This window comes from Cupressus sempervirens, chromosome 2 (assembly GCF_028749045.1).
Source record: "Cupressus sempervirens isolate cs-2001-9-10 chromosome 2, ASM2874904v1, whole genome shotgun sequence".
In the NCBI taxonomy this organism is placed as follows: domain Eukaryota; kingdom Viridiplantae; phylum Streptophyta; class Pinopsida; order Cupressales; family Cupressaceae; genus Cupressus; species Cupressus sempervirens.
In genome coordinates, this window is record NC_143119.1 from 460462592 (window position 1) to 460606770 (window position 144179).

The 144179-nt window shown below is 35.2% G+C and overlaps 1 protein-coding gene and 1 long non-coding RNA gene across 2 annotated transcripts; both read left to right on the forward strand.

Annotated features, from left to right (window-relative positions):
- The first annotated feature begins 7890 nt into the window (after positions 1–7890).
- On the forward strand, positions 7891–67293 carry LOC149573039 (double-stranded DNA-binding family protein). Its single transcript, XM_089814209.1, has 7 exons — positions 7891–8111; positions 15303–15368; positions 15500–15549; positions 15762–15826; positions 61242–61333; positions 61557–61628; positions 66977–67293. Exons 1-7 carry the CDS (start codon positions 8109–8111, stop codon positions 67013–67015), a joined length of 387 nt encoding a protein of 128 aa, XP_089670335.1. The 5' UTR covers positions 7891–8108; the 3' UTR covers positions 67016–67293.
- Positions 66105–66476, forward strand: LOC149573040 (uncharacterized). Its single transcript, XR_016360011.1, has 2 exons — positions 66105–66204; positions 66360–66476. It is a non-coding gene; the product is annotated as an uncharacterized LOC149573040 (long non-coding RNA).
- Positions 67294–144179: the final 76886 nt, after the last annotated feature.

A 144179-nucleotide genomic window follows, 5' to 3' on the forward strand; every position in this document is an offset into this window, starting at 1 on the left:
CAACATGCACATCTAGAATCAAAAGAACAAAAAAGAGAGGCAGGACAATATCGTCTACTCAAAAAAATAAAAATGGATTATCACTAATAGAGATATTTGAAACAACAATCCAAGATACACCAAAACACACATGCTCAATTTCTCAACTATTGTGTTTCATGAAAGACATCAGACCAATGAAACAAAAGGAAAAGAACAACTATTATACTTTGGCGCAAATAAAATATGAAGTGCCAAATAATTTCATCTGTTGAACATGCTTGTTTGCATTGAAACACTTCAAGCTCCCAACATATAGTACACCAAAAAATATTAGAATCAATGAACCAATAGAAGATGTGCAAATCTTGTCACAACTAGAAGAACGACTAGTGTCAGTGAGAATTGCATTTGCTCAAATATGGGAACTAGGATACAAAAGATCACAAGTGGGATTGACAGGTTCTATTATCAATGTTCTTGTGAACATGAATATCATACAAAATGCACTACCACAAACAACCAATAACACAACAACTATTGTCATTGCTCTCAAAAGGCGCCTAGAATACAAAAATGCATTTCAAATAGGAATGGTGCAGCCAAATGTAGTGATGCAAACACTCTCAAAACTCACAAGTACACCACTATACATAATGGAAAATGTTAAAATAAAAGAAGATTGGAAAGAAGCTCTTGAGATTAATGTTGAGAATGAAAGGACATATGCAAGTTCCGAAGATGAAACATCCTCTCCATTCAGTGAAAATGCAACACATTCAAACGATGACGAAGAACATAATGAGCCTTCAGAAACCTTGGTACATGGATTCATCGAATCTAGATCCATACATAAAATCCAAGACAAGATAATTGACGTCGCACCTGCACAAGAGCACCACCCAATTGGAATATTCAAAGACAAATATGCTGAGGAAATGAATTTTCCCATATTATTCTTTGGTAAACCACGTGACGAAGACATCATTCAAAGATTTTCTTACCAAAAGATTGCACGATGGGAACTCCTACAATAAAAAAGGTACTTTACATACCACACGTCAAATATATTTTTCAAGACTATCAAGATATTGGTGCAATAGGTACTCTCTACAATGTGGATAAGAATACAAAAGGGACAATTGAAAGGACACAAATTACAAGCAAAAGATGTTAAGCAAAAACCCAACTTTGAAAGAATTCTCAAATTAGACATTGGATATGTTGACTTCAAAAGAATAAGAATATCACCAGACTACGTACATCGACTTAAGAAGAATGTTTTTGCAATGATACGCCAACTAGGGCCTCCAAATTTTTTTGTTACTTTTACTAGTGCAGAACAAAATTGGGATCCATTATTAAGTGCACTCGAACAATTGCACAATGTGCATTAGTCAAAAATTGAACAAGAAAAAGAGTATGAAACAAAATATGACAAATTCAATCTGATAAAGAAAGACCCAGTGACTTGTGCATGATACTATAGGCATAGAATAGATGCAATGAAGAAATTAATTTTAAATGATGAATCGTTCTTTGGAAATGTTGTGGATTACTTCTTTGTAACTAAATTCCAAAATCGAGGAAATGAACATGATCATTTCCTACTCTGGGTAAAAAATGCACCAATATATGGAACATATAGCAATACATCCATCATATACTTTATTGACAAGTACATTACTTGTGCAACTGAACATATAGAGCCTAGTCTTCGTACAATTCACAAGCACTACCACACAAAGCAATGTAGAAGACTAAAAAAGATTTCATGCAAATATAATTTTCCTTTTCCACCCCTCCAAAGGACAGTTATACTTGAACCATTGTCAGAGAAGAATGAAGAAATAAGTTCAAAAGCAACAAGTATCTTTGCAATATTAGAAAAGGCAAACTATGACCTGTCATACACATTTCAAATGTTCTTAGATGAAATTGGAACCAATGAAGAAGAATATATCTTGGCTCTAAGATCAAATCTACAATGATCAATGCTCTTTTTGTGACGAAAGCCATCAGAAATTTGGAACAATAACTTTGCGAAGAGAATTCCACAACTATGGAGAGCTAATACTGATGTAGAATTTGTACTAAATGCATATGCTGTAGCAATGCATTGTAGCTCATACATGAAAAAATTGGACAAAACAATGACAAATACATTTAAAAGAATACGTAATGACCACAAACAAGATAGTATTGATGCAAAACGAATGATAACAAAGCTAGGAAATGTGCTACTAAATTTACAACAAATGTCATCACAACAAGCAGTACACACAGTTCTATCATTGCCACTAAATCATAGCTCAAGAAAGTGCATACTCATAGACACAAGAGATGATCACAATTGCTCATTTATACTGAAAAGCAATAAAGAATTACTTAAAGAACTTGATGAGTCAGAAAATGTCCTCTCGAAATCCTTGGTGGACTACTATTTAAGTTGATCTCCAATCCTTCATAGCATATGCCTTGCAGAATTTGTCTCCAAGTATAGCAAAAAGGGCACAAAATACACACAAAAAGAAAAATCGAGTATAATACGATTTATCAACTTCAGCAAACACATGGACTTAGAAAATTATTGTAGAGAACAATTAATACTCTATGTTCCATTTACAATCAATAAGAGCACATTGAAACAAAGTTTTACATCATGGGAACAAGCACATTTATACTATCAACAAATAATAATAACGAATCAAGCAAAGTTTAACCATAACACAGCTCCTGCATGGGGTGACATGGAAAAAACAGTCAAGGATCTAGATACTGAAAATGACAGAATGGATAGCCAAACCCTCACAGTCAACAAACATAAGAAAATTGAGCAATATGAAATACAAAAAGATATCCAACACAAGATACAGAAGATACAAAGCAACATACGTTATAACACATTTGAAATGAGCCACCATCCATAAATTATGGACAATGATGAGTACCACAAATTGGGGCAAATGCTAAATAGAGAACAACAAGCAATCGTCAAAGATATTGTTAAAAAAAAATTAAAAACAACAAGAACCCATTGCATCTATTCTTGATAGACGGAGCCGAAACTGGAAAGACTTTCACTGCAAAAGTTATATACCAAGCTCTCTTTCGGATCTACAATAAGTACATCGACAGTGATCCCAACAAACCAAAGGGCCTAATAACGGCTTACACAGGAAAAGCATCACACAATGTAGGTGGAGTCACATTACATTCAACATTCCACATACATTTTATCACATCTGACTTCTTGCCACTCAATAGCGACATACTAGATGCAATGTCAAAGCATTATGATCGGTTACGTGTACTTCTCATTGATGAGATATCATTAGTTGGTGCCACATTCTTACGTTACATTGACAAACGATTGCATGAGATAATGCAAATGCCTACTGCACACTTTGGAAATGTTGATATAATTTTCTGTGGAGACTTGTACCAAGCACAACCAGTACTTGATGCAATCGTATTTGAAAATAAAGCAACTATGTCAGAATTGACGCCTTACAATTTTTGGATAGACAATGTTAAATGCTATTCATTAACATGTACATTAAGGCAAAAGGATGAAAAATTCATTAATGTTCTCAACAAAATACGAATAGTAGGGTATAATTTAGTGGCTAATATTCGTAAATTGGCTAATTTTAGAATTTTTTGGCTAGTAATTTGGCTAATAATTTAAGATTTGATACAACCTAAATCGCCATAGTTTTATAAAATTCAGTTCTAGAATATTTAAAATCGCTCAATAATTTATTTTATTAAAAAATTTAAACTCAAATATTCACCACAATATTTGTTACATGAATAGATTTGAGTTACCTAAATATAATATATTATTGGAGAAATTAAATTGAACTGACCAATAATTATCATAATTATTAGTTAATTTAGGGATATATCACCAATATTTATTATTCACTATTGATTTAAAGTATATGTAATGATTCTCATAACATTCCACAAGGTAAAAAAAAAAATCAATTTTGATTTGTAATATTCCATGGTGATTAATGAACTTCCTATTATTATTGAGATTCGTCAATATTTTATACAAAAAAAATTATGATTCAAAAATAATCGCCAAAATTAATCATATTTAGAATAAAAAATTGAGAGTTTTGCCAATATAAATAATTTTATTTTTTTCAAAATAATGAAAGATTCGCCAATATTTTATATCTTTTTTTGGAGGCGGCTTTCTTAAAGTTTACCCTAACAAACAGGTATGCAAACAAATGAATATTTGCACTATATCAATGAGCAATGCATGAGAAAACCACCATTGGACCCTACATTGCCATTCCTTTTCTATAAAAGAATTGATGTCAATGCTCATAATACAAAAATGCTTGCAATAGTTCCTGGTGAAATGACTGTCCTCAATGCCATTGATGGACATGATGAAAATAACAATGCATTACGCCTACACACACAAACAATTTCACTCCCACATCAAATTCATCTAAAACCAAATATTTTGGTAGAACTATATGCAGGAAACTACAACACAAAAGATGGTCTAGTAAATGGTTCAGATGGAATATTTAAAGCATACACAAAATATAATGATTTTGACATAGTTTGGATAAGATTTAACAACAATACAATCAGACAACAACAACACAAGAAACTTGTACAATGCTATACAAAAAAAATTGAAAATGATTGGGTGCTAATACTACGCATTATTTGACCTATCCAAAAAGGCATCGGTGAAAAATAAAATTATTGTATGAAAACAATTCCCTATACAGATAGCATGTGCAAGAACAATACATAAGTCACAAGGGCTTACAATGGAGGCAATGGTTTTTGACCCCATAGGCGTTAGACAACATGGATTAACATACACAACACTATCGCAAACTAAAACAATTGACTCATTATTCCTTTTAAAACCTCTAACACCAAAAAAAATTAAAATCAAAGAGAGAATACATCTTGAAATGTCCCGCCTAGAATCAAGTGCAAAATGACAATTCGAGAATGATGATACATGTTGTCATAACACACCATCCATGCTATTATGCACACTAAACACACGTAGTTTAAAGCTTCACATAAATGATATAACTAATGACTATGATTTAATGTCATCTGACATCATCTGCATTCAAGAAGTACACATGCAAATCCCTAAAATAAATGATGAATTCCAATATTTCAACAACTTCAATGCCTACCACATACATGGTATAATGACACTAGCCAACAAAACCCCAATCATTTCAAAGATAAAGCAATATAACACAAAAAATATAGAATCTATTACAATAACAACTTTGATCAAAAGCAATGAACTAAATATATGTAATGTTTATGCAAGACCTAACACACCCATTGAAGAACATGCCACTATTATTCAACAAGTCACTGCTTATGTCAAACCAATGACTAATCTATACATTGTAGGCGATTTCAATATTGATATGTCAACAAGAAATGCTAGGAAAGAAAATTTTCAAAAATATATGCAATACCACAACATGAATTACATCGCAAAAAAAACACAAAATGTATACAATCCATCAATTGATCACATCTGGACAAACTCAAGTAATATATGTTGTTGTTACAAAGCAGAAGCATACTGGACTGATTACGTTGCTACATTCATAAGATTCCATACTCCACTCTAGATTGCTAATACATAGACAACCAAACACAAAATTAAATAGAAGAACACATACAGGAATGCAAATATATCTTACACCTAAGAGTTTTATGTATCAAAGACAATAACTCTGATTTAATAGTATATATTTCAATGTTCTACATTTTTGTGCAACACAATAATGGAAGGAAGCAAAAGATTAGGAAAGGGAACACATATCAAGCAAGAGCAAACAACAAAAAGGTACTCAGCTTTTCTCATCTCCAGTAACATGAATTTCTACATGAAAAATGACAAATCAATACATGAATTTCTAGTATTTGAAGAAGTGTTAAATATCAAACCACTACAATATTAGACTAACACCATAATGCTTTTTGCAGGTCAAAACTAGGAAACCCCAATGCAATATCAATTGAGGACTTGAATGCAAGAAAAGCAAGAAATACTTTTGAAGGAGACATACTTGTCGTATATATAGCACGAGAGGTGCTACGTGCAGACTTGACAAACTTTAAAGGAGAAATGACAATAACTTTAAATGTGACAGGGAATCTAGTATAAGAGTACAAAAACAAGATAGTTCCAGGAACATCCATTAGAGTGTCAGGATTTCAACTAGGACACAAAACAACCTTTGACCGTGGAGATTTAGATTGCATCTTGAAGCTCCAAGATTCAAGCACAATTGAAACTATACCGCGACTTTGCCAAGAATACAAATTCATACCAAGCTCCACAATCAAACAACTACTCACAAGCATAAGTACCTATGCCATTGGTACAATAGGTGCACTAGTAGTTGTAGGACGACAAACTAGCTCCCAATATGTTGTTGACATAAAAGACAAAAATAATGATGATGACAAAGTACAGGTAAAAAACACACTAAATACCTTTTTTTTTTATGCAACATGTACAATAGTCATGTTTCTATTGAGTACAGAGTTCTAAAAGTAGAAAATAAAATTGTTTTGTCAATTACTAGCTGCAAATCAACTCTGCATTCCAAGAAGAATCCATGCAAATAGCAATCCAATTACAAAGAGGTGAGACTCCTGCAATGTTGTTTAGAAACATTGTATGACGAAATGACATGGATAGAACATTTCGCACAGGGGTTGCTACATACATCTGTACACTAAAAGACAAGAGAACATTGGATGCCTTGAATGCATTGCCACAAACAACACTACATGTAAGCAAACTCAGATAATTCAACACTTCAACTATTAATTAATTCTTACACAAGCTACATTAATATCAAAACATATCTTGCAGGTTGATGGAGTTCTCAAAGTAGCCAACACATTCACAAATCCATTTCATGCATTTTGTTCCCAATGCAACTTCAAATTTGAGGATTATGGAATGCTAGAAGACAAAATAGCTCATTGTAATAGATGCAATCAAGAGGTTCCATATGTATATTCATTATACCTAAAGACTATCATCACAACTGAAAACAAACAAATTATCCAGTCTTCAATAGACAAGTGCATTGTTGAACGACTACTACCAAGCCTAAAAGACACAATAGTTGAGGACTGCATACAAGACAAATCAAAGTTCATCTTTATCCTTCAAGATTTCATCGTCAAAGGTCAATTCACATTAAACCAGAACAATGCCATCAATCATGTTGTGACAAATGGAGATTGAACAATTTCTCAGAACAAAAGGTAAACATGACTAGTCACAAATTAGCATTTATTTAAAATATTAAAAGCAACTTATTATGAGACATAATCACAATATACTAACATGTACAAAATGGAATTTGCAGGTATCATGGATAGCTATAATGACATATCAAGCTATAATTAATGGTAGTTACAAAAGACACTAATCAATATAAAGAAAGGTGTGTAATCAAACAATGTATACGCATGAGTCTCATATCCAAGTACACTCTCTGTGTCATATATGTATAATGAAATAATGTGTATGCATTGATATGCTATGAGACATAGTTTTTCTCTATCAAGTTGCATAACATAATTGAGTACATGCTTTGCTAATGTAAATTATTGTTGAAATACAATAAAAATTGCACAATTTTCTTTATCTTATTGCATATCCAATGTATAAAACACTATCTAAACTGCTACTTGTCATATGCAAAAACTATACTTAGACAGGAACTTTGACGCTTTGCGTCCTTGTTTGAGATAACTTTTAACATCATAAAAGTTCTTTTTAATCCCATAACTACATTTTTGGATTCCTAAAAATCCCTCGATTGGACCGTGCCCTAAATAGTAAGAGGGGACTCAATACTCCCCAACAAACTGAAGGGGAGCGAGGAAGCAGAGATAACAAAATAAAATACCGACACCCGAGAATATATGAATAAAGTGAAGAACACGAATAATCGTAACAATCTCAACTTTCGCAGTATCAATTGATATATCGACTTCCATCCATCCACTAAAGGGAAGAGGGGAGGAGAGGACAAGGCAGTTGGGTGAAGGAAGACCCGAGCTATTGGTTGCAGGCAGGCATGGTAATTGCGCGAGCTTTTCTTTTTTCTTTTCTTTTTTTCGCTCAATTTGGGTTGGAAGTGTCGCTGATGCATTTGAGTTTCCAGTTTCAAGTTTTATGGTGGCTTCCAAGTTTATGGAAATTCGGATCCCCTGATCGGATTAGGCAGATTTCTTGTGATTTGATTGTCTAACCCTTCATCACATGCCTGAATTACCCATTCTGCTTGCCACTTTCTATGCTATGAGAGTTGTATATATTGTTGATCCCAATGCCACTCAGGTTTGCAGAAGCCTAAGAATAATCGTGAATCAGGAAATGAATCACGGCTAAATACATCAAAAGTAGACGAAACTCTCTTGTTGGGGACAAATAGATGAAACTATCTAGCTAACTTGTTGGAGAGTTGGGGGGATTCCCCTTGAAACTATGTGCAGTACCTGGGTCATCAAGATTGTTTGGAGCAGTCATCTGTCTGCATTTTCTGTAGATATCTTCCTCAGCAAGCTTTCAAGCTTGTGCGGCCAATAATTCCCAGTCTGCATTTGATATTCAAAGTGACCACCTAAAAATCAGATTCGTGCATTTTTTTGCATGTATATATACTGTAATCTATAGCTCGCTCTATTCGATAGCTTAGCTACTCATCAGTTCTTTGCACATTGACTAGGAAGTCGAAATTAGAGTGGCAATTGCCTATGGTGATATATTTTTTAGTTGCCAGCAGAGCCTAGGTCATGCTTGAATTATGGCCTCAGCTTATGAAACGTCATTTCATTATCTGGAGGATTCGGATGAGAAAATTTAAAAATCATATCCGCTGGTTTCTAGCTTTTGGGTATTGAATAGATTTTTTCCCTCATCTATATAGAGTGTTCAACAATTATGTTTTCTGTCAAAGTATTGCAGGAGAGTTCAAGGCCTAAGATTGATTTGATTCTAATTGTAATGTTTTTATGAATTCATCCAATGAGAAACCCTCTTTTCCAAATATAATTAGTTTTCTCACAGAATTATCGGCTTACAAGTGGCTTGTTAATGATATTTTCTTACGCATGGCACTTGTGTCTACACTTATATTTGCTGGATTGTGACTAAGTATTATATGATTGGTTCTGGTATCACTAGAGTATTCCTTCAAGATAATTTGGTAGGAGCAAGCCGTATGGGTGGTGTTCTCTGCATTTAAGCATTAGAAAATTATTAATTATCAATCTGTACACTTTTGCATGCCCTGTTTCATGGATGAATGAAATGGTAGATCAAGTCTGTCTGATTCTAAGAGGGAATGCCAAAAAAATAATCTTCAATTGAAGTGACTGCTCTTGTACCTGCAGAATACACATCTTCAAAACCTTTTTATCTAGATGATTGAGGATAACTAGAAACTCTTATCAGCAGTTCGCGTAAAATGTCAGTCTATTTTGTAATGGTTTTGAGTAATCTTTCAAGATCCTGATTGGAGATTTAAGCCTTCTGTGGACTAAATCAGTACACTTGTTTAATTATTATTGAATGTTTATTCCTATCTTAATACTTGCTTGCATACATACATCTGACAAGATTTGCATTAAAGGACAACTAAGAACAAAATTTAGTTTCAACTTCTAGAGTGAATGGTCCTGTTTCTTGAATTAATAGTTTTCCTTTACTATTGCTTACATGGGAAGATTTGTCAAGATTTCAACAAAGGAATTAGTAAGATTCCTCAGTTACTGGGTTCTGCTATTTTGCCTGGGTCCTGGTACTGATACGGTTCTGCAACTGGTTCTTCCTGGGCAGTGAACCTGGACACCCAGGAAGTACCCGAGAGTGTTACTTAAGCAAATGTACCAAAATATGTGCATGCATATGAAATAAAGTATGCATTACTTCTAAATTCTCTGTATTAAGCCTTGAAATATTCATAAGCAAAATAAGGAGTACGCAAGACTCTGCATGATGTTTCTGATAAAGAAAATATGAATATTATATGCTAGTTGTATTTTGAATTTTCACCGTGTAATGACATTTTGAGATATGAGTATTTTTATTTTTGCAAATTCTGGATATGATATATAAGGTATTTTCTTTATAATTTTATTGGCAATTGTGGATTTATGAGTATCACTCTTCTTTTAATATTTACAACTTTGATTTTTGAACATGTGCATATAAATCTATAATATATGTGTGTGTGGACAAACCTGAACCTGTACCCAAGGGATCTTTTTTGGCCAACCTGTGTACCATGCCTGAACCGGAACTCAAATCAGCAACTTAGAGTAGGAACAATATTTTGTTCAATTTTAGTATTGTAGTCCTTGAAAATAGGCTTTGCTTTCCATTTTCCGTGGGCTGTAAACAACTCAATTTAATTCTTAGTCTTTGTAGTCCTTGATTATTGACTTTGCCTTCAAGTTTTCACTGCATCATCTTGATGCAAGAGCTGTATTTGTATTTGAAATCTTCATTTATTGTTTCTCATTTGTTAGATGACAAATCTCACTTTCTTAGAGCTGTATGTTATGAGAGGTTGACTCTGAAATATGTAAATAGGCATGAGTTTTTGAGCAAAGACATAATGAGTAATTAATTCATGACTTGAAATCCATTTAATTGTCCATATATGTCAAAATTGCAAGATTGACTTGTGGAGGCAGCTTAAAAATGGGTTCATTTTTCAAACATTGCAACTTGTTTGACTATGCCTACTAAAATGAGCTCCTGTAGGTTGGACTTAGTGTTTTGAGAAAAAACAGAGGAAGCATCTGAACAATGCGCAAATACAAAAGATTAACAAATACTAGAGATAGTACTTGCACTTTGGCATGACAAATTTGTCCTCTTCAATAGTGCGTTAAATTGGCCTTCGGGTTTTACAGAGAAGCTAGTAACTAGTATGGTTGATGAAGGTATGCTCTAATACCACTTGATGAAGGTACGCTCTAATACCACTTGATGAAGGGCCACACCACCCTTACCAACTCATAACCAAGAATGCAACAATATGGAGGCAAGAGAGATAAAATGCTTCACAAGAAATTTTATTATACTTGAAAATCCTTACAACACCCACAAGATGATATCATAGATATGACTTCTTCAAAAAGAAGTTTACAAATTCTTCGACATAAGAGAAATCCCAAATAAGAGTCTTTACACCAAGAGCTTCACCAAGAACTTCTACTTGAAGAGCAACACCTTTAGAGCTTTCACACCTTGAAGTCTTCACACCTTCCAGCTTTCAACCTTGAAGCCTTACCTTCCCAAGCTTCCACACCTTGAAGCTTTCCAAGCTTTCCAAGCTTCACCTTCCACAACTTTCACCTTGAAGCTTCTACTTCCGAACTTTCACACCTTGAAGCTTTTCCTTCCAAAGCTTTCACCTTCCCAAGCTTCTACTAAGAAGAGATCACACCTTCAAGCTTGCACACCTTGAAGCTTCCAAAGCTTTCCTTCCAACTTGACTAGAAATGCTCATATGCATTGCTTAAATAGGCACTTACCATGCATGACTTATCCACAACCTTCCAAAATTTCACAATATCCACAACCTTCTACAATATCCACAACTTTCTAGAATTCCACCTTCAACTAAGCACCACCATGTGGCCCAATTAGAAAATTACATTTCTTTTATGAATCACAACAAATATTAAATGCATGATTTAAGGAACTTTCCACAAGCTTCTAAGATGCCACCTACACACTTCGATAAATGGAATGACAACTATTTTTCTTATTTTTCTATTTATGCAACCTATGCACCTTGAAAATAGAAATTCTTCTTTTCCTCTATTTTCTATTTTCTATTTTTTTTCTTTCTATTTTCATCACTTTCGCTCTCCACAATTTTTGTTTTAAAAATAATTCCTCATGCAAGATGCTCCTGCATCAAATTCCCCAGGTAGCTAGAAAAGTGTGTCCCATACTTTGACGCCAAAAGAAAGCTCTACAACCATCTTCATCTTCACCAAAGGTTTCCACCTCAACAGGGACAAGAAAACCACCATGCAAATCTTCCACATCTGCATTACTCTATCAAACACCAGAATCTCAACCATCCAATTAGCATGCTCACCCCCAAGAATAAATTGCACATAATGCTTCATCAACAAAACTTCATTCACATCAGCAACTAGTGAATCCACACTAGTAGCAACAAACCCCGCATCAACAACAAAAAAACTTCACATCAGCACCAACATGTAGATCTCCATCAATACATGCCAAACCAACAATCTCATTGCTCACAACAAGATGCTCTGCAATACATAACTCACCTTCAACAACAACCGGATCCTCCATGACCAAGTGCTCTGCAACATACAAGTCACCACCAACATCAACTAGATCATCCATGACCAAATGCTCTGCAGTCTCCATGTTAGACTCAACCAATTGATCATGAAAACCAACCTCTGTCCCAACATCAACAAGGTTAGGAATATCTTCAGCAACAACCTCTAGTTGCTCTATAGGTTCTGCATCAAGCTCCACAAACTGATCAGCAAAATCAACCTCTTCCACCTCAACTTTGCAATGCCATCTTCTCTCACAAATCTCTTTAACTCGATTAGCCAAGCTAGCTTCAAGCCGAGTAGACATCTTCAAAAAATTCCTCTCCACTATATCATGGAGTTATGCAATCATCTTAGGGTCCAATCCTCTCGGAGCCATCTTCCAAGATCTTCATAAACCCTCTGCAACAAATCCTTCCCACACTCCTTGTGACAACCTAGAATTGTTTGCAGGTCAGATCGCAACCTGCCACCTTGCACGAACAATCAGGAACCAAATCACAAGTCTAGGACAACGGATCTGCAATCCACAAGCTCTCTATGATCATGCCTCAACAAGTTCAATCTTCCATCTCCACATTCATCGATCAATCTGCATGTCCTCACAAGGACCTGGTGCAACGGCGATCTGTCTACACGCTCAGGAACTCCCGCTCTGATAAACTTCACCCAATCAAGGTCCTGGTACAAACTGCCTCACACTTCGGCGATCTGCTTGTACACTCAGGAACTCCCGCTCTGATACCACTTGATGGAGTACTGCTCTGATACCACTTGATGAAGGTACGCTCTGATACCATTTGATGAAGGGCCACACTACCCTTACCAACTCATAACCAAGAATGCAACAATATGGAGGCAAGAGAGATAAAATGCTTCACAAGAAATTTTATTATACTCGAAAATCCTTACAACACTCACAAGATGATATCATAGATATGACTTCTTCAAAAAGAAGTTTACAAATTCTTCAACATAAGAGAAATCCCAAATAAGAGTCTTTACACCAAGAGCTTCACCAAGAACTTCTACTTGAAGAGCTACACCTTTAGAGCTTTCACACCTTGAAGTCTTCACACCTTCCAGCTTTCAACCTTGAAGCCTTACCTTCCCAAGCTTCCACACCTTGAAGCTTTCCAAGCTTCACCTTCCACAGCTTTCACCTTGAAGCTTCTACTTCCGAACTTTCACACCTTGAAGCTTTTCCTTCCAAAGCTTTCACCTTCCCAAGCTTCTACTAAGAAGAGATCACACCTTCAAGCTTGCACACCTTGAAGCTTCCAAAGCTTTCCTTCCAGCTTGACTACAAATGCTCATATGCATTGCTTAAATAGGCACTTACCACCCCATGCATGACTTATCCATAACCTTCCAGAATTCCACAATATCCACAACCTTCTACAATATCCACAACTTTCTAGAATTCCACCTACAACTAAGCACCACCATGTGGCCCAATTAGAAAATTACATTTCCTTTATGAATCACAACAAATATTAAATGCATGATTTAAGAAACTTTCCACAAGCTTCTAAGATGCCACCTACACATTTCGATAAATGGAATGACAACTATTTTTCTTATTTTTCTATTTATGCCACCTATGCACCTTGAAAATAGAAATTCTTCTTTTCCTCTTTTTTCTATTTTCTATTTTTTTCTTTCTATTTTCATCACTTTCTCTCTCCTCCACAATTTTTTTTCTTTTTCTTTAAAAATAAATAAATTCCCCATGCAAGATGCTCCTGCACCAATGGTTTAAGCAGATAAATATTTTGATTGAAATGAGTATATTGAAATTCCATGTCAACTATTAAATTTTTATAGCTACGTAGATTCTTACCAGTTGTACCAAATTTGAACTTACTGTTCACCGTTCACATATAATGATGAATTTCTGTCTTTCCTCAAAAGTACTGAATGACTTTGGAGTTTATCGATACCATAGTAAACCCTATGGTTCAAGTAGATATACGAGGCAATTTGGCAGGTTGCAGCTTTCTTCCAGTTTCAACTGTTAAGTGACTATAGCTACTCGGATGCATAAATACTGTTACACTGAATATATGCGAAGTCTCCATTGTTACAGATGATTCTTATATGATCATTGTTTACTGCATATCTGACATATAATTAAGACAGTGATCTTAATCTTGGTATATTTTGATTGTGACATTAACATAGAACCTTAACATGGGTGCTGCATGAAATTCTGCATCTATATGTTAAAAAGCTACCATGTGAGCTAAAGACTGGTGTACAAACTCTACCAAATATGGTATCAATGATATGTCTAATTTTTTGAAAGGTCTGAGGTGAAGCACATATATTTCATTATCTCAAACTTCCTAGTGAACACTTATTTTCTTCCGGCTTTCTGGTTGCTGGGATCAGATTGAGTGAACTTAAAAGTAGGTTGGTATCATAGACCTTTACTGCATTACCTTTATTTTACAGTATAGAGATAATTTGTTTCACCTTCTTCTAATCTAAGACATGATTGCATTCATGTAGCAGTTGTTGAAGGGTTTTGGACCTATTGGGATTCTTGAATGTATTTTGCTCATTTTTCCTATCAAGTTGCTTGTGCTAGATGTCACTTTGCTGCTACCGTATCGCACTACTTACCAGGAAGTGTTAGTGTTTCATTCCTGATGGTAGTATGAGCAAAATTCCATGGCAGAGCTGCTTTCCCTATCTGTTAATTAAATGTTTCTGCAGTAATGTCTTTCATGCCCTGAAAAGTTGGATCTATGTAATTGTCCACCTTTGTAGAAACAAGGCTTTAACATGGATTTTCGTGGAGGAAAAGGTTGCCTATTGATCATGTCTTTCAAGATATTATTAAATATGTTATATAGCTTATCTTTCCACTTTATCGTCTTTACAAGCTCACTACATTTTTGACTAGTAATTTATTCCTTAATTAGGCTGATCCAGAGTTGGAAGCAATCAGGCAAAGGAGAATACAGGAGATGATGGCACAGAGAGGCATTGTATGTCTGATCTATGAAATTGCTTCAGAACATACATTCCATTGTTAAGACTTCTAACATAGAATATATTTTATTTGTCATGACTTACATTGTATATATCTTTTCTTTCTCCGACTCTGATTTCCTTTTAGGGCAACTCACAAGGTGCTGAGCAACAACAAGCACAGGAGGAGCAAAACAGGTAAGCTAATCTCACCAGTTTAAGGCTTCAGCTTGAGTCTTCATGTACTAGGATGGATTTGACTTGCTTTTTTCCTCAATTTTGACAATTCATTTATTTGCAAATTTGCATTTTTGTCCTATATAGAATTCCATTGTTACTGATTATTGTGTAGTATTTTTAATTGGTCTCAAAAGTTTTGGTTGCAGGACTGACATCTAATGCATGTCCAGGGAAGCGGAGGAAAAGAGACAATTGTTGTTGAGCCAAATTCTTTCCTCTCAAGCAAGGGAACGGCGTAAGTCCATATGAAATGCATTCTGATTAGGAATTTTGAATTAATGGCTATCTTTAGGTCATTGTGAACGTTTGTGCATCTAAAATACTTGCAGGTGAGCACCTTCATGCATTAAGTTTCTTGTATGACATTAACAATTTAATACTGTTATTTTCTCTCTGTAAACTAAATGTGCATGCCCACTGAATACAAAAATAATATAGTGGTTGGCATTCAAGCTTTTAGACAAGCTATATTAGTCATAATTATAGGGACAAGGTTACCAAAGACATCACCGGTGTGCACACTGCACTCCATGGTCACCTTTTATGAACTTTATTACCGTCCTTACACCAAGTCATATATTCTTAAATTAGATAGGTAAAACAATCTTATTTTGAACATGTTGAATTCCATCAAATTCCCAACCCTCTACAGTCAGAATGCTAGCAAAGCCACCCATAACAAAAACAGCATGGACTATAAAATATCAACATGCCTAGCCCATTCTGGAAGTGCTTACAACTGGTTATAGAAATTCTTAGGATAAAAGATCTTGGCAGCTACTCAAACAAGCATAAGATTAATCTGATTTTTTCATTTTGATTTTGATTCTTGAACTATTAAGGTTTATGCTTTTGGCTTTTTGGGGAGCTCTCCCTCTGAAAATACATTAATGTTGCTTATGGCTGGTTTGCTGTTGACCTCAGGATTACACCTGGTCACAGGAGAAATCATCTATGAAGTAACTTTATTTACTTGACAAACGAGTTCACACATTAAAGAACTAAACAAATATGTTATACCCCTATGACATGATGTTTTTAAAGTATGAATTTCTCAACATTGCTTGTCAGCTTCCACAGTTTCCTGTATCGGTTTGTCAAAGTTTCAATTTTGTCAGATGAAATCTTCTTGCTACTCGTATATTATTGGGTATCTCACCTCATCATTTATCAAGATTCTGAGCTGTGCTTCTAATTTAGAATGTTGATTCTTTCTTCTCTGCTGTTGAGCACAGTCAAATCGTGTTTTGATCCAGGAATTTAGTTTTTAACAGGTGTCAGAAAACTGTATATAAGACCACTTTAGAACTGATTTTATATTGTGAAAAATGCAGATCTAACAAATGAGGATTTTTAATTAAATTGAAGAAACTGAGTAAGACCAGAGGAATAGCTGATTCTAATGGAAGACAGAAAAAAAATTGAAATATTTTTTAAATTACAGTTGAATTATTAAATGATAGCTCCTGGAAACTCTGATCATAACATCATTTTAATACTTATGTCAGACTGCTATGAGTAGCTGAAATCAGTTGTGAAATAACAGTTTCAAACACTCAAATCAAACCTAAAGCTGTTTGCCAATCTACTCAAATGGGCCCTTTACAGATCAAACTGATGTGTGACAAAGTGATTATACTTCTTCTGTAGCAACACATCTCCTATTAATTAAACACATTAAACAAGCTCGGCAGTAATTAATCATTGCTACTTTTACAGATTTTCTTGAAACAATATACTGAATGCCAAGGAAATAGTTTCTGTTTATGGCCACCATTCTTCTATTTTCCATCTTCCCAGTACCACATTTGATGGGTGGCATATTGTTTTACAGCAACATATTGAATTAGAATGGTACCTATAATACAGAACTGTTGCCCTATTTTCTCTCTTCCATTTTGCAGTATAGATACAACTTATAAAGTTATAAGCAATGGTGTATTATTGCAACAACAAATTAAGACAGAATGTCATTTACATTACAAAACAAATAAAAAATAACGATTTCTTAAGCATGTAAAATAATATATCTTTTACTCCTTGTTCAGTCTATCAAAAGCTGTTTTGATGGCATGGATATTATTTTGCACATAGTTCTCTTGCAGCACTTCTGGAATGTCTGCTGTCATGCACACCATGACTGCAGCTTAACATTTGACTTGCATGTGATGACTGTAGCTGTGCACAGTCCTTGACGTGTGCACTGCAGTGTCCTTGTCCAACAGGCTTAACAACTTGTGCAACACAGAGAATTACTTGTCCAATGTAGCTAAGGTTGGTGTCCTATAGTGGGGGATCTATTCCTCAGATATGGGAGGTCTCTTGAAACCAAATTTTTTTGCTGCAGGATGTAATTGGAACCTTTACTGAATAATAGCAGCCTCTACTTTTTAGGACTGCAGATTTGAGCAGGTTAAAAAGATGGTGGCTAGAATTACCTGTATTGCCCCTAATGTGATTATTACTATAATTTGCCCTAAAACCACAATTTTAACCAGAAATAAGAAATGAGATATAGTTAAGAGTATAATTTTACGAATAGAAAAGCCCATTTAACACGATTTAATCCTGGTTTATGTCGCGCAATCATGTTAGTCAACCATTGAAATGTAATCCATGAGAGCAACTATTTTCATAAGGGTTAAGAATCTAATAACATATAAATGCATATATAATCAATAATATGAATAATTATCCAAAGCATATTCCTATAGTAATTATATTAGTAGTTAGATAGAAACTCCACAAAATGTAACATCAACGATAATTATCCATGTATTGTGAGAGCATGGGTGGAAATGGTCTACTTCTTCTCTTAGCCCTCCTTTGAGGCACTCCATCCTTCTTGATCAAGCCTAGGAACACTAATCAACCTCTTGGCCCATGAGGTTTAAGCCATTGGGTGGCATGCTTGATAAAAGTATGAAGATTACCTTTCCTTCACGAAGCCCATGAGCACACATATGCCTCCCATGCACAAGTTGGGTGGCATGCATGATTGTGGTTATGCGGGATCTTCAACTACCATAAACTCAAAAAGTTGATTGACCTTCCTGTTTTGCAACCATTTCTACCCTTAGTCAAAATAGATTAACTATATCAATATATCCATAGGCATTTGTCAAACATGAATACAATTAAGTTTACTTGAAATGCGAAACAATACTCAAATGGGAAAAAATGCAATTACCTACAATTATCTCTCTATAATGTCTGCAATGGATTATTATTTTTATTCATAAATTCATACCCACTTCCGCACATAGATTCACTTATTCTAGGCTGATAATAGCTTTTCAGGTTTCTGCTTTTAATTTAAATTTGAAGAGCACACAGGAAGTAATGAATCAGTATATCAAATTGTTAAACATATTAGTGCAGAAAACCACATAAAATCTTGAAGAGAATAACATGATGAACCAAGCAACAGATTTTTCGTGGAAAGCCCTTTCGGTAAATACTAAACAATCATGGCATACAAGTTTTCCACAAAAAATGGGCACCAACCCAGATTACAAAAGTGAGCACCAATTGACAGAGAGCACCAACTCCTATCAGCTGAGGCACCAACCTCAGTTTAAGCACCAACTAGAATTAGAACACTCAGAAAATGCCTTCGAGAAAATACTCACAAATATAGCTACTTCAAATATAGACTCCTTCACCATGAACAACTCAATAACCAAACTTTTTCATCATGCACAGCTTTAACAGTAATAGACTTCTTCCTTAATTCTATCCCTTCGATCCTCAAACGTTAACCCCCTTTATCTATTTAATTCTGTAACAAGTTATTGTCTGAACTCTGAACCAATACTACATATTTTCTACCAAAATTTGAGCTCAGTAACATGTCCACATAAACCAAATTCAACACCACAAACATCATCCTCAAACCACACCAAAAAGCGTCAACCTTATCCATGTATCAACTCTTTGAAAATACCATTGCATCGACTCCTCCAAAAACCAGGCACAACTCTTACATGCAAACCCGACTTTCAACTCAAAGACTTGTTTTCTCCAATCTGAAGTTGGGGGTATTCACTTTAGTATCTCATGTTTTTCTTCTACAATTTGTATTCACCCATTCAACATCCAATAAATTAAACGCTGTATTTCCAAATGTAGACTCAATGACCTGCTAAATAACAAGCTGGACTTTTCTTTTAGATACACATGATCAAAAAAGCTTTACCCAATCTATCGATTGATCATCAAAGTACACTATAAATCAGGCATTGACACCGTCTAATAAGGATGGCAGAAGAAAACCTTTTTACCATGTCTGCATTAACTTTTTAATGAAATCAATTTCATGACTTGCGTTGTTTTATTCAAGATATGCATGACTTGTTTTTAATGCACTGAATAATGCCACAGTATTTCTGACTATGTGACGCTTCCTTCCATGTAGGCAACAGAAATATCATTCACAAAAATCTTCACATTATATCATTCTATCATGTTTTCAATCTGAAGCTGCATTTTTCAGTTGCTCGCGTCTCTTCCAGCTGTTCTCATCATGCAATTTATGTTTGTATCCACATCGAAATAAAGACATTCACACAGCCTTGAAATGTAACACATACAATATACATATTCCTTTTAAAGTCTCTGTCATCATTTTCACAAAACATAGTTCAGCATCTGAAGCTGTCACCAAGAATAGATTAGATAATAAATGAATTCGATAATAAGAAAAGCCCAACCATAAGTTCTGAGGTTGTCCAAACACACGGAGTATGTACATTTAATCTGTTGAAGATAATAGCTGCGATAGAGATCATTATCTCTGGAAATATGAACTTTAGTACCGTTATTGTTACGTTCAGCTGAAAAGAACACTTATATTTAAATTGTAATATTGAATGTAATGACATGTGTCATTCACATGCATTGAGGCATGAATATTCGAAGAGTTATTATTAATTATAGGAGTTATAGGAATCTCAAGAGACCTTTTGGTTATCATGTGAAGAGTCTCTCCTATTGTTATATATTTGCATCATGCAAAGGATATTTTACACTTGAACATTTCATTATCAATAAAGATATTTTTGTGTTGTGTGGCTGGGTTTTTCGCTTCATTCTCGAAGGGTTTTCCCAGGATATTTTTGGTGCTCTCTATTTTAGTTTTTGTCTCTTTCTTATGTCTGGTTATTTTCTTGGATTTCTGGGCTCTAGTTTCAACATGGTATCAGAGCCTAGTTGGATAATCACAATTAAAGAAGAGTTTTTTTTTCTGATTTTTAGTGTATGTAATATCTCTAAGGGCTATATATATATATTTAAAATTTTGTGTGGATATGAGATGTTTCTTCATCTTTCTCTGTGACCCTCGATGTAGTTCAGTTTTTAGAAGTGATTTTGGATTGAAAGCTAAGCTATTCCTGATTATTACATGCTTTGACTGTAATCTTTTATCAAAAGTGCTGGTCTTAGATGATGTGTTCATTTATTTGCAGAGTGTTATTTTTTATCAAATGAGTTGTCATTTTTGGCCATAGGCCTGACAATTTTTTTTACTTACATAAGATTTAGTTTCTGCCCTCCTTCGATTTCCATCTAGTGTGATTTTTCATAGTGTTTTCTTTTAAAATTCATCAAAGTCATGGGAGTCTAAGCGTTTAAATTTTTGATTATTCTTTGTCTGGTTAAATTTCTCTTTGTGTAATCGTCATTGCTTCTCTCCCTTTTCATGAGTTATTGTGGCTTTTTTATTTTTGGCGACGCCAGTTGTCTCTTCTTCTCTAACCATTCATATCTTTATGGTCTGTCGGTTATTAGAGAATCAGTTATGATTGCATTTTAATTAATATTGGAGGAGAGGTCAATAAAGTTTTCTTTATCGAACATTCAAATCAAGCATAACGAGAGATTCTGATATGCATGCACACAGATGCATTGCCCATTGCCAGTGTTTGTACCAGCAGAAAATTGGGTCGCTATTTTGGCAGTGAGTCGATTGGGAGCAGTCTAGTGCGGGACTCAATCTCAGCCAACAGTCTCTAGTTCGAACCGGGGATATTTTGTTGGTTAGCTTGATCTGCAGAGGATAAATTCTGGGAGCTAAGGTTAATTATTGGACAAAATTCCAGAGTTCAATAGCCACGGACATTTTAGTGGATTCAGTAGAGGAGCTCCAAATGTTATATTTATGCAATGAGCAGGGAAAATAATGAAATGAGTCTTGCTGCTTAAGGATAAGGCTGGGTTCTCACACCATTCATCTTCTTTCAACACCAGAACAGTCGGGAAAATGCTCGAGTAGTAGGGTAGAATGAGTCATGGTCTTCATCACATTCAACACTATTGTCCCATGCCCATAAATTAATATCTGGAGAAAAATGAATTCCTGAGATCATATTCACGTCATGAGTCCATTTCGGAAGCTTGATTTGGGAATGTCAACCAATTGTATGCGACAATATCCAATGATCAGAAAAACGTCTTCTCTCGACAAAGAAGTCTTTGATAATGAGAAGACTGGAATCTGGAAAAAAAACGCGTATTGTTGTTGAGTTGCAAGGGTATTTTTAACGACAACGTGTCTGCTAGGAGGCAATCACAGGAAAGCATTTATGGTGGATAATGAACGTGTATCAAGAAAGGTGTTACAACTACGAGTTGCATCAAGAGATTAGAGAATCAAGGTGGATCAATTGCCCAACTCTTCAGCCCTGGTGACCATCATCACAAAAGGTTTAACTTTGTTATGAGCAAACTTGGGTTCACGATCGGGGTTCTAGTTATAAGTTCTTAGCTATAAAGCCTCCAGGTGCTTTTGAGCAATTCGTTAAGCTAAGTATTTACTTATCCTTATTCTAATTTTAAGGAGGCTGCATGCATTATTTAATTGGAAGTATTCCCTTTGGATACTAATCGACTAAGAGCCTATGTGTAACTATTGCATACATTATTTCTAGCGATAGTTATCATGTATTCTGAGTTATACATAAATGGATGATGGTTTTAATAATATCTCTTTGTTGCAGGAAGCAACAAGATGATTTATATCTGTGTTCAGAGGAAGTTCATGATTCAGAGGGAGATGTTCATCCTTAAAGGGAGGATACATCATCTAATTGAATATGATGATCAAATCTATTTCTATTAAGAGGGATTGCTTATGGAATCCCCTTCATTTGCTTGTGGTATTTATAAAATTTGAGACTTAAATGGAATAAAGTCCTAGTCTTTTATTTTTTATTCTTGTGTGAATAAATGAGATTGTAATATCAACTATGATAACTCTTTCACTATGTGATAGTGAACATCATGTTGAGAGAGTCCATGATGTCATCACGTTGAGAGTTTCTGTGATGGGAGTTGGATGTCATGTTGAGAGATTCCATGACAGTTCACGTTGAGAGAGTCCTTGAACAAAAGCTTAGCTGCGAGTCTTGCAAATCTTTCATGTTGAGTGATTTCATGAATATGATCGATTATTACAGGTTTTCATATTGAGTGATTCCATGAATATGATCGATTGTTACAGGTTTTCATGTTGAGTGATTTAATGAATATGATCGATTGTTACAAGTTTTCATGTTGAGTGATTCCATGAATATGATTGATTATTTCATGTTTTCATAGGATATATGGGATGAGAATCAATTATTAACATTTTGGTTGCAGTGTTGTGTGATTGTTCAGCTAAAGATCTCTCTCTCGCTAAGAGGGAGTGTTGAAGATGGTAGCTGTGATAGAGATCTTTATCTCTGGAAATATGAACGTTATTACCGTTATTGTTACGTTTAGCTGAAAAGAACACTTATATTTAAATTGTAATATTGAATGTAATGACATGTGTCATTCACATGCATTGAGGCATGAATATTCGAAGAGTTATTATTAATTATAGGAGTTATAGAAATCTCAAGAGACCTTTTGGTTATCATGTGAAGAGTCTCTCCTATTGTTATATATTTGCATCATGCAAAGGATATTGTACACTTGAACATTTCATTATCAATAAAGATATATTTGTGTTGTGTGGCTGGGTTTTTCGCTTCATTCTTGAAGGGTTTTCCCACGATATTTCTAGTGCTTTCTATTTTAGTTTTTGTCTCTTTCTTATGTCTGGTTATTCTCTTGGATTTCTGGGCTCTAGTTTCAACATGGTATCAGAGCTTAGTTGGATAATCACAATTAAAGAAGAGTTTTTTTTTCTGATTTTTAGTGTATGTAATATCTCTAAGGGATATATATATATATTTTTGTGTGGATATGAGATGTTTCTTCATCTTTCTCTGTGACCCTCGATGTAGTTCAGTGCATGAGATTGCAGAAATATATCAAGATTTTTGTATATTTCTTCATTTAAGCAATTGTGCAATGTTTTCTTCTTTCTTCAAGCATATTTTTAATCATGAGCCTTTGGTTTCAATCCTTTGGTCACAGTTATGTAGCGCCTCAAAGATGATAAGATCAAATATCTTTCTTAATTGATCATATGAATTTCTTCATCGGTGTAACCAGTTTTTAGAAGTGATTTTGGATTGAAAGCTAAGCTATTCCTGATTATTACATGCTTTGACTGTAATCTTTTATCAAAAGTGCTGGTCTTAGATGATGTGTTCATTTATTTGCAGAGTGTTATTTTTTATCAAATGAGTTGTCATTTTTGGCCATAGGCCTGACAATTTTTTTTACTTACATAAGATTTAGTTTCTACCCTCCTTCGATTTCCATCTAGTGTGATTTTTCATAGTGTTTTCTTTTAAAATTCATCAAAGTCATGGGAGTCTAAGCGTTTAAATTTCTGATTATTCTTTGTCTGGTTAAATTTCTCTTTGTGTAATCGTCATTGCTTCTCTCCCTTTTCATGAGTTATTGTGGCTTTTTTATTTTTGGCGACGCCAGTTGTCTCTTCTTCTCTAACCATTCATATCTTTATGGTCTGTCGGTTATTAGAGAATCAGTTATGATTGCATTTTAATTAATATTGGAGGAGAGGTCAATAAAGTTTTCTTTATTGAACATTCAAATCAAGCGTAACGAGAGATTCTGATATGCATGCACACAGATGCATTGCCCATTGCCAGTGTTTGTACCAGCAGAAAATTGGGTCGCTATTTTGGCAATGAGTCGATTGGGAGCAGTCTAGTGCGGGACTCAATCTCAGCCAACAGTCTCTAGTTCGAACTGCGGATATTTCGTTGGTTAGCTTGATTTGCAGAGGATAAATTCTGGGAGCTAAGGTTAATTATTGGACAAAATTCCAGAGTTCAATAGCCACGGACATTTTAGTGGATTCAGTAGAGGAGCTCCAAATGTTATATTTATGCAACGAGCAAGGAAAATAATGAAATGAGTCTTGCTGCTTAAGGATAAGGCTGGGTTCTCACACCATTCATCTTCTTTCAACACCAGAACAGTCGGGAAAATGCTCGAGCAGTAGGGTAGAATGAGTCATGATCTTCATCACATTCAACACTATTGTCCCATGCCCATAAATTAATATCTGGAGAAAAATGAATTCCCGAGATCATATTCACGTCATGAGTCCATTCCGGAAGCTTGATTTGGGAATGTCAACCAATTGTATGCGACAATATCCAATGATCAGAAAAACGTCTTCTCTCGACAAAGAAGTCTTTGATAATGAGAAGATTGGAATCTGGAAAAAAAACGCGTATTGTTGTTGGGTTGCAAGGGTATTTTTAACAACAACGTGTCTACTAGGAGGCAATCACAGGAAAGCATTTATGGTGGATAATGAACGTGTATCAAGAAAGGCGTTACAACTACGAGTTGCATCAAGAGATTAGAGAATTAAGGTGGATCAATTGCCCAACTCTTCAGCCCTGGTGACCATCATCACAAAAGGTTTAACTTTGTTATGAGCAAACTTGGGCTCACGATCGGGGTTCTAGTTATAAGTTCTTAGCTATAAAGCCTCCAGGTGCTTTTGAGCAATTCTTTAAGCTAAGTATTTACTTATCCTTATTCTAATTTTAAGGAGGCTGCATGCATTATTTAATTGGAAGTATTCCCTTTGGATACTAATCGACTAAGAGCCTATTTGTAACTATTGTATACGTTATTTCTAGCGATAGTTATCATGTATTCTGAGTTATACATAAATGGATGATGGTTTTAATAATATCTCTTTGTTGCAGGAAGCAACAAGATGATTTATATCTGTGTTCAGAGGAAGTTCATGATTCAGAGGGAGATGTTCATCCTTAAAGGGAGGATACATCATCTAATTGAATATGATGATCAAATCTATTTCTATTAAGAGGGATTGCTTATGGAATCCCCTTCATTTGCTTGTGGTATTTATAAAATTTGAGACTTAAATGGAATAAAGTCCTAGTCTTTTATTTTTTATTCTTGTGTGAATAAATGAGATTGTAAGATTAGCTATGATAACTCTTTCACTATGCGATAGTGAACATCATGTTGAGAGAGTCCATGATGTCATCACGTTGAGAGTTTCCGTGATGGGAGTTGGATGTCATGTTGAGAGATTCCATGACAATTCACGTTGAGAGAGTCTGTGAACAAAGGCTTAGCTGTGAGTCTTGCAAATCTTGCATGTTAAGTGATTTCATGAATATGATCGATTATTACAGGTTTTCATGTTGAGTGATTCCATGAATATGATCAATTGTTACAGGTTTTCATGTTGAGTGATTTCATGAATATGATCGATTGTTACAGGTTTTCATGTTGAGTGATTCCATGAATATGATTGATTATTTCATGTTTTCATAGGATATATGGGATGAGAATCAATCATTAACATTTTGGTTGTAGTCTTGTGTGATTGTTCAGCTAAAGATCTCTCTCTCGCTAAGAGGGAGTGTTGAAGATCTTAGCTGCGATAGAGATCTTTATCTCTGGAAATATGAACGTTATTACCGTTATTGTTACGTTTAGCTGAAAAGAACACTTATATTTAAATTGTAATATTGAATGTAATGACATGTGTCATTCACATGCATTGAGGCATGAATATTCGAAGAGTTATTATTAATTATAGGAGTTATAGGAATCTCAAGAGACCTTTGGTTATCATGTGAAGAGTCTCTCCTATTGTTATATATTTGCATCATGCAAAGGATATTGTACACTTGAACATTTCATTATCAATAAAGATATTTTTGTGTTGTGTGGCTGAGTTTTTCGCTTCATTCTCGAAGGGTTTTCCCAGGATATTTCTAGTGCTCTCTATTTTAGTTTTTGTCTCTTTCTTATGTCTGGTTATTTTCTTGGATTTCTGGGCTCTAGTTTCAACATAATCAAGCCACCATTCACCAAGATTGACACAACCCCTAAACAAAGAAATTGACTATTCAAATATTCCAATGCTGACAAGGCTTATAGTTTGGCTTGGCAAGGAAGTGGACAAGCAAGTAGTTCACAAGCATCTGAAGTAGACTTATAACGAGCTTAAGGAAACACCCACACAGTCCAATTAGACAACCAAGCAGTTCAAGCAACTCAAGCATTTTAAAAAGACAACCAGGCAGCTTACAACAATTCTTTATTGCTTAGAATAAACCTCTGAAATCAATACAACCTTGATCATCAACCTTTGACATCATTGCCAACATATCCAGCAATCTCCCCCATTGTCATTGATGGCAATTGCATTTGAAGCCAAATTGATACAAAGAACAACTCTGAAATAAACTGAAATAGACTTACTCTGAAATAGAGCTACTCCCCTTGATTCATTTCTCTCCCTTTGACATCAATGTCTGAAACCAACCTGCATAATTGAAATGGGCTGAAAAAGGTACTAATGAAAGCTCGCCTCAAGTCCAAACAACAAATCAACAATGGTGTGAATCACTCCCAACTTCTTCCTTGAGAATTCAAACATTTCCTTTGGTAGAGGCTTAGTAAACAAATCTGCAAATCGCTCTTTAGTAACTACGTGTTCCAACTGGTTGATTACTAACTCACTCTCTTAGAATATGTTTAGTCCTCGAGTGCATAACAAGATTTATAGAAATATTAATTGTAATAGTGTTGTCACAAAAGATAGATATAGGATGGTCATACTCCACCTTAATGTCCTTCAATGTTTGCTTCTTCCATAGAACTTGTGTGCAACAAGACATTGTTGCAATATACTCTACAGATAATGAAGTAGAAGTCGGCTTTTTGTTCAATCAAGATATCAAATAGCCACCTGTTAAAATGCATCTCTAGTCATGCTCTTTCTATCATCAATTGAACCACCCTAGTTTGCATCTGTATGGTTGTGAGCATGAATATTACGAGGTAATTGGTAAAATACTTGTTTGCTATTAACAGAGAACGAAAGGTCAATATATACAAAAGAATGAGACAATGTTACCTTAGGAAACGATCGTAAAGAATAGAAACATTCTATTTTAGAGAAAGCAAAAAACAAAAGCAAACTAAAGCTTAAGATATTTACAATAGATAACTATTAAGTTTTAACTAATAATAGATGACTTATCTATTATTGTAATACCCTCCTTTAATGGTTAATCTATCTAACACACCAAGCTGTCCTCTGAATTTGACAAATTTATCAGGACCAAGAGGCTTGGTGAGAATATTTGCAGTTTGATCTATGGTAGGAACATACTGCAAATCTATAGTCCTGTCTTCAACCAGCTGTCATACGTAATGACAGTGAACATCCACATGCTTGGTTCGTTCATGGAAGATTGGATTCCGTGCTAACTTGATAACGCTTTCGTTATCAACAAACAAAGTAGTCGGTTCTATTGATGACATCTGCATATCGCCAAGCATCCGACAAAGCCAAACAACTTCACATCTTGCCTTAACAGTCCCTCTGTATTCAACCTCTATAGAAGAGAGAGAAACTGCCTGCTGCTTCTTGCTAGTCCATGTGATTGCACCGGATCCCAAAATGAACACATACTCAGATGTTGACTTTTTATCATCAACAAAACCTGCCCAATATGAATTTGTGAACCGACTGAGTTTAGGATTGGAACTTCGAGAGTACAAAAGTCCATAATTTGAAGTGCCCTTCACATAACAAAGCACACGCTTTGCTGCCATCCAATGATCAGCCTTGAGAGCTGTCATAAAGCGTGACATATAGTTGATTGCGAAATTGATATTAGGCCTAGTAGCAGAGAGGTAAATGAAGCTGCCTACTAGTTGCCTATATGTAGTATCATCAACGGAAGGAGAATCTGACTTTGCAGATAACTTGAGACCTTTCGTAGATGTAGGTTTGCAATCTTGCATTCGGAGTTTGTCTAATAGGGCCCTGACATATTTGGACTGAGAGATGAATATACCAGAAGGTTGTTGCCAGACTTCAACACCTAGGCAATAATGCATGAGCCCAAGGTCAGTCATATCAAAAGATTGGTATAAATTCTATTTGATTCCTTGAATCAAAGATGCCAAACTGCCATTGATGATCAAATCATCCACATAAATAACCAGAAGGATGATGTCACTGTCAATAGTCTTGATGTACAGATTTGAGTCTGAAGAACTCTTCTTGAAGCCTTGATCATTGCGGTATTTATCAATCTTGATTTACCATGCCCGAGGGGCCTGCTTCAAGCCATAGAGAGCTTTTACCAATCAGAGAACTGGATGGTCTTTACCAACAACTTTGAAACAAGGAGGCTGTGTCATGTAGACCTCTTCATGAAGATCACCATTCAGGAAAGCACACTTTATGTCCATTTTGATGGACCTTCTAGCCAAACTATGCTGCCATGGCTAGGACTAATCTAATGGTGCTCATCTTTGTAGTAGGAGCAAAGGTCTCCTCAAAAACAATGCCCTGATGTTGAGAAAAGCCCTTCGCCACTAAATGAGCTTTATACTTGTCCAAAGTACCATCTGATTTGTATTTGATTTTGTAGACCCATTTGCAGCCAACGAGTTTCTTCCCTGGTGGAAGATTAGAAAGGACCCAGGTGTTCTTATTCAATAGGCTCTGGTGTTCAGATGTTATGGTCTGTTCCCATTCTAGAATTCCTTTAGCCTCGGAATATGTTTGAGGTTCATACACATTGTGAATGTTGGCCATAAGAGCAAAGTTAACAGAATTTGTAGCTTTGCTTTTTTTTCGAGCAGTTCTCCCATCAATGAGCTCATCATCACAAAGATCAGCAAGTGTCTTAGCCCACCACTTAGGCTTGATAGAAGATTGACCAACACTAGTACTAGGAGATGCTTGATCAGTAGGATCCTCATCAGAAGAAGCTGGATCAAACTCAGGTGAAGCATCTACAAAGCGAGGTGATCCTATAGGAGAAGCTAGAGGTGTCTGTACAGGTATCATTGGAATAACTGGTGCTACAGGAGCTATTGAAGCCCTCCCATCAGATGGACCTAATGGAAGCCGAACTCCCAAATCATAAGCCAACATAGTCTGGTTTGCTGGATCTGGAACAGGAGAAATAGGCATGAATGGTCCTTGCTGCTCATCAGAGACTACATCGCGACTGTAGATGAGACGAGATGCCTCAACATCAATCAGGCGGTAGGCTTTGTAAAGACTGCTATATCCAACAAGCATCAATTTTTGACTCTTGGCATCCAACTTGGTGCATGAAGCATTAGGGATTTAAACAAAAGCAAGAGAGCCAAAAACCTTTAGGTGACTGATTCTAGGCTTGCGACCTGACCAGGCGTCTTTTAGAGTTTTACCTTTGACCACTATTGTCGCTGATTGGTTCAACAGATAAACTGCAATGCTAATTGCCTCTGCCCCAAACTGCTTCGGAACATGTCTGTGTTCGAGCATGGAACGAGCCATCTCAGTGATTGTCTTGTTCCGACGTTCAACTACATTGTTCTATTGTGGCTTGTGGGGTGTGGTTAACTGACATTTGATGCCACGTGTATCCAAGATGCTGGAGAAAGCATTAAAACAAAATCCCCCCCCATTGGCCGATCTAAGAGTAATAATAGATTTCCTAGACTCATTTACAACTAAGGGTTTAAACTTTTGAAGTATAGGAAATGCATCTGATTTCTTTTTAAGAAAATACACTCACATTTTTCTACTAAAATCATCAACAAACAACAGAAATACTTGGACCCAAGAATAGAAGGAGTGGCCATAGGGCCGTAGATATCGACATGAATAAGCTGAAGTACCTGAGAAGCTCGCCAAGAATCGCCACTAGTGAAAGGTGTGTGATGTTGCTTCCTAGCCTGGCATGCATCACAAACTCCAAGGTGTTGAGTCTGAATCTCTGGCAAGCCAAGAACAAGCTCATCTCAAGCAAGCTGTGAGAGATAATGCACATTTAAGTGCCCATATCACTGATGCCAAAGTGTGTTGACAAAAGATCGTCGAGCAGCCATAAGTCCTGAGAATCACCAAAATCAGAAAGTCTGAAAAGACCATGATCCTCAAGACCCATTGCAACAGTAGACTTAGTCGCCCGATCAGTGATGGTGCATTGATGTGAACTGAAGGTGACTGCCAAGTGTGGAGAATGTCATAGTAGCTGACTGACTGAGAGTAGATTTAGTTCCATCTCGGGAACGTAGTACACATCAAGGAATATGAGATTCCTCCCAATAGACTGAATCTGAATGTTGCCTTTGCCGAAAATCGTGTATTCTTCTCTACCACCAAAAATAATAGAGTCTGAATAAGGCTGGTAATCAGTAAACCAGTCTCTACGGTGAGTGAAATGTTGAGGGCCACCTGAATCAATGTACGAGGCAAATGACTTCACATGATCTGCAGGTCTTTTAGCCATGAAGGCATAAAAGGCAGATTCTGCTTACTCAGTGTGCTTTGCACTGTTCGCTTTGGGTTGCAAACCTGATTGTTTAGACTGTGTAGCTAAGCGTTTCCGACATTCAACCTTCATGTGACCAAACTTGTGGTAGTAGTTGCATTGAATGTTCTTTCTGGAACCGTCTGATGCTGGAGCAGAAGACTTCTATTGAGATGGTTGCTGAAACTCGCCCTTATCTTTCTGAAAGGATTTCGCAGCAAAGGCTTGCTTGGTAGAGGTGGAACTGGAGCTACTATCGAATTGTTGTTTCCACCAATCTTGCTGAAGCAAGTGTGCAGAGATCAGTGAACTTCAGATCAACACCAGTAGATGTGATGTTGAGAGTCTCGGTAAAATGCTCATAGGATTTTGGTAAACTTTGAAGAGTGATAACCACAATATTCTCTTCCTCCATCTTGCGACCAATGGTGAGTAACTGATCACGGATTTCCTGAATCCGATTCAGGTGTGCTTGGAGCGAGGTGTGCTCATCCATGACAATAGAAAACAGAGTGTTTTTCAAAAAGAAGGCTTTGCTTTTGTCAGAAGTCTCATGAAGACCTTTGAGATGCGTCTAGATTTCGACAGTTGTCTTGCTGGATGGAATTTGAGAAAGTTGATCATTAGCCACGGATAATTTGAGAAGAATCATTGCCTCTTGATTATTCAGATCCCATGTATCTTGATCAGGACTCGGAGAAGTCGAAGGCTTCGTAACACCCAAAACAAGTCGATTGGTGTTTCGATAATCAAAAATTGCGATTATGCACTGCTTCCAGGTTCCATAATTGCGACCATTGAATTTAGAGTTATGCTCGAGCAGAATATTTGTCAGAGATGCCATGACATGTTTTTCAATGAAAAATTGTGAAACTTTGTGAAGGCATGTTCTTCGAGACAAAAATTCGGAGGGCCTAGAAGAATCAGAGAGTGACCCAGAAGAGAGCTCGAAAAATCAAGGAGTCTGTTGACAGTTTTTGGATCTGTTGGCTCGAAAATTGAGGCACAAAAAATGAGGCACCCAGAAAAAACAAACGACAACCCAGTTGAGCTCTCGAAAAACCCACCAAGAATCTGTAATCTAAATTTTTTTCCAACCCCAAAAATTAGGGTTTTGAAATAATAATTTAGTCGGCAGCCATGGAGGTTTTAAGTGCAGAAAAAAGTAACAAACTACAAGGAGATGCCTGAAAATGGACAATGGTGGTATTGAGATAGCCGACTATTTTGTATTAGACAAAATAGACTCCAAGTGCTGCAAAAAACACAAGTTTCATCAATTGTTTTGCCGCACAAAAGGAATGGCCGTCACTTTCTGTTTTCACGTGGGAGTCCTGCCAGAACACGCTGAATCCCACCATTGAAAATGTGGTTTGCTGGTCGTGATTTTCAGAGAAAAAATTCGGCCCAGTCCTGACCACGATTTTTCTAGATTTTGGATAAAAATGATCATGGGTTGCACAGGAAAACGGCCATGAAATTCAAACATTTTTTCAATACATGATTTGTAGAACCAAAGGCAAAAAGAAATTGTGATTTTAGAGAGGAGTCGCAAAACCCTAGCTTGAGATTTCTCCAAGGAGAAAACCCTAGGTGAGTTTTAGAGAAAATCAACTATTTTTTTGAAAAAATTTAAACAGATAATTTCAAGAAGAAATTATAAATTTAAGTATTAGCTTTGATACCATATTATGAGGTAATTGGTAAACTACTTGCTGGCTATTAACAGAGACTGAAAGGTCAATATATACAAAAGAATGAGACGATGTTTCCTTAGGAAACGATCGTAAAGAATAGAAACATTCTATTCTAGAGAAAGCAAAAAACGAAAGCAAACTAAAGCTTAAGATATTTACAATAGATAACCATTAACTAATAATAGACGACTTATCTATTATTGTAATAATGAAATCATTGCCTTCAGAATGCCATAAGCCATAATTTATAGCACCCTTAAGATATTTGAAGATCCTCTTAGCTGCATGAACATGAATATCCTTGGTAGCAGCCTGAAACCTAGCAACATAGCCATCAACTTGCATAATATCAGGTATAGTAGCTGTAACATACAATAAACTCCCAACCATAGACCTATTCAAAGTTTGATTAGCATTAGAAGACTCATAACTTACATCCTATCACACCATTGGAGTATCTACAGGATTGGATTCTTTAATTTGAAACCTTTTCAATATTTCTCTAATAATTTCATTTTAGAAATGAAAATGCTTTTATCTGATTGATGAATTTGTAAACCAAGGAAGAATGACAACTCACCCAATGTGGACATTTCAAATTCCTTTTTCATATTAGTAGCAAACACTAGATACATTTCTTCACAATCACTGCCAAAAATCAGATCATCAATATAAATATTAATAACAATCAGCTTATGATTACCTTCTTCTTTGACATATAGATTGTTGTCTGCTATCACTCTTTTGAATCCTTTCCGCTGCAATTAACCATCCAATAAATTATATCAAGCATGTGGGGCTTGTTTGAGACCATAGAGTGCCTTTTCCAACTTGCATACATATTCTGTTCTTCTGATATAAGGCTGATCTATATAAACTTCTTCATTCAAATTACCATTTAGAAAAGCAGAGTTGACATCCTTTTGAAAAAATTTAAAGCCTTTGAATGAAGCAAATGAACCCATCAGGCTGCTCCATATAAACTTCTTCAATCGTATTACCATTTAGAAATTCAGATTTGACATACATATGAAATTTTTTAAAGCTTTTGAAAAAAGCAAATTCTAAGAACATTCCTATTGCTTCTAAAAGTGCCACATGACCAAAGACTTCTTTGAAGTCAATGCCTTCAACCTATGCATAGCCTTTGCACACTAGTCTCGCTCTATTCCTCAACACTTTACGGTCTTCATTTAATTTATATCTGTACAGCCATTTTGTACCAATCGTGTTCTTGCCTTTGAGCCGTGGGATAAGTTCCAATGTTTCACTTTTCTAGAGCTGATCAAGCTCTTCTATGGCTGTCACCCAATGTTTATCTTCAGCTGCCTCTTTGAAACTTTTTGTCTCAATGATGGACAGCAAGGAGTTATCTTCATTTTTAGAATAATTATCACTTCTTGTGGCCCTTGGTCTCACCTCTTTCAAATCTGATCAACAGGATGGTTAGTATGAATAAACTTATGGTGAAGTCTTCAAAAGAATTCTCTATATGTTCTTACCTTGATCATTTAAAGGTGTATTCCCTGTAATTGCATCTGCTGTCCCACTTTGAATACTTGAAGGCGTGTATTTTTTCTGTCTCTTCTTGTACATTTTAGGGTGTGTATTTTTCCAGAATTTACATTTGCTGTCCTGTGTTGTACCTTTGAATTTGTTTGTTGAATAACACTTTCTTTGTCTTCTTCTACTTGACAAGTACCCATCATCATCTTGCACCTTGTCATGAATGTTAGTGTCTTCATGAACCTTCTCATTAGCACTTTCAACTATCTGGCGTAATCTTATGTTAAAACATATATAAGCCTTACGTTTAGAAGAATAGCCCAAGAAATTTCCTTCATCAGCCCTGGGATCAAACTTCCCAAGGTTATCTTCATCGCTCTTAATATAACAAGGACTACCAAATATTCTAAAATATTTAACGGATGCAGTCTTAGCTTTCCAAACTTCATATGGAATTTCATTGTACATTTTTTTAATGTGCCCCCTATTCTGAATGTAGAGTGGTATGGACAACCTCTCTCCGAAAAGAATCATTTGGCTTATACTCATTCAACATGCTATGAGCCATTTCTTGGACTGATTTGTTCTCCCTTTTAACAGTACCATTTGTTATGGTGTCCTTGCAGCTGAGTATTTCCTCTTTAATCATGCTCTTCATAGAAACTTACAACTCATTTGATGTGAACTCTCCTCCATTTCTGAACATAAGCATTTAATTTTCAAACCCTTCTTATTCTCCACTAAGGCTTTGAAGCGTCAAACTTCTGTGTTTCTGACTTTTCCTTAAAAAATGCAACCCAATTCATTCTTGAAAAATCATCAATTAAAAGCACGAAATACTTCTCACCTTGTATAATCCTAGTTTTTCTTAGGCCCACATAAATCATTGTAAATAAACTTAAGAAGCTTTGTGCTTTAATGCTTTTTTGACTTGAAATTCTTCCTTGTTTGTTTTCCTTGTTGACACCCTCTGCAAACCCACACTGATGGTTTTTTGAGTTTGGCATGTCTCTAACAACTTGCTTCTTACTGATCTGAACAAGACTATCAAATTCGTGTGCCCCATGCTCATATGCTAGCTTACCATATTCACGGGTGGACCACCGATTTCGAAAGTCGATTTGCTTGACATTCGAGTTCGGTTCGAATTTGTAATAAATTTGCTGTTTATTTGGCAAATTTGCTGTGAAATCGCCATGCAGGACCCTGGCCGTATGGCAAGCGACTTTGACCGAATTTCAAATTATCCAAACAAGTTGGAAATGAATTTATGTGATTATTGGCGAATTTTGACCAACTTTCCCATGACGCTGACACTGCTTTTTTTTATAATATTTTATTTAAGTGTTCAATTTTTATTTTTCTATCACCCACAGTTTAAATGGAAAGTCGAAACCTAAAGTCATGGGCAGTTTTAATATTTTTTTTCTCCTAACGTTTAATCCTAAAGTCACCTGCATTTTTAATACACGACATTGAGAATATATGGCAGGCTCAACAAAAAATGACGGGGGCTCAGCAAAAACAACAGTTGCAGAAATTCACAGGCTCAGTAGTGGCTTCAGTTTACACAAAGTCGAGGGCACTTACGGAAAATTGTGCTTAATATTTTCAGTCTTACAGAAAACAGCATAGGCTAGCAAAAACATTGGCAATCATTGCACGGGGAATTGTTTCTTCCAAGCAAAAACAGAGGCATTAGAAGCATTTATAGCAACAAATCAAGATTAATGCAAAAGTTAAAATTAAATGTCAATCCCGTCTTATCTCAATTTTCAAATATCAAATCCATTGTGAACACATGTAAAATGTTCTGTATTTTCCAATTATTTTTTAAAAAGCTTTCATATGTTCTGTGGTATATTTTGCTAAATTGCTTTAATATTAGCATAGTGATCTATGAACTTATTTGCTTCGCCATATTTTTACATATATAAATATTAAAGAGAAAACAAAAAAACATGTGTGGACGAACCCAAAACAAACCCGAACCCAGCCCAAAAATCTTTGGAGCGAATTTCGAACCTGAATATCGAACCCACATACAAACCAGAATCCGAACCCGCATATGAACCAGAATCTGAACCAGCAACTTAGCTCCTATGCCATAGCCAGGTTTCATCCCCATAACTCAAACATCACTTCACTTTTGATAGCATCAAGAATATACAGATTGTTAGCAGTCCTACTTGCATCAGAAATATGTTTATCATCTTTTCTAATTGCACAACAATCTGAATTGAAAATTAAACTGTGTGCTTGATCACATAATTGATTTGCACTTAATAAATTGTATTTCAGATCTTGTACATATAAAGCACTTTCAACCTTAGTCTTGCTTTTATCTAAAACAAGTGTACCTTTACCTCTGTTTTTTACAGATGTATCTCCTCCAAATCTTACCTTACCTCCATTAGTGCACTTGAGAGTAAGAAGTTTGCTTGTCTCCAGTCTTTTTTTACTGTGTGCAAGAAGAACTGTTTGCTTAATCAAAGACTCCACTACAACATCTTTCTTCTTCCAAACTTTAGTAACCTCTTTTGCTTTGTCCTCTTCCTCATCTTTCTTGCTCTGCTCAGAGAAATTTGGCATTCCACTTTTGCAAACTTTTGTCCTATAACCGAAGTTATCACATTTATAATATATAATGTCATAGTTACTTTGAGGCGCAGAAGAATTCTTATTCACGTGTCTGAATTTTTTTTTTTCGGCAAACACTCTACAGTTGAGCGTGTCGTGTCTAAATAATTGCAAGGGAAGGAGTGACCATTAAAGAAAAAATTGTTAAACCTGGTCATGTGTGTTTGTCTTGAGATAGAAGGCTTCTTGAAGGTATTATTTCTGATTTTTGGTGTTGAGTCCATTGTGCTATCAGCATTTGCTTTCTGATGTTCTTCTTTTATAGGCTAAGGGCTTTGACCTTCTTCTATACCTACTCCACCATTTTTTAAAATGATTTTTGTGAGGCAGTAACCTCGTTCAAGGACATAATTTTTTTCTGATTTATCTTCTCCACATTCAGCTGTACCAAAAACTATCTTTATATGTGAAAAAACATCAGCTCAAGTCTTTCACAATGTTCTTCTTTAAGCTAAAGCTGTTTACTGATTTCTTCTTCTATTTTCTCTGCTTCTTCAACTTGAGCTGCCTCTCTCCAAGAGCTTGAGATATCTCTGTTTTTGCTTCATGCTCTTCTTCTTGTAGCAACACTTTCAAGTGTTGATTTTTCTAAGTTTCTTGATTTTATCCAAAGCTCTTATCTGCTCAAGTGAAAAACCATCAGCTCAAATCTTTAACAATATTCTTCTCTAGGCTAAAGCTGTTAACTGATCTCTTCTTCTACTTTCTTTGCTTCAACTTGATTTGTCTCTCTCCAAGAGCTTGAGATATTTTGGTTTTTTGCTTCGTTCTTTTCTTGTAGCAGCACTTTTAAGTTTTGATTTTTCGGAGTTTCTTGATTTTATCCAAAGCTCTTATCAGCTTGTCTTCTAGATTTAGTTCTCCTCCATTAGTATGCTCTCTATGTTCTTGATTTTCATTTCTTCGCTTGAACACTTTTCATCACTAACATCAGATGGTGTCTTCCTTAGAATAAAGACTCTTTTGCCTTATACCTCTTGTTGAACTTAGGCTTCTTTGCATTGTTGCTGTTCTCACTTTTTGCCTAAGGACATTTAGCCACAAAAATGTCATACCGTACTACAGTTAAAACACTTGAAAGGTAGCTTGTCTTTATATTTTTCTATACCTTTCTTCAACAACTTCTTGAACTATGCCTTTTAAGAATCAAATTCTTCATCAGAACTTTCACTTGATATATTCACTTTCTTTTACTTTCTTGGAGCTTGAAGGCTGCCTCCTTTTTGGCAGAAAAATCAAAGTTTGTTTCCATCTCATTGGCTGCTATGATACCATGAAGCTCATTAGTCGTCAATTTATCATGTTCCTTCATCTCTTGAATTGCTGAAATTTTGATATCTTCCTGAACTACAATGTACTCCTTAATCTTTTCTCCTAAGCCCTTGATAGTGTTAACAACTTATCTACTTGAAAAATTAAACAGTATCATTTTCTTTTCCTGCATCCTAAGACTTTCGAAATGTTTTCTAGGAGTTTAAAATTTTGCTTTCTTAACCTTGTCATCTCCTCCAAATGTTAAGACTTAAGTTTGACACAAATCTCATGAGCTGATTAACAATGCATAACTTTCACAAATTCTGTCTGTGATAACCCACATAAGATTGCATTCATAGCTTTTGCATTACATTCAAAAAATTTCTTCCCATTAGCATCTATAGGAGTTGTAGGCATAGTATAACAAGTTTCCACACTTCGCCAAACATCAGAGCCAAGGGATATTATATAGCTACACATATGAATAATCCAAAATGTGTAGTCGGAGTGTGATATCCCCTTCTATGAATAGAGATTAATAATAAATAATTAAATAAATATATTAAAGAATATGAAGAGATATATACTAAGGTTTTTATTAAGAGTTGCCATCCTTCACCCTTTTCATATGACATATACAAGGCATCGCTTATCATCTCAGAGAAGCAGGGGAGTAAGAAACATTTAATTTAATATTTATTGGAATGCTGACAATCTACAGGATGCAGATCTGTGATTGCAGTGGTTGTTATGAATATAGAAGAATGATTATAAACAGATTCTTCCCCTTCACAAGTAAGAGATCAGGAAGGAAATGAATCCTATATACGTATAAAATAATTTAATAATAATAATAAAAATGAGAATATATATATAAAGAACCCATACTATTTGACTCATAGAAGAGAAGCTGTAATGTTACCACGGAAGGGCTTGTATAAATCCAAGCAATGTATCTTTGTCCCAAGATAGGGTAGGGGTACAATCATTATCAACCTTCAAGCGTTTAAACTCTAATTCTGAAGGCATCCCGCTCTAATACCAGTTGAAGAGCACACAAAAAATATTGCGTGGGGTGTGTGAATTAGTGGCTCAGAGTTTTGAACTTTTGAATGGATGTTTTTAAAGACAGCAACCAGCAATAAGCTAACACTAGACTGGAGTAATGAGACTCGGACTCGGCTCTGACTCGGCAAGGGCAATTCGACTCGTGACTTGGCTCAGACTCGGTCATAACTTGGCAGTGACTTGGTGAGGCAGTGTATTTTAATAGAAATACCTTATAGAAATATAGGACATTTTATGACTTGGCGGGTCCGGGTCACGGTCATTTTGACTCAGCAAGGGTAACCCGACTTGCCAACCTGCGTGACTCGCATGACTCACGGCAAGTCTCGTTACGATGCACTAGACATACCTTGGAAAACCCTTTTGGGTAAAAAATCATGGCATACAAATAGCCTTCAATATTATAATAAATGGACACCGACCTAATCAAATAAGATAAATAACTAAACCTATCAAGGGCATTACAATCCAAACTGTAACTAAGAAATATAGGTTAAATTAAGTAATATTCCTGAAGGGGACATTACAGATGTTATTAAAGCTATAAAAGGGAACCATACTAGAGAGAAATAGAAACACAAAGATTGTAGATTCATTATAGTCGGCAGTCCTGGCAGCAAATAAGATGAGACTGTTATATACTATATCAGGTAATGCTGAAGCCTGAAACATTTTTAAATAAGAGATGTATATATATTCAAATATATAAGTAAATATATAAATATATATAATAGAAGTATGGCTGAGATCTTCGTATTGCCTTAGTAATTTAGAAGGAAGGCTGGAGCAATTCAAGGAGTGGTGGTCAAAATCCCAAAAGGATAGTTCCCAAGATAAGGTAGGGATCTGCAACCCTGAGCGCCTTGCGGGCATAGTCCCAATATAGGATAAGTGTCAAAATATAAACAATATATGGAATTAAATTATAAATATGCATGGATGGTTGTCCCTACTTGTGTCATCTGTTTATGAAAATTAGTACATTTTCTTGCCATTCAATTTGTGATGTAAGAATTGAAATTAATTTAAATAATTGAACTTAAATTAGAAAGGGATGTGTATATTATGTGTCTACTTTGTGTATGCTTCATGTTTTCCGACATCAATGTGGATCTGCTACCCCGAGCGCCTTGCGGGCATAGTCCCAATATAGGATAATTGTCGAAATATAAACAATATATGGAATTAAATTACAAATATGCATGGATGGTTGTCCCTACTTGTGTCATCTGTTTATGAAAATTAATACATTTTCTTGTCATTCAATTTGTGATGTAAGAATTGAAATTAATTTAAATAATTGAACTTCAATTACAAAGGGATGTGTATATTATGTGTTTGCTTTGTGTATGCTTCATGTTTTCCGACATCAATTTGTACATTTTGTGTCTTCATTGTGTATGCTTTGTGTCTTCAATGTGTATGCTTCGCATCTTCATGCATTAAAGTGTAGCCTTCATGTATGCATTGTGTCTTCATATATCAATATTGTTAAGTAACATGGATCGTTTTTTGCAAATGTACTAACATTTGCAATTTGATTGATGTCTTCCAAATGCAGATTTGAAGACTCCTAAATATGAGAGGAGGAGACATGTCCCCTGAAGAGATATGTCTCTATAGTTAATCATCATTAGTTAATAAATAATTATATGAATAACTCATCTTTAAGCATATATGTAATATTAATATATTAACCATATATGTAATATATTATTAATTATATAATAATAATAATATTACATTGTATAATATATATAATATATATAATATATATAAGATATTTATCTTAAAGATGATTTACCATCAACAAGATATCTTATGATAAAATCAATCCGACAGAAGCTACAACCTTAACAATGTATCCTCTTTTATATACGTCTTTAGGTTGTGAATTTAATGCCTTGTAGTTGCCGGTTCCTCTTTAGTCACGTTAAAGCTATAAATGTGATTCCTTCGTGTAAGCACTGCTGTAGATTTCTTTCGGCATATATAATTTGACTCTTATAAATTGACTGAATCGAATTGTTTGATTTCTGCCGCCTCTACTCACTGCTTAATATGTATGTATGATTATTTGCTTTCTCATGTCATCCCAACTAGACTTTTATACTTCTGATATAGCTTAAGATCAAAGATTTATGACTGCTCTTATGTAAGTCAAATGTTCAAGGATGGTATATGCTGATGTGTATTGTGGGATTTGGAATCCAGTATTCCTCCTCCTTTTTTCCCCGTTGATTTGATACTATCCAAGGGGATTTGCTGTTTCCTTTCCTCTGTTTCCAAATTGCCAGTTGACGGGTCAACTGCTGTCTGATATTGTCTATTAAAATTTATCATAGCTGTTCTGTCAGATGTCTATATCCCATCTTGATGCCTTTGAAAGCTGTATCTTGCTTTCTCATTGCTTGGAAAGAACTATTCATTAGTTATTTCTATTGATGAATTCTTCTTCTATTACTTTTTGTCCATCGTAGTCTCCCCCGTTTATATTCCTGTAGCAATGCCTGAATGAAATTTCATTTAGCAATGCCTTAATTATGAAAAGTTATATGGAAAGTAATAAAAATGGAAGTGTAAGTACATTTGCAGAAAACAATCCATGTTACTTAACAAATATATTTCATATTATAAAAAACGATGTGATTCTATATGTACTTGATCTAGAATAGTAAGATTCAAGGTATGACTATAGATTTATCAGAGTTGTGCAAATACTCACAATGAAAGACTCCTATAAAATGAACATTGTTCGAGGGCAAACAAATTTGGGGAGGGTAGAACTGTGACATCCCCTTCTATGAATAGAAATTTATAATAAATAATTAAATATATTAAAGAATATGAAGAGCTATATACGAAGGATTTGACAAAGAGTTGCCACCCTTCATCCTTCTCATATGACATATAAGGCATCGCCTATCATCTCAGGGGAATAAGTAATATTTAATTTAATATTTATTGAAATGCTGGCAATCTACAGGATGCAGATCCATTATTGCAGCGGATGATTAAAATCTAGAAGAATGATTATAAACAGATTTTAACTCTTCACAAGGAAGAGAACAGGAAGGAAATGAATCCTATATATATATATATATAAAATTCAATAATAATAATAAAAATGTGAATAGATATATATAGAACCTATTACTATTTGACCCATAGAAGCTGTAATGTTACCAAGCAGAGGCTTGTATAAATCCAAGCAATGTATCTTTGTCCCAAGATAGGGTAGTGGTACAATCACGATCAACGTCCAAGCATTTAAGCTCTAATTTTGAAGGCATCTCGCTCTAATACCATTTGAAGAGCACACAAAAAGTATTGCGTGGGGTGTGAATCAGTGCCTCCGAGTTTTTGAACTTTTGAGTGCATGTCTTTAAAGAGAGCGAAGCAAACACTAGACTGCCCTTGGAAAACCCTTTTGGGTAAAAAATCATGGCATGCAAATAGCTTTCAAAAATATAATTAATGGGCACCAAACCAATGGACACCAACCTGTATTACAAAAGTGAGTACCAACTCATAGAGACCACCACCGTCCAAACAGCACCAACCCTCCTCAAAGTGCCAACTTTGATCGCGTGAAGCACCATCTAGGGAAAGAAATTCTGAAAACACCGTTCAGAACATACTCAGCAATATAGCTAGAATCATCTACCATGAACATCTCTAACAATAACTAAACTTTTTAATCACGCATAGTGTAATGTCCCCTTTTTGGGACATTAAGTATTCTGAAGTCAAATTCATAAAGTATTAATTTTGGCTTAAGGGAGCTTAATGAAAAGTTATAAAAGGAGTCAAATTAATATTATTGAGTTAAAGGTGACAGAAAGAAAAGATAAAAGGGCAGGAAAAGTGGAAAAAGGGAACTGAAGGGATTTGGATTTTGGAGTTATTTTAAGATTTCTCTTTGAGAAAAAGGAAAGCTTGGCTTTCAGTTTCATTTTGTGAGCCATTTTTAGCCCTTTCCTAATTTTCCAATGTTGCCTGTCTCATGAAACACCTAGGGTGATGGCCATGTCTTACATTCATTGATTTATTCATAAATTGCCATGCAAGCATATACGGGATACGTAAAAACCTTTTTCCTTCTTTTATATCCCTAAGTCTCTTATATTCTTTGCATCGAATGAAAGGTTTCAAGTTGCAACAATGTGAAAACTCCTTCATTGCCCTGTCGCTCTAGTTTATTTCTTAACTGTCAGATGGGTTGCTAAGGTGCGAAATCAGTTAGTCGCATGATCGCAGATCAATTATGCATTATGGGATCTTAAGTTGTGAAGTTGTGATTAAGGAAGCAATCAAGTTTGATGTTCTTCTCATCTTTTCTTGCGGTCAACTTGGAGTTATGGCAGCGATGATACGATTCCCTTTGTTCGCTCGTTTGCAAGGTTAAGGGCGTGGTTAATATTTCAGGCTGCGACAGGGCAATCAACAATTAGGTTAAATGGTCTTAGCAACTTTGCAAGTGGCAACACAGTTAAAGTTCTCTAAGTTGCAAAGCTGCGAAAAGCATCATGCAGTCAAGGTTAGATAGCCGTCACAAGGTCGCAAGGAGTTAATGTTAACCTAGGGTTTCGGCCATGAAGTGGCGATTCCCCTTTATTGCACTCTCGCAAGGCTAAAGCATGAGTTAAGAACTTAAGTCGTGAAGCTGCGAACAAACATTTTTGAGACAGCTAAAGGGTTAGGCGTGACTTTGCAAGGGGTCACTCGCAGGTATAGTTTTTAGTCGTGAAGCCGCAAAGCATTGGTAGTAGTTAACCAAAACAGTGTGTGCGACATCGTACGGATAAGCAATAGTTAGGCCCTAACTGTTGCGAGGGTGTGAAATAGTCTATTTTATGATGTTTGCAGGGTTGCAATGGTTTGTGAGATAAAGTGATCTCAAGTTGTGAAGCAACGGTAAGGCATGAAATGAAGACATCGCGGTTTTGCATGGCCAAACAATTAAAGAAGGAAGTGAGTTGTGAAGCCGCGAGAAAAAACAGTCAGCAGGTCAACCTAATAGTTTGAGTGTTGGGTGATCTGGGGGAATGCTTCAAGGATATAGGGCCACGTGGTGAGTTTGACGGTTGAATCTAGTTGACCCGATGACTTAGCTGATTTGGCATTATTGAACACGAAACCCAGCAGCTCGTTAATGGCGAAGAAGTCCTTTTGATCGCCTGCAACCACCTTTTGGTGCTTTCCTGCTTGGTAAATGCAAAAGACATTTCATCGCCACCATGGTGATCCATCTACCCAACCATGCTATTATGGTTGCTGTTTCTGTCTCCTCAAAACCCAAGTTACAAGTAAAATCAAGATTTTCTGCATAGAGATGTGCATTCGATCAAATCTTCCTGGGATCAACAATAATTATTCTCTACAACTTGAAGGCAGTGGTTTGAGTTTTGGCCTTCAGTAGAAGTTTTCTCAGTTATGCTTGAGCTATAAAAGCAGGTCTTGTAACCCTTTAAATGGTCGGTCTCTTCTTTGATTATGTATCAGCTATATTGCATACTTTGCTATTGTAATTTTTCCTTTGCCTCTGAGTTAATATAATTCTCTGTCATAGCTCTATCTTCCATTAATATATTGTGCAATATCTTTATTTGACTTATGTTGATGTATTGCCTCCATTCTTCATTGTATGATTGTATCTTCTTGGCTTTTGAATGATATAGAGTGAAGCTCCTTATAGCATTCTTTTGGTTTTTGATCTACATATGGTTGTTGAGTTAAGCAAGGATCGAATCTGAATATTTTGAGATTATATTGATGAACTGTGCCTTCTTAGGCAGAGATAAGATTGAACATACTATTTGGTGTATCACCCCTCTAGACTAGATTAGTTAGTTTGATTTTCATGCATTTCCTTCTCCCTTTTTCTCTTAAGAAGTAGTTAGGTGCACCTTGATAGTGAGGAAGCTTGCCTTCTCCGTAGACCCAATCTCATTGTTCAAGCCCCACAACTTGGAGATTGTTTCCATGTTTCACAAGGTTGCTTTTAGGTCAAACTTCAGGCAAGGGTGCAAACTTTTGTGACAACAAGAACCTAAGGACGGAAACCTTCAGGATCTTCTCGCTGGATTGGACGTCAACCCGGTTCAGCATTGGTGGCGAATTCACATCAGAATTCACATCAGAGTTACAAGTATGTATTTCCAATCTGACTGTTAATGTTGCTTCTAAGATTGGATTTCTTTGCATTTGTTGTATGCTGTTTTATAATGCAATAACAGATACTGTGGCATTTTAAGTGAATATTTTAATGGTTATTTGCTGGTTTTAAATTATATGAATCATCTGCTATATTTAAAATTTGTTTATGAGATAAATTCGGAAAAATATTCATTCGGGATATTACAGTGGTATCAAAGCATCGAACCTGTCATTTTGTTGAGTATAATTAGAAAGATTTTATCAGGGTTTTCATCAGATAAAACATTGAAATTTACAGTTTGCCTAAATATTTTATCTTGGTAGAATATTGGGAATGATTAATATTTGCAGAAAATATATATTAAAATCATTGACAGTTCATGTGAGTTTGTTGCAGAAGCTTCTGAATAAACAAAAGAGCCTAGTAAGTTGAAGCAACATAAAAAATGATATCTACGGGTGATTGATTGTGTCTTCAACAGGACTGTGGAAGAAATATAGTTCATAATGCTATTTTTATTTGGTTTAAATTTTGATGTGGAGCACATCGTGGCTGGTCTGATAACAGAACATCAGTTACAATTTGTTGCAAATCTTCAATACACGAGGAATGAAGCTCTTGCGGAAGTATCTATCTTCAGTCACTATTGCAGGCTCTTCTGCAAGTGGCCTTTGGTGACGTGATTAAACCTAAGTTGCCGGATTCATCCCTTGCTGCTCGGATTTGGGTCCGGGTCTGCATGGGTCCGAATTCACCCACGGGTCTGCTGCGGGTCTGGGCAGGGTCCTTAGTTTGGACTGTGGGTTCGCTCGGGTCCTTGTTGGAGCGAAGCTAGATGAACCCACAGCAAATCCAATAGGACTTGGGGCTAAAACAACTTTAAAGATTGTTTTTTTCGTTTTTTTTTTGATGTACCTCTAAGAGGAACTTAATAAAAGATATTTCACTCATCTAATCTCTTATGTTGAGGAGGAGGATGATATAGCAGCATATGGGACTAGTGGAACCAGTTTGGGTTCCAATGATGAGGATCTAGATATAGTTGCAGTTGGGGATGAAGCCATTGACCCCTCATTTTATGATGATCCATTTGACCCTTGAAGGACAGTTGATACGATGATTATTTATAAACTACTAAACACTTGTCATCTATCATGATGTTTCAAACTTTATTATTTGATGAAATAGTCTATGTTTTGCAATTTAGTAATTCAATGTATAATTTTCTTTACAATCATGAAGATTGATTAATGAGTGAGTATTTAATGTTTATCGTTGACATTTGGCATTGATCAATGATCAAGCAACAATTATTCATACTGTGAAATGACTTTGTTTTGCAACTATGCATGTTTCTCTTGTGCGTTTATATATATATATATATATATACACTCATGAACCCAAATGGGAAAAACAAATTTGCCCGAACCCACGAACCTGAATCCGTCCCCGAACCCGAATCGGCAACTTAGGATTAAATTGTTTGCGTTGAGCCACTAGAAGTACCATGAGATCCTCTAAGTTTGTGTATGAAATATTCTAATAGTAGTTTTGCCATCTAAGAGCGAAACATGTGATGCATCAAAAAATGATTTGGCAACGTTTCCGAAGATTTTATTTCTTGCCCATCAAACTAGATCTGGAGAAACCATTTTAACAGTTCTGTGCAAAGTCGGGGGACGTAAAGAGTTCTTAGATTGGCGAGTTGAAAGTTTACCAGATGGTCTCGAATAATGAGGGAGCATCAGAATATATTTGTGTTGATATCAAAGAATTGAAGCAGAAGACAATGGCCACCATAAATGGGAATAAATGTTTAATCTGTTGTGAAGATTAAATATTTGAGGAGGCAAATGATTATTTTATTAGTGCCAGGCAAACAAATATTATTTCTACGATACATTAAAACAATCTGCCAAAGGCATCAGAGTGTGGCCAAATTCTTTCGGGAATAAAGATGCCTTGTTGCTGGTGATTAATAAAGAAGCTGGAAACTTATTCGTGTTCAAACTATAGACAAGCAACTCTATAGATTAATTTTTGCAAATTATTATCGGATATCTGCCATTAAGGATTTGGCCCAACCACTATATGTGGTTGGTAGAAATATCGTAATTGGGTGCAAACAAGAAAATAATTATCAAAGCGGGCTCATTTCTTCTCTGTGTTCAAATAGACTGAGAACCTTTTGAATGTTATTATCAGGCATATAAACACACAGCATTCATTGCGGCATTTTTCTGTTGCTCTGTCAGACATAATAGAGACTACTGGTATCACATAACGAACAATCTATGGTCATAGAGTTGTACAAAACAAGAGTATGGGCAGGTGAAAATGAAATGGCTGCCTTTATTTGCAGGAGCTAATAAGTAGCCTAAAAGTGTTGTCGTATACACTATGAAATCATTGTGAAGAAGCTGGAAAAAAAATTCACATTGTGTTTCTGGGAGACTGTGTTGTTTGGCTTAGACTTATTGTAATTGGCTGGAGGATATATGCCGAATCATTTTTAACAGGGGAATAGTTTTGGAGAGTTTTGTTAGCATGCAGTTGGAATAGTGGCATTATCCTCAAGTGCAAAGAACACAAGGCTCAATAGGACGTTTTCACTGTGTTGATTGCTGCTGAACAAAACAAAGAGCAAAACTGCTTGATATCATAACAGATATTCATGTGCTGGACTTGGAAAATGCATATTGGCTGCTGCATGGAATGACAGGTTTGTTTTGAAGTTGCAAGGGTCTACCCATCCAGGAAATAAGAAGATGGTTTGCAGAGTATTTGTTGTAAAGCTTATGGTCCCAAACAGAATTACAGGGAAAATAAATCTGAGTGTTGTTAAGTGCATGGGAATTGTTTTACAAAATGCCTGATTATAATACCATTAAAGGAGTTATGGGCAAGACACATGGTTTGGAAAAAGATCAGAAAAGATCTAGTAAAATTACAACAACAATTAGTCCAAAATTCACAATTTGATGTGAGAGCAGGTACATGATATGTATGATGAATACAACAAACTTCCTCCACAGGTTCAAAGAAATATACCTCTTATTGATTATATGGACTTTGATCCAAATCTACAAAAGAAGACTGATATGGCAAAAACTAGATATTATGAATTGGCCTAGGATCTTCTTGCAAAAGATAAGTGCAGATATTTGTATGTGAAAGACAATAATCAGCCTACTAGTGGTCTTGAAAAAGTAGAGCAACCAATTACCACACCTCATAATAATGTAGGAGATGTTAAACATGGTACAAGTTTATAGATCAGTAGTATGGAGGTAGAGGTTTCTGGCGGGGCTGCAGACACTAGTGCTCTTGATAAGCATGTCGATAAAACTTTGGAGATTGTCCATTTAACCAATTATAAGGACTCAACATCTTTTGTGAGTGTTGATGTTGATTTTGATTCAGACTTGCGGGTCACTACATATGGTGTAGATTCTCCTTGCGATGCATTTTTTTTTTGAGTACGATGCTACCTCTAATTCTTTTTCACAATTAAGAGTATAAATGATGGACGATATGAAGATGTATGATGAACACTTTCTCCCACCTTATATGCATTTGACTTATCTCATACACCTACTAGTTCACCTTATTTGGAGAGTCAAATGAAAGTAAGAAAACAAAAGATTATCGCAACTCTGTCACAGTTTGATAACATTTATGAGATGGTTGAAAAACACTTTTAGAGGGAACAATTAGAGAGAAGACAAAAATGACTTCAAGAGGAGTTATCACATTTGTAGGTAATTAAGGAAGGAATGAGAACAATGAAATCAGATTACCTACACCTTCTTTCAGATTGGGATCATCTCTTTGACCTTACACAAATTTTACTCAAAAGCACTGAGGAAGAAGGAAGCGGTAGTAGATGTATGTACCTATGAGCTCATGAATGCCAAGGACACCCTTGAGGCTACTTTAGTGGCGTTCCATGAAGGAGAAAATCATATTGCTGAGTTAAATCAGAAATTAGATTTGGCATACTCTAATTCAGCCCAACATTCAAATATAACCATTAAGGAGGTGGTCAAAGATGATAGTGGGAAGGCTGATTAGGTTAAGTCAGATTCATCCACTTCCAGTCGGCAGATTGTACTCTATGATGAGCCATTGGCAGAGGTTGAGGTTATGCATTGTGACTATACAGTGATGAGTGCTCATCACTTTTCATTTGATCCACATGTGGAGGATTTGATGAGCTGCGAGTGTGGGCTGACTTGGAGATTGTATAATCCATTGCGGGACGAAGGTTTTCCATCTTCAGAAGCACTGAGAAAGAAGGAAGTGGAAGTAAACGTATGTACCTATGAGCTCATGAATGCTAGGGACACCCTAGAGGCTACTTTAGTGGCATTCCATGAAGGAGAAAACAATATTGCTGAGTTAAATAAAAAATTGGATTTGGCATACTCTAATTCAGCCCAACATTCAAATATGACCATTAAGGATGTGGTCAGTGATGATAGTGCAAAGGCTGATCAGGTTAAGTTGGATTCATCCACTTCCTGTCGGCAGATTGTACTTTATGATGAGCCATTGACGGAGGTTGATGTTATGCATTGTGACTATACAATATACAGTGATGAGTGCTCATCACTTTTCATTTGATCCACATGTGGAGGATTTGATGAGCCACAGGTATTGGTTGACTTGGAGATTGTATCATCCATTGTGGGATGAAGGTTTGCTATCTTCAGAAGATAGTATTAGAGGCTGCAAGTATTTGAATTAGGTGACGAGAGATAATTTATAGGGGCACTAGCCTGTTTTTCACCATAGTGATATGTATTTGAGTGGGTTGCTTACGTGAATGTCACATACGAATATAGGTTTTTAGGGTGATTGTGGTGTTAGTTGCCATCAACAAGATTACTTGCAGAGTCAGCACACCCATAGGGGTCCTACAGAGGTTGGTTGTAGTTATGAGGTTACCGATTCCTTTAGTGGTTTGTATCTCCTTATAAACGATGGATGTGAGACTTGTTTGTCTTTCAAGCCCAAGCATTGTGCAAGAAGAGTTTGATGATCTTCTTGGAAATGTTTTAATTTTGATGGATTCGTCTTGTGTGGAAAATTTGCATAGTTGGCATGATGTATGTCCTTCACAATTGAGGGAGGCGAGACATGATGGCTTTTTGAGTTGCTCTCTTTTGAGATGTTTACTCTTGTGACACCTACTATTGGATCACTCCATGATTTCCAGCAGGGTGCTATGGTTTATGAGGTAATTTGGCAGATATTATCCTCTTCATGGGCACAAGTATTATAGGAGTTGGTGATATCAAAGACATCACACATGTTTTTATTTGGGATCTAGGGATCATAGTGGTAAACTGATTGCATCCTTATTGTTGGTTCCACAGTTTGACATATCTTGATTATATAGTTACTGGTACGAGCTATGGAGTGCCTTCCAGATGGACATGGGACCTTGGTATTGGATTGTAGACTCATGATTGCTTGAGGGGAAACAATCTCGAGGAGGGAGGACTTATAATGTCCCCTTTGTGAGACAATTGGGATTTCTAAAGTCAAATTCATAAAATATTAATTTTTTGGCTTAAGGGAGCTTAATGAAAAGTTATAAAATGGGTCAAATTAATATTATTAAGTGAGTTAAAGGTGACAAAAAAGGAAAAGATGAAAGGACAAGAAAAGGGAGTTAAAGGGTCACCCTTTTTAGTATAAAAGACGAAAGCTTCATTTGTTTGGGCATGCTTGGATTTTGGATTTATTTAAGATTTCTCTTTGAGAAAAAGGAAAGCTTGACTTTCAGTTTCAGAATCTGAGGACGAAAACCTTCAAGATCTTCTCGCCGGATCGGACGTCAACCCGGTTGAGCATTGGTGGTGAATTCACATCAGAATTTTTATTGGAGTTGCATGTTCTTTTCTATGTGTTTCCAATCTGATTGTTAATGCTGTTTGTAAGATTGGATTTCTTTGCATGTATAGTATTGCTGTTTTATAATGCAATAATGGATTTTGTGGCATTTTAATGAGTGTTTTAACAGTTATTTGCTGGTTTTAATTATATGAATCATCTTCTGTATTCAAAATCTGTTTATGAGATAAATTCGGGAAAATTTCCATTCAGGATATTACCCACAGCTTTTACAAAAACATACTTCTTTTAATTCATTACCTTCAATCTTCAAATATTAGTCCCCTTTATCTTATTCATTTGGTAACAAGGTATTGTTTGGACCAATATGAAATATTTGCAACCAAAATTTCAGCTCAAATGACTAGTAACAGTGTCCAGATAAACCCAATTTCACGCAGCAAATATCATCCCCACACCACACGAAAAAGCATCAATATTATCTATGTATCAAGTCTTTAAAAATACCATTGTATCGACTGCCCCAAAAACCAAGCTCAGCTCTTACATACAAACCCGACTCTCAACTCGAATCTCAACTCAAAGACTTAGTTTTTCTCCAATCTGAAGTGGGGGACCTTCACAGCTAAAATCTCACATTTTTCTTCTACAATTTTGTGTTTGCCCGTTCAATGCCCAGTAAACTAGATGCTGCATTTCCTCATGTAGACTCAATGACCTGCCCGTAAGTAACAAGCTGGACTTTTCTTTTAGACACATGTTCAAATAGACACTGCCCAGTCTATCAATTCATCAATGCAGTACACCATAAATCAGGCATTGACACCTTCAATAAGGATGGCAGAGCAAAAACTTGTTTTACCACAGCTGCATCAAATTTTTAACGAAGTCAATTACATGACTTCTGCTTTTTCTTCTCCATGATACATGACTTAGTTTTTGTGCTCTGAATAATGCCATGGTTGTCCCGACTATGTGAATGTTCCCTTCCACATAGGCATCAGAAATATCATTCCCAGATCTTCACAGAATATCATGCCATCATGTTTTCAAACTGAAGCTGCATTTTTAAATTATTCACGTCTCTTTTAGCTCATCTCATCATCCGATTTATCTTTGTATGCATGTCTGAATAAAGACATTCGCACAGCCTTGAAATGTAAACAGTAAAACACACAATATACATATTCATTTGAATGTCTCTGTCTTCCTTTCCATAGAACATAGTCAGCACCTGAAGTCGTTGCCCAACAATGTAGTTGATAATAAATGAATTTGATTCTAAAAGAAGCACCCAACCATAAGTTATGAGACCATCCAAACACATGGAATACCATTCACCAAGATTAGTGCAGCTGTTAAACAAAGAAACCAACCTGGCAAGGAAGTTGACAAACAAACTGAATTAGACATACAACCATAAGCAGACACCCAAGTGACTCAATAAGACAACTAACCAGCTCAAGCAACTCAAGTAGACAAACAGGTAGCTCACACCAATTCTCTATTACATAATCATTTGGAATTTATATGACCTCGATCATCAACCTTTGTAATAAATGACACCATATTCAACAAAATCCGATTTCTTATTTCCTGTTATTTTCTTTCTCCTCCAGTTGATCATTCAATGCCCCTTTCAAATGACACCTTTCTCTCTTATAAAAAGTGGGAGGGTCACATCCCTCAGTAATGGAGAAATGCCCCTCTTCTTATGCCTCGGCTACCTGCTACCTTTCATTAACAATGATAAATAATTGTGATGTGCTAAGTTACCAATACTAATTCTGATGCTGATACGGGTGTGGGGTGCTGATGTGCGGAATTTTTTTTTTTTGGATTTTGGATTCGTTTGGGTGCGTCCATATATATAAACAATAATATCTATGTACTAAAATTTATGTATGCAAAGAAATGCAAGAAATATACAAAAATAAACCATTCCATAGCATGATGCTTCACCATTGATAGTTCAACTTCAAATTCATTAATCAAATTCAGTTATTCAGAATCATAAGGATTCTCAAAAAAGCACACATTCTCATCATCATCAATTAAATACATGCTAAAATTGACATCTAAAAGGCGTTTTGGTTGCAGGTGCTTTCTAGATGGGCCTGGATGCTTCCTGGATTCTCCTAGGAAGCACATCTTGGACCTGTGGATTCTTGCTGTATGTGCTATAGCGCATCCACCAAGAACCCACATTCCCAGGATGTGCTTTTGGGGAGAATCCGTGCAACATCCTAACACACCCAAGCGTCCAGACGCATCAAAACCAGCATCCGGCCATTTCAGCAGGGAATTGGTAACTAAGGTGATGTGTTATATTTTCTTATTAACATGGCAATTGCATGATTTGTTTTTGGATTCGATTGTGTGTATAATTTTTAGCATCAACGTTTCAAATCACACTTTGCGATCCATCATCAGGATGAGAGAAATGCAAGAAACATTGATGGATCAGAGAGTGTGACCCGAAACGTTGATGCTAAAAATTATACACACAATCAAATCCAAAAACAAATCATGCTGTTAAAATAGATTGTGGAAACCTGATAAAATTCAACATGCCAATTGTTATTTATTAACTATTATGATAATAGATAATCGTCTATTATTAGTTAATGGTAATCTATTGTAAATATCTTGTGAGCTTTAGTTAGTTGTAGCTTTTTTCGCTATTCTCAGTTAGAATAGAATGTTTCTATTCTTTATGATCGTTTCCTAAGGGAACATCATTTTGGTCTTTTGTATATAATGACCTTTTGGTTTCTGTTAATAACAAGCAAGTATTTTACCAATTACTTCGTAATATGGTATCAGAGCCAATACTCCAAATTTTTTTGAAAATTTTATAATTTCTTTCACAATTATCTTCTCTAAATTTTCGAAATTATTTGAGTTTTTTCCTCTACAACCCACCTAGGGTTTTTGCCTTGAGAAATTACTTCTGAATGCCATTTAGGGTTTCATTTTTTTTGAGGAAATCATCTATGCACACTTGGATCTTGGCTAGGTCTAAAAATCTTGGTTTTTCTCCATATGATTTCTCTAAATCGCGACATTCCCGATAGCCTCCAAATTGCAATTTTTTGGATGTTCTCCGGCAACTCATACAAGTTCAAATCATTTTTTCCTTGGGCATTTCTCTGCACATCAAATTTTTCTGCAAATCGCAACATCCAAACCTTGGAAAAGCTCGCTTTTTGTTGTGCAACTCGCATTTTTCTTGAGGTCACAGGTTTGCCAAACATAGCATTTTTGAGGGTGAAACCATGGTTTGTTTTGCCATCATTTCATTGCCTCTACCATCTTAGAAAAAAATGCCCTTATTTTGAACAAAATCGGATAGTTCTTTTGCCTGCAACCATCATTTCTTTGCTATTTTTGACCTCGAGGGCTACAGACCTGTTTTTTTGCTTGAAACCCTAGTTTTTTGAGCTTGAAAAATTATTTTGATTTTAGATTCTTGGTGGGTTTTTTGGGAGCTCAACTGGGTTGTCGTCAGATTTTTCTGGGTGCCTCGATTTTCGAGCTAGCAGATCCAAAAAATGACAACATATTCCTTTTGGGTTTTTCAAGCTCTTCTGGGTCATTTTTCTGGGTCTTCCATTTTTTTGATTCGAAGAACGTGCCTTCACAAATTTTCACATTTTTTCATTGAAAAATGTGCCATGGCATCGCTGACAAACATTCTGCTTGAGCACAACTCCAAATTCAATGGTCGAAATTATGGAACTTGGAAGTAGCAGACAACAATTTTTGAATATCGGAACACGTATCAACTTGTTCTGGTTCTTACGAAGTGTCCAAATGCTCCTGGTCCTGATCAAGATACATGGCATTTGAATAATTGAGAGGCGGTGATGCTTCTCAAATTATCCGTGGTTGATAATCAGCTTTCTCAGATTCCATCCGGCAAGACAGCTGCTGAGCTCTGGACACATCTCAAAGGTCTTCATGAGACTTCCGACAAAAGTAGAGCTTTCCTTTTGAAGAACTCTTCGTTTTCTATTGTCATGCATGAGCGAAACTCGCTCTGGGCACCCCTGAATAGGATTTAGGAAATCTGTGATCAGTTGCTTGCCATCAGTCGTAGGATGGAGGAAGAGGATATTGTGGTTACCACTCTTCGGAGTTTACGAAAGTCCTATGAGCATTTTATCGAGACTCTCAACATCATGTCTTTTGGTGTTGATCTGAAGTTCATTGATCTCTGCACACTTCTGCTTTAGCAAGATCGGTGGAAACAACAATTCGGTAGCAGTTTCAACTCCACCTCCACAGAGCAAGCCTTTGCTGCTAAATTCTCTTAGAAGGATAAAGACAAGTTTCAACAGCCATCTTGGTAGAAGTCTTCTGCTCCAGCATCATATGGTTCCTGAAAGAAGAGCATTCAATGCAACTACTGCCACAAGTTTGGACACATGAAGGTTGAATGTCGGAAATGCTTAGCTGCACAATCTAAGCACTCAGGTTCACAACCCAAAGTGAGCAGTGTTGAGCACATTGAGTAGACAAAGTCTGCCTTTTACGCCTTCATGGCTAAAAGATCTGCAGATCATGTGAAGTCGTTTGCCTAGTACATTGATTCAGGTGCCTCTCGTCATTTCACTCACCGTAGAGACTGGTTTACTATCTACCGGCCTTATTCCGATTCTGTTATTTTTGGTGGTGGAGAAGAGTACACGGTTGTCAGCAAAGGCAACATTTAGATTCAGTCTGTTGGGAGGAATCTCATATTCCTCAACGTGTACTAAATTCTAGGAATGAAACTAAATCTACTCTCAATGAGTCAATTGCTTCGACATTCTCTACACTTGGATGTCACCTTCAGTTCACATCAGTGCACCATCACTGATCAGGCGACTAAGTCTACTGTTGCAATGGGTCTTGAGGATCATGGTCTTTTCAGACTTGCTAATTTTGGTGATTCTCGGGACTTAGCTATGGTTGCTCGACAATTTTCTACTAGCACACTTATATGGGCACTTAAGTGTGCATTATCTCGCACAGCTTGCTCGGGATGAGCTTGTTCTTGGATTGCCAGAGATTCAAACTTAACATCTTGGAGTTTGTGATGCATGCCATGCATGCACACCTTTCATCGGTGGTGATTCATGGCGCGCTTCTCACGGACTTCAGCTTGTTCATGTCGATATTTGTGGTCCTATGGCCACTCTTATTCTTGGGTCTATGTATTTTCTGTTGTTTGTTGATGATTTCAGTAGAAAAATGTGAGTGTATTTCCTTAAAAAGAAGTTAGATGCATTTCCTGTATTTCAGAAGTTTAAACCTTTAGTTGAAAAAGAGTCTGGGAAATCTATTATTACTCTTAGATCAGACAATGGGGGAGAATTTTGTTCTAATGCTTTCTCTAGCTTTTTGGATACTCATGGCATCAAATGCCAGTTAACAACACCCCACACTCGACAACAGAACATTGTAGTTGAATGCCGGAATAGAAAAATCATTGAGATGGCTTGATCCATGCTTGAACACAGACATGTTTCGAAGAAGTTTTGGGCAGGAGTAGTTAACATTGCAATTTATCTGTTGAATTGGCCACCCAAAGTGGCGGTCAAAAGTAAAACTCCCGAAGAGGCCTGGTCAAGTCGCAAGCCTAAAGTCAGTCACCTGAAGGTTTTTGGCTCCCTTGCTTTTGTTTGGATCCTTGATGTGTCACGCACCAAGTTGGATGCCACGAGTTAGAAACTCATGCTTGCTGGATAAAGTAGTCTTCACAAAGCTTACCGCTTGATCGATGTTGAGACATCTCGTCTCATCTACTGTCGTGATGTAGTCTTTGATGAGTTGTGAGGACCATTCATGCCTGTTTCTTCTGTTCTTGATCCAACAGACCAACCTATGAAGGCTCATGATTTAGGAGTTCGACTTCCATTAGGTCCACTTGATGGGAGGGCTCCAGTAGCTCCAGTAGCTCCAATTAAACCAGTGATCCTTGTACAAACACCTTCGGTTTCTCCTGTAGGATCACCTTGATTTGTAGCTGCTTCACCTGAGTTTGATCCCAATTCTTCTGATGAGGAACCTGATCACCAAGCATCTCCTGATACTAATGTTGTTCGTTCTCCGCTCTGGCCTAAGTGGTGGGCTAAGACACTTGGTGATCTTTGTGATGATGAGCTTATTGATGGGAGAATTGCTCTAAAAAATAGCAAACCTATAGAGTCTATTAACTTTTCTTTTATGGCCAACATTCACAATATGTTTGAACCTCAAACATATTTCGAGGTTAAAGGAATTCTAGAGTGGGAACATGCCATGACCTCTGAACACTAGAGCTTGTTGAAGAACAATACTTGGGTCCTTTTTGATCTTCCACTAGTGAAGAAACCCATTGGTTGCAAATGGGTTTACAATATCAAACACAAGTCGGATGGTACTGTTGATAAGTACAAAGCTCGTTTAGTTGCGAAGGGCTTTTCTCAACGTCAAGGCATTGATAATGAGGAGACCTTTACTCCTATTGCAAAGATGAGCACCATCAAATTAGTCCTAGCCATGGAAATATAGTTTGGCTGGAAGGTCCATCAGATGGATGTCAAGAGTGCTTTCCTGAATGTTGATCTCCATGAAGAGGTCTACATGACGTAGCCTCCTGGTTTCAAGGTTGTTGGTAAAGACTATCAGGTTCTCAGATTGGTAAAATCTCTTTAAGGCTTGAAGCAGCCCATTGGGCATGGTGCATAAAAATTGATAAGTACTTCAGTGATCAAGGCTTTAAGAGGAGTTCTTCAGATTCAAATCAGTACATCAAGACTATTGACAGTGACATCATCCTTCTGGTTATTTATGTGGATGATTTGATCATCATTGACAGTTCGACAACTTTGATTCAAGGAATCAAACAAAATCTATGCTAGTCTTTTGATATGATTGATCTTGGTCTCATGCATTATTGCCTAGGTGTTGAGGTTTGGCAATAGTCTTCTGGTTATTCATCTCTTAGTCCAAATATGCTAGGGCTCTGTTGGATAAATTTCGTATGTAGGATTGCATGCCTACATCTACACCTATGGAGAAAGGTCTCAAGTTATTTGCAAAGTATGGTTCTCTTTCAGTTGATGATACTACATACATGCAACTAGTAGGCAACCTCATCTACCTCTCTGCTACTAGGCTTGATATCAGCGTCGCAGTCAGCTATATCTCACGATTTATGATAGCTCCTAAGGCTGATCATTGGATGGTAGCAAAGAATGTGCTTCGTTATGTGAAGGGCACTTCTGATTATGGACTTCTGTACTCTCGAAGTTCTAATCCTAAACTCAATGGGTTCACAGATTCAGATTGGGCAGGCTCTTTTGATGATTAAAAGTCAAGTTCTGGATACGTGTTCAGTTTAGGATCCGGTGCAATCACATGGACCAGTAAGAAGCAACAGGTAGTTTCTCTCTCCTCTACAAAGGCCCAATACAGAGGGACTGTCAAGGAAAGATGTGAAGCTATTTGGCTTCATTGGATGCTTGGGGATATGCAGATGTCACTAGCAGGACCGACTACTCTATTTGTTGATATCGAAGGTGTTATCAAGTTAGCCTGAAATCCAATCTTCCATGAATGAACCAAGCATGTGGATGTTCACTGTCACTACATACACTAGCTGGTTGAAGGCGAGACGATAAACTTGTAGTATGTTCCTACCATAGATTAGACTGCAGACATTCTCACCAAGCCTCTTGATCTTGATAAGTATGTCAAATTCAGAGGACAACCTGGTGTTCTAGATATATTAACCATTAAGGGAGGGTATTATGATAATAGATAATCATCTATTATTAGTTAATGGTAATCTATTGTAATATCTAATTAGCTTTAGTTAGCTGTAGCTTTTTTTCACTTTCTCAGCTAGAATAGAATGTGCCTATTCTTTATGATCGTTTCTTAAGGAAACATTGTTTTATTCTTTTGTATATAAATGACCTTCGGTCTCTGTTAATAACAAGCAAGTATTTTACCAATTAGTTCGTAATATTAACGTGGCAAGTGTTATAGTTCTCCGTTTGGATTCCGGTTTGAGATTCGGGTTCGACATTCGCTCTACTATTTTTTTTTGGTTGGATTCAGGTTCGTCCATACAAGGATTTAAAAAAAAACATATCCTATGCTGGCAAACTGCATTCTGAGCATAATTTACATATTCTTTTTATTCTCTCTGCTTTAGTAATCTATAGAATGCAAATTACAAACACCAAACTACTGACATAACATGACTTGATTTATGATGCTAAGAGTTGCGATTATAGAGATAGGGAAGAAAGCTAGAACTCAGTGATCTGTCAAAAGGTTGGGGTAAGAATCCAATAATAGGCATAGTTAATTATGATGTATGTATTTTGAAAGCATTAATCATATGCATTGCAACTGTGGTAGTTCTCCTCTATACAAGGACTTGCAGAAGTTACTATTTTAATTATAACATTTAATGCCAGATAGTAACTTGTGAAATACAAGCCTTGTCCATCATCAGGAGGGTGGGTGCTGCTATGTGGTTGTCAGAAGAAAGGTTCTTGTTTGTGATTGTGGCCTCAGTCAGTCTCTGATTATATATGTTTGAGTTAGCAATGGTCTTGTTGATGCATAAATACTTGTTGAAGTGGTCTTGTTAATTGGGAATAACTTGTCATACAGAGAACTTGTCAAGGTTTCTGCGATTACCTGGCCATCCAGATTACTAAGTACATGAAATATTTGGAGTCAAGACAATACATGCTTTCAAGAGATATCATGAAATAGAAAAACCGGCTGCCTGCTATTCTGCAAATGACCTGCAAAAAAGTTGTATTCGACCCGCCTTTCAACGAAACTTTCTATTCTGCAAAAGACACAGCATCTTCATTCCTTTGTGGCTCGAAAAATATTTTGGGTTGTATTCTTGTGTGGTAATTTACAAACTATAAAAATCACTGTTAAAGCTTTATAAAAAATTTAAAAACTTAAAAAGTCAAAATGACTTGATGATTGGGAAAATACGCTAGGAAATTGCTGCAGGAATTTTAAAATTTTAAAAACTTAAAAAGTCAAAATGACGACTGAATGTTGGGTTCAACATACGAATGTGGTAATGTAGTTATTTATTTAACGTGTTAGTTTTCTGCCTGATTTTCCCTAGTCCCTTTGTTTGGGAAACATCTTTTATTAATTGTCCCCTTTAATAGACAACTAATTTTACTTATTTTTAATTTTGAGTTGGCCCTCCTTCCATTCATTCTATCACTCATGCTCTATCATTTGGTGCTGCAATTTATGTTTATAAAGCCCTCAATAAGATACCAGGACAATTTTTATTTGTGTTATAAAAAGATGCCCATATCTTGATTGTAGATTCTATGGAATTGACTTGATCTTTATTAATCATTGAGTAAAGGTTTTTTTGGCATATTGATTAAATTGGTTAGAGCTTTGCAATTGGTTCTCAACCATCTTACTTGTTCTTTGAGCATATTCCAGCATGGACAGTTTTGTGTGCGAATAATTTGCTATATTATTGAATGGCATGACTGACGTTGCTTGACCATTTCACATCTCTTGTTTTATTAGTTACAAAACAGTTCTAAGTTATTCATTGTTCTGCTGTGTCTTTAAGTGGTCCTTTCATTAGTATCATAGACAATTATATCCTGTCAGTTTATGATTAGTACGGTCTTTGATTTCCATTGATATGGAATATTTACTATCCTGGCTTACCCCTGTGCATATATTTAGTTGCCAGGATTGCTTTAGTTAAACCTGAGAAATCCAGAGGAGTTGAAGATTTCTTGTTGTCTCATTTCCGAATGGGTCAGATCACTGAAAAGGTAAACATATGAATGACTTTGTGAAACTTTCATTATTTAAAGAGCCCTTTATATTAGACCATCAGAACTTCATGCAGCTATTGTCATTTCAAGGGCGATATGAAAGTTTTTGGGTTGTTATATCTGGCTTTGATTATTTTTTTGTTTTGCGTGGTTTCTGGTAAGTTTGTTATTGGTTTTATACCATGTTTGAATGTTAGTTTGTGATGTTTTTCATCCACAGGTGTCTGAAGAGAGGCTCATATCTTTGCTTGAGCAAATCAATGAACAAACTAAAAAGCAAACTAAAGTCACTGTGAGTTTTAGACATTTTTGTTACCTGATAAATTCAGATGTCTCTCTATTTTCGACCTTATATTTATTTTAGGCATTTCATTCACATATTATGTGGCCTGGTGCTACGAGAACTTACTTGCCACCATTGGAGGTATCCATGGCAGAGGTGTATTTCTTATGTTCCCAAATTGGAGTTGACATGTTTTTTGAACTTTGTTAACCATTAAATTTAATGAGAAATAATGAACAAATAAATCAGCTAGTGAATAAGGAGATTAAGATGCACATTATGGCTAGCTAACTATCTGACAAGCAATCATAACTTAGTCTGGTAGGAAACTCAAAAGGGTGCCGGTAAACTGCCCAGCTCAACCAAGCTTGAGAGCATTTAGCATTCATATCATGGAAACTTGTCCTTTTCCCACAAGGAGCAGGAACATCCAACTATGACCAATTTTATCTCTTGGGCTAATCAACATGCCTCTTGGCGCAAGCAGGAGTCTACAACTATGATCAATTCCATCCCTTGAGTGGTGTACTTAGTTTGGGAGAGCCGGTAAACCACATGTAAGTTGGATCTGATTGTTTTGATCTCTGTCATGAACTGCTGGGTTTACTCTTTATATCTTTCCTTGGGTGGTGGAAGATAATTATCTCTCCCTATGGACACAACCATTATAGGTAGAGGTTTCTCGTCGCTTCTCTGGTGATGCCCCTTGAGACCTATGAATTAATATATGTTCGGTTAATACTTGGTAATATCCCTTGCATATGACCACCTGTATAATGTGATTTTTGCAAGGTGTGACGCTTACTGAAATTGTGAAGTCTTCTATTCATAAGATGATTTCATATTATAGGATTGTTGTTTGTAGGATCAGGAACATGACAGTATTGTCCAAGTTGGATGTGTTTCTGATCTCAATGTTGGGATCTAAAATTGATATCTGCATATGCATATGTATCTAAAATCTGTATATATGTGGTCAGGGCCCACTCCCATTATATTATAATATATAGGATATAACATCCAGGAATACAATGCAGAGCTCTGTTTAATTCTGAGTATGACACCATTCCCACTAATGGTTAATACCTAGGAAGACGTGTGTGTAAATTTGCTTCTTTGGGGATTCCTTTTTTGGGGTTTCAATTGTGAAATTGGGAAGTTGATCTGCTATTGAGTTGGCCTCCTTTTAGCAATGATTGCTTGAATAAAGAACCAATGATTTCATTAAGATCCAAGCTTGGTTTAGTAAGTCATCAACTCTTCCCCTTCGTGCTTTCATTCCCTTTATTGCATTAATAAAGGTTGTGGGGTTTCCCTCCATTATTAGATGTGACATCCCACACTAAACTGCCCATCATAGACCAATGACTTATAGCTTGTGACTCTGCTTTGTTGTTTCTGTCCCATATATCTGCCTTGATAATCATGCCAGCAAAATTATTGATAATCATGCTAGCTTTGAAAAATCATCGGAAAGGACCCACTCTTTATTTTCAAATATGACTTCGTATTTCCATGCCTCAACGTATGTTGTATGATACTTTTCTTAATATCAATTTATCATAAATGTCCTTCTCAGTTGAAGGTGACCATAATGATAATAACATCCATATTTCTAGAGATAAAGATCTCTATCGTAGCTACAATCTCCAACATATTGTTGGGGGAGCAGATGAAGGCAGCTCTTGATCTTCAGCCATACTTCCAGCCTTCTCCTTCTTTGTTTAGAGATTCAGCTTTTGTCCTTTTCGTATCTTTTGTGCTGAGCAATGTGTCTTGGTCTACTTTTTGGCTGAAATATACCTATCCATAGCTTCTTTGCTGCCTCTGACTATCACTTGTTCCTCTTGCACTTACCTTTGTTCTGTGACATTAGTTTCCAACTTTGAAAAATTATAAATGAGCCCGTCGATAGTGAACAATTTATCATCAACGTATCATTAAGTTGGAGCCAAAAATACAATCGCACATAAACTCGTACATGCTGATAATGAGAATTATTATGGTGACAGAGCCCCTATTTTTTCTATTGGGATTTTTCATCTATGAGTCATGTGTAAAGGATTTTCAGCTTTTCCCCTCTTTTTTGAATAACATGTTGAATGATTGTGGTTCAATGCTAAATTGGGGTTGGGCTTTTTAGCCAAATATGTTACCAGTGTTCTCATATATCTTACCAAGGGGCTAGGGGAGGAAAAGTCCCCATACCACTGCTGGTAAAAGCAGGGGATATAGCAGAGACAATATACCTTATTTAGTACAAAACAAATCTTTAACTTGCATTTCTTCTCCATCTTCCCTTGTTCATCTTGGATTTCTCGCCTAGTTCACACTCATGTCGTGATCATAATCTGCCATTGCCCCAACAACTCAAGTATCATCTCAAATGAAAGTGAGTATAGATGCAAATTGGTCTTGATTTGAGTAATCCTTTCTTTGAAAAAGGTTGAAACACTGGTCAGAGAGGTTTCATTGCTGATAAATGTGTCTTTTAGTTCACTTTTCATTTGCATTCAAACAACAGGAGATCTAGTACAGATGACTCTAGGAAACCTCTGCTAAGATCCTTGCTACACTTCTCATATGCACTGCATCCATAACTACCTATACAACATTAGTGAAGCCATCATTTTTATATCATTTTTCAAGGTCTAAAATTGAATTCAACACCTCTGCTTCACACATTGATTAATATCTCTAAGAAAATAAGGGTGTGCAGTGCCTAATGCCAATCTACCTATCCGGGGGAATAGAGTAGAGTGATCATTAACAATATCATTTTCTCAATTGTCAGAAAGTTATTTTGAATAGCTTCTGTGAAGAATGGAGGTACTAAATTTAGTTATCTCAGGAGGTAGATAAACCTTCTGGATGTCCTATCACCATTCTTGAAATATTCTGGATGGCCCTTGCAGGGCAAAGGATATGTCTCTGTGGCACAGTGATAACCCTTTGACCTATGTTGTTTCCATTGGATCCATCATCAGAAATTTAACTTTAAAATAGCTTCTATGAAGAAGGGAGGTACGGAATTTGGTTTTGCCAGGAGCACATAAATTTGTTGGATGTCTCGTGACTATTCTGGAAACATCTAGATGGCCCCTGGAGGGTAAGGGACATGTCCCTGTTGCATACTGATAACTGTGTGACCTATCTTGTTACCACAAATCTATCGCAAGAGAAAATTGACTAGTAAACAACTACAGAGCATGCATAGAGTCTCTTCTTATAACAATTTTCTAACCATTTTTGTCAACTGAAAAATCATTATGTTGGATATGAGCACTTTACAGTTGCTGATCTTTCTTGGATTTGGTCCATGTATACTTCTCTGGTGTATAGACATTCCCCGTTGGTGCTTACGTTAGTCATATTTATTTTTACTTGTTAGCCTGCCATATTTTTTATGTACCCTAGAAAGAAATGATTAGCATAAATCTGAGGAAAACTTCGTAAATATTGAAATCACAACTTCTTATGGAATATATATTAATAAGGTTTAAACCAGAAGTAATAAAATGTTGAGTTCTTGTGCACATGATGTTCAATGAACATGCTTTGCCATCCATTGCTGGGATGGCAAGGGGGTGACCATGTGATTTTTAATCCTTAGGAAGCATGTGACCTAGGTATGATGTCTTTAGACTACGTGTTTTAATATTTGCTTTCCCTTTCTGATATTTTGTTGAAAGTAAAGGGTGTTTACGAGTAAATCTTAAATTGAGATTGGTGGTCAGTGCCTTTTTACACCACAAAGACATCTCTCTAAACTATGAAGTAAGTATGTCATATATGGAGTTGGAAGCGCAGTTGTCTGCAAGCGATTATGTTCTCAGACTCTCATTTTGTGTTCTAACATAAATGTGTTCCCCTTGATGAAAGCATTGACCAACTCAACATGCTTTTTTCACACTGTTGTGCTCAACAGTTTACTGGTCTGATATCCGAAGTTTAGATTCTGCTCTCTAGACAATATTATTACTTCCTCAAAAACATGATGGTTATTATAGTACTTTTGAGCTAATGCAACAAGTCCCCTAAGTTACCAGATTCACCCCTGTAAGGCCCAAGGTCGGGCTTGGTTTGCAGCAAATTTTGCCGCAGGTTGCTATATTTGTTGCAAAGTCTGTCAGCAGAAGTTGGACAAAATTTCAAGAGAATATGAAACCCAGCAGCAAAACCTGGGCCAGCTCAGGGCAACAATTGATTTTTATTTGACTTTTAAAGTTTTTTGGTCTAATTTAGGTTATTCGATGCTCCAACCCCTAAATAGACCAGTAGAAATGTCAAAAAAGATGTTTTATATGTCATTAGGACTAAAATGTTAATATATATGGTGGTGTATTTTGCTATGTTGCTTTACTATTAGCACAGTGGTGTATGAACTTATATGCTTATATATATGTAAACAAGTATTTTTGTGTGGACGAACCCAAAACGAATTCAAACCCACCCACAAAATTTTTTTGAACATGAATTTGAACAGGCAACTTAGCAAGTCCCTAAGTTTGTCTTTCCTACAAGAAGCCTCTGACATGCTACACTTTCCACTCTCTCTCTCAAAAGAGGTACAAGAAAAATCATGGTAAGGTAAAAATTTAAAGTTTTTGTGGTGCATGTTTTGATTTAGTGTTTACAAAAGGTTAATTTCTATTTAGTTTTAAGAAGTGATCCCAAATAATTTACTGAACTACAACCAAATGTAAATTTATGATTCATTTTACTTGCTATAAGTTGCAGGGACGACATATATGATATTACTATAAGACACTTGTGTGCTGAGCATGCCCACTACCTTGACTGTCATCATCATGTAAACCTGTAATGATTTTTAAATAGCTCCAGGCAAATACCAAAGAGACACGAAGGTGAAATGACTGAGAAAGTCCCGATCTTGTTGGTATGATAAACATATTACTAGTTTTCTTCCAGTTCCATTTAAAACTTTGTAAAAGTTGAAGGATTATCTTTCTACTCACCAAATGTATCCAGGGCCAAGGAAACAGGCACCGAGCCTCCCAAAAAAGGTTTCCAAAATTCGAAGTCCTTAAATCTAAATGCCACAAACAAGAATAGTTTCTAGCTTCATTTTCACATTTTAAGATTATACTCGTATGAGAAGAAAGAGGAACGGTTAATTGCAGTTGATTTATGCTGGGGAATGTAAGACATAAGCAGAGCAAAGCAATTAAAATAATGAAATAACGTCTTTCCTTGCTTCTTACCTTAACAAAATTTTGTTCCACAAGAAGCCAGAGCATGTAGCGTAGGTAACATTGTGTAAATTATTTTCTACAGGTGTTCTAAGAAATAAGGTATTTTATTGACTAATTGTTTGTTTATTGTGCTCATGTCAGATCCAGAGGCGACGGAGTGTACTTGATGATGATGATTAGGGATGTAATACACATATTTCATGTTATAACATTTGCCTATATCTGCTATGAACTTTGTGAAAACTGGGTATAAACCTAGTGAAGATTTTTTTTGCCTCGGAAATGATTTATGGTTGAGTTTAATGGGCATTCTTATTAGTATTCCGTGTTATTAATACTCAAGCATACTTTCCCATGAGAAATTGAAGTTGGCCTTGATTTTTCTAGAATTACTATGAAAATGACAATTTCAAAGTTCTTATTATAATTGAGATGACCTGCCTTCTGTTTCTTTATAACATCTGAGGGCTAAATCTAAAGTTGTTGCGGTAATTAAAATTGACAAATGGTAAGTGCCAGTGGAAATACGTGTTAGATGTCGGATCATTTTTTTTCTTCTTAATTTGGTGTCGTTTTTCCTTTTCATATACGTGGGAAGTATTTATTCAAAGAATATTTCAGCTGAAGAAAAATCTAACGTGGCTTTCGATTTCTGCTTTTCATGAGAATGTGACCATATTTGTTTCCTTCATGGTTTGTGTTCAAATGCATTTGTTTCCAATAGAAGTGACAGCTTATCGCATTATTGTAATGTGGTGAAAATTGTTGAGCAAAATAATCAAATATGGAATGTCAAGATGTTTGATTACATTTGATTCAAGTTGAAACTAGCATATTGCTAAATCAATTTGACATATGCTACAAAGTTTTATTTAAAGAATTTCAATATAAATAGGAGACCTTTGCTTCACCTAGGTCTCTCTGGTCCCTTTGAGCATCCACCAATTAACCCGTGCTTCAAATACAATCCTATGGAATCATGAAGCTCCAAGAAAATGATTAATACTCAAAATAAAAGAGAACCAACAAGACTATTGTCAAAGCTGCAAAAGAAGATCTAGAACATTTATCATGACATCATGGTCTAATATCATCTCCTCAAAAGTAGACTGATGCAAAGAACATATTACAAATCGACAGCTCACCAAGTCTTAAAAAGAGTCCTCTATGACATGCAACACCATCTCCAAATCATAAAACAATCATTGTAAAATAATGAATCCATTCATCATTGCTAGAAATCTTATTGAACTATGAATCTCACTTAACATATATCATGACATCATGGTCTAATATCATCTCCTCAAAAGAAGGCTGTGATGCAAAGAACATATCACAAATCGACAGGTCACCAAAGTCTTAAAAAGAGTCCTCTATGACATGTGACACCATCTCCAAATCACAAAACAATCATTATAAAATGATGAATCCATTCACCATTGCTAGAAATCTCACCGAACTAGGAAATCTCACAAAACTATGCAATGTAGCTGCTTAGGCATTGTGAAAACCATCTAATTGAAGATCGATCGTTGCCTTGACACTACTAAGAAATCAACACCAAGAGCTCTTGAAGGGAAGAGTCAAACCATGATCTCCAAACAAAGAAGACTACTTGTACAACTTCTTTCAATTCAACTAGAGATGTCAAATTCTTGTCGCAATATAAAGACTAAATAAAAGAGCTTCACACATGACAACTCTTGTATAACACACTCCATCTTTTGATCAAAGGTTGTCCATGGCTTACTATACACTACAACCACAACATCATATAAACAAAATCGTGAAACAAAGAAGACATTGTTGGAAGTGATATCAAGTTATACATGACATCATTAAAAATGTCATTACCAAAATTCCTCATAAAATTAATAAAGTGTAATATCCTACTTGAATATTCTTTTCAATTTTTCCTCATTAAATTTTTAGAATCATAAACCATAATTCATGCAATAATGTTCAACAAATATCATTAAATAACCAATATTAACCAATTAATAATCAACAAATACTCCAGAAATCGTTATTGTATTATAAACCAACAATACAATAAATATCCAATCGTAAAAACATTGATAACAGTCAGATTGGATAACTAGAAAAGAATTTGAAAAACAATTGTGAACTTCGTCACGAATTCACCACAGTAGATGAATTGGGGCTGTGTCCAATCCACTCAAAAGAACTTGAGGGTTTGCATCCTCAAATTCTTGAGAGAAGCTAAAGCTTCCTAGTTTCTTTAAGAGAAATCTCAAACTAAAACAATATCCAAGCATGACCAAAATGAGTCTCCCTTCTTTTAATGCATCAAGTTTTGACTTTCTAGTTTCTACTTTTGTCTTTCGTCATCTTCTTCTTTTGCCACCTTATAACCCCCTTTATAATATTAAATTGACCCATTTATAAATTTGTCTTAAACTCTCATAAGCCAAACATAATATTTTATGAATTTAACTTCAAAATTCCTAATGTCCAAAAAATGAGACATTACTGTCCTCCCTCCTCGAGATTGTTTGCCCTCAAGAAATCATGAGTCAATAAGCCAATATTGGGGTCCCATATCTATCTGCTAGCATTATTGTGGGCCATAATGGCAACTCTAAAGTCATGACTTGCTAGGTTGTGGTACCAAAAGTGAGAATGCAATCCAGCTATCACTATGATCCTTGGATCCCAACTCAATCTCTAAATCTTTGTTGTGACTATAGGCTGTGCGACTTTGATCATAAAGCTTTAACTGTGTAGCATCACGACATAATCCACAATGCAAAACATACATCATGTCAACATTTGTATCCCAAACCAACCTATCAACTCAATCTTGATAGTAGAAATAGGTGTTTATCAACCTGTCATCATCCCAAATTAGCCAATTGAAAGAGCAAATCACCCCACCAAACCCAAAAACATCTCCAATAGGTAGGAAGTTCAAGTCATAAGACCCCCACACATTGCTACTAAATTTGAAATAAAAATGGTACCCGTGTTGTCATCTTGCCTTTTTATCGGAAGGAAAACCATGTCATGAGTTATGTGCCTCGAGGAAATCATTCTACAACTCACTACCTTCCAAAAGTTAAGCAAAATTTGAAAATATAACAAAAAACCAAGCATAGCAACCATTGATAGCTAGAGTATGCATAAAGATCAAATCACTAGCTAGCCAATAAATAGTTGCCATCTCATGAAGTCTTAGTGATATGTCTTTTGATATTCGATAGAAACTATCAACATCACCATTTGTACCAACACTCAAATCAACATCTCCATCAATGAAATGATCAACATGAAGTGAGATCTCTGAATTATTTTCGTCTGGTTCATAACTATCTACATGACATTGTGAAGATATACCACTGCTGCCACAAAAGTCTAAATCCTCATGGTTTAGTTTTTGCTAGTCCTTAATTAATGCTATCTTCCTTTTAATTGACAGGCACCATTTTGTCTTACGAATATGTATTCCTTTAACAAATTGAAGACCCTCACATAGTGACTCGTCAAACATTTAGCGGCACAAATATTGTTTCAAGTATTTATTAAACTCCCCATGCTGTAATGTTTTGATTATTTTGCATATGCGATATTATTCCCATTTGAGATGTATTGAGTTCTATATAATTTAGTGTTGGACAAATACTCCAATTCTTTGCCATCGTCTATTCATCATAGATTCATTCCAGACACCTGCTTCCATATTCTTCATCATCTTTTGTTCATGAATCTTTTGCTTGTACTGAATTAGGTATGTCGTTGATGCATATATTTTATTGGGGCTTCTTGTTGAAAATCAGAAGTAATAATCTGTGAGAAGCAGTAATTCAAGAATTTTCTAATATGGAATTTGGATATGAACCTTTTGCAAGCCCAATATGTATTTGTTTGATAAAGAAATCCAAAAATCTGCCACTTCTCCAATAGGACTTCTCAGTCAATTCTGACTAACGAACGGAAATACTTTCCAATTCCCTGCACTTTAGGCTCCACTACACCTAGGCGGGTGAAGCTTCACCTCAAACGCTGACTGTCTGGTTCATAGTTTTTCTATAGCGAATTTAAACTTCTGAAGTTCTCTAGTTGACAAGGTCCTCAAACTCAATTAAAATGAAAATTAGATGTTGGATAATGGTTGAATGTTTTGTATAATTGAATAATAATTAATTTGATGCTTGTATGAAATAAGTCATAGATTTTCTAACTTCAATAATAAAAAGACCAGTGCCTTTGCTCATTCAAGCAATAGAGTCAACTTCAGTGAATTTTCATGTACAACTTTATAATGTTTTACACATTTTATTGCCAACAATTAAATAATCAAGATGCGATAGATCAAATATATACACAATTTTAAATTAGTCCAGATTGAACTTTAACTCATCTGGTAGGGAGGCAAACTGAGTACAAATATGAAAACAATTTAATATTTCACACTATTTGTGATGATTGAATTTAAATGCTAAATGACTTAGTCCACTTATCCAACATTTAAATTGTATGCATATTCAAAAAAATAATTACAAAGGACGATTTATCTACAGTTTAAATTTCCATGCCTTTAATAATAATCAAGACTCTTATTTTATTATTAAAATAAAATAATTGAATTCATATTACAAAGTTGGTCCTTATCCCTCTGTACAAAAATAAAAATGCTTCTTCTATAATCTGAATGTGAATGTCTGAATATGTCTTGTTCTTTACATTTCTCTCATTATTTATATCTTAAAAATTAAAAAAATGTGACTTTCCAAATTCAAAAGTCACTTCCTTATAAAAATAAATTACACACTTCCAATTAAAACATAATACATTGTTGTCGGTTCATAATCTTCCTTTTAATCCACGGGCACCATTTTGTCTTGCAAATATGTATTCCTTTAACAAATCAAAGACCCTCACATAGTGACTCCTCAAACATTTAGCGGCACAAATAATGTTTCTAATATTTATTAAACTAGTCCAATTCATTATGACTAGAAACTTTATCTCGACCTTATATAGTAATAAGTGCCGCTTCATTCCTTGAAACTCAGTCTAGGACTCTTCACACTCGTTACAAGAAGACACTACATCAATTTTATTGACAACAATGAAAACTTCATCAAGTCTCCAAAAAAATGTTTTATAACAAATGGAGGCCACATTTTAGGGCTCCATCAAATATTACAGCGATAAAGGCTTGTGTTCAAATTCACCTAGGGAGTGAGGGCTGTCGTGCGACACATTTTCTAATTTAGTCTCAACCGTTGGAGAAAATAACCATCATACTTGATTGTTTCTACAGCTGATGTCAAGCATTCATGCTGAGGTGTTAATGGAATATCACTATGTTTATCTATGGATTCATCAAAGGAGTTTTGTCAATAGTGATCAACAATTGACCAATGAAGAGATTAGGGTACCTCTCGTTAGTAGCAAGGGGCTCTTCCATGGTTTCATTCTCAGCTGGTTGGGACTCAACCTCCAATTTGTTTTTAGCCATTATTGTTCCAGCTTGTAGCTCGTGAATCAAGTTTCCATCTAGATATGTGTCTTTGTCCTTACCAATGGGGGGCTGCATTAATTCGTCTTTATCTCGTTGTTGTTTGTACTTGTCAATTTTTAGCTCGCATTGTTTGAGCACCCTGTTGACCAATTTATAAGCACTCTATGAAGCCTTTTGTTCTCTATTTGAGATTGCTAACACAAAATTTGTACAAGTCGTTGGAAATGAGAATCACTCTCATTAATTGTCTTAACCATAATATCCTCCAACAAGAGGTAACCAATAATTTAACCTCACAATGTGAATGTTTCAGCCACTTCTGATGACTCAACTCTGCCACTGTAGGTGCAAGACCAATTTATAATAAATGGGGAGGTGATTGTTCTACCATGAATAGGCATCCTTCCAATTTAATTATAGTAATGAGAGTATGTTCGCTTGCTTGCAAATCCAACCCTAACTTGCTGCCCATTTCATACAGTGCTTTGGCCAAACAATTATTTGATGCCATTTTAAAAACTTGCTAATCTGACGCTGCTAAAGTTCATCCCTATTTCCACTCTCTAAGTTCTGATCTGAAATGATAGTATAGCAGGTACTGTAGGTCCGCAAGGCCTCCTTAATGGTTCTCAAAGCCCTAAAAAAACTACGAACGCCTGTTACTGAAGTTAGAGTAATTTGCTAACAACTAGGAATTCAATTTCCCAACAACCAGTCCTACTACGCCCTTAAGTAAGGTTTTGTGATATCCCTGAAATAGGATATTTATTAATAGTCCTCGTTCCTCGGAAAACCAGTTTTGGAAAAATAATATCCGCGAGAATCGTGTACTAAGAAGCAATACTGGTTTCATTAATGAGTTCAATGCTCCCTTCAATTTCAACAATTGTGATACCTAAATTAGGCGAAAACCTCCAGATTCAGAAGAAATTAAAGTTGTTATCGTCTTATTGTGCCCGGTAAGAGTTGCGTTGTTATTAATCTTCAAGAAAGTATTCTTTTCAAATGAGCCTTATTTTGTCTCGTGCCACAATAAAACAAAACTCTTCCCAGATCATTCACCAGAGCATGATTGAACATCTTGGCATATAATAATGTTATAACTACCGACCCTTCAAATATATATTCAGAGGCTACGAGCACTGACAACAAGATTTACAAGTAGTTATCCATGTCTTCAATCAAAATCAAAGATAAACAATATTACTTATTAATTAAACAATTAGAATGTCAATTCAATGATGTTGACAAATAGATAGATAGATAGATAAAATTTTTAACGTCCATGAGGCTAAAAATAGCCTATGGGACAGCAAGACAACTCAAGCAGACTTAAGTCTTGTGTAGACTAATGATGAGCCCCCCCAATTGCTCAATGTACTCTTCGTTGAACAGGTTATGCCAAGAACTGTCACATATAGTATCCGCAAACTTATCCCTGCTATCCTTGTAGGCCTCACATTCTAGAATAAAGTGCTGTTCAGTTTCCACTTTCCCAGAATTGCAAAATCTGCAAATTCTCTCTTCCCAAGCCTCCTTTGGCCTCTTCCAACGCCCGGTTTCACAACGAAGTTGGTGAGAGTTGGTTCTCAGTTGAGCAATAAGAATTTTAGCTCTCCAAGAAATGTTGGCTCCTATGTACGCTTTTTCGAGTTGATCACAAGTGGGGTTGAACTCATTTATATAATATAGTTTCTTCCTCCCAATCTCGCTTCCCCAATTTCTCTTATAGAATTTCTCCATAACAAAGACCTTTATTTCTTTATTATTTGTGGGGCACATATTGAAATGAATATTCCATTTACTCATCCACTTGATGTTTTGTTGCATCCATGTCCTTTTTCGCTTACATAGTCTATCCCTAAATACAACTTTCGGCCATCTATCCTCTTCCATTTTTTCGATTCTTTTTAGATAGCTTAAAAGGCGAACCATAGCAAGTGCCTCGATAGGCGCAGCCCCCATTTCACTTAGCATGATGTCATATGGAACAATGCTTTTAATTTTAAACTTGCTTGTAATCAAGCGCTTTTGGATTCCTTCGATTTGTTTCCATTGTGCTATAGTAGTGCTGCTGGCCCATAATTCACACCCATAAAGAACAACTGGCAGCACAAAAAGATCGAACAAGGTTTGAATAGTTTTCCAATCCCACAACTCCGCTTCACAACACCTATTCTGAAGAGCGTAGAAAGCCTTCCATCCACCTAATGTCCTTTTATACCTGCAGCTAGACCAGCTTAGTTTTTTGTTGAAATCGATGCCAAGGTATTTATATTCCGCAACTTCTTCGAGAACACTTCCATTGTAATAAAATTCATGTTGATGCCTAGGAATCCCCAATTCTTCCATCCTCAACCAAAGCTTGTCTCTCGGAACGGTGTCAAAAGCCTTTTTGAAGTCAACAAAGCAACAAAAAACCTCTTCCTTTTTCTCCCACTCTTTTTCAATAATGTGTCTCAGAGTGACACAGTGATCCACTGTCGAGTGCTTTGGCCTAAAACCAGCTTGCCCTTTAGCACGTTTATGATTTTCTTCTGCCCATTTGCTGATCCTAGTTTCTATCATACTGCCAAAAAGTTTAGCAAAGAGGGGATTGATCGTTATAGTCCTGTAGTTGGAGGGATTGTTAACATCACCACTCTTAAAAAGTGGTATTGCAAGGCTGATTGTCCAATCTTTCGGAAACCCTTCCTGGCAGATTTTGTTGAAAATTTCAGTGATGTGCGGTGCAAGAGTTTTCATACCCCACTTCAAATATTCAGCTTGAAGCGCAACAAGGTCTTTTGCTTTGCCTCCACCCAACTTCTTAATCCCTGTCTCTATCTCTTGCATAGTAAAAATATTTGTGGTATCATTGACCAAAGGTGGCTGTCCCACTCCACCCTCTTGTTCATAAAGTTTCTTAGCATAATCAAACCATTGGGTGGCAGTAATATTATTTTCAGTTTGCTTCCTCCTTGGTTGGAGTTCTTTCCAAAAACGTTTGGCGTTATTTCTGCCCAAGAAAATTAGCTCCTCTCTCCTTGTGGACATAAAATCGATTTTCTTCTTCTTTAGGATCTGTTTGTAGGTCTTAATGTCAAGGTTAGTTTTATTTGACTCCCTTAGATTTCTCCTAGCCCTCTTGCATTCCTTATCAAACCATGCATTGGCTGGAAAACAATTAGTTTCAGATTTTCTATTTTTTGCTCTCTTGCATTTTGAAAGAGCCTCGTGAATTAGATTTGATAAATCATGACTGTTAACACCATGCTTATACATAGGGTGTCCCATACAAAGTTCCTCAAGAGTAGCCTTGAAAGTTTTACTATTCTCTGAAGTTAACAAAATTCTGCCCTGAGAAGGTGGGTGTTGAGGGCCTTGGATTTTTGCCCCAATCCGCCTATCCTTTGCCCAATACAAATTTACGTACAACGGTCTATGATCTAATTTGAGATCCCAAATGTGCTCTCCAATTTCAACTTCTTCAATATTGTTATACAAATGTTGCGAACAAATTACATAGTCTACTACACTTGCCCCGTTGTATGTGTTGCAAGTGAAATTGCCCGACTTAGCCCATCTAGCCAAACCATTACAGATTATTAGATCAAATGTGCCACATAAAGTGATCAATTCTTCCCCAAAATGAGTGCAACGTTTAGCATCTTTGGATATTCTATCCCATTGATGATTTCTCTCTTTTGTGAGCCAAATAGGGTTATCATTTACTTCGGAGCTGAAAATACTTGCTTGCCAATTTGCTGTCCTAGCATTGAAATCTCCAACAAGAAGGACATCCCCACGTTGTGAAAAAATAGAAACATCTTTCTTTAACGTAGCATAAGGGTCATTGTGATCTAAACCACACTTTTTATAAATTTTAGATACTTGTGGAGCAAAGTAACAAGCTGCAATCCTGAGAAGAGTGTTATTTTTCACGATTTTGAGCCATATGAATTGTTTATTAGAATCAGTCTTTTCCAGCTGAATGACACGACCTTCTCTTTCTTTTACTAGAACCATTATACCAAAATGACCTTTACCATTTTTCGCTGCCTCATTCCACACTGCCATCTTCCAGTAGCCTTCAAACAATGGGGTCTTACATCCCTCATGCTCATGTGTCTCTATAAGACAAATAATGTCTTTGCCTTCTGCAATAGGCCCTAACCCAGGCCCACGTCTCCACGGATAACCTCTGCAATTCCAACAAACTAAACTTAAGGACGCTTGGGTTAAGCTTGATTGCTATTTATTTTGATGTGAAAGACTCAAAGTTGAGTTATTATCGCTAGGTGTGATTATGGATCTTGTTGTATCGCTGCCTGTTAAGGTGTTTGTTGTTGCACCTTTGTTGCCTTCTTGCTACCCTTCATTGTAGCGGTGGCCAAAATGAGCAATAACTGCTTTTCCCTTGAACATCCAAGCTCTTTTGCCTTCATTTCTAGCTGTTCTGATTTTTTCCATTTCCATCCTTCTTTCTACTTGCTATCTCATAGTTAAATCCTCCTCTAAAACGAAGCGAGAACCCCTCAAGAGCTGTTTTTTGTTAAGTAGATTTTGTTTGTCGCTAATGCTGAGCATTACTACCTTGATTGGCCTATTTCTCTCAGCATGTGGTTTGCCAACCCTCCAAGCTTGGCAGATTTGTCCTTGCCACAACAACACATCTTGTAGGAAATCTCTTGTTAGGTCAAGGGTATGTTTGCCTTCCCCATAGTCTTTTATCCCCTTGATAATTATATTGGATGCCCTAAGCTGCCTTTCCTTGACCTCTCCGTCTTGCGTGTTCACACGAATCTTTGCCTCTTCTCTTGCTATATCAGGGTGTTTTCTTTTTTTGTCCCAAGTTTTGGTGACTTCTGCAAAACTTCTTCTCTTCTCTTCACCATCTGCCTTTCCTGGCGAACTAGTGTGAAGAATCGTTTTCTCCTTATTATGAGATGACTTGGTATTTGCTGTGACCTTGTTTGTTTCCAATGTCACATTCAGGTTTTTCCATTCATCATTCATATTCTGCCATTCAAGCTTCCCGGCTAAAAGTGTTTCTTGCATCATTGAGATTTGAGCTTTTAAAGTGTTGTTATTGTCTGCAAGAGTTTTATTTGCTGCAATTAGCACCTGTATATTGCGGTAACTTTCTTGCTCCTTAGCCTCTAGGAGCTCCAACCTCCTCTTGGCCCTCAAAAGTTCTTGCACATAAAGATCTGGGCACCAAGCGAGAGGTGTGGAAGTAGGGCTGTAACTGACAGACTCACCGAAGTTATTGCTACCATACAGACGACTGTCACCACTTAAGTGTGGAGGAGGGCACATTTTGACTTGTTTATGCAATCTCTGCCCATGTTTCTGCTTTTCATGTGACCCTTTCATACGAGCAAGTCTACGTTTTAAAATGCCCTTGAACTGTTTAACATTGACCCAGATATATTTTCCTGTCTTGCCAAGTGATGCCATTTTGACTTTCCCTAAATGGTTAGTTTCAAAGTGTACCATAATTTCTTGACTGTTTTTTACCAATGAGATGGTTTGTTTTTCCATGGTTTGCATATCCACCGTTTGTTTTCTCATTTGTGTATCCTCAATTTGTTTTTCCATTGATCAAAAGAAAGAGCAAATATAAAGCAAATAGATGCAACAATACATAATTATATCCCATCAAATGATTGATTACATCAATGAAATCATATAAGATGAATTTATACATTACATTACATGCGAGTTTTTGAAACAAGTTGTCTCAAACATGTGTCCATCTACAAGTCTCAGTCTCCACAGTTATCAAACAATCATCCATTCACTATCTGAGATGGGTGTGTGGCCTAGGCGCTTTTACTATACCAATCACAGAGTGTTTCACTCCCTCAGGGTCCTTCCTGATATGAAGAACGCCCCAAGCTTGATACGAGAAGCTTAGAAACTCAGAACAAAAGGATTGAATGGATGCGGTGTAGCCATGTAACATACTAATTTCCACATATGTCTAAGTAGCCTAATCATGAAATGTGATAGGAAATAAAATAACAAGAATATCTATACATATCAATATAAAAATGACTTTGGCCAAAACATACTGTATCCATTTCTATCCCTCTGAGTTGCCACATAACACTGATCCCATCACTAGTAAATTTGAACCTATTTTTCGATGAGGGTTGGTTGATTTTTTGACAATCATTGGTCGAAGCATTTTGTCAAAGTTTTGACGGAACACATGGCTGTTTGTTTATCGACATACAACCTCGTCGAAAATGAGTCCAATCTCTATCAGGCAAGTGACGTCATACCATAACCAACATACATCAAAACTTCAACGATAAGGAGTGGTTTTCGACGAACTTTCAATAATATCGAGACATGCCTTGTCAAAATTTCAACCAAACTTTGTCAAAATCCTATGAGATTTTGACAACGTTGCCATGTCATCGACGACAACTATCATCGATAGATCGATGAAAAATCATTGAAACTTGTCATCGACGACAACTATCATTGACTATCATCGATAGATTGACGATAAGTCATCGAAACTTCGATGATATCCTTGTTTTGTAATTTTTTTCTTAAGAAGCCTCCACAACATGAGATCATGTTCTCTTCCCCAACTTATAGATTTTATATATGATATAGGAAGCAAGGAATAAAACAATGCATTAATGCGTTTTCTAAGGAACATTTGTATGCATCAATAAATGACCACATCTAGGAATATGTCGCATGATAATTATTAAAAAAATGAGCATATTCTCTGATCTTTAAACAATTATAAGTTCAAAAGAATCATAAATAGAATTGTTTTATAAAAAATATTAATGTGTAACATTTCAATGAGTCCTATGTAGATGCATTCCTTTTATTTATAGACATTTCATTCTAGAAAAGAATGCAAAGTTATCAATGAAATAGAAAAGGCTATATATTTGTACAATCTCATTTTATATAACACATCATAAATCCATAGAGAGTTCAAAGACGTTCTAATTATGATTGTAGTGGCAATGGAGGATGTATATTAAAAAAAAACTTGTCAAAACTAGTTGTGATTACTTAAAATAAAAATTCTTCTACTAAGTTACATAGTAAGCATTATGACTCATGCGTCCACAAAACTTTAGTTCAATCTATAATGACTAAGATTGTAATATCATAGTGGACTCTTATTCATAGAGGATTCGTGGATAATTTTACTGGAGAGCATTTATAAAGGCATGATCCCAAGTCAACTTTCCCCATACGCTTGACTTACACATTGAACCAATTGGTAATTTCAGAACACTACCAAGACATGCATTGATATTTTTGTTGTGATCTCTTTTTGGATGACAAATTTTTAAAACGAATTTCACGTGTTGTAAGACCAAACTGAGAATGTGGAACATCTGGTCTCTATTGTGACCAAGCATAAAATGTTTTTTGGAGCTTAATAGCATCACAACCATCATATTGGGGTTCATTTCAATTCCTCAAAGACTTGAAAATAAAACATACTCCTAAGTACTAGCTTCGATTGCCTACATTTGACAAAAAATTGACTAGTTTTATAAGATTGTGGATTTTGCTGATTTAAAAAAGATAAGACAAATAGGTGATAAAAATGTTAGTCAAAGACAAATGTAAGGTGCCTAATCCAAGGTGAGTGAATATAAATAATCTTTGAGAACTTAAGACAATAATATGAACACTAAAGGAATGACCTATGAAAAATGTTCCTTCTAATTTAGAAAATAAACTCTCCCTAAGATATGCAAGCTATGTTTTTGTATTTTTCTAGGCCAAAATGATGACTATGAAAAGCAAATAAAGGTTACAAATGCAAGATACCAATTACCTTTGTATGCTAACCACTAGAGAGGTACATGTTCTAAAAAGAGAATGATTGGGATATGGTTTAGAAATAGAGGAATTTACAAAAATAGAAATTCATGAGCAAGAGAGGTACAAGTACATAATGTCCCTCATTCATTACTAAACATGTAACAAAATAACATTATGTAGGAACCTTAAATTTTTTTGTCATCGATACTTTCCTACTAGATTTAAGCCATAAATAGATTCAGTCCTTACCTGGAATTACCCTCAAATGATGGAGAGATGCTTTCTTTATCCTAGAACCTCAATTTCTCATTCAGTTGTGTTGCTCAGTACCTTGCAACCAAATACAATAAAATCATGATCAATTAGCATTACAAAAGATGTTGAAAAGTTTCAAGATATGTTCCAATTTTGTTGCATTGCTGATTGTCTTAGGATCTAAAGTATTATAACAACTTTAAGAAGACTAAGATCAACATGTTACCAATATGGTTGCATTTAGCAGAGATCAATTTTAGTGAATGAAGGCATGCCACATTTCAACAAAGGTAACAAAACATTACTTTTAATAACATCAAAATGTAGAATGTATCAATAGTCAAAATAAAGAACTCATCGGTAGAACTACAATGTAAATAGTGAAGAAACACCTTTTCTTTTGAACTGAGACCAAAATCTAGCAATTGTTGCTTTATCTTGTTCTGGATTCATATTATTAGGCATGGGCTTTCTTCATAGGCAAATATTTGGGTTATAAAATTATACCAAATATAAACATACAAGCATTAGTAGTATCTTCTATATAATAATAATAATAATAATAAATTATTATTATCTCTTTAGTAAGCATGGCATCTAAACAAATCAAATGAATTATACAATTTAAATAGATATATAATAATAAGAAAATCTTTCATTAAAAAATATCAAAGTAGAGGCATAGATCGCAAGGGTGCAACAAGAGACAAAATATATATATCGTTGAATCCTAAATGAATTAGTGACTATAAAATATTTTCTTTGGTTGCTAGTAGAAAATATATAATCATTGTTGAATCCTAATTGAATAAGGTTTTCTTTTTTAATGGTGTATGATGATCCACAATTCTAGATGAGTATCAATGAAGTTAGTTTCATATGTTTACAACAATGCACTACAATTATCATTTCAAAGAATGTGTTAGAATTCTTTAGAATAACTGAGAAGCAGGGGTGGGGGGTGAATCAATTATCCAAGGTCTAAATGCCCTAATAATACTTTTTCTCAAATTATAGTGAGCCCATAAACTTTTCATCCATCCAAACTTAAATCAATCATCTTAGCAAATTACAGTAAATCAATATGCAAGATCAACACATGACACAGTGATTTACGTGGAAACCCAATTTGGGAAAAACCACCAGTAACATGCTACTTGATTCTCACTCTTCTAAAGTGATGCCCTGTTAAAAGCCTGCCCTATTAAAGGCTTACAACACACTGTTAAATGTGACCTTGTTAGAGGATTTCACCATACTGTTAGGAACGGGCTTGATCAAAGGACTTTAGAACATTCACTTGGAATGTCACCCTGTTAAAGGATTTACAAGATGGCTATTAAACCAACCTAAGTCCATAGGATTTTAAACTATCTGTTACAATTGCTAGAGAGTAACAATAATGACTTTTTGATTTGATACAACTTACAACATATTTTGTAGATTTCAGATCACTCTTCAGTTCAATCCGTTTGCTTAGCTTTAATCACTTCAGCTCTAACAGCTTGTCATCTCAAACTTCGTTTCCTTGAGTCTTCTTACTCATCATACCAATGCAACCATATCTGTGGTCATATGTTGAAGCAGAGTAACTGTGCTTTCTTACTCCTTAGCACCTCCTTCAACACTTTATGCTTTCATGCTTGACCTCCTCTTCTTTGCTTCATGACTTTATCACTCCTTAAATAGAAATCTGGATTGTCTTTGCCGCTCGATTCTCTTTCTCCAACTTTAGGGTTTCAAATGGATTAAGTAGGATACAATTTATCTACCCCATATCTTGTTCTTATCTAGAAACTTCATCTATAGTCCAATTGTATTCTAAAAAATGTTCTACATGGTGTTCTGTGCCACCAGCTCATCACTCTTATCTTCTATTTAATTCACAAAATTCTAGATAACAACCTTGTCGGCTTAGATCTGAAGAATCTTTGATTTTAGAAATAATGCAACAACTCAGCATTATTGGTTTACTGATGCTCGACATCTCTGTGTTACTCGACACTTGTATTTGCTCGCCACCTAAATCTACTCGGCACCTGTATCTTGCTCGGCACTTGATTCTTGCTCGACATCTATATCTTGCTCGACATTTGAAGTTCACTCGGCATCTTAAGTTTACTCAGCATCCGAAGTTGAACTTGCTTGGCTTCAACTAGGAATTTGTTCGACACTAACTAGCTTGCTCGACTCTCTCTCTAATGAACTTAGTTAGGCTTTACAAATGACTTAGCTAAAACCTTACATCTTTGATATGTTTCAGTGTGCTCATTCTCTGTGTCTTAGAGTATGTCATCAATACACTTTTTTTTTATCAATAGCTTAGCTGATCCTTGTACTTCATTACAACATCATAACTTTAACCTTTCTCTAGGTGTTCTAGTGACATCTTATTGATTGCCTCCTCCTTGTCAATCAACCAATTGATAGTATTTGGATCACTAAAGCAATTGCCATTCCTGCAAATAGCAAGTTTGACATCAATGACAAAACAATGATTGAGAACATTCTTTACCAGTTCCATTACTTTTTATATATGATCTCTTCAGTCATTTCCAACAATCTCCCTCATGATCTTTTCAATCATTTCTAACAGAATGTGTTATATCTTCATTAGCCATACTTCCTTGTAATGAATTTATGTTTTATCTTATCTTGAAGAAGCAATGTTTAGTCTATAATTCTATTGCATCTTTCCCTAAGGTTGCACACCTTATCGTAAAAGTCAAGTTAGGATCAATGAGATTCCTTGATCTAGAGCCTAAAATTATGTAGCTAGTGTTCATATAGTGAGAGAGTTTTCACTGTGGGTTTTCCCACATTGAATATTTTTTATTTAAAAATCTTATTATTATTATGTGTTGAATGTTGTATTTCTATTATTTACTTATGTACATATAATGAATGGTTGATAAATTTATATGTTTCAATATAGGTTGATTTATTTCCCCAAAGCATCTATAGTTGTTCAAATATTGTGGTGCAGGGGCACCCCTCAAAGCTCTTAAAGCCAAAGACCTCTTGAAGGCTCCCAACATGGAAGAATATGTGAAAACACCAATTAAAGTTAATTGGCATGTGTTAGAGCCAATAATGGCATATTGTATGGTTAATAGTGCAAGAATGATAAAATGTCCTAAGGGGCTTGATAAGGAACTTAGGACCAAATAATGTAATGGATGACCAATAGTGTCATATGGGGTTAATTAAATTAGGAAAGGGTTAATAGAATTTTTATAAACAATAAGGGATAATTTGAGATCCATATTTAAAATTTTAAGGTTTAAAGTGATTAGAAAGTTGTAAAACATAAAATTGTAAATTTAAATTTATAAATCCTAATAGCTAGTAGCAATTTGGAAGGAATAGAGGAACCAAATGGAAAAGTGGGTAGATTCATTATATCCTACCTAACCTTAAAATGGATGATTGTGGTTAAGCAAAAAAAGATCTAAATTCTCTATATATAAAAATAGTTGGCTAGAAGCAAAGGTCATCATGTGCGAGAACGTAAGGAAGACAAGGAGTCTAGGGTATTGCTTCATTTAGTGGCCAAACAAAAGTGATTGAAATTGGCATGCAAAGCAAGAAGGCTTAAGAGTATGAATGCTTGAAGGGTGAATAAGCAATAAGAGATGAAGTGTGTAAATACCAAGAATAATGGAGGAGTAAAAAAAAGATCTATAATTTGCAAGTGAGTTGGAATTTGTTATCAAATCAAACCTTACTGTTACTTTCTAATCATTGTATTAGTTTAGGGTAAATCCTTTGTATTAAGGCTGATCTAACAGTTATTTGTAAATCCTTCAATTAGGTGACATTATAGTGGAATGGTCTAAATTCATCTAACAAGGCTCACTCCTAACACGGTGATTAAAATATTTTAACCAGATCACATTTAATAGTGTGTATTGTAACCTTTAATAGGGTTGGCCTTTCATAGTGCATCACTATAGAAGAGTGATAATTAGTAGCATGTTACTGGTGGTTTTTTCCAAATTGGGTTTCCAGATAAAATCTTTGTGTTGAATTGCATAAATATTCATATGTTGTTTCATGTTTACATTTAGTTGTTTTGATCTAGGACAATAACCTATAATGTTTAATTATTGTATGATCTAACAGATGCATGCATGATAAGATTTTATGGATATGGGTTTACTAAGCATTGAAAAATTTTATTTGTACATCTGGACCGTGGATAACTAATTCAACCCCCTCTCAATTATTCTAAAGAATTATAACAATTGGTATCAGAGCGTCATAGTGCTTAAGAGGACTAGTTTGAAGGTACTAGAAGCAAAAGATCAAGATGTCCAAAAGAGAGGTACCCAAGCTTAAAAAGGAGAACTTTCCTACATGGAAAATTATGATGAAGCTACACCTAGGAGGTCTTGGAAACCATGTACAATCTACCATAACCACTAAGCATGTTGACCTTGTTAAAGGCCTAATTGTCAAGGATTTGAAAAAGAAGAAAGAGTACAATCGGGCAATGTTGGAGATTGCATCTACCCTAAGCTACATCAAGCTTGATGACATCAAGGAATGTGATACTGCTAATAAGATGTGGGTGCTATAGAAAAGATCTATGGAGGAGACAAAAATGTACTAAGAGCCAAATCTAAAAGTTTAATAGGTAAGTTTGATGATATGAGAATGCAAGAAGGTGAGAATATAGTTCAATACTGTGTTAGAGTAAAAGAAGTAGTAAATGCTATTAGAGGAGCAACTAGTAAGATTGAAGATGAGATTGTAATCAGAAAAGTGCTAAGAACCCAATTGTCCATCTATGCTATTAGAGTTTCTGACATACAAGAATTGAGGTGTACACCTGGTAATGATCTGACCCTTGAAGGATTGATAGGTAAACTCACTACTTTTGAACTCTCTAATTTTGATAATTTTAAATCTAGGAATGTTGAATCTACTTTCAAAGCTAAACTATCATTAAAAGAACCTAAAGAGAAGAAGAAAAGGATCAAATATGTTTCTAGTGATAGTGATATAAATGAGGAAGATGTAGAACAACTTGAAGCATTGCTAGCAAGGAAATTTCATAGAGGTAAATTTTTTTTCAAAGGTAAGTTACCTATCATGTGTTTTAATTGTAATGAGGTTAGTCATTTTATTGCTAGTTGTCAAGAGAATAAGAACAATAGAGGTGAACACAAATACATGAGTAAAAGAGATGAGGAAAACAAAGATTACAAATATAAAAGCAATAAGTCTTGCTACATTTCTGAAGAGGAAACCAAAGATGGATCTGACGACCATGATGATGAAGTGGTATATGTTGCAATGAAGGATGATTCTAACGAGGATGAGCAACTGCACTAGTATCTAATGTGAACAAGAGTAATAGATAGATCATTGATAGTGGGTGTTCACATCACATGACCAAAGATTAAAGTAAGTTCATTACCCTTGATTAAAATGATGAAAATAGTGTAAGGTTTGGTAATGATGCACCCTGTCTGATAAAAGGAAAAGGATCTATCAAAATCATAGAAAAGATCATGTGTGATAATTCTTATTATGTAGAATTACTTAAGAATAATTTGTTGAGTGTGTCACAACCAAATAATTCAAGTTGCAAAGTTGAGATTGAGACTAAGATAACAAAGATCTATGACTCTAATGGGAAACTAATTGGGAAACATGATCAGATTAGAGGTAATCTATTTTATCTTGGTATGAATGATGCTACTTGTCTCGTTGTAGAATTTGATGATGTGTGGTTATAGATCAAGAGGTTAGGTCATGTTAAAATTGATAACTTAGTAAGAATTAGTAATGTGAAAAGAGTCAAAGGTTTTCCTAAACTGAAGAAACCTAAAAATATGATATGAAAACAATGTCAACAAGGAAAAATAACAAAATCTAGTTTTAAAAGTAAGACTCACACCTCTAAAGAAATTTTGGATATTCTTCATACTGACTTGTGTGGACCAATTGATATGAAAAGCTACAAAGGTGACAAGCCCATTATCCTATTTGCTGATGATTCTTCTAGGATGATGTTAGTTATAATTCTGAAACAAAAATCTGACGCTTTCCAAATGTTTAAGTGGTACTTAGCTAGAGTTGAAAAGGAGACAAGAAAAAGCTTGAAATGTCTGAGATCTGACAGAGGTGAAGAATTTACATCAAATGAGATTGAGATGTTCTGTAATGAAAGAGGAATCAAAAGACAGACTTTTGCACTTAGGACCCCTTCAAAAAATGAAATTGATGAAAGGAAGAATAGATCTGTAATGAACTATGCTAGGATAGTCATGATGGAGAATAATGTTGCCTTGAAATACTGGAGAGAGGTTATAAGTATAGTTTTCTATACCTTGAATCATGTGCAAGTCAAGAAAGGTACTCATTGAACACCTTAAGAATTATGGTATAGATACTCACCTAATGTAAAATATTTCAAGGTATTTGGAAGGAAGTGCTACATTCTTAAGGATTTTAGGAATAAAAATTAGATGCTAAAGGTGAAGAACACATATTCTTTGGATATTACATAATAATTAAAGCATATAAGTGTTTAAATACTAACACTAACAAAATTATGGAAAGTGCAAATGCAAAGTTCAATGAATATACAGATGTACATGAAGTTGAACCTATGAAGGAACCTAAAGAGTGCAAATCATTTGTATACTTTTATGACGGTATTTGATGAGGCCAATTATTGCCTCTATTTTGTATTAATTTTAATACTCTATTTTTAATACTGCTAGGACATTTGTGAACTCATAACCAGTTGAACTTATGATAAAGTTTAGGTAGAACTGTTAAACCATGGGTAGAAAGTTATGTCATGTTTTGCCAATATTATACATATAATGGATTATTTCATATAACCATCTAAATATGTGTTGTAATAGCTAGATTTAGTTTGATTATTCTTATTTGCATAATATTTTTGCATCGCAACTAACTTTCTAAGAAAGGAAGAAGCTAGAGAGTGGTCGACAACATTCAAGAAGGAGCATCAAGGCCCAACTGCAGTGGAAGAATCATTATGACACCAAAAGAGATGGCTATTCCAAAGGAGGAGTCATTATTCTATGAATGTAGGGATGAAGTGTTGTTATATTCCCTCTACGTTTACTATTGTGTTGAATTGGTCGCCCAGACTTTATTACTTATTTTGCGGGCTGTTATATTTCTCTCTTCTTCTCTGGTGGATCTTTAGTCAATTTGTTTCCTTTTCTATTTTAGAATAAGTTTCGATCTTCTATTTATAGGTATTGGATTGATAGTTTAAAAATGTTGGAAAAAGTTTATGGAAAAATGTTGTTGTCTCTTGTAGCAAGTTATCTATAGTTTTTTGTACTGTTCTTATGTAAGGAGTTTTTGAAATATAATGAAGTAATTCTTGGTTTACATTATGTGTTAGTAGATTAGTAGAAGCCAACCATGGGGGGACAATTTGGAGGTGGATTAGATTAGAGTAGTGTAGATTTACTTCCAACATTTCCAGTATTTCAAATAGAAGTCACAGATTCTTCCTGTAGCATTGTACTTTGTGAATGTTCTTGCAGCATCTATAAGAGCAATTATAGTGGATGATATATATTGAAATATAGGTTAGCATAGAGTTGCATTTCTATAATTCATTTCAGTAAGGAGTTAAGTGTGTTACTTTCCTGTAGCACTAGTCTAGGTTCTTTATATGGAAATTACTTTCCTACAACATAAGCATAATGTCTCTTCAAGGAACCTAGTGCACATATCGTGCCGACCATTTCAAGTATACGTCCCTGGGTTGAGAAATTAAATGCACCTCATAGTGGGAGAAGTAATACTTAGATTGAATAAACTATTCCTAAGTAAGGCTTTGGGCCTGATTATCACACACCTATTGTGAGGTAGACCATTTTTGGCACTGTTTTTGGGGATGGTGTCAAGCTAGGAACATCTTTTTGAGTCTTAGTTTTTTTTTATAGCTAGTTTTTTAAAATAGAGATTTGCAGTCCTAAAAATTGCTTCACAAGCATGGAGAATTCAATTGCATGCATCAAGGAGGAAGATGATGAGAGGAATATGGAAGATTTCTTCTACAAGGGCTTGTTAATTTGAATGATGAAATTGAAGAAGTTGAGTTGCCTTTTAGGACGCAAGTCCTTATTTTCCTATAGCATCCTCCTCTAGAGCAGAATCTTTGGATATAAGTGGTCTTTAGCCTTTTGCTAAAATCTTGGCCAACTTTATTGATAGTTCTAGTCCAAATCCACCTATTGTTAATAATCCCATAGCTAATGCTCCTTTTTAGCAGAAACCCCATAATCAAATACCTCTAGTAATGGCACATCCTACTTTTCCATTTCCTCTCTCGAGCCTTATAAATAATGCTAATCTCAAAAATATACCCACAGTTGCTCTATGAAGTTTTATGGCTTTCTAACTGAGGATCCTTATACTTTCTTATTTGAGTTTGACATATTTTATCGTAGCTTTGACTGCAACACTGATGCCCATAAACTCAAGTTGTTTCTAGTAACACTAAAAGAATCATCCTTATGATGGTTCATGGGCTTAGGAGCTAATGCAACAGGTACCTGGGATGAGATGTAGACCTTATTTTTGGAGAAATAAAAAGATTACTACAAGGGGAGTGATTCAAGGGGAGATGCCATTTTTAGAATGTCACAAAAGGAGGAAAAAACATTGGAAGACTATGTTTCAATTTTTTTGTACACACTGTAGAAGAACCCCCAGCATGTACCTAGCAGAGGATTCATAGAAACTAGTCTTCTTGAAAGGGGTAAATGATAATTTTCTAGAAGCATTAGACCTAATGGCTGGTGACAATATATACCAATCTTCTAGAGATGATCTCAAGAAATTTTTTCTTAACTATTCAAGTTTAACTGTGAAGAAAGGCAGAGGGTACCAGTTCATAATCACTAAAGGGATCAGTCTAAAATTTCAAAGATCAAGATATCTAATTTACTCTTAGATTTCAAGAAGGACATCATAAATGATGTTGCTACACATCTCGACACTATGATTGCAAAGAAGAAGCATGCAGAGGCTGAATCATGATTGGTGGAGTACTGTCCTCATTGTCACAAATAAAAGCAAGACTGCACATGTAAGCTAGTAGCCAACCTAGAGAGTCAACATTTTCCATCTGAGTACATGAAGATAGATGGGGACAATGATCAAGTTTTCTTCATTCCTCAACATTGACCATGGGCTTCAAGACAAGGTATGTCTCAAGGTCCTCTGCAAGTTTCAAATCCTTACAATAATCAGTAGCAAAACCAAAGTTATCAAAATCATTCTCATTACTCCCAACCTCCCTAGAAAAACTAGCAAAACAACCAGTGGCTTAATTAGAAAAATAATCAATGGAAAAACTAGCAAAACAACTAGTGACCTAATCAACAAAATAAATAGTGGCAAAATTGACAGAATCAATGCCAACCACTGCAAGGAAATTGGCATCAAAATAATCAATGGAGGGGGCCTCCACAGTGGCCTAACCAAAATTTTGGTAACCTATAACTACTGCCTCCAATACAACCACCTATAATAATGCCACTTCCTACACTAAATAATGTTAATCCTAAGCCAACCCAATTGCTTGCTCAATCTCAGCCAAATCCAAACAATAAGCAACAATAGTAGCAAACTTACACTACTGATACTTAGCAGTGCCCTACTTATTCACTAGATATATCTAATATCCACTTGAGATCTGGTACAACTCTACCTACACTAGAATATCTTATTATCATGGATGTTCCAGACACTCTTGCAATACCACTTCTAGAAGCTACACTTCCAAATACCAGCCCACCAATTGATGTACCCAATAAGACTACTAAACACACTTCAATGAATCCTCCCTTTCCACATAGGCTAAATAAAGAGAAATATATATCCCAAGAGGAAGAGACATTTGATATTGTTTAGCAGTTGAAAATCATGCACATCCAAATCCCTCTGTTCCAAGCTATCAAGGATATCCGTCTTTATGGAAAGGCTATTAAGGAAGCATTCCTTAAGAAGCCAAGGTGGAAGAAAAAAGATCCTTAGATATTCCATGTTGTCAGGTAATTAGCAAATATCATGTTAGGGAAGGTAGTGATACCAAAGTATTTAGATCGTGGTAGTCCACTAGTTAATCTGATCATAAATGGATAGGTTGTGAAAAATGCTTTAGTTGATTTGGGAGTAGAAATAAATGTGATGAGTAAAGATAACATGCATAGGTTATGAATAGAAGGCTTAAGGACAATTCCCACAATGTTACAACTTTTTGATAGTGTTAGAAATAGATAATACGGAGAGGGGGGGTAAATCAATATTTTCAATCTTTTTGCCCACAACTAAATATTATTAATTACTTTGCCAAATGCATAAGAAAGTAACCAATAATGCTAAACAATATAAAAAACCATACATAAAGAGAGCTCATAACACCATATTTGTTAACTAGGGAAACCCTAGCCAAGGGAAAACCCTAGTGGGGATGAAACCCACTAGATGATTCACCATATAAAGAATTGGGTTAAGGATATTGACCCTATTAGGAGTCTATGAAGAATGTATAGTGTCTCGAGTCCCTATTAGGAGACTAGGCCTTGTTAGAAGACTCAACCCTAGTAGGAGTTGGTAGATCATATCAAAATGTGTGCAAGAAGATCCCACAATCCTAACATGCAACTATATAGTTAAATTCTTCAAAGTAATAGATATACATAAAATATTGGATCACATGTTGTACTTCACAATTCTTCTAATCATCAAATCTTCATACAAGCCTTTAGTAAATTGTAGACAATCATTCCTCTAGTTCACTTAATGTTGTAAACAAGTATTAACTATGCATATATCAACTTGCATTATATCTCACATTATCATATCACATCATATCATATCAAATCATATCACATATTCTTCCTTTTATTATTTTTGCAAATGGAGTTCTTTACTTATATTAAACATATTAATAAATCCTTCCTTAGTTAGCTCACATATCATCCTTAGAGTTGGCTCATCAAGATTTAATAATCAAAAAAATTAATTAAGTCATGCAACTCAATTTGCTAACATGCTATGTTCTATACTGTGAAGTATTTGCATCAATATTTCCTTCATAACTTGAACTTAGTTATCCGTACATACACGCACATTGGTACACATCATCAAGATGATGTCATACATCACTAGTCAATAGTGCAAGATAATATTCTTAAGGAATATTCTATTATCAATAGAACTCATCGTGTTGATGTATCATTGTCCAATACTTAGATAATTTTCCATCACAAATAATCATAACTGAACTATAAAACATATATTTACATAAATGACAACCACATATCTCATCTAATCTAACTGATTGGCCATATTGCCAACAAATAGTTCAACTGTCACTCCAAATGGTCTCATAGAAGATGTGATAGTGACTTTAGATTTATGTGAATACCCTACTAATTTTCTTATCCTATCACCTAAAGTAAAACTTGTTGGCTATCCTGTCATATTAGGGAGACACTAGTTAGCTACCATTGATGTTAAAATTAATTGCATATTAGGTAATATGACAATTTCACATGGTCAAGCCATAAGGAAGCTAGTGCTATATCCACCTGCCCAACCCCAACTAGACTTGGGAGAACCTATTTTTCCAGATTTAAGGGATGAAGAGGAAGAGTTGAATTTTGTATCATAGCTCATGATATTGAATAGGCACTCTTTTCTGAAAATGTAGGAGGAAGATGATGTAATACAGAGCATTCATACCAATGAATGTATAGTGGCTAGAGATATTGCTAAGAGTTTTTTCTTAAAGCTATATACCTATGAAGATTGTGTCTACCTAGCAAGCCCTGAGATAATTGATCAATTATTACCAAGTGAAGTAGCTACAAGTCTAGGACCAGAAGTGTCAATGGTAGAGTTAAAAACTAATGTGGAACTTTCTCCTAGTCATAATCTCCATGTAAACAACAAGTTGTCCCAATCACAATTGGGATTGTCAACCAAGCTCCTCAATCATCATGAAAAAGCCTTTGCTTGTGATTATGGGGATATGGTAGGACTAAGCCCTAAATTCTACATCCATAGGATCTACATCAATGATGGAAGCTTTCCACTGCATCAGCCTTAGAGGAGAATAAATCTAGCATTATGCGAGATAGTTAAGACTGAGTTGTAGAAGTTGTTGGATGTTGGATTCATCTATCCAATCTTTGATAGTAAATGGGTATCACCATTAGTTATTGTACCTAAGAAAGGAGGTAGGTGGAAAATATGTGTAGATTATAGAGAGTTAAATAATACCACAGAGAAGAATCACTTTCCTTTGCCCTTTATTGACCAAGTTTTGGATACTTTGGCTGGAAAGAAATACTTCTCATTTCTAGATTGATATATGGTTACAATTAGATAACTATTGCTCCAAAAGATCAAGATAAGACCACATTTGCATGTCCTTGGGGTACCTATTCTTATTTGTATTAACATTTGGTTTATGCAATGCACCTACTACTTTTTAGAGATTTTTAATCAACATGTTTGCTAACATATCACATGATTACATGGAGATATACATGAATGACTTCACTATGTTTGGTGTCACATTTGAGAAAGCCCTAAAGAACTTGGAGGAAGTACTAATCCGATGTGAAGAACACAACCTCTCTCAATAGTGAGAAATTATTTTTGATGATGCCAGAAGGCATAGTCTTGGGACATTTTATCTCTGAAGTTGGAATCTAGATAAACCATGCAAAAATAGAGGTAATTCTCACACTCCCTATTTCCACAAAGAAAAAAGAAGTCAAATATTTCCTAGGACATGCTAGATATTATAGGAGGTTTATCCAAACTTTTAGTCAGATAGCTAGTCCTCTATATACTTTGCTTGCCAAAGAGGCTGAATTTGCCTCGAAAAAGGAATGTGATGACTTCTTTCGGCAACTCAAGTCACTGTTGACAACTGCACCAATACTTAGGGGTCCTAATTGGACTTTACCTTTTCAAATACATATAGATTCTTGTAACTATGCCATAGGTGTAGTCCTAGGACAAAAATCTCAAAACCTTAAAAATGTAATCTACTATATCAGTAAGAGCCTTCATGGACTAGAGTTAAACTATACAATGACTGAAAAAGAACTATTAGCAATAGTTTATGCTCTAAGCAAATTCCAGCATTATGTAATTGGTTATCCCTTTTTTTTTTTGTACTGACCATGCAACAATTATCTCATGAACAACCTGTCATCGTAGGTAGGTTAGCAAGATGGCTATTTCTTTTGTAGGAATTTGGTATCACAATCATTGACAAACCTAGGAAAGAAAATGTGGTAGTTGATTATCTATCCACAATCCACCATGGTGAAGAAGTTACTACTTTGATAGATGATACATTTTTAGATGAGAACTTATTTCATATTGCTATCCAAACCCCATGGTATGCAGACATAGCTAATTATATTGCAACTAACAAAAATGCCTACACATTTCTCTTACAAGGATAGGAGGCTTTTTGTAGAGAAAAGCTTCCATTTCTCTTGGATTGATAACACATTATTTTACACTGGACCTGATCAAGTTATGTAGAGATGTGTGCGAGAAGATGAGATATACGACATTTTACATGTATGTCATAATCAACTATGTGGGTGGCACTTTGCAACAAAAAGAATAGTGTTGAAGATTTTAGCAACTAGTTACTATTGGCCTACACTTCATAAAGATGTAGCTAGTTATACATGAAAGTGTGATAAATGTCATAGGATGGTCCAACCAACAAGATTAGATGAAATTCCTCTCAATCCACAGGTGTTGGTAACACCATTTGACAAATGGAGCATGGACTTCATTGGTGCAATAGATCCTCCATCCAATAGAAATCATACATCCTCGTATACACAAACTGCCTGACAAAATGGGTCAAATTCAAAGCCACAAAGCATGCCCATGACCATAAAGTTTGTGAATTTTTGTATGAAGAAATATTTATTCAATATGGCATACCCAGAGAACTTGTTACTGACTAGGGTGCTTAAATCACTTCCAATATGATAATAGGACTCATGAAGGAATATAATATTAGAAATCAAAAATCAAGCCCCTATCATCCTCAAACTAATGGACAAGAAAAAGTTACAAATTGGGAGATACAAGCCATCTTGACAAAGACAATTCATTTGCATCGTAGAGATTAGAGTAGTAGACTATCATAAGTAGTCTGGGCATATCAAACAACATGGACGACCACCACAAGGTTCACACCATTTGAACTATTGTATGGAAAAGTAGCAATGCTACCCATTGAATTTGAACACAAAAATTTAAGAACAATGCTGGAGTTAAACATTGATTTTCCTACAGCACAGATAAAGCACTTACTACATCGTAATTATTTGCATGAAATGTGCTAGTCTACCTTGGAATGCACATAAAACATACAGAAACAAAGGAAATAATGTCATGACTCCCACATTAAGAGTAAGCAATTTAAAATTGGAGATTGAGCATTACTTTATGATTTTAGATTTAGAGAAATATCATGCAAGCTACATACACGATGCCTGGGTCCTTGTGAAATAAGCCATGTATTTGCAAATGGAGTAGTCTAGTTAACCACAATCAATCCAATACACTTCAAGTTATCAGTCAATGGACATAAGATAAAGTTGTATCACCAACCCCAAATGAAAGAAGACTTCTTGTAGCAATTTAACAGCCAGTTTCAAATGAACAAGTAACACTTATTGCAATAGAGGGTGCAAACCTTCTTCCTGCAGCTCATCAATAAGAATTCCTTCGAGCATGCCCATAATAAAAACTTTATGTCTACATAAAGTTCAATTCTCTATTCAATTTCTAAATTCTTCTTTTTCAACTCATTTTATTTCTTTCTCTACCACCCATTCACCTTCCATGTCATCATTTTTCTATGCTTTCAATAATATGACGAGTCTACTGATGTATGTTGTCACTGTCATTCTTTCACTCTAGCCACCTTTATTTGGCATGTGCAATGATCAAATTAATAGGTATAAGCTTTTCAAATTTCATTCATTTTTAGTGCATATATTTAGTTTGTTATATCTACTATTGCATTAAATATATTATTGTGGCATTATGTTAGTTTTGTACCTCATGCCAAGTATGTCAAGTGAGGACACTTGTCCATGTTTTGTAGGGGGCAGGGAAGGTTACTAATTCCAAATGACATTTCTATTTACTCATTAAAGATCCTCAAATCTATACTTTCTCTTTGTTTGATTAAAATCCAGTTGCCATACTATGCAAGTGTCAAGTGTAGTACCTTTATTCCCAAATAATCCCTCATTGTTAGACTAAGATGTGAACCGAATTAAATTTTGAAGTAATTCTCACATATATATGATTTATTCTATTAAAACCACATTATTATTCATGAAAAAATGCTCTAAGAATGTAAAAAGGATCTTTAGTTTTATAAAGAAGAAGTCTAAAATTCACAAAAGGGAAGAGGGTAATTGTTGAAAATAGAGTAGAGGTTGAGATTAGTAAGCACAAATGGGAGGTTAGTTGTAGTGAGATGAACCAGTAGATCATAGTTTTTAACTTTTTGATGTAGAAGTAGTAAGAAGATTCAATGCATGTGGCTAGCTAGGATATTTCTTGAAATTAATGAAGTTTTATGAAGAGGTAGCTATTGAATTCACAAATACATTTGAGGAAGGTGAAACAACATTATGGGGATTGACAGTTGTTGCCAAAAAGGAATGAATAGTGGAAGTAACTAGGCTGCCAATAGTAGGGGAACACTACCCCAATGAGCACGATGCCAGATTAGCTAGGGCCTAGTTTTCCCTACTAGGTGACCATCCATTGGAGATTACTAAGCAGGGGTGCAAAAGAATGTCTATTCCTCCACCATACAATGAGTTGGCCATGCATATTATCAGGTATTTTACCTATGAAGGGAGATTTTCTAATTTGCACACACATCATTTTAAGTTACTCAGTTATGGAAGGCATAATCTTCGAGTAAATATCCTCAATTTCTTGTTCAATATGTTATGCATTAGTGCTAAGTAAACCCAGAAAGGAAAGGACAATTTTGTTACTCACCATGCCCTAATTAAATTTCCCATAGAAAGATCTCTTAGGGACATCTCTCCTATGGCATGGGTAGAATTTCTCTAGCATAAAACCCTACAACCTTAGGTTGGCCCTAATGTGAAACCTAGCCAAGATAATGCAGTCTCCATTGACACAACTATTGAGCAAGGCACCCAAGGTGCGAAAACCAAAAATGTGCAAGAAAATGTGTCTTTAACCGCTCAAATGAGAAATGTACCTATTTCTACCTAAGAAAAAAGAAAATGGAAGTTACAAGAAGAAACTTTGGTTCCTACAGTAGAAAAACAAAACCCTATAGTCTCAAAATAGAAGAAAATAAAGTTAGTTCCTGTAGTAGCTACTCCTGTAGTAGAGACACCAAAGAGGGTTAGCAAGAAAAAGGTTATGATTCTTGAAGAAATCCTTGTACAAAGAAGCCCTAAAAAGAGAGGATAAATTCGTAAAGTGCCCTTAGAAACCCAGTCCACTTTACCTAAATAATCTGATAAAGAACCTCTTGTACAAGTTATCCCAAATGATTCCCCCAATCAACCTAAAATCCTAAATCTTCATGATAAATGTAAAATTGAGATGAACGAATGCCAAAATGATTCCCAAGTAAGCCAATAGGATACCCCAAGCAGTGAAGAAGAAGAAGACCCAATAACTAGCTAGCTTGTTCAAAAACTGCCCTAGTTTCCTATACAAAAACATGGATTATAAGCTTCTTGGAATGCTCATGGAGGGAACAGAGGAAGAAAAATAATTGAGATGAAGAAAGTGGCCTGATTACCTTACACATGCTTCTTTTTTAGACATGTATTAACAACAACCCTATAGAAAAAGAGAAAAAGAAAATGAAGAAGGTAATAATAGACCAAGGTGAAGAAATTGTAGAATTAAAAGAGCAATTGGCAAGACAAAAGAAAAAGAAGGATCAGGCCTATAAGTTGGTTGACAAAATAATTACTTGTAGGCTGCCATCTAGGATCTATACCATCTATTTAAAAGAGCAATTCCTCTTATTCTAGTTGATGATGACCCTCAAAGATATAGATACAAAATTCAGGTTAGCTCAGGAATTTTATGGCTTATACCAAACCCTTCCATCATGGCAGCAAAATTTACTATGTGAATTGTATACACATAATTTCATTATCCCTACAGAAACTCAATGAAACCCTCTACTTTATATAGGGGATATACACCTTAGGGCTCTAATGTCTTAGATACACAATGAGGCCAACTTTGATAGATGACTAAACAATTATAGAGAATAGGAAAGAACAAAACCCCTACCATTTAGAGTAGAAAGCAATACACCAAAAGAAGTCATTAGGGATTGGTTTAGGTTGACCTATGGAGATGTTCAGAATAAAAGTGTATGTAGAGAATGACAACATGCCTTACTTTTTCTTTCAAAGACCCATGGCTAGTGTTAGAAGTAGATGGAGTAGACTACCCAAGGGATTTAGAAGGTTAGAACCACACAACCCTATCAACCTTGAGGAAACCCTTCACTACACACAAAAATACATGTAATTGGGAAGACAAATTAGATAAGAACTTTGGTGTCCATTAATGATGCAATCACCCATGCTCCTTTGACCCCTGTATGACATCAACTCTAAATGACTTGACAGGTTGCAAGAGGATCACATGAGGGAAGTCTGAGAAAGAACAAGAGGTTTCTACTACACTTTTAGGAGTCACAGGTGAGGGAAGACTGAGATTGGAGACTTTCGACCAATTGCCAAAAGATGCAATGCTTGAGGACAAGCATTAAACTTACCAGGGGACAAATGATGTGGCCAATTATTGCCTCTATTTTATATTAATTTTAATACTCTATTTTTAATACTACTAGGACATTTGTTAACTTGTAACTAGTTGAACTTATGATAAAGTTGAGATAGAACTGTTAAACCATGGGTAGATAGTTATGTCATATTTTTCTAATATTATACATATAATGTAGTATTTCATATAATCATTAGAATGTGTATTCTAATGTATAGATTTAGTTTGATTATGCTTATTTGTGTAAATATTTCTGCATCACAACTAACTTGCTAGGAAAGTAAGAAGATGGAGAGTGGTCAATAGCATTCAAGAAGGAACTCAAGGCCCATCTATGGTGGAGGAATCATTATGGAACTAGGAGACATGGCTACTACAAAGGAGGAGCCATTATTCTAAGAATGCAAGGATGAACTGTTGCTATATTCCCTCTGTGTTTACTATTGTGCTGAATTGGTTGCCCAAACTTCATTGCTTATTTTGTGGGTTGTTATATTTCCTTCTTCTTCTCTGGCAGATCTTCAGTCAATTTTTTTCTTGTCTAATTTAGAATAAGTGTCGATCCTCTATTTATATGGATTAGATTGATAGTTTGAAAAGGTTGGAAAAAGTTTATGGAAAAATGTTGTTGTCTCTTGTAGCGAGTTATCTGCAGTTTTATGTATTGTTCTTATGTAAGGAGTTTTTGAAATACAATGAAATAATTTTTGGTTTACATTCTATGTTAGTAGATTAGTAGAAGACAACCAAGGGGGACCACTTGGGAGGTCGATTTGATTAGAGTATGTAGATTTACCTCCAACATTTCCAGTATTTCAGATAAAAGTTACAGGTTCTTCCTATAGCATCATACTTAATGAATATTCTTGCAGCATTTGCAAGAGAATTTATAGTGGATTTTCTGGGTTAAAATATAGGTTAGCATAGAGTTGCATTTCTAGCATTCATCTTAGTAAGGAGTTAAGTGTGTTACTTTCCTGCAACACTAGTGTAGGTTCTTTATATGTAGTTTACTTTCCTGTAGCATAAGCATAATGACTCTTCAAGGAACCTAGTGCACATACTGTGCCTATCATTTCAAGTATATGTCCTTGGGTTGAAAAATTGAATGCACCTCATGGTGGGAGAAGTAATCCTTAGATTGAATAAAATATTCCTAAGTAAGGCTTTGGGCATGATTATCACACACATATTGTGAGGTGAACCAGTATGCATGCTGATGAGAATGTTGTAAACCAAGTTGAAAATCAACAACAAGTTTCAGTGACTACCATGTCACATATAATGAATGTTGAGTTTCTTTCAGCAACCAACTTAGAGTTAGAAGCCAAGTTGTAGACAAAAGCTGAGGCATATTCTGATTCTGAGATAAGTGTACATGAAAGAGATGTTGAATTACCTGATAGAGAAGTACATATTGATTCTAAAGTTGACAGACCTATTGAGGAAACAAGAGTAGAACCAAAATTGTCAAAGTATGTCAAGAGACATTGCCCCACTAAATAAATTATTGGAGATAAAGATGCTAGACCAATGACAAGAAATAGGCTAAGAAGTGACACATTTTTGTTGAGCATGCATGAGCCTAAGACAGTGAAAGATGCCTTATAAAATAAGGACTAGAGTAAAGTTATGAAAGAAGGGATTGAGTGGATTGAGAAGAACAAGACATGTACTCTAGTTCCTAGACTAGAGGACAAGAATGTGATTGGAACCAAGTGGGTGTATAGAGACAAGTTAGATGAAGATAGTGAAGTCACAAGGAATGAAGTGAGATTAGTTTGCAAGGAGTATGCACAAGAAGAAGGAATAGGTTGTGGAGAAACTTTTTCCCTTGTTGCAAGATTAGAAGGAGTAAGAACTCTGCTCGCTTACTCTGCATACAAAGTGTTGGTGTTTGAAAATGTTACCGGTTTCCAATTACCCCGATGAGAATATGACACATCTAGGGGCAACTAACTCCCATCTTTAAAATATCATTTCAAACACCAGACCAACTATAAGGCTTGACCCTTCTTCTACTTCAGGCTCTACAAAACCTAGGTGGGTGGACCTCAGATTCAATCAATATGGTACTAGTGCAAAAACATACTCCTAAATCTATCAAAGTAGATTTAACCCTTATATCTCCTAATAAATCATGCAATAACATAAATCTACAGTAGCAAATTGCAAATCTAGGAAATTCAAAAGCTAAGTAAGGGTTATACTTTTTAGCTCTTCAACATGAAAGGGGGAAAAGCATTTGATTAATAATGTTGATTTCAACAAAACCCCTAATATGCAACAGTAAGAACCAATGATCATGTAGCTGATCAGTGCCTTATCTATTGGGCAATTCCATGAACCAATCACATACATATGGATACTTGAGACATATTTGTATCTTTAAATATTTGATCTATCTATCCACCTTGTAAATAGACATTTATGTTCAATCTAAATCTCATTCTTACCTGATATCCTCATCAATAAACTTACAACCCTATTGATTTCCCTAAAGCATTTACATAACCCCTTGAGTTATAAGCAATAATGAAATAACATACATCCTTAAGGGACTGCAACTACGACCTAGGCTCTTTGTTCAAAGATGATAAAACATTGAAGATTACTGATATAGGAGACAAGATTTAAGATGAAACTCAACCTGCTATTCTTTGTATTAATTTCCTTGAAATAATACATTCATATGCATGCAATCTAAACATAGAAACATCTAAAAGATCTGAACTATCTATGTTCTCTTCATTATTGCTGTTCATACAATAGAAATTGCTGAAGGAAATGTGGTGTCACAGTATGGGAACACATCAAAACTGGAACCAAAACCTGGTATCACAGTAGTGAGTGATTTTTCTCCAAAGATTGGAACCCTTACAAAGAATGAAAAAGAGAATGATATAGGAGGAAGGAATTCCTAGATATGTTGTGAAAGATGACATGTGTCCACTTGAAATTCCCTCCTTTGTAGTGAAAAGACTCTCTCTAATCTCTCTACCCTTTGATCTAATTTGGTTTTCATCAATCATCTATTACTGATCTAAAAATATCTTTGCTGAATGATGAAAACCTTTTTGTCACCAAAAATCTGAACTACATCATGAAATGCTAGTAAAAAATTGGGTTTAAACTGAATAATGGTGACCAAAATTGACCCCAACTGCATTCTTACCATTTTTTACCCATATTCAGGTCATTACCTTACTAGAAATCATAGCTGAAATTTGATATCTGAATGCAGTTGCAAGTTAGGTATCTGGGACAAAACCTCCTATAGCTTGAATAGACTGCTTCCTATTAAAAAATTAACCTTACAATAAAATTTTTTGTCTTCTCCCAATTCTGGTGATATATAACATAGCTATATTTTCTTACTAGGAACCTTCTGAAAATGACATGGCTTCTTTGGTCTGCAACCTTTTAAAATCAAAAATTAAAAAAAATCTAAAGTATAAACTTTAGAATAAAACCTGTTTTGATTTAAAAGTGTTTGAATGTGCATATTTTCAAATATGGAAAAATGATAAAAATTTGATATTTTAAAACATTTTTATTTTCCCCTTTATCCTTGCATTTCAGGTCAAACTAGGTTTGATCGAGCATGTGATGTGGTAGCACTTGATTGGTCCACCTCTACAGACTCACCACCTCATCACCATGTGGTGCTTTGTTATTGGTCAAAACATGCATCTACCATGTCATCGCTAATTGGGCCCAGTGCTACGTGTTACTTTTCCACATCCCTGCATTCCTTAACTTTTGAGCACTTCCATCTTGCGGGGATGCGCCAACCATTGAATTTTCCATGTGTTGGCATCTTGTGCCTTTGCTTTGATCTTATCACATCACCATGCACCGGGATCCACTGCCACGTGGTGATCACCCGCAATCTCACATTTCTTAATTGGCGAGCATCTCCATTTTACGAGCATGTGCCTGCCCTCTGATCTGGACACGTGTCATGATCAAGTGCCATGCCACCACATCAGAACTTGTGCATATTCATTCAAAATTACTCATTTATTACCTCCAACTAGTTGATCAAGGTGGGTCCCTCTACGTATTGAGTGCATTCCAAAAGGCCGCTATCTTCAAGATGTCTTACTCTCTGTGTGGAATCGTATTTAAATACTCAAGATGTTCATGACACCACAAATGTGGGACTAAGGGTCCCCTCATCTCTTCACAACATCTCCTTCCTTCAAGCTTTGGTTCATGACCATGTGCTAATTGTAAGATTGCACAATATTCCTGTGCAATTCCACACTTTTAAAGAAACCTTGGTCTATTTTTTGCAATTTTTGAATACGAATCCTATCTCCAAGCTCCTCGTTGGTATTTTTAACAAAAGGCAGCTCATCAACTATATCTTTAGCCAAATCTTGGAAAGCTTGTCCATTTATTTTGGTTATTTTACTGGGTCCCTTCAAACATGGGCGCCTTGATCGTAGTTGGAAACTTTGTAGGGACTCTAAATGCAACCATCTGTTTAGTATATGCATGGATCTCCCTATGTCTGCTTTGTGTGGGTCTTTTTTGTTAATAGAATTCTGAATCTCCTCAAAAATATTTCTTCTATGCATTGGTTCCTACCTATGAACAAAACATGACAATTCTTCATCCTTTGAATTGCCAATCTCTTGAATTAAACAAGCCGGGGTAGCAATGTCTGAGATAAGATCATGCTACCACGAGTTCATTGTATACTCAAGCTGAGTGAAGAATAAACTCATTCCCACTAAATCAATTGTTGAATATGGCCTATTATTAAATATGGAATAGATACTTGAGCTTACTTTTTTCTTAAGAACTAGCATATCAAATGAGGTTATTATTGGCCTTCCTTCAAAAAGATCTGGATGATTATACACCTTGCATAAGTAACTACATCAAGACATTAATCAACCCAAGAAAATTGCCACTTGCCAAGGTTGCTTGTGTTTCTGAATTTGCAATAAAATCCTCATACAAGTTACACTGTCTTTTTGATAGTTTGCAGCATATCACGTGCTCATATTTTTGAGGAAGCTATTTTTCCACATCTTTCTTCAAGCGACGTAGTATAAAAGGCTACAATACATTGTGTAGATGATCAACAACTTCTCTATTCACTTGTTCTTGTCTCTCTACCATGTCAGTTATTGGATTGCTAAACCAATCTTTAAATTCCTGCTGGGATTGAAAAAGATGAGGCATCAAAAAATGCATAAGGGACCAAAGTTGCAGTAGGTCATTCTAAAGTGGAGTTCTTGTCAAAATAATTTGCCTCTTTGAGTTGAAGTTCAGAAGTGTCTGCCATCTTTGCGATTTCCAATTTTTTATTAAGTGAGCCTCATCTAGAATAAGGTACTTCCATTTTTTCTTTTAAATGCTTTAGCATATTGTATCACAAGTCTATAGGTTGTTATGCAAACATGGAAAGAATTTGGCTTTTTCCAACCCTATCTTTTTGTCTTCCTTTTCTTGCTCTAGCATATACATTTGCTTGCCTTTTCATTCCCCTCACAAAAAGGCTTGGACTTGTACAAGGTCTTCAGGAATTGATATTTGAGAGATTTCACTCTTGCTCCTGGGCAAGTCAATGTGAAAGTTTTGTCCATCAAATTTGAACCAATTGTTTCTCAATTCATCATACAAAAGAAATTCAACATAGGATATGTTTGAATCATGTATCTCTATTGCAAAGCTCTTTTTTTATAATTTGTTGTTCCACTAGGCCAATTTGATGGAAGTATCCAATTTTTTTCCCCACTCCTCACTACACCCTAATGAAGAATTAAGGATGGGCTGCTATTTGTAACCTATAAATTAATCTTTGCTAGAGATTCACTTGTAGACTTCATGACATTCACCTGCAACTAACATTGGTCATCAAGGTCAAATGTCTCCATAAGTTTCTTAGTAGAAGCTGGATCTATTGCAAAGATTGCATGAGGAACTGTCCAAGTTCCACAGAAAGGTCATTAACACCATTTACATCATCATTTGACTATGATATTTTAATCCCCTTTTATGTTATCTTGCAAATCTCACAATGCATTATGGATCTGATAACATCAGTTGGGCCCCAAAATGGGTCCGGCTAATTTTTTTTGTTTTGTTTCCAAACAAGTGAATTGTCAAAGTGATCCACCAATCATCTCAAACTAATTAGAATCAAGTTCGATCACTGAACCATCAATTAAAGCTCATTTTATCACTTATCTGCAAACTGCCAATTTAATGCCATAGGATCCTTTGACTAGCATTAAAAATTGATATGAACCTCTAACTGGGCTCTAAAATCAAACACACTGATTCTCTGTCCCACACACTTGTACCACGTCAAATCTCGTCTCATGAAAAATTTGAGGTCAAAAGATATTGACCGTCAAAGTTGACCTCTTAGAATTGCTTGCAAGTAAACATGTCAAAAAATAATAAATTACATTCAGAATTGGCTTCAAAAACTAGGCAAATTGACACTTGGGAAGACAAAAATTGGGACATTAGTTCACTGTCACGAGGAGAGTATAAATCTAGGATTTGGGCTCATGAAGAATAACTGGACACATTTGGCGAGCGATCAAAGTGGGCTACTCAAAATTTGCAGATTGGAAATACTGGCAGAAGAGTATTTTTGCAAATGGAATTGACTTGGGAAAGTGTGCAGATGGATTCGTCATGATTTGAAAATTGGCACACTTGAAGTATTTTCAAAGTACAACATAGTATAGTCCATCTGATCTCACCTATCATGGATTTTGAGTTATGACATCATGAACAGGGGTTCCAACAAATCTGCACTTGTTGACACTAGTAAAAAGATAGAAAATGCATTTGGAATCGCATTTGAAAACTGATCAAATTAATTCGTCATGAGCTCAAACTTGAAACTTAACAAGTCTCTGACCTCTAAAATGCAATGCAAACTGAATTTCAACATTTTGACCAACTAGGTAAAAGTTATAACACATCAAACAAGGCTTCCCAAAATTCAGAATAAATTGCATCAGCATGACATTGATAAACAACCAAATTTGAGGGATTCAAAACCTATTCAAACAAACTCAAAATGACTAGAAATCTAAAACATAGATTCTTTGGTATGGACACTAAACACTCCCAAAGTGGTGAGTCATGACACATTTTTGGGTTAAAATTATTCACATGCAAACATGGCCTTCTATCACTTTTTGACACTCGGGTGAAAATGCAGATTTGACAATTGCTCAAAACGGGATCTCACAAAATGGTTCAAAATGGAAATCTATCTTCATGGAACACATGGATGCACAAAATGAAAGGTTCTAGAAGCATTAAACACCTCTTAGGCCTCAAACTGATAAATTGCTACATATGCACTAAAAAGCATTTATGGGGCTTGATTTTCTCAAAGGTGCTCAAAAGTAGGGCTGTGATTTTGAGCGCCAACACAAAGGTTTCAAAGTTTATCAAATGGATGTGAAGTTAACATTTCTAAATGGTATATTAGAAGAAAAGGTCTATATAGAACTGCTAGAAGGATTTGTTAATGCTAACAACAAGACCATGGTATGCAGACTACACAAATCTTTATATGGTTTAATGAAAGCCCCAAGAACATGGTATGGAAGGCTTCACAATTATCTTATGAAGATTGGTTTTGAGAAGACTGGTGATAAAAAAAATCTATACTTGAAGACAAAAGGGGGTAAAGATATTTTACTAGTTGAAATTTTTGTGTATGATATCATATTTGGAGGTCAAGGTACATTATGTAAAGCATTTGCAAATATAATGAAGAAAGAATTTGAGATGTCTATGTTTGGAGAGATCAAGTTATTTGTTGGTTTGCAAGTATATTAGATGAAATATGATATATACATCACTTAGTCTAAATATGTAAAAGAAATATTGAAAAAATTGGATTGGAAAGATTCCAAACTAGTTAGCACACCTATGGTGATAGGACACAAGTTGTCAAAGAATGATGATTTAGTTGATGTGAATCAAACAATGTACAAGTCTATAATTGGAAAATTATAATATGTAGTACTTAGTAGACCTAACATTGCATTATCTATTGGGATTATTACAAGATTCTCTACTAATCCTAAGGAGAATTATTTGATGGTTTTAAAGAGAATTATGAGATATCTGAAAGGATCAGAAGACTGTGGTCTATATTATAAGAAAAATGAAAAAATTGAGTTGAGAATCTACACCAATGTTGATTGGGCTGGAAACATTGATGACAGAAAGAGCACAAGTGGTGGAGCATTTTTCTTAGGAAAGAGGTTAGTCACCTAGACCAACAAGAAACAAAATTGCATATCTTAATCTACTATTGAAGTTGAATATGTGGTTGTTGTAGTAAATTGTACAAATGTGGTATGGGTCAAACAACTACTCAAAGGTATGAAGGAGGAAATCACTAAACTTGGTACTTATTGTGATAATACAGGTGCTATAAATATATAAAAGAACCTTGTGATACACACAAAGACTAAGAACATTGCAATCAAGTATCATTACTTGAGAGCATTAGTTCAAGACAAAGAAGTGAAGATGGAATAGGTGAATACAAAAGAACAGATAACTGACATCTTCACAAAAGCTTTACCCAAGGATGCTCATGAGAATCTAAGAGGTAAAATAGGGGTGATACCCCTATCCAAAGCTACTTAAGAAGCATAAGTAGTTCCTTGCATCAACTGAGCTGAATGTTGTATCTTACAACTTGATGCAATGGATATTACTTTAGGAGCTACCTAAAGTAATGAAGGAGCTAAGTTAGAAGATTTATTGTCACATGAAAGGTGGCAGAGGGAGAATTTGGAATTGATTATATCTACATACCGAGATGACTAGTCTTTGGCATTTTTTTCAAGGAGGGAGAAATAACTATACGAAGAAATGAGAGAGAAATAATTGTACAAAAAAATACATATACATATACCTAGTAAGAGGGAGAAAGTATTGAGGGAGATATAAGTACAAAAAGATAGATACATGAATAATAGAAAAGGGAGAGATACTCTAAAGAGGAAGATATAAGAGAGAGGGAGTAGTAAAGAAACTTGACAAAGCTCACATTACCCTGCACAGAGGAAGACATATACTACACTGATAGAGGGAGAAATTTCAAAGATTTATTTTCTTTTTGGTATCAATTTTCTGTCAATGTCAAATAGGGATATTGTTTATATAAGATTGTTTTGAAGAGAAAAACCTATAATGGAACAATCATTATTTTGTCAATGATGTCAAACCTGCTACCTACTAGTGAGACAATTACTTTTTGGTTTGAAAGATATCATTTAGTTGATTGATGATGAGGATTTGAAATGAGGAGATAACAATAGCACCTAGATAAAGGTTGAATTATTTGGTATGTAAAAGAAGCACTAAGACCAAGTAATAAATTGATAATATAGTGTATTTTTTATCTACTTAAAGTTTGAAATGAAAGATTACTCAAGTTCAAACTGGAAGAAGATCAAGTAAGAAAATTGTCTGCCATGCCTTGCCAAGTAAAGCTTAGTTGGTGTTGAGCATTAGTAAAATTTAGTGTTTTCCAAGTGAGCTAATGTTGACTAATTGACTAGATATTATAGTTGTTGAGTGACAAAAAATAGTATTAAATCAAATATTTGATAAATCTGATTTGAGTATTTTGTTTTCTTGAATTTTGTGAATCGTGTGGAAGACAACTATGATGAGATTGTGGCATAGAATTCAAGGTAAACCATTTTTCAAGCTAACTCAAGGAAGATTGTAGAAGAAGTTTCTAGAGAAACCAATTGGAAAAGTGGGTAGATTCATTGTATCCTACCTAACCCTAAAATGGATGATTGTGGTTAAGCAGAAAAAGATCTAAATTCTCTATTTGTAGAGATAGATGGTCAGAAGAAAAGGTTGTCATGTGTGAGAACCTAAGGAAGACAAGGAGTCTAGGGTATTGCTTCATTTAGTTTCCAAATAGAAGTGATTGTGTTTGGCATGCAAAGCAAGAAGGCTTAAGAGTACGATTGCTTGAATTGTGAACAAGCTATCAGAGCTAAAGCGTGTGAATGCCAAGCAAAATGGAAGACTAAAATAGAGATTTCTAATTTGCTAGTGAGTTGTAATTTTTTATTAGATTAAGCCTTACTATTAATTTCTAATCATTGTAGCAATCTAGAGTAAATCCTTTGGATTAAGGTTGACCTAATAGTTATTTGTAAATCCTTTAACTAGGTGACATTCTAATTGAATGGTCTAAAGTCCTCTAACAAGGCTCACTTCTAATAGGGTCATTTAAATCCTTTAACTAGGTCAAATTTAACAGTGTGTATTGTAACCTTTAATAGGGTTGAAATTTCACAGGGCATCACATCACAAGAGTGAGAATTAGTAGCATGTTACTATTAGTTTTTTCCAAATTTGATTTCCACATTAAATCCTTGTATCGAATTGTGTGAATGTTCTTATGTTTTTTCATGTTTACATTTTTGCAAAGTTTTTTTCACCTAGGATAGTAACCTACAAAGTTTAAGTATTGTATGATATAATGGATGCATGCATGATAAGGTTTTATGGATATGGATCTACTAAGTGTTAAGAATTTGTATTTATACATCTAGACCTTGGATAACTAATTCACCCCCTTCTAGTTATTTTGAAGAATTCCAACAAGGAAGACACTATTGGTGAGGTTGATCAAACACAATATAGATCTATGATTGGTAAGATACAGTATGATGTACACAATAGACCGAATATTTCTCTAGTTGTTCAAATTTTTGCAAGGTTTTCATATAATCCAAGGGAAACATAATTGACTACTATGAAAAGGATATTTAGATATCTAAAAGGAACTAAAAATTATGGCCTATGGTATAAAGGAGATAGCTTTAATCTTAAAGTCTACATAGATGCTATTTGGGCTAGAAATGTTGATGATATAAAAAACACAAGTGGAGGAGTATTATTTTTAGGATAAGAGTTGATCACATGGATAAGCAGGAAACAAAGTTGTATTTCACAATCTATTGCTAAAGCTAAATATGTTATTATTGTAATAAATTGTTCAAATATAGTATAAATTAGATAATTGTTGGAAGGAATGCAAGAATAAGTAACTGATCATGTCACTATTAACTATGATAACACAAGTGCTATAAATATATCAAGAAACTCATTGATGCATGCAAAGACAAAGCACATATCTATCAAGTATCATTACTTGAGGAAGAAAGTACAAGAAAAGAAAGTGAGGCTTGAGTATGTAAAATATATGAAGTAAATTGATGATATATTTACCAAGCCATTACCTAAGGATACTTCTAAGTATCTAAGAGGTAAACTGGGGATCTTTCCCCTAATTAGAATTCACTAAGTAAAGTTGTATGTTGCATCAATTTATGAATGAATCTAAACATCTTATGGAGTTTATGTAGAAGTGTTCACACTTAATGAGAACTTCTAAAGTTACAAATTTAACTGTGATGAATCTAATATAATCTTTACATGCAAGGTACAAAGCTAATTACAAGGTTTTATAAATTTCACATTTGAAATATATAACCACCTTTTGCATTATTTTCAATTGGGAGATAATCAAGAATCTATTGAAAGAGGGGAATAAACTTGACAATGGGAGATAACTGAGAAGATATACAAAGGGAGAGAACATACCCAAAGGGAATAATGTACCAAATATTGCATATACCCAAAACAAGGAAGAGAATCAATTTAGAGTAAGAAAGGAGATAATATATTGAAAGGGGGAGAATAATCAAATGAAGAAGATAGAAGAATGAAACTGAACAAGAGATCGTAATCAAAGGGGGAGTAATGTTGAAGAAGTTGAATTTTTGTTGTTGCTAAAGCTATAGATTGAGTATTAGTTTCAAGAACCAAAATTGTAAATTTGTGTTGCTGACAATGCATACATTTGATTATCTATGTAATGTTTCATAATGTAGAATCTTATGTTATGTGTTGCCATCAATGCTATAGTGGGAGATTGTTAGCCCCAAAATGATAATGTAATTGATGATGCTATGAATGTATGTAAAAGATTCATAACAATTATTATACTTTTGTTTATGTCAAAGTATTAATTGGCTACAGATTATGCTAACTCATAAAAGTACCATAGCATTTCATTGATGAAAAGGATTTGAAGAAAGTATGATTAAGATAGAATTGATATGTAAGGTATTCAATGGATACTTGAATGAGTTGGAAAATGATCATGTAATATTGGTTTTTTTTTTAATAGTAATGTATTTTTGCAATATGTCTAAGTTCACTAGATTAATTGAGTTGCAAGGTTAATGAAGGGACATTGTATTCACTGAGTGACTACACTATTACTTGAGCTATAGTAAAGAAGGATGAAGAATAGAGTATTTCCAAAGAAAGTTAGTGTTAACTAAGTTATATATTTCCTAAGAAAATGCAATCTTTTCCAAGTGATAGCCTGATGAATAAGTTTGAGAAATTAGAATATGAGGTCAAGTTTTGATGGAAATTTGAAAAGTTTGAGGAGGTATATTGCGAGATTCAAAGTTTGTCGTAAGATCAATGATGGAGAAATATCAAAAAGGATCTCACAAAGGAATTTGAAGAAGGATAATGATGGACACAAATTTTTGCATAAATTTATATGTTCTATGTGTTTAAATTCATTGTATGAAGGGATTTAGTTTTAAACCTAAGATCAATGATTATGATTAAGTGGAAAAAGTTGGAAGGATCTACAAGCGATGAGAAATATATTTAAGGAGGAGAAAATGACAGCTTTAGGTTGATGGGTCAAAAGTTGATAATGAATTTAGTGTGATATTTTCTGAGAGTTGATGATACTGAAAGAGATATGATTGATAATTGTTGTGGAATGAAAAGTTGTTGAAGAAGAAGAGCTATGTGTTCAGCCAAGTGAACGATCCAAGAAAAGAAAAGAAAAGGAAGTTTTTGAGTGAGTAATAGATAGAGTTAGAGCTAGCACAGAGATATGATCAAGAAAAGCTAGTTTCTATTCTTACATATCACTTTACATTATTTACAGTTTAACCATTGTAGTATAAAATCTTTGATGTACCAAGTGGACCTAACAAGTCTGTGAAATCCTATATGGTAACATCGATTAGTGGTTTTTGTAATTCCTTTAAATCAAGCCACTCTTTCTGGTCCTAAATAGGGAGTGATAAGGTCTAGGTGATCTTTTAGTGAAATCCTCTAACAAGGTCACTTCAACAAAGTGTATGTAACCTTTAACAAGGTAGTCTCCTAACAGAGATCACTTCAAAAGATTGCAATTTTTGGATTGCCAATCCCATGTGGTTTTTCCCTTAATAGGGTTTCCATGTTACATAATGATGTAAAAATTGTGTGAATTTTATTTATGTTGTAAGTTGATTTACACGTTTTTATAGTTTATTGAAACTCAATAATAACTAAATTAACACAAGCTAATAACTAGAAATTTACTAATAATTGGTAAAACAAGGAATAATTTGTTAATAGTTTGAGAAGAAGTTAATTTATGAGTTAAGTTTTATGCCAAAAATTTCTACGGAGTAAATGGATATGTTGAATTTTTTTTTTTTCATGTTTATGTTGCTTTGCTGGTGATGAAATGTTGGACTATGAGAAAGCTAAATATAATTGATTCACCCCTTGTCATATCACTTATCTAAAAGAATGGTTCTCAACAAACAATCTATCAATCATGTAGTTGCTTACACTTATAATGCCAAAACTAGTAGACAACCTACAAATTCAATTATTCTTCTTTTTGATGCAGGAGCATCTTGGGGTAGTTGTCTCTCTTGTATGATTAAGGGATTTTGGTGGGGCTGGGTGGACCTATTTGGGTCTTGGGTAATTAATTTTGATGTCTTTAATAAGTATTGTAAGCCTTTAAAGGCATTTCATATTTAATTTTTGTTGGAGGCCAACTTCTGTCTCTTCAAATGATTAATGTAAGGGATATTTAATTTGTAGTTTATTGGGCCAACTTTTGACTTAGTTGGGTATAAGTAGGGGTTTTGGTGAAGTATTTAGTCATTATTCATCCATCTTGGAGAAGAGGAGGTGGTAGAGGAGAATTTTTTGATAAAGGCTAGTAGTTGAGGCTTGGGAAACAAGGAGATTACTTGGTGGGCTTGTGAGTACCAGTTGGATATTCCTTGGAGGTGTCTACCAAAGTATGGATCTAGACTAGCTAGTGTTTGGGTTGGATCTTGAGGGATCTTGTAGAATTGTTACTGTAATTGCTATTGCATTTGGCCATATTCGGGAAAGCCTTACAACCCAACACATTGCATGTAAACAGATATTTTATGAATAAAGAGTTACATTTGGTATCAGATTGTGTATCTTGTTTTGTGTTTCTATTGTGTGGTTATTTCTTGGGGGCAAGGACATCTCCTTTGGGAATTCTTCTACCTTGTACTGGATCAAATGGTATCAGAGTGAAGGTTGTTCTTGGGTGTGTAGACCCATTTTCAAAGTTGAGGCAGTTTACACCAAGGTCTTATGAAGTGAATTTATTAGGGTTTGCAAAAATCTTGAAAGATGCCTCTAAGAAGATTGGACCCTAGGGAGATTGATGATCATAGTGATGTTGTGGAAGAAATAATCTCAAAGAAGGTTAAAGCAAATTTTACTGAAATAGAGGAGGTTAAAGCTAGTTTCAGAATTGAGATGGTGTTGATGAAGAGTGATATGTTATAAGTGGTGTACCTCAGCATATGGGTACTAAAGATGGTTATGAGGAAGTTTTTGAAGACTTTGAAGTTGTTGGATTGAGTGGTGAGGCCAGAACTAATCATGTGGAGAGACCTATGGGAAATAGGGTTGGTCATTTTCTAGACTTGGATCTTAGTTGAAATTGAAGCACAAGATGGAGGTTTCTGATTTCTCAAATACTTCGAATCCTAAAGATTTTATTTATTGGATTGGTGAGTTGGAATACTACTATGAGCTTGAGGATATTGAGGATCCACTTAGAGTAAGGTTGACATAAATTAATCTAAAGGGACATGTTGCTCTTTGGTGGAAAGAACTACAAAGAAGTAGAAACGAAGAAGGTAAAATGAAGATCACTAGATGGAGATTGATGGTGACTAAATTGAAGGCTAAGTTCATTCCTATCGATTATGAACTTGAGTTGTTTAAGAGGTTGCAGAACCTAAAGTAGAAGGATATGACTATGAACGATTATACTAAGGAGTTCCACAAGTTGACTATTCGATCTAGGCATAGTGAATTGCCAAAGGAAAAGGTAGCTTAGTACATTAATGGTTTGAGATTCAATATTTAGGATGAGGTTGGTATGTAGAATATTTCTTCAATTGAGGATGCTTATCAGTATGCTGCAAGAGCAAAAGAAAAGCTAAAGAGGAAGAATTAAGGTAGTTCTCGAGGGAAGGAGAACTAGGACTACTTGGAAAAGGCTAAACCGAGTGCAGAGAATGAACCAAAACCTATAGAGCAAAAGAGATGGACAGGTAGAGGTAAGTCTAAGGGTACTTTTTTCATATGTCATGAAAAAGGACATAGATCATACGAGTGTTTGCATAAGGCTAGTGACAAATGAACTACTATTGTAAATGAAGTTGAAGATCATGAACTTGAGTAAGGGGAAATTTTATTGGCTCAACAAGTATAGTTTTGTTAGAGCACACTAGAATCTTGTCAAAGGAGTAATTTGTTTAGGACTCATTGTAAGTCTGGCGGTACATTTTGCAATATGATTATGGATGGTGGTAGTACTAATAACCTTGTTGGTAAGGAGATGGTTCAGAAACTTGGTTTGAAGAGAGTAAGACATCCTTATCCTTATAGGATTGGCTAGTTGTGAGGTGAACATGCTTTGGAAGTAAGGGAGCAGTGCCTTGTTGATTTCCAGATTGGGTAGTATAAGGATTAAGTGTTGTGTAATATTGTGGACATGAATAGTTGTCATGTATTTCTTGGTAGACCTTGGCAATATGATTGCAAGGTTGTGCATGATTGTGTTAAGATTGAATTTACAATTGAGAAAGGTAGTAGGAAGCATTCCTTGATTCCTTTGCAAAATGAAGAAGTCAATAGAAGGATCCTGAGTATTGGTAGCCGAGTTGAGTTGGTGGATTCTAAAAGGGTTAGTGATTAGTGTGGACACAAAACTTGTGGAACACTAAGGATAGATGTGCAGAAGCAGAAGAAAAATAAGGGAAAAAGTGTAAAATTTGAAGACTTGGAGGACATGTATGTAAAGAACCAATTTGGGATTTGTGACTTGAATCTTGGGAGATGTTCTTCCAACTACTAAGAACATCTTTTTGCAACTGGGGATTCTAATGCAAGAGCATCCTAGAGAAGTTGGCTATCCTGCATGATTAATGGATTTTGGTGGGGTTTAGTGGACCTATTTGGGTCTTGGGTAATTAATTTTGATGTATTTAATAAGTATTGTAAGCCTTTAAATGCAGTTGGTATTTAATTTCTATTGGAGGTCAACTTGTAGCTCTTCAAGTAGTTAATGTAAGGGATATTTAATTTGTAGCTTACTAGATTGACTTGTCTTAGTTAGGTATAAGTAGGGGTTGTGGTGAAGTCTTTAGTCATTATTCATCCATCTTGGAGAAGATGAAGTGATAGAGGAGATAATTTTGAGAAAGGCTAGTAGCTAAATCTTGGGAAATAAGGAGATTTCGTGGTGGGCTTGCGAGTACTAGTTGGATCTTCCTTGGAGGTTTCTACCAGAGTGTAGATCTAGACTAGCTAGTATTTGGGTTGTATCTTAAGGGATCTTATTGAACTGTTATTGTAATTCCTATTGTATTTGGTCATAACTGGGAAGGCTTTTCAACCTAATACATTGCATGTAAATAATAATTTTGTGAATAAAGAGTTGCATTTGGTATCAGTATGTGTATCTTGTGTTGTGTTTATGATGTGTGGTTATTTGCTGGGGGATAGGACATCTTCCTTGGAGATTCTCCTACCTTGCACTACATCACTTTTTCTACTTGTCATTCAATGCTTCATCACCTTGTCTCCCTCAAGAATTTAGAAAGGAATATGATTTAATAGAAAAAATTTGTGTTACTCCTTCAAAGAGATCTCTTTGGGATATTTTTCAAACTTTACCTACATATCATGCAATTTTATCACAAGCCTTGATAAATGTAATTGTCACACCTCTTAGGAAAGACAATATAACTTTCATAGTAGAATGCATTAATAAGACCAATAAAATTGTATCATCTTAAAATGGAAGCACTTCCATGTTAAGAGTGTTTAGTCCTCCAAGTAAGTGGTTTGGGTTCATGTCAAGCACCTTGAATGGGTCTTTGACACGGATCTGGCTATTTCCCCTATTTTGCCCCTTTCTATTTTATTTCTACACTTTTCTAGAATTGTGAACTGAGATCCTAAGATTTTTGACCTTGGGGTCAAGGATGACCTCGATCTTGACCTAGGTTAGGGTTGACCTTGATCTTGACCCAATGTCCAAATTTTAAAGTTCCATATTTTTGGATATCAAGTTTTGGAAAGAATTGTTTTCCCACTTTTGGTTGGCTATTTTGGTCTTTGAAATAGTACACTCTTAAATTAAATTTAATCTAAGTCCATTTCTAGGGGTTATGGTTAAGTTGGATTTAATCTTCCTATGTAGGCCTTCTCTAGAAGTTTGTGTCCTAGATCTCTATATAAGGAAGCCTTCTTCCCTCATTTTGGCATCTACTTTCTAACCATTATCTTGCACATCCACTTACTTTTGAGGAGATATTATATCAAGCATTTAAAGCATTATCAAGTTCAAGAAAGTATCCATCTTCGATCATTCAATTCATCAAGAAGATTCATTAGTAGCCATTGAAGGATTCAAGCTCTATGGAGCCCTCTTTTTGAAGATTCATCCATTTCCATTCAACCCTCTTCCTAATCCAAGATCCATTCAAGATTGGTGTTGAGTATCTAATGAAATTGATTTAAGACATTCTACATACATTTGGAGCATCTATACTTGTGGATTGAAGGATTCAAATCCTCCACAAGGATTTCCACATAAGCAAGGTGAATAGTTCCATTTACTTTGTTTATGCATATATTATTTCAATTATATTTCAAGGTTAATTCCAAAATAGGGTTTGACAGAGGAAAACCTCCCATCCAACAAAAAGAACCCTTTTTCTTGTAGCTACAGGTGTGGAACAAGGAATATCAATGTAGATTTGAGTATCCTTTTTGGAAAACTTTTAGAATTTGTGAATAGAATTTTTGTCAGAGTTGTGCAGGTCAAGGTCAAATTTTTGGTCAAGGTTGAATTTTTGGGTCAAGGTAGACCTAGCCTCATAGAAGAAAAATATTTTGGGTTTTGAAAATCTAGCAGTTTTGGTTGAGGATCGCAAAAATTGACAATTTTTTAGATTGTTTGACAAAGTTTTCACCCAATTCTTTTTCAAAGGTAAGTACCTTTTATTTCTTCATTTCAATATTAGTCATCTAGATTTACTTTCCATATCATAAGAATCTATATGTATGTGTAAAATGTAGGTTTAGGGTCTCTTTCATGTGCATTATTTTAAACCCTATTCATCAATCATATTTTACACTATACATTTTACAAGTTGTTATTAATGTTTCCAAATGCACTTCTTCTGGGATTACACAACATCCTCCTTTTATCTTACCATCGCATGGTGTTACACTTATAAAGACTTTTTTTAGTGCGTGTGATGATGCTTTATCCTTTTTTGAATTACCTTGTAAGGATATCTTAGAGCATGAAGATGACCTTAATCTATATCTCCATCATCTTTCTCTTTGTCTAGATGACCTTAGTTCTTCTCCTTATATGTCTCCTTTCTATGAGCCTTCTTTAGAATATAATCCTCTTATTTGTGATGAACCTTTAGATTTGGATTTTGATTAGTCTCTTCCTCATGAAACCATTATGGATGATAAAGACATTTATTTATCCCCTCCTCATGAAGAAGCTTTGATGCAAGATGGTGATTTATTAATGGATGACATATTCATACATAATGATAACTCTTTTTCTAACACACACTCCCCTTATGTAGAAATTATAAATGCTTTACCTTTATTTTGGATTCCTTCTAGTAATTAGGTATTAGTGGACAATGATATGACTTCCCTTAATTATCTCCCTCTTAGTGATGATCTTATAGAGAATCAATATTCTACTTCATCTTCTTCTACTAACGTGGCTTATCTAGAACCTCTGTTGACTATCAAAGGCTATCCTCACATTACTATCAAAGGTAAATCTATGAAGTCTTTAGATTCTTTTAGTGACCAATATTCTATAGCTCACACATATCATACAAGGAATAACCTTCACCCTAATCCAATGGTTTCTACTTCTTTGCCACCTTCTCAACCCATTCTTCCTCCTCCACCTTGTCTTCCTAGCAAGGAGTGTGATTTGATAAACCAATTGCAAGATACCCCTACTAGGATTTCCTTATGGGAGATTTTTCAAAATTCACCTACCTAATATGAATCCTTAAAAAAATCTCTCACAACTCTTTCGACTCCACCTCCTAATCAAGAGAACACCAATAACTTCATAGAATGCATGCATACTACCTCGAGTGTTCCTGACATTATATTTGCTCAAAAGGACTTACCTTCTAAAGAAGTTAAAAATCAATATGATGATCTTATGATAGTTGTTACTATCAATAAAAGTATCATTCATAGGACCTTCATTGATAATGGATCTAGGCTTAATCTTTGTAGCATGGACATGCTCAAAGAAAATAACATCAATCTTTCAACTATTCGACTTGATAATGTTCCTATACATGGATTTGATAACATTTATAAGAGAACTTTGGGAATCATTACCTTACTTATCAAAATAGGTTTGGTCATGTTGAATACACTTATTCATGTTATGCCTAGACCTCTCAATTATAACCTTCTTTTGGGTAGACCTTAGTTTCATGAGATGCATGTTATCCCTTCTACCCTTTATTGTAATGTAAAGTTTATGCATAATAACATGATGTATACACTTCATGTAGATGATACACCAAATCCTTGTATGAATATTATAACCCATATTACTCCTATTTCTAATTGTAATCATTCTTCCTCTAATGTTCTTCCTAGTAATGATTGGGGAACCTTGGATTTTACTCCTACCTTTTTTGGAGAGTATAAGGTTTCTAACCTTGATTTTATGAAGCCACAAAGAGAGTTTGAACAATGATTTTTTACTTCTAAATCTCTTTGTAACAACTTTGTCACTACTTATATCCATAGTAAAATTATCAAACCTTCTAATGATGACATAGTGACTAATGAAGTTCTATTGAATCATTCTGATATGGCTTCTCGCTATGGCCTTGGTTATCATTTCCTAGTTAAACAAGAATTCACTAGTCAAGCATGCGCTAAGCATCAAAAAGGAATTCAAATTCCCTTATAGAATGGGGGGCATAAGCATTCTTATGGATTAGGATTTAATCCCTAACAACATCTTAAATTACATTTCAAAATATGGGGCTTGTCACTATGGTGAAATGTTGGGGCTTCTTTCCTGTAGGGCCTACAACCAAGGTTCAAGTCCCCACAGGGCCATTCTCTACTGTGGATCTTAATTTAGAATGTTTTCCATTGACCCTTAGTGAAATAGTGGGGCTTCTTGCCTGTAGTGCTTACAACCAAGGGTTAATAAATTTTGATCCTTATGATGCATCATTTGATTTGGAGAATGGTGAGTGGGAGCAGATAGGGAAGAGGATGGGGAAGTGTACCTTTTCAAAATTTGAAGCCTATCCTAGGAAGGATTCCTCAGGGAGGAGGGAATCAGAAGCTTGGAATGGAGGAGGCATTTGCAGAGTGTCAAGGGACAATAGAAATCAAAGATGCAATAGAGAATGAAGATGGAGACCCACGTGACAAGAGAAAAGGTCTGGACAAGCCTTTTCCACCACCCAAGGTGGATTGGTCTAGGGTACTTTCCACAAAATGGTCTTCTCTTTTTGGAGTTAAGCCTACTGGTAAGTCTTCCTTTCCTTTGGTTAAAATTGTATCTAGCTTAGAAAAGGGTTCTTGTGTGATTTCTATTCTAGATGAGTTGATAGATCATAGCATTGCTTCAACGGATTCAACCCTGGTAGGAAAGTTTATTGGGTCAAGGCTGAAAATAGATATTGTAAGATCCTTCACTTAGAAGAAATGGAATCTTAAAGGATAGGTCATTGTAATGGTGATGGTAAAAGGCTTCCTATCTTTTGATTTCTCTTGTAATGAGGACTTGTCAAACATCCTATGTGAAGGGCCTTGGAGCATAGGTTGCTCAACCCTGGTTCTCCAAAAGTGATCTTTGAAGTTGGACATGAATGGCTCATTTTTTGTGCAAGCACCTATTTGAGTAAGAATTCTAGAGTTGCCTTTGGAATTTTGTAATGAGGATGTCTTTGTGGGGGTGGCAAATTCCTTTGGTGAGCTTTTGTCTATAGACCCTATAATGACATCTAGAAGGAGACTAACATATGCAAGGATCTATATTGGAGTGAGGGAAGGGGCTGATATGCTAGAAGTTGTGTGCTTTCACTCAAAAATTGGAACAAATTCTCAAAGATTGGATTATGAAAGTGTTCCTTTTTCCTGTTTTCACTTCTTGAAATCTAGGTATAAGGTGAATCAATGTCTTAAGGCTAAAGCTGAAAAGAAAAGGATTCCAATTTTTTCTAAACATAGAAAGGAGAAAAAGATCTAGAAAAGAAAGAATATTAAGGAAGACCAAAATATCCAAGAGATTTCAAAGGAGGTCCTGATGGTTTCTTTCATAGGAGAAGACAAACTAGTCTAGAATGACCTAAAGGTTGATGAGATAGTGGAAAAGGTCATGACTGGACCAAATATTATTGAGGTGAAAGACCCAGTCAAAATAGGGGAAGACCCTATCATAGTAGAAGACAAGCTAGAGGATAGGCTTTTTCCTAGATCTAAGTTAAGTGAGGTGGAAGATCTAGTCAAGAACCCTAGTTTCCTTAGAGTAAAGGAGGTGGATTCTCCAGCTAAGGTGGCTATATTGGAGAATAGGATAGAGAATGATAGTCCATCAAAGAGAAAGGGGGAGAAAGTATTGAGCAATGAAGGGGAATTAGAGAGGGAGAACCAAGAGGTAGTAGTGGGAGGTCCTCCTTCTTGCAAGAAGGACTACTTTGTTTCTTGTAATTTGGAAGAGAGATTTGAGAAGGACAATTCCTTATCTCTAGTTAAGATGGGAAGGGTTGATGATTGTTTGAAGGATCAAAAAGGAAAGCCTAAAAAGAAAAATACCTGGGAGCCCTCCCCAACTTCTCCAACTCAGACCAAGAGTCATGGTAGATTGGATGTGGGAGGGAGGTCAAGGTTAGTAGGAAGGAGGCTTGTTAGTCAAGTCATTCAAGATAAGGCCAGAAGAAGTTTGGTGGATGGGAGCCAAAGAACTATTTTGGAATGTACTTCTAATTTGAAATGAAGATAATTTATTGGAATATAAGGAGCCTCAATGGGGTCCATAAGTAGGAAATTCTTAGGAATATGATTAGAGATCAAAGACCTGATATTTTGATGATTCAAGAGACAAAAATGAAGAAGGAGATTCTAGATAAGACATCCTTTAGCAATAATATGGTAGGTGAGGAAACAAACTTTGAAGGTGCATTAGGAGGTTTGCTTACTCTTTTTAATAATAAATAGTTTAGATTTACTTCATTGTATAATGATGGAAATATTCTCTTTTGTAAAGTGTTTCATCTGCATTCCAATGAATATTAGTTCCTTTTGAATGTCTATGCTCCTAACTCTAAAAGGGAAAGGAATATTTATTGGACTAAGATTTGTGATATGGTCCAGACTAGTAATTTGAATAAAGGCATTATTATGGGGGACTTCAATACTCCTCTTATACATGAGGATAAATTAGGAGGTTTGGCCCTGGATTGGGAAAGCAAGATGGATCTCTCCAATTTTATTAGTAGCTTGGCTTTGTTGGATGTGGATCTGTTGGGTGGAACTTACACTTGGTCCAACAAAAGAATTGGAAGTGATTGTATTCAAGTTCGGTTGGATAGAACTCTTATTTCTATGGACTAGCCAAATTATTTCTCTTGTATGTTGTCCCTACTCCCAAGAGTTGATTTAGATCACTCCCCTATATCCCTCTTAGTCATCTCTCTTGAACCTAGGAGGAACTTCTCGTTTTGGTTTGAAAAGATGTGGATTTCTCATCCTGATTTATTGAATAGGATATGCTATTGGTGGGGTATGGAAGTGGAAGGAACATCTGTGTTTAGAGTTTTTAAGAGGTTGAGTAATGTGAAATGAATGATTGAAGTCTGGAATAAGACTAACTTTGGCCATATCTTTTAGGACAAAGAGGAGTTGTTTATCAAGCTCACTTTTATCTAGGACACTATTCAATAGGATGGGTATAATGATTTGAATAGTAATGATGAGATGTCCATTTTGACTAACTTGCATAATATTAAAAGCAAATAAGAGAAGTTTTGGAAGGAAAGATCAAGAATCAATTGGCTTAAAGAGGGTGATCAAAACACTAGGTTTTTTCATATCTCTACTCTTAAGCATAGAGAAAATAATAAAATATCAGGTTTAAAAAAGGGGTAGGATCTTTTGGTAAAAGAGAATGATATTTCTACTAAGGTTATTTCTTATTTCTCCTCTCTTCTATCTTGGTATCCTTTACTATTGAAGGTGGATCCAAACAAAATTGACTCTTGTCTCTGACAAATTATTCAACCCCATCATAACAAGATGTTGATGGTGATTCTAAAAGTGTAGGAAGTTAAAGAAGCTTTGTTTTCTTTACCTACTAACAAATCGATTGGATGGTTTTCCAACTTTCTTTTTTCAAACTTATTGGGAGGTGGTTATGGAAGATGTGGTGAAGGCCATCTAGGAATTTTTTGGAATAAGAAGCATTATTAAGGAGATCAATTCTACTTTCTTGTTCCTCATCCCTAAAGTCCCTGGGGCTGATTTTTTGGATAAATTTAGACCTATTAGTCTTTGTAACTCTTTCTACAAGATTATCTCAAAGGTGTTAACTTCTAGAATCTTTAAAATTCTCCTTTTGATTATATTACAACAACAAATGGGTTTTGTCCTTGGAAGGTAGATATTGGATTCTATCATGATGGTTCATGAAGTGATTCATTCCATGGAAATAGGAAAAAGATAAGGTATGCTTCTTAAGCGGAATCTTCCAAAGCCTATGATCGGGTGGACTAGACCTTCCTTGGTTTGGTGCTTCAGGCTTTTGGATTTGATTATAAAGTTTGTAAGCTTATATCTCAGCTTATTTCTACTTCTTCCCTTACAATCTTGGTAAATGGGGCTCCCTCAGATTTTTTCAAACCTTCAAGAGGGTTAAGATAGGGGGATCCTATTTCTCCTATTTTTTTCATTATCATGGCTAAATGTATTGAAAGGTTGATTGAGAGGAACAAACAAGAAGGGAAACTTAAAGGGATCAAATCGTCTTGAAGGAGTGCTTTTTTTCTCATCAACAGTTTGTGGCTGATACTATTATGGGAGGGGAGGCATCTATTAAGGAGGCAAAAGTGATGAAGGATATTTTGGATTTGTATATCAAAGGATTAGGATAGCTTATTAATTGGGATAAAAGCTCTGTCTTCTTCATTAATACTCTAGAGGAAAGACAAAGGAAAATATCGAGGATTCTTGGGTGTGGAGTGGGAAAGCTCCCTTCTACTTATCTTGGTCTCCCTATGGGTTCAAATCCTCCTAATTCTTTCTAGAATGGGATTCTTGATAGGTTTAGCAAGAAGTTGGTGGGGGTGGAAAGGGGCTTCTCTTACTGAAGTAAGAAAATGTCTTTTGGTAAAATCCACTCTTCAAAATCTCCTGATGTATGCCCTGAGTCTTTTTGGGATACCAGTTAAGTTTGCCAAAAAAATGGAAAAAATCCAAAGAGATTTTCTATGGTCTAGCCTTGAGGTTCAAAAGAGATATCCCCTTGTGGATTGGGATAATGTTTGTCTTCCAAAGTGCTATGGGGGCCTAGGAATTAGGAAATTAAAGCATCTTAATAAGAATCTTCTAGCTAAATAGATTTGGTGCATTTTTAATAGCACAGGGGAATGGAGAGATATTTTTGTTAATAAGTATATTAGAAGTCCTACTATTCAGTTCTTGCTCAATAATGAAGACATCTCGAATGGATCTATCATTTGGAACGGAATCCTTAAGGCAAGGGATTTGGCCAAAGCTAAGATTAAGTGGAAAGTGGGTAATCATGAGGATATTCTATTCTGGCATGACAATTGGTTGATTCAAGACCCCTTGTAAATAATCCTATCTTTGAAAATTGCTCAAATATTTGTATTAGGCAATTTGGTTTGAAAGTTTGTGATTATAGAATTGACTAGGGTTGGAGAGACCTATCTCTCATTTCAAATGACCTCAAGCCAGTTATGATAATGCTGAACTCTTTAATTCTTAATAAAAAGAGGGATGAGGTAATTTAGGGAGACAACCCAAATGGTTGTTACTTAGTTGCATTAGGATATAACTCTCTTTAGAGCTTGAATGAGAAGCCCCCTGGGCTAAAGTCTAGATACTTGGTCTTACCCAAAAGATTAATTATTTATTCTTGTTGGCATTACAAGAAAAAATTCTTACCCAGGATAATTTAATTAAAAGAGGACATTATATGCCTAATAGATGCATACTATGTAAAAATCAAATGAAAATGGAAAATCATTTGTTTATCCATTGTCCTTGTTCAAGGGAGGTTCAGGATGGCTTAACTGAGAATCTTGGGGTAAGTTGGTGTGAGCCAGGTAATGTACTAGATTTATTTTTTCAATGGAACAATATCTTTAAAGGAATAGATTTGCAAGATTTAAGTACTTGGTCTTTACCTCATTTCTATTGGGGAGTCTAGAAGGAAAGAAACAATAGAATCTTAAGAGAAAGAGAGGAACCTACCTTTTTTTTTGTAGAGAAGATATATAAAAGCATGAAGGAAAATTATCAAGTAAGAAAGGGGGAGATATTGAAAGTGGTGATCAAAGAAGGAGAAAGATAAGGATAGTAGGACTATAAGATAGGAGATGAAATGGCTGCTCCCTCTGGAGGGATGACATAAAGAAAATTTTGATGGTGAGGCTAAAGGAAACCTTGAACCTTTGGATTATGGAGGTATCATTAGAAATAGCTATGGTGGAGGGGTGGTAGCTTTTTCCCATCCTTTGGGATATCAGAGAAACCATTATGTAGAAGCCACTGTTGCATGCCACATAGTGAAATTAGCATTGGACATGGGAGTTAAAAAATTATGGTTGCAGGGGGATTCATATAACATCATAAGGTATATTAAAGGGGTCATTCAACCATCATGGTCCATAGCTAATATTATTGAAAATACCTACACCTTTCTTGAAAATTTTGAAAGTGTCCACACCCATGAATATAGGGAGGCAAATTCTATGGTGACCTGGTTTGCCAACAAAGTAGTTAGGCAAGAAAAAGGGATGATTTGGAATTTCGGCAAAAATATCCCCAAAGAAGTGAAAAGTCTAATTGAGCTGGACAAAATCCAGGGAGGTATGGTGGATATCTAACTATTATAATGGTATTTAATGAGAGCCAGGGTTTAAGTAATTATAATAATGGCATTTATGGAAAATGTAGTCAGATGAGGTTATTAGTGTCACATTGACATGTTTCTTGGGTTGAATTCTTTCTCTTTCTTTACCATTTTGGGGGTAAAGAAAGACATATCAGTGATTATCAGAGAGTTGGCCACCAAGGTTTTCAGAGGTTGGAGAAGGGATATCAAAGGTTGGAGTTTATGAGAATAGTGAGCATTAAAAATTTAGAAATGGTGGGGGAAAGAAGTAGGAAGGAACCTATTGGTGAAGTAGAAAAATGGAAGCAAAGGACAAAAGTCTAGGAAAAGCTAGAGAAGGGCTGTATAGCCAACTACATTACTAAACTTCATGGATTTGACCCTATGATCACTAATAGTATGGTGGATTCATGGAATGATAGAAGTGTTAAAGTGGATGGGGTTTCATTTTAGGTCACCAAGGAAGTCATTTCTCTAGTAACTAAAATTATGGTAGAGGGATTGAAGTTTTATAGGGATAAGAAGGTGTTAGCGAATGTTGTAAAGTAATTTACAAAGAATATGGAGTAGAAAAATGAACTAGTAAAGTGTGAAACTTACTACAAAATGAATTCTATCAAGAAGTTATGGAGGTATGTTTTATGGGAAATTATAGAGTATATTTCTTTAGACACTAGATTTGATAGAGTAAGAACACACCACTTTATTTTACTCAATCACTTTTGCTATGGTGTCAAGATTTCATTCCCATTTTATTTATATACTTCAATGTGTAAGAGTATTTCTGGGCATAAGAAGAAACCCTCAGTGAATTCAGCCCTACACAAGGGGTTATTACTTCTTATTTATGAGCATTTCAAGGCTCAGACCATAAGAAAACCCCCTTGCAGGGTGTGGATGCTTCTATGGATACAGGAAGCTCTAGTTTCTCATCTAATTCAAAATATATTGAAAGTATTAGTTTAGAGGGTGAAGAGAACATTACACCTGTAAAGAAGGCCAAGGATTTAGACAAGAAGTTGCATTCGTCAATAAAAACCCCGAGCAGGAAGAGCCCTAGAGGACACGGGTCTAAATAATTAGGCTAGGTAGATGAAGAGTATAATGAGGAAGGGGATGATATAAAAATTGATGAAGAGGTTGAAGAGGAGGCAAAAACTATGTCAATAGAGCCAGTGGCTAAAATATAGAGGAGGTCAAAAGAGAAGGATGTAGAGGGGATTGTGGATTCTAGGCCAAAGCTCTTTGCCATTCCTCTTTCCCCTATTCATCCTTAGGAATAGGACAAGGAGAAGAAAAATGGTGAGGGAGAAGATGTGGTTATTAAGGATAGGTACATAGCCTGGAGAAAATTTAATGTTAGAACTTCCAAAATGGGTATAGTAAGAGAGGCAATGAACCCACAAATTTTAGAAGAAAAATAGGGTTAGCTCAAGTTGGAGGATCTCATTGATCCAACAATGGTGGCCATAAAAAATAATGCAAGGGATACTGGCATGAATTTTCTTAATAATGCTAGGAATAACATGATTGACAATTTTAGGTCAATCAAATTGCTTTACGATGAGTTGGAAGAGTTCAAAGAAAAATAGGCCAGCTGGAACACAAAAAGGAAGATGCTAGATTGTGGTAATTTCAACAAACAGGGGGATCAACTTAGTTTGGCTGAGAAGAGAATCTAGAATTTGGAAATTTACAATCATAATTTGGAAAATTAGATGATTACCATTCTAACTTCTATCAATGACAATATCTTGTCCCTTACTAGAATGCTAAAAACTAGGGGTCTTCTGGATGAAAATGAGGAAAAGGATAGAGAGAGAGCCAAGATGGAAGAGGATGTGATGACTAACATTACCTTTAGTAGCTTGGAGTAGGATAGTCAAAAGAAGTAGGAACAGATGGCTTAGGAGATTAACAAAGCTTATGAAGCAACGAAAATGATGCAGAAGCTGGAGAGAAAGACAAAGGAATAACATTGGTTTTTCTTTTCCCATCTTTTGGATTGTTAGATTGCTATAGATTTTTGTCTAGTTGGTTTGTTAGTCTATTGTATTGGCCTTTAGGTTGGCCTACATTTTCTAGCTGGGCTTTATCTGCTAATTATTAGCCTTTGGCTTTTTGTCTATCTATTGAACTAGCCCTTTGGTTGCCCTTCTTTTACTAGCTGGGCTTTAACTACTTATTATCAACCTTTTGATATGTTTTAACTCTTGGGTTTTAGGATCCCTATAAAACCTATTTTTCTTATCAAAAACACTTCAAAATATGATGAAACTATGAAGGATTTTGATCAAGAAGTTCTTTTGCCTAAACTCCTTCATTCTAAGATGATTACTAGACCTAAATGCAAAAATAAACATAGTCCACACTTGAAGACTTTTCCTTTTTGTTTATATCATAGATTTCATGATCAATCTATTGATGAATGTCAAGCTTTATATTATAAGATTAGGCATCTCATTGATAGTAAGGTTATTTATATATTATGTGGCAATGAGTTGTATTTCAATCCTATTTTCTCTAAATAACATTTATGTTCCTATTATGGAACTCTACATTATGTAAACAATGTTAGCCTAATATTTGGGGGCTCATTGTCTTGTATAGTGTTGCAAGTGATATAATAGGTTCCCTTCCATCTTTGTTCCTATGCTTGGGGGGCAAGGATGTCATCTCCTTCTTTTCTATCTTTTTAGGATCCACTTTTCCTTGGTTAAGCAATATCTATCTATTACATGATATTCAATCATACATGAGAATTATGGTTTTCATTAAGGATCTATGTTCTTAATCATAACCTATTTCATTTTTGGACATTGGGTTTCCATGGTTGATGAATCTCTCACCTTGGAAGCTGAATGGTATGCTATCCCTCACAAGGGTTACTTTTTCACTTCTTGCATGATATCTCTTTGCATTCATCCCTTCCATGGCCTCATACGAGCTTTGAACTTCTTGGCTTGGACTGGGTGTTGTCTATGGATATTGTCTTGATATAGAAGAAGGATTTATCATTGTTCTTTTCTTTCCTTGACATGTCAAAATAGTATGTGTTTTTTTCCATCTTAAGGAGTGGGGCATATATATGGCCTCCCTCATTTTATATTATGCATTTTTTATTCTAACCTTTTGTTTTGTAGCGTGCTAATTCTTAGAAGGTAATGCACATAAGTTGCTAAATCTTGAAGAGACACACATTTTCAGTTTTAAATATGCTAAATCCTTGGAAGGTAACACACATTTTCAATTTTCAATATGCTAAATTCTTGGAAGGTAACACACATAAGTTGCTAAATCCTAAAGATATAAACATTTTACAAATGCATTCTATGGTGATATGAGAATATGGATCCAAGGGTACTTTATAAAATTTGTCAAAAGATGTAATACATACATGCACAAAGCTACCAAAAGGCACACAACTTTATGGGGTGACTATCAAGTTTTATCTTGGTGGGCCATCCTATTCCTTTTGTGGTTCACAGTGAGATACACACATCTTACTAGGTGAGCTAGCTACTCCTCTCTCCCTCTTTTATCCTTTTTCTAGAGATGTCTCTCTTATTTTAATCTCAAAGTTGACAAAGACTTGATTCCTTAGGGTCTTGAGGATCTCTTTGTCCCTTTGATTTCAATAAGATTATCTTTTCATTGTGATATACTTTACCAAGAGTTTTCATTGATTTCATACTATTACTAAAGTAGGGGTTGAACATATCATCTTAATATAGAAGCACTTTCATGTTAAGAGTTTTTAGCTCTCCAAGTAAGTGGTTTAACATCATGTCAAGCACCTTGAATGGGTCTTTGACTTGTATCTAGCTTTTTCTCCTATTTCCCCTTTTTCCACTTTCTTTTTGCACTTTTCTGGCATTCTGGACTGAGATCTTGAGACTTTTAACTTTAGGGTCATGGATGACCTTTTAGGTCAAGGTTGACCTATAGTGCCTCGCCCATTTGACTTCTATAAGTCATCCTAATGGATGCAACCTTGTTGATATTTTGTTGAGATGGGATCATGATTGTGACCTTGAGTGGTCTACACCGTTGAGGTGTTTGGATTTATGTTTCTGTATCAGTTGCTTTGATCATGCTTTTGACTAATCTATGAGATTATGATGTGATTTATGGTTCACTAAGGTTTGTGCCAGTGGTTACTAGGATCGATGTGGTATCATGAGGTTGTTTCGTGATTACCTTGAGGTGTGTGCAGAGATTGCACTATGTTCTATTACCATGCTACACTGGACTAGGTTCCTGTAGTAGTGGTTAGTCATGTTTATGACTATGGTTGTTTATGTGTTTTAAATGCCTTTTTAATGTAGAGTAATCAATCATTATTAAATTCTTAAGTAATTAGAATGGATTATTTATGCTGGATTATTTGGTTGTGTGTTGCGAACATTTACCTTCTTACATTTTGATCTGAGAGATATCTGTTCTTATGTGATGCTTTATATTTGAGAGGACTTGAGGGTCAGATGTTACACCTTGATTCCAGTATCATAGATTATAGACTACTATGTTGTTCAGTTGATCATATTGCTTGACGATGCCATTTTGAGATGACAGTGTGTTTTATGATGATATCTGGTTATCTGGTATTTGGACATACCTCTGATTATGTTATGTGATGGATTTAATGCTATGGTTATTTACTTCATTCCGGCATTGTTATGCTTTATGTGAATGTGAGTGATGTAAATAGATTATTTTAATATAATTAAATAAATGGTTAAATTAGGTGATTTAATGCATTTATTTCTTCGGCTATGTTATTATATGTAATTGCACTTGATCGTGTTGTGTAGTGTGCAGGATTTATATCCCTAGCAGTGGCACATGGAGTTAGTGATTCAACCATTTATATTTTACCAATGTCGTCCTTATATGGTCGATGTATCCTTTATCAAATGTTTAAATTAAACCTTTCGATGATTATTAAATCCGAACTCATTTGCATTATGTGATTAGACCAGTAAGCGTGTTTGTGCATTTAGAGGTTCACATTGTCGTGAAAGTCATTAAGGAGATTTATGTGTTTTTGGGTTTTCAAGCTTTTTAATTGATTTATTTTAATTTCTGGTAGCTTTGCCATAGATGAATTTCTATTTATAGGAATAGCCTGTTTTCGTTTGGGTTGATTCGAGGTTTAACTAGGTTGGCTGGTTATTTTCCCTAATCGATTATTCACTTGAAAAGTGAATAAGTATCCAAAAAGGAATTTAATTCCTCACTTCTCACTTTTGAAGTAGAAAGTTGGAGAGTAAAACCCAAAATCCTCTTCATGAGGATTTATTGTTTTGTTCATTGTGGGAGCTACGAGCATGGGATCGTTGCGAGTTTGGGCTCATTGGATCTAGCTTGGGGCAAACTTGGATTGTTGTGATTTTCAGCTACTTCTGCGAGATATTTATTTTATGGTTCATATTCCCCTTTTTCCCTTTTGGCTGTGAGGTAGGACTTTCCTATTTTATTGTTTCAACTTCATTTTTGCTTCTATTTTTGGTAGTCGTTTGCTTGGAGGTTGAGAACTAGTGTTCCCCTCCATTTTTGTATGCTAGTTCTACCCAATTGGGCGGGTATGAACATTTCCCTATTTTTCGGGATGAGGGTTTGGGTTTTTGGGCCGTTATGCTAGCTGTTTTTGCATACAGTGTCTGATTCCTTTTATTTTTAGATTTTTGAGGTTTTTGAACCCAAAGGCCAAATGGGTTTTAATTTTAGAATTTTTCTAAAATTTGGAGTTTTTACCTCGTTTTACGTGCTACCCTGTTTTCTCAAGTTTTCTTGGCACAATGTGGGTCGTGGACTTGGATGATCCATTTGAATATCAGTCAGACCACTTTTGCACTTCTATGTTGCATTGGGATACATGTTGCATCTGTACTCCTGACGTTGTGTTCGGTTGAGTGATTTTATACCTATGGTTATTGTTTCTTTTAGACCTTTTCTTTGTTTCATGGATGCTAGGATTTGTGTAGAATCCATACTCTTAGATTGAGGCTGGTTGAGTAAGTTCATGACTTTTGGTCTTGTTACATCATTGGGATTAGTGTAGAATCCATACTCTCGGATTGAGGCTGGTTGAGTGATTTTATGATGTATGGTTTTATTGGCTTTGGGATGCTTTCGGTTGGGTGTTCTTTTTTGCATTGTCTTCTCATTCCTGTCCTTGTGTTATGATCTTCATGATGGTGGTGTGCCACACATGAGTATGTGCATGTACATTTGTTGGGTAACTTGCGAGGCCCAATCTTCCATGGATTTTCTGGAAGTTATGATCATTGGGGTTGGGATGGGAGTATGCATGCCCATGTGCACTTGTTGTAGGATGAGCATGGGTAGGGTAGCATATGGAGGGGGATTTTATCTTGTAGCCTAACGATCATGATGCCATAGGTATGGCTGAGAGGAGCTTGATTAAGTGATAACTAAAGAAAATGTGTGAATGGTAATAAAACTTTGTGTGATGGTTCCAAGGGAATACCTCGAGAGGGAAGTACCTTGCGAGAGTTTCTACACATGATTTGAGTTTGGGCTTGTCGATGCCAAGCAACTCTCCATGATGTCAACCCCTACTTAGTAGTCTATTGAGTTTCTGACCAGGACCTGTACTCCTTGCATTGTCTTAAGTTCTTGGTTACAACCATCATATTGTCTGGCATGAATGTTAGCCCTAGATATTGTGCTTTTTGTGTATTTGTGGTTGGATCTTTATCTCTATCAGCATGGTGGGTGTGGACCTACGAGTTCCATGTGGTTGGGAGGCATAGCTACCTTCACCACTACTAAGGACCGGTGTACAGAGATGGTCTTTTGTCCTAGTGCAACCATTGTTGGATGTTTTCACTTGGTACTTCAGATTTTGGAGTATGCTTTCTTGTGATTTATGCTTTCATTGGAATGCTTGGATATCATGTTTAGATGATGTTAGTTTATTTGACACATTCCCATATTATGATGTTTAGCATATGATTAGATGATGTGAATTGTTGTAGTAGCATATCTATTGCTTATTAATGTTTAGCATGTGATAGGTGATGTTATCTATTGTAGGATTATCTATGCTTTTCTACTAGCATGTTAGATTTTCTTATGCTTTTGGTTATTTGCATATTTAGTAGTGACGTCCCTATTATGACAGTACCGATGATCCGATCGATGACTTGGGATGTTACGTGTGGGGGATGGCTAGGATCCATGATGGTCTTATGATGCTATTGATGGTTGGGAGGAACCGCATACTTAGTTTGTTTGTTTAGTTCATTGCAATGTTGCTTATGTTCATTGTGATGTTCCTTCCATTCTTTTCTACTGTAGTTTTAGATGGATACATGTATCTCCTTCTTGGCATCTTGTTGTTTATGCACTCGAGTGTTCACTCCTCGAATTGTAATTTCGGTACTCCCCAGTGTGGAGGTTCTAACTCTGTTTGGCTTAACCTTCTTCCTTTGTAGTCTTCTTGTCTTTTCTTGGGTGACCATGTGTTAGCATGGTGCGATACAATAAAGTGTTGCATGCCCATTTGAACTCTGTCGTGCACACCCTATTTGTGTCACATGCCTCTTGGAGTTTTGTCGTGCGATACTTCATAGTATCACACTCCCTTTGAAGAAATGTCATACGATACACTTCCAGTATCACATGCCATTTGGAGAAGTATCACCTAACCCCTGATTGTGTCACCCTCCTTTTGGAGAAATGTCACACGACACTGGTAAAGTATCGCACAGTGCTAATAAAGTGTCGCACAATTTTTATGAAACCTGTGCGGGTGGGTAGTGGGAACTTTTCGATCTGATTTGAACTTTTTAGGGATGGTTCAGGGCACCCTCTTAGGTGTTCTTCAATCCCTTCATGTTGCTTTTTGATTTTCGTTGAGTGTGTTTTTGTAGTCAGTCTCTTGGGGTTTAAAATATATCATTTAAGTATAAGTTAATTTCTTATACTTAAGATATATTTTAATATATGCAAAAAATATTTTGAGATAGGTTTTAGACCTCTCAGAGACAAGTTAAGGATTCTAGGAAATTTTAGGGCTTCAGAAATCCAGACTTAGCCAATTTTTAGGGCTTCAGGATTTCAGGCTTAGCCAAATTTTAGGATTCTACATTTTACCCCAACTTGGTTTTTTGTTGATGAGTGGTCATTCTTGAGCCCTCATCTTGTTTGTGGTGGTTTTGGCTTTCATTCACATGTGTCAGTTTGGTAGTGGCATTCAGAGATCTGTTGGTTGCCGAGATTGTGGTGAAGTCTTCCATTGCGATCTTTGTGATCCCTGTATGATGTTGTCATGTGGATTCATACTTGTAAAAAAAAATATCTTGGCTTGATTTGAATCCTTGTTTCCAAGGATCTCTGGGCGGGGCATTACATGACCTCGATCCTGATTTAGGTCAGGGTTGACCCTGACCTAAGGTCCAAACTTCAACGTTTCATGATTTTTGGATGTCAAGTTTGGAAAGAATTATTTTATCACTTTCGGGTCAATTTTTTTTTATCTTTGAAATGGTACACTCTTAAATTACATTTAATCTAGGTCCATTTCTAGGGGTTAATATTAATTGGGATTTAATGCTCTTATGTTGGCCTTCTCTAGAATTTTGTGCCCTAGATCTCTATATAAGGAAGCCTTCTTCCCTCATTTTGACATCTACTTTCTAACCATTATCTTGTGCATCCACTTACTATGAAGCTTTAATGGGATATTATATTAAGCATTCAAGCATTATCAAGTTTAAGCAAGTATCCATCTTCAAGCATTCAACTCATCAAGGAGATCCGTTAGTAGCCATTGAAGGATTCAAGCTCTATGGAGCCCTCTTGTTGAAGATTCAACCATTTCCATTCAAGTCTCTTTCTAATCCAAGATCCATTCAAGATTGGTGTTGGAGATCTAATGCAATTTATTTGAGACATCCTACATACATTTGGAGCATTCATACTTGTGGATTCAAGGATTCAAATCCTCCACAAGGATTTCCACATAAGCAAGGTGAATAGTTCCATTTATGTTGTTTTTGAATTTATTATTTCAATTATATTTCAAGGTTAATTCCAAATTCAAGCCCCCCATACAACAAACAAAACCCTTTTTCTTTTAGGTACATGTGTGGAACAATGAATATCAATGTAGATTTGAGTACCCTTTCTAGTGAACTTTCAAAATTTGTGAATAGATTTTTGTCAAAGTAGTGCAGGTCAAGGTCAACTTTTGGGTCAAGGTTGAATTTTTTGGTCAAGTTTACTTTTTCATCCTAGGTCAAGGTCGACCTACCCTTAGAAAAGAAAAATAATTTTGGGTTTTGAAGATCTCATAGTTTTCGTTCACAGTAGCAGAAATTGATAGCATTTGAGATTCTTTGATAAGGTTTTCAACCAATTCTTTTTCAAAGTTAAGTACCTTTTATTTCTTCATTTCAATATTAGTCATCTAGATTTACTTTCCATATCATAAGAATCTATATGTATGTGTAAAATGTGGGTTTAGGGTCTCTTTCATGTGCATTATTTTAAACCCTATTCAACAATCATATTTTATACTATACAAAAATAGCTCAAATTGTGTTTTTCAGTATGAGTTTTCCTCTAAGGAAATTCAAGATAAACATTAATATCTCATGGTTTTTGTCTTTATCAATAGTAATGTTAATCAAATAAATTTAATTGATAATGGCCCAAAACATAATATTTTTAGTATTGACTTGCTACATAAGACAAGTGTGGATGTTTCTTTAATCAAACTTATTTTTATTCCTAGACATGGCTTTAAAAATATTTCTAAACATACCTTGGTTATCACCACTTTCATGTTAAAGTAGGCCATGTTATTTTACTTATGTCTATTCATTTCATACTTGGTGCTCTTAATTATAATATTTTCTTATGATGACCATAGATAAATTCCATGCACATTGTTCCTTCATAACCTAATTTGAAATTTAAGTTCATCTATAACATCATGTATACCCTTATTTCTCATAATAAAATCCCAAACTTATTATCATAAAAATTAGATTCTCCTTCAATTCCTCCACAATATTAACAAAATATATCAAATTCTCCTAAGGACACTTCTTCTCGATCAAGTTTCCTTCTACATGGTAATTTAGGGTCATTATATTTTATAAAAAAATTTATAGGGAAATACAAAGTTCCTTATTTTAATGTGGGACCCTTTAGAGGGTTTGGCATGTCATTTTCAACTTGAATTTTCTAAAAATTTAACACATAATATCAATCATGGTTTAGGATGTTTGTAGGAAATATTTGACACTTGTTATAAACCTATGGAAGTATTTGGTTTCATATATCATCCTTTGTCAACATCCCTTCATTTACCATCTAACATTACTTCTATGTCTAGCTTTAATCAAGAGATCATTTTGCCTAACTTTCTTTGTGTTAAGGTGATCGATTTGAATGATAAAAGGAAGCATTGTCAAAATATTGTGAATCTCCCTTGTTTCATATATCAAAAATATGATGATCAATCTACTAAATAATGTCAATATTTGTATTATTATTTTTTAAACTCATTTATTATGGTATCATTAAAATAATGTATTGAAATGAGTTAATTTTCAATTATAGCTTCTTTAAATAACATTTTAAGTTCCTAGTATGCTTCTCTACACTATATAACATTGTTGGCCTATCCTTTAAGAGATCATTATCATTCATGATGGTATAGTTTTTAGATTTAATCATCTTAAATTGTAAGTAACATATTATTTCATCTTCTCCTTATCTTTATTTCCACGCTTTGAGGGCAAGAATGCTTTATCGATCTCTCTCATCATTCTTCAAAGGATAAGTGATTTTTTATCTTGTAATATCTAATATTAAATATATTTTTAATTTACATTAAAAATTATTTCTTATATAAGAGGTATGTATCTTTGATCATAATATAATGCCCCAAATGGGAATCCTTAGAAACAAGGACAAAACATGCACTAACATTATTTTGTTAAATAAAGCATAGAAATATGTATAAACCAAACATAATGATAATAAGTAGAAAAATTAACCAACTAAGAAAAGATCCCTAAGTCTACCATTAGTTCCAAATGAATACATTTTCTATCTAGGTCATTACAATACAAGGTTCCTTCCATTATCCATAGTTTTATTGATATGACATTCATTTTTATTCCCAAGTACAAATTCCTAGATGATTAACCATTCAATTTCATTTCTTTCAAAAAAATGAAAACATAATGTTACTATACAAGTTGCTGTGCAAAATAGATGCAAAACCTAACTTCATAGAAGCCACAATGATCACTTGCAAGAAAATAATCTATTACATGAAAGAATGAAGCAAAGAAGAGAAGAGTGGCTCTCAAGATGAAATTTTTATTCAAGAGAGGAACAAAATGAAAAAGAAGTGTTACAAAATACAAGGGGATCAATCATTATAATAGGAGATCAACCATTCTCAAAAAGAGAACCCAAAAGAAATAATGTGACACTTAATAAAAGAAAACAAATATTGAATGTCACATTCATGAAGAGACAAAAGTCAAAACTACAATAGTGAAATCTTAAGAGTAAGTAAAATCTAATAAACCTTTTATTCTAACTCCCTCGCTTAAGATGAGTGATAATGCAACTATAAAAAATACAAAAAAAAAGCAAGGAAACTAAAATACAGAAGGAAACTGGGGTCCCAACAACAAGGCTTGATTAGGTACCCAATCACAACTAAATATCTATAAAGTGGAGAAATAGGGAAAATTGCATAGGAAAAACTCTACTGCAAAAAGAGATGAGAAAAACATGAAAGGAAGGAAGGCCTGACAAAGACCCACCAAGGATAAATTCCTTCACCCCAAGCATGGTGCACAACTAAAGATAGTGCATTGATGCAAAAAATTTAGTGAAGATATCAACAACCTACACTTCTATAGGAATTTACTCCAAGAGGAGAACATCATCCTAAATCAAGTATCAGATGAAGTGCATGTGGATCTCAATATGCTTAGTTTTTTGATGCTCCACTGGGTTGTAAGTGTTAGGATTAAACCTCAGATAGAAATAACAATTACATGCAAATATAAACAATATTAGAAAATAATAGATCACACAAAAAAGAACACAAGACACCAAGATTTAACATGGTTCACCCAATCCATGGGCTACGTCCACCAAACAACATGTCCAATATTATTATGATCTAGTGATTACAACCTGATTACAATCTATAATCCCTTATAGCTCAATATTGCTACAAGAATCAATTTCACATCACTCACTATGAAACAATCCCTGGCCCTAAGCCCTTTTATACAAGTGTTTTTGTTGCTTTAGGATTATAACATATCAGCCATAAATTAGCGAATATTAGCCCAAACTTTAGCAAAGAATTTATGAAGTATGTACACTACTTCCCTAATCAATCACCAAAAACTAACAATCTCCCTCTTGGGGACTGATCAAACTCCACACTAGACAACAATCTCCCACTTGAAAACTGATCTTGTAGCTATGTCGCTATGCCATGAGGCTCCCACTAGATCAAACCTCCTGGACTCCATTATTTTTGTATTCCTATTCAGTCTAGAAGATGAACTGAAGCTAAAGAGGAATTAAACTTCTCCCATATCACTACCTTTGTAAACATATCTATTGGATTTTCATCTATATGTATCTTATCCAACTTTAACTGTCCATCATCCAAAACTGACCGAATGAAATGGTACCACAACTGAATGTATTTAGTCTTTGAATACAAAGCTGAATTCTTTGCAAGATGAATGGCACTCTGACTATCAGTATACAAATAATTATCCCTCTGAGGGTGTCCCAATTCTTCCAAAAAGAAAAAAATCCATATCATCTTCTTGGCTGCCTCTATAGCAACAACATACTCTGCCTCTGTACTAGATAAAACATTAACCTTTTGTAACCTAGAAATCCAACTCACCACTGCCCTGCCAACAATAAATACATAACCTGTAGTACTCTGCCTACTATCAATAGCTCTTGCCAAATCTAAGTCAACATAGCCCTATAAGTTAGTAGTAGAGCCCCCAAAGTATAAACACTTACTAGATGTTCTTCTCAAATATCTAAGAATCCATTTGATTGCATTCCAATGCTCAATTTGTGGATAACTCATATACCTACTAACAACTCCCACTACATGTGTAATATCTAGCCTTGTACATACCATAGCATACATCAAAATTCCTATAGCTAAAGCATAGGGTACCTTGGACATCTTATCCTCCTCTTATTGTGTCTTAGGATACATCTCTTTAGTCAACTTCAAATGATCAAGTAAAGGTGTGCTGACAGCTTTAACATTCTCCATAGAGAAACATTGCAACACCTTCTCAAATAATTAGCCTAAGATAGCATCAATTTCTTTTTCTTCCTATCTCTAAAAATCTTCATACCAAGGATTTGTTTTTCTGCCTCCAAATCCTTCATAGCAAATACATGTGCTAACTGGCATTTCAGCCCCTTAATATGATCCATGATAGACCCAACTACACGCATATCTTCAACATATAAACATAAAATAATGTAGTTTTCATCATCCAACCTCTTAAAATAAACACAATGATCTGAATGACACCTACTATATCCATGCTCATGTATAAAACTATCAAATTTTAGATACCATTGTCAAGGTTCTTGCTTCAAGCCATATAAACTTTTCTTCAATTTGCACACTAAGTTCTCCTTACCTTTGACCTAAAATCCCCGTGGTTGAGCCATATATATCTCTTCATCTAAATCACCATGAAGGAAGGTTTTTTTAACATAAAGTTACTCTAAATGCAAATCTTCAATAGCCACAATACTTAAAACAATATAGATAGAAGCCATTTTAACAACAGGAGAAAATATCTCATCAAAATCAATGCCCTTTTTCTATGCAAATCCTTTTACAACTAACCTAGCTTTAAATTTTTTCTTACCTCCATCCTCTTCTTTTAACCTGTAAACCCACTTATTTTGTAAAGCTCTTTTACTTGTAGGCAAATTGCATAAATCCCATGTCTTATTCTTCAACAAAGAGTCTATTTCATCTTTCATTGCAGACTCCTACTGAATTTTAGTATCCATCTAAACAACTTCATCATAACATTCAAGTTCACCAACATCAATAAGTAAAATAGAATACAAAGAGGGAGAAAATCTTTTTGGAGGTCTAATTTTCCTTGTTGACCATCTAACATTCACTCATGTATGTGGTATTTGTTGTTGCAGTTGTTACACATCACTAGGAATGGCTAGAACATCATCTTTTGGAGTATCATCCGACACTACATAATCATCTTCTTTCTTCTCATGTTGCTACAAAAAATATTTGTACAACACTTTCTCATTGAATATGAAATCCCTACTTCTTACAATTTTATGATTTTCAAAATTCCAAAGCCTATAACCAAATTTTTTAATGCCATATCCAATAAATACACATTTCTTTGACTTAGATTTCAGCTTGGTTCTATTTTTAGTGTCTATGTGAGAAAATGCTTCACAACCATAGGTTTTAAGAAAATAATAGCTCACCTTCTTACCAGTCCATGCTTCCTTTGGAATACCACAACCCAAAGGAGTAGAGGGACCTCTATTAATAAAATATATAGTAGTATTAATAGCCTCCACCCACATGTGTAAGGGCAACCCAACATGCAACCTCATACTCCTTGCATGCTCCATTATAGTTATGTTCATGTGTTCAACCACTCCATCTTCCTGTAGAGTCCTTGGAACAGTTTACTGTTTAGAAATATCATTTATGGAGCAATAATCTTCGAATTCATGACCACAATACTCACCACCATTATTAGATTTGAGACATTTTAATTTCTTACCAATATCATTTTCAACCAAGCATATTTATTTATAAAAAAATTGAAATACATCAAATTTTTGTCTAAGAAAATAAACCCATATTTTTCTAGTTGCATTATTAATAAATGTAACATAATAATGAGAGCTACCAAGGGAAGATACCTGAGCCAGTCCCCAAACATAGGTATGCACAAGACCTAATTTCTCCTTTTTATTTTCCTTCCCAGTCTTCACAAAACTCACTCTCTTTTATTTTCCATACATACAACTTTCATAGAAATCCATAGTAACACATTTCAAACTTTGTCGAACAATCTTTAAATGAAGTACTTTCATACCTTTCTCACTAATGTGCCCAAGTCTGTTGTGTCACAGTGTTATATCAAAATTTATAGCAGCTATTTGTTCTCCCTACTCAACTGCAACAACTATTCCTAAACATTCATTTCTCTCTAAAACAATTAAAGTAGAAGGAACGATATGACATGTACAAAGATATAAGGTTCCTACTTTCATACATTTTGTTACTACAAGGGAACCTTTTGTAACCTTCCAAATTTTATCATTAAAACTAACTATACAACCCTCATCACCAAGTTTCCCTACTGAAATTAAATTCCTACTAAGCCTTGGAACATGTCTTACCTCATATAGTAGCCAATGAGTCCCATTGTGCAACTTAATCTTAACTTTTACCTTTCCAACAATCTGACAGGGTTCATTATCCCCCAAATAAACAAGTCCAAAATCCCCTTGGACATAATCAATGAAATAACCTCTATGAGATGTAGCATAAAATGAAGCACCAAAATCTAAAACCGATGAATTATCACCATTTTCTAAAGATAAAAGAAAAACATCCTCTTTGGATTTGTTACTTACCACATTTTCCTCCTTGTCTCCATTTGATTTATTTGCTTCATTTTTCTTTTGATTCCAACAATCTTTCTTTTTATGGGCTAGTTTCCCACAATACCAACAGTCCTTTAGTCCTCTTAATTGAGACCTCCTCCCCTTTGACTTTCCTCTTAATTTCCCATAATTTCTAGAATTACTTCCTCTCTCAGTCATTCTACCTCGACTTTGTGCATTCAAAGCACTTCCAAATGTAGATTCACCTAAGGATTTCCTATGAGTTTCATCACTCAAAATAACACTAGTCACATCATCATATTTTAGGGTACTAGATCCTAGAAAAAAATTACTCACAACCATTACCAAGCCATTTCAGCTTTCGGACAAAGAACACAAAATCAAGAAAGCCCTAATTTCTTCATCAAAATTAATACTCACAAAAGATAACTAACTAGTAATAGTATTAAACTCATTTAAATGATCCATAATAGATCCACCTTCTGCCATTTTCATATTAAATAAATGCTTCATGAGAAATACCTTGTTTGAAGTAGAGGGCTTTTCATATAGTTTCGCTAGGTTTTGCATCAACTCTTTAGTCACCTTCACTTTTGTAATATTAAATGCCACTGATGGTGCTAGGCATAATTGAATGCTTCCAAGTACCTTTCTATCCAAAATATCCCAATCATCATTTGAAATAGATCCCTAATTCTTGGTTTTGCCTTCAAACAACTTCCATAAATTCTTTTAATAAAGATAGTCTTCTATTTTCATCTTCCATAACTGAAAGTTCTACACCATTAAACCTATCAACCCTCAGCTTACCCTCATTTTCCATTGCTCCCACTCAATCGTGAGACTTTCCTATAGAGGATAACTGAATAAACAACCTCACTCTGATATCACTTGTTAGGATTAGACCTCAGATAGAAATAAAAATTACATGCAAATATAAGCAATATAAAAAATAATAGATCACACAAAAAAGAACACAAGACATCAAGATTTAACATGGTTCACCCAATCCATGGGCTACATCCACCAAATAGGAAGTCCAATATTATTATGATCTAGTGATTACAACCTGATTACAATCTGTAATCCCTTACAACTCAATACTGCCGCAAGAACCAATTTCACATCTCTCACTATGAAACAATCCCTAATGCTAAGCCCTTTTATACAAGTATTTTTGCCTCTTTATGGTTACAATATATTGGCCATAAATTAGCAAATATTAGCCCAAACTTTAGTGGAAAATTAGAAAATAGTACAATTTTTTTAATGAAGTATGTACAATAATTTCCTGATCAGTCACCACAAACTAATAGTAAGATATATATGGCACTTTGATTGTCACACAAAAGCATAGCAGGACTATCAAGAGGAAACACAAACTCAATCATCAATTGTTGAAGCCATAAATCTCCTAACTATCTAACACTACTTCTAGGTACTCAGCCTCTATAGATGATAATGCAGTAGAATGCTACTTCTACAAGACCATGATAGGACTAGAGCCAAGACAGAAAACAAAGCCAAAAGTAGACTTCTTATCATCAGCATCACTAGCCCAATCTAATTTAGTAAAGCCAACATTGTGTGGGGATCCTATAGTGTAGGGAATACCAAAATGTATATTTCCTTGAATGGACCTCAAGATACATTTAGCACCTTTCCAATGGCTCTCATGAGGATCGTGGGAAAATTGAGAAACAAGACCAATCACAAAGGAGAGATCAAGATGAGTATGTGTCAAGTACAATGAACTGCCAACCAATTATCGGTGTAAAGTGGGATCCACTAAAGTTATAGGACAAGTGGTAGACAAGATAACTCTTGACTGAAATGGTGAAGGGGAAAGCTTGCAATCAAGCATGTTGAAGCATCAAAACATATCAAGAGCATACTTTTTTTGACGAATGGAAATAACATCAAAAGTCTAAGTAGTAGGCAAGGTATTTTTTAGGGACTAATATTCATAAATTGGCTAATTTTAGAAATTTTTGGTTGGTAATTTGGCTAATAATTTAAGATTTAACGCAACCTAAATTGCCATATTTTTATAAATTTTAGCTTTAACATATTTAAAATTGCTCAATAATTTATTTTATTAAAATATTTATGCTCAAAGATTCACCATAATATTCAATATATGATTAGATTTGATTCACCTAAATATTATATCTTATTGGAGAAATTAAAATTAATTCACCAATAATTATCATAATTATTAATTACTTAAGTGATATATCCCCAATTTTTAGTTTTCACTATTGATTTAAAATATAATGTAATGACCCTCATAATAATCCATGAGTTAAAAAACATTCAATTTTTATTTGTAATATTCTATGGTGATTAATGAAATTTCTATTATAATTGAGATTCATCAATATTTTCTATACAAAAATTATGATTTCAAAATAATTGCCAATATAAATAATATTTAAAATAAAAAATAAAAAATATTTGTGAATAGATTTGCCAATATGTATATATATATATATATATATATATTGGAGGGGGTTTCTTAAATATTACCCTACATGTAGGCCCAAAAAATAGTGCAGAAGACTGGGATCTGTCATCTCAAACTACTCCATCAATGCTCTTTGAATACTCTTAATCATGGAGGATGAGCTACTAGTAATGATGAGATCATCAACATAGAGAACAAGTATCACAATATCACCCTCTAACTCTAAATTACACTGTATGTTCATAATAACATCATGTGAAGTTTGTAGAAAGCAGGAATGAGTCCTTCTCATACCAAGCTCGAGGGACTTTTTTTAGACCATATAATGAATTTTGAATCCTAAAAACTAATGAAGAGTCATACACAAAGCCTTGAGGATGCTCCATATATATCTCTTCATGAAGATCACCATTCAAGAATGCACTCTTCACATCCATCTGAAAGACTAGCCATCCTTGTGAAGTTGATAGTGAAAGGACAAAGTGAATAGAATTCATCTTGGTGATAGGGGAAAATATCTTAGATAATCAATACCCTCAACTTGCAAGAATCCCTTTGCAACAAGTTGTGCCTTGTACTTATCAATAGAGCCATCTACAAAATACTTGGTATGGTACAACCACTTGCACCAAAGAAAATTTCTTCCTTTTGGAAGAGTACAAATATCCCAAGTGTGATTCTTCATCAAAGAAGAATACTCCTCATCCATTGTCAAATCCAACTCTAGATGTTTAGTCATCTCTAAAAATATCTGTGGATCTGTAGAAATAGCACGACTCAGAAGACTAGAACCAAATGTTTGAGCTCAAGTATGATGGGTATCTATAGGATGTCCATCCAAAGGACCAAATGAATCAACTATAACATGGGGCACCTAGAAAAAGTTGGAGTAACTGGTGGTAGAGGAGGAGGTGGATGTGGTGGATCATCAGCTACATCATCATTAGAAGATGGAACATCCTCAAGAGATGAAGAGGAAGCAGTAGGAAATGAGGACGAATCCAAGGAAGGAGAATTAGGAAGAAGGAAATGCTCATCAAAGTGGACATATCATCAAAACAAGACCTCTTTGGACTTAGGATCAAAAAACCTATAAGCCTTCACATTCTCATAGTAGCCAACAAAGGTGAGTGGTCTACTCTTCTTCTCCGTAGATTTCCTC

Bases quoted from the DNA above. Each gene is read 5' to 3' on its own strand.
- LOC149573039 (XM_089814209.1), top strand. The intron at 15,550-15,761 runs GTAAGCTAATCT...ATGCATGTCCAG, and splicing joins GCACAGGAGGAGCAAAACAG to GGAAGCGGAGGAAAAGAGAC. The intron at 15,827-61,241 runs GTAAGTCCATAT...GCATATATTTAG, and splicing joins CTCTCAAGCAAGGGAACGGC to TTGCCAGGATTGCTTTAGTT.